We start from the raw sequence: 121,896 nt of genomic DNA, 5'->3' as shown, positions 1-121,896 counted from the left end.
TCTTTCGAGCTTCCGAGCTCCTGGGCGCTGAATGAGACGGTCCAGTCTGGAGTCTTTTGGGTGCCTAATAAAAGGGGCCAACTCCCGAGCCTTGGGGCCGCCAGCGCCACGAAGGCCTCCGACAGGCCGGGGCGAGCACGTGGTGCGGCGGGGGGGGGAGGGACGTGCGCGCGGCAGGGCGGCGCGACGTGCGTCCGCCGGGGGCGCGCACGCCGAGCCCGTCCGCCGCGCCTGCGCGTCTGCCTCCCCGGGTGGGGGGGGGAGGGCGGGGCGCGCGCACGGCGGCGCGCGCGGCGCGGCCCCGGGAGCGCCCGAGGAGAGGGGAAGGCCCGGGACCGGCCGGGGTCCGGGCGCCATGTCGGCCGGGGAGGTGGAGCGGCTGGTGGCCGAGCTGGGCGGCGGAGCCGGAGCCGCAGCCGGAGGAGGAGCCGCTCCCGGGAACAACGGAGGCGGAGGCGGAGGAGGCGGCGGCGGCGGCGGGGCCGGCGGGGATGAGGAGGAAGAGTGGCTCTATGGCGGTACGCACGCTCCCCGCGCCCGCCTCGGGCTTCCGCCGCCCGCGCTAGGCCTCACCGCCCCCCAGCCCCCGCCCCTCGCACCCCCACTCTCGGCCAAACGCCCCTGCCCCCGCCGGGCCCCATCGACCCCCATCCACTTAGCCCAACCTCCCCCCCGCCCCCAGGCGAGGGGCTTGCCCAGGGCCGGGTGGCGGGGCTCGCGGCGTGATGCTGATGTTTGTGCGACGCTGGGGGCTGTGCTAAGCGCTGGGGGAGACGGGGGGGGGGGGGTCCCAGGCTTCATCCCCCTTTGACAGAGGAGGAAACTGAGGCCCAGAGAAGTGAATACTAATAATGTTGGTATTTGTTAAGCGCTTGCTATGTGCGGTGCACCGTGCTAAGCGCTGGGGGAGAGACGGGGTCCCCAGGGGGGTCTCACGTGGGGCTCCCAGGCTTCATCCCCCTTTGACAGAGGAGGAAACTGAGGCCCAGAGAAGTGAATACTAATAATGTTGGTATTTGTTAAGCGCTTGCTATGTGCGGAGCACCGTGCTAAGCGCTGGGGGAGAGACGGGGCCATCAGGTTGTCTCACGTGAGGCTCCCAGGCTTCATCCCCCTTTGACAGAGGAGGTCACTGAGGCCCAGAGAGGTGAAGTGACTGGCCCACAGTCACACAGCTGCCAAGTGGCAGATAATAATAATAATGTTGGTATTTGTTAAGCGCTTGCTTTGTGCAGAGCACTGTTCTAAGAGCTGGGGGAGATACAGGGGAATCAGGTTGTCCCACGTGGGGCTCACAGTCTTCATCCCCATTTTACAGAGGAGGGAACTGAGGCCCAGAGAAGTGAAGGGACTTGCCCACAGTCACACAGCTGACAAGTGGCGGAGCCGGGATTCAAACTCATGACCTCTGACTCCAAAGCCCGGGCTCTTTCCATTGAGCCACGCTGCTTCTCAGAGAAGCGAAGTGACTTAATAATAATAATGTTGGTGTTTGTTAAGCGCTGACTGTGCAGAGCACTGTGCTAAGCGCTGGGGGAGAGACGGGGTCCTCAGGCTTCATCCCCATTTTGCAGGTGAGGGAAACCGAGGCCCAGAGAATAATAATAATGTTGGTATTTGTTAAGCGCTTGCCATGTGCAGAGCACTGTGCTAAGCGCCGGGGGAGAGACGGGGTCATCAGGTTGTCTCACGTGAGGCTCCCAGGCTTCATCCCCATTTTACAGAGGAGGGAACTGAGGAACAGAGAAGTGAAGTGACTTAATAATAATGTTGGTATTTAAGCGCTTGCTATGTGCAGAGCACTGTGCTAAGCGCCGGGGGAGAGACGGGGTCATCAGGTTGTCTTTATCCCCATTTGACAGATGAGATAACCGAGGCACAGAGAAGTGAAGTGACTTGCCCACGGCCACACACCTGACAAGGGGCAGAGCCGGGATTAATAATAATGTTGGCATTTATTAAGCACTAACTATGTGCAGAGCACTGTTCTAAGCGCCGGGGGAGAGACAGGGTCATCAAGTTGTCCCCCCGTGGGGCGCCCAGTCTTCATCCCCATTTGACAGATGAGGGAAGTGAGGCACAGAGAAGTGAAGTGACTTGGCCACGGTCACACAGCTGACAGGCGGCAGAGCCGGGATTAGCACCCACGCCCTCCGACTCCCAAGCCCGAGCTCTTGCCGCTAAGCCCCGCTGCTTCCCAAAACCTTGGTATTTGTTAAGCGCTTACTATGTGCAGAGCACTGTTCTAAGCGCTGGAGAGGACACAAGGTGATCAGGTTGTCCCCCGTGGGGCTCACAGTCTTCACGCCCATTTTACAGAGGAGGGAACCGAGGCACGGAGAGGTAAAGTGACTGGCCCAAAGTCACACAGCTGACAAGTGATAGAGTCAGGATTTGCCGCCAAATTGATCTGTTGCCGATTTGTCCATTCCAAGCGCTTAGTCCAGTGCTCTGCACATAGTAAGCGCTCAGTAAATACTATTGAATGAATGAATTTGAACCCGTGACCTCTGACTCCCCAGCCCGGGCTCTTTCCACTGAGCCACGAGACGCAGCGGGGGTGGGTGGTGGGTTCTAATTCCGCCCCTTGTCGGCTGGGTGACTTTGAGCCAGGCACTTCGCTGGGCCTCAGTTCCTTCATCGGGTTGAGACTGCGAGCCCCACGTGGGGCAACCTGATCACCTTGTATCGCGCCCAGTGCTTGGCACATAGTAAGCGCCTAAATACCATCACTGTTATTGAAGCGCTTACGGCGTGCCAGGCCCTGTGCCAAGCGCTGGGATGGATACAAGCAACTCGGGTCGAACCCAGTCCCTGTCCCTCGATCCACCCGCCCCCTCAGGATTCAACCCCGCTTCCCAGCAGCTTCTCGTAGGCGGCGGTCCCGTCCACCGACTCTGCTCTGCCCTCCCAGTTGCGGAGTGTTCTTCGCACAGTAAGCGCTCAGCAGACGCCGCCGATGGATTAACGCTGAAGGCCCGTCTCCTCCAAGAAGCCTTCCCTGACTGAGCCCCGCTTCGCGGCTCCCACCCCCCTTCTGGGCCGCCCCGACTCGCTCCCTTTCCCCTCCCGCCCGTCCCCGTCCCACGGCACTTATGTCTAACTCTGCCATTTTATTTATTTAAATCGATGTCTATTTGTATTGATGTCTGCCTCCCCCACCCCGGACCGTGAGCTCGTTGCCGGCAGGGATTGTCACTCTGTATTGCTGCCTTGTACTTTCCCAAGCGCTTAGTACAGTACTGTGCACACAGTCAGCGCTTAATAAATATGTCAGTGAATGAATAAATGACCACGTCCCCCTCCCCTCGGCGCGGGACAGAGGTTTGGACCCTCCTCAACAAAACCCCCTCCTGCTCTCTTAAACAGCGTCTCCCCGCCGTACACCTCTGACTGTAAGCTCCTTGAGGGCGGGGATCATGTCTACCGGCTCCGTTGTATTGGACTCTCCCAAGCGCTTAGTACAGTGCTCCGCATACAGGAAGCACTCAATAAAAATTGTGGTACTTGTTAAGCGCTTACTGTGTACCAGCGCTAGATATACGATGATCGGGACGTCGTCCCTGCCCCGCAGGGGGCTCACGGTCTTAATCCCTGTTTTACAGGTGAGATAACTGAGGTCCTGAGACGTTAAAAGTGACTTGCCCGGGGTCACAGAGCGGGCAGGTGGCGGAGCCGGGATTAGAACCCAGGACCCCGACTCCCAGGCCTGTGGTCTTTCCACGGGGCCAGGCTGTCTCTGCAGTAAACTTTACCGATGGATGGATTGCAGCGGTTTCTTTCGTCGTCAGGATTCACCCGTTTGCCAGAAGTGCCGTCCATGGGGGGTCTGATCTAGTAGGGCTCAAGAAGAGGAGTGCGTGGATTTGCCATTTGATTGCCAAGCTCCGTTAGACGGGGGTGCAAGCGCGACACCTTGTAATCGCCGACTGCTGACCCTACATTTAAGATCAGCATCCTCCCGATGTTTGTGGTGGATCGGATTCTCTGAGGGCGTTGTGAAATTCAGTGGACCTGCTAGGTCTTTTCCATTCATGTTAAACCCTCTTGCAACTGTTCATTCAGTAACTCTTGAGCGCTCACTGTGTGCAGAGCGCTTTGCTAAGCGCTTGGGAGAGTACAATGCAACAATAAACACACAATTCCCTGCCCACAGCGGGGTGGGGGGCAGGAGACGTCAACGCAGATAAATTACAGATATGGATATAAGTGCTGTGGGGCTGGGAGAGGGGAAGGACAAGTTTGAAAATGCGCCTGTCTTCTGAAAAATAGCAGATTAAATGAACTTCAAAGGTACGAAATCCAAGTTTGCCCTTCGGTGGCCAATCCTGAGGAATGACTTTCCAGACCTCTAGCAGCAGTTTACACCCATCAAAGTATTGGGCAAAGAACTTGGGAACTTAGGCCGGTTGGGACTTGTCCCTTTACGTTTGTAAGATACAGGTCTTTAAAAGTTGGTCTCTCTCCCCATTTTTTGTCGACAGATGAAAATGAAGTTGAAAGACCAGAGGAGGAGAATGCCAGGTTGGTTTAACCGATGATTCGACCCGGAAATAATCTGACTCTATCGCTCTATACACCCATAGCCCGTCTGTATTTAGAGATTTACTGTGCCATTTAAGCAATTTACTCAGCTCCCTGCGCACTGTACCTTCTTTTCTGTTCCCGGGTGACTTTGTGTCTGTCCCCCCTTCTCTTTAAGCACAGGGTTTGTGTCTTCTAACTGTTGAATGGAGATTAGTGCTCTTGCCCACGGTAGGGGCTCAGTAAATACTATCGATTAGTGATGGTGCTGAATCTGAGACAGATTTCCCACACGACTGCAGTACTGTTGAGGGTTGTGGAGATGCTCTTCGAGTGAGATTCGTGGCTGGATGGATGGCCGTCCGTCTTGGCCGAGGTTACACAAAAACTTGAAACCGAATGAGCTTAGGTCATTTATAAGCTTAACATCAACTTCAGGACTCATTCCTAAAAAATGGGCTTGCTTTCTGGTGGGTTCTCTGGTAGAGATTTAAATATCCTCAGAAGGTGGCTTCTGCCAGTGATAGGGGTCAGGATTATTTGTGGCGTGGACTGTAACGACCTTTCCCTGCTTTTGACTCTTCAGGTGCTAAATATATTAAAATAGTGGGATGATGTGTATATAAATATAAGTCCTATAATCGTAGACTTTGCTTAGATCGCGAAGTTTGTGAAAGGTCTTTTTAATCCATGAAACTGTCAAAAGGCTATCAACCACTCAGCATTCACAGAGTGCCTTCCGAGCGCTAAGCACTGTACTAAACGTATACTTTTAGCTAAGTTTTGTAGCTTTGCTATAATTAGTCTGCTAGGTTTTCGCTACTAAATAATTATAGTCAGTCTCCTAGCGTGAAGGTTTTTAATACCCTTCCCAGAACTGATATACCTGTCTTATTAGAAGAGCATTTTACTTCAGGCGGAGGCATATGAAGGCGGTACTTTAAAAAACAGAGCGGGCGATTTCGGTCTTCACTTTGCGAGGATAGTCCGGGGACCCAGCACAGTAGGTTGGTTGGGATGGCATCGAGTGGAACAGTTATTCAGAGTTTCTACCTCGTCAGTAGGTGAGGCGGGGAGGAATTTTCTTTACGTCCAGCAATGTTTCCACACTGATAAAATGGTAGTGTTTACTTCTCTCTAGTTAGCGATAGCTCTTTTGAGAATATAGTGACAGTACCATGCAGTGTTATTGCCATTGGTCCCAAATTTCATCGCGTTCTCTGCAAGTTGGAACAACTAATGATTAAGAAAGATGCTGAAGTAGAGCACTGGAGTAAGCAGTTACTTAACCACTTACCCTGAAGTGCAACAGAGTTCATACTTCTCCGCCAACGTGATCCACTCAGCATTGAAACAGAAATGCAACGTCTGACTCAATTGAATTAATACTACTGTCTTCTTGTCCCAGTTGTTAGAGTGTTAAAACTTTCAGCCTCCCGCCATTTGAAAACTGCAGGAGGTTGAGACTTTTAGTAGAGTTTAGTGGCGATGCCCTCGTGTGGCGAGCACCCCGGTGGGTGCCAACCAGGACCTTCCTGGACCCGAGGAGCCTCAGTGTGACCCGCAGTAGAGTTCAAACCACCCCTCTGATCACCCAGGTCATTGTGGAAAGTTTTTACGTAGTTTTACCAGCGTGCAAGGGAGTGACACATAACACCCTCACTCCACCCAAGGGTCCAATATCAATCTGTTGGCCAAAGGAGCCCGTTCTACCGAAGCTGCTGCCTTCTGCTTCCGAGTGCTGCCCTTCTGCTGCCCTTCGCGTGCCTCCGTGCCTGACTTCTGCCTACCTCCGGGTGCCCTAGTGTGATTCAAAACTAGCGCCTTTTATCTGCCTTCGGCATCGCTGCTGGGAGCTCTACCTGACAGGCATTGATTGATCCAGGCCCCGCCTCCCTCCATGCCCCACCCCCACATGCCCCCAGTCACCTGCCTCAGGTAGAGCCCATCAGTGCCTTCACCGCTCTGTCTTCCTTCTTCTCGTTCACGGGATCACAAACAGTCACTAAGAAGGGAGCTCGTTGTGGGCTCACCACACCCCTTCAACTAGATTTTCAGAAGAGAGCGAGTCCCCACGAAGACATGTACTCTGACTCTACCGTTCGTTCCTTTTTATTCTGCACCGCGTGCTAAATAGACTAAAATTAGAGTGGCATGATGTCCGTCGGTCCTATCATCGTAGACTTGGCTTAGATCCCGAAGTGTGTTTAATACGAGAAATGATCAAAATGCCATCAGTGACATTACGATAGATTTTTCAGGAGAGAGAAAGAATCCACTAAAAGAGTCCCTTTGAGACTGTGAGCCCGTTATTGGGCAGGGATTGTCTCTCTCTGTTGCCGAATTGTACGTTCCAAGCGCTTAATACGGTGCTCTGCACATAGTAAGCGCTCAATAAATACTATTGAATGAACTTAAAACGGGCTCATCTACCTCCCGAAAAACTATCTAGATTACAAGAATATCGCTATCCACCTACCACGGGCATCCCTGTCAGATTTCCTCAACGTTTTGTCTCTAATCCGTAATAAGTCGTAGATTTTAAGTTGTATTTGATGAAAAGATGACAGGAGCTCAAAGAAGGAAATTCCCCAATTTTCCTTTGCGAAGCATTCCAGTATACACCGTATTTAGACGTTGACTTGGAAAGTGTCTCGAAGCTTCCACTGTGCATTTGGATCTGACAGGCTCCGCAGCCGCAGAGGTATACAAAACTGGTGAGAGAGAGTCTCTGCTACCTAGTGACTTGTATCGTAAAGCATGAGAAATATTACCAAGAATCAGACTGCTGTCCCACTGTCTAGTCGGAAGTAACAACGTTCTGAGAGGGAAGGAAATCTCTGGGATCTGATTTTCTGGTTGTCCCTTTCTGTACTTTTTTTAATTGAAAATGAAGCAAAGTAGAGCTCTGTGAAATATTGTTCTGGACTTGGTTACGGGCCGGAAACGTAACTACTTAATTCTTTTGTATCATATTCTTCCAAGCACTTACTACAGTGCTCTGCACATCGTAAGCGCATAATAAATATCGTTGATTGAGTGATTGACTCTTGGCTTCTGTCTATTCAGAAAGCCCTTCAATTGTCAATCCAGAAGGTGCTTTTTTTTTAATGATGAGCACAATCTAACTGAAAAAGAAAGATCCTTCCTGATCTGCAGATTACTCGATCGGGGTCTCTTTCATCAGTGAATATACTAACAACTCCAGGGATTTCTTAGAGATTTGTGGAGTATGGAGTAGTTTGTTGGATTGGTGTGTTCTAAACCTTCACTGGGTCTAGTGCTTAGCCATGTGCACTGTGAGAACTGAAAAAAATACTTACCGTTTGACATATGTGAACTCTTTTCAAATTCTCTTGAGGTAAAGCACCCTACCTCCTGGGTGTAATATTGTTTTTAATTCTCAGTTTTTGTGGGTGAGAAGGAGAAGTCACGATCTAAGCTGGCCCTGATGTCCAGTCTTACTGTCAACTGTATTCATTAACCAACTCGGCTTTTTAGCATGTGAGAAAAATTTCGCCTCCAAGGCATTTCACGTTTATACTGAAATAATAAGTTTTATCATTTAGCATAACGGGAAACTAGAAAAGCAGTGTAGTATAGTAAATACACTAGGGGACGGACCACGCGTCAGGACACCCGGGTTGTAATCCTGGCCCCACCACTTGCCTGCTGTGTGATCTGGGGCAAGTCACTTTACCTCTGTGCCCCCATTTCTTTATCTGAAAAATGGGGATGAATTCTCTGTTCCACTTCGCCTTATACTGGGCCTCACCTGGAGCAGGGACTCTGTCTGGTCTGATTGAATTCTGTCTACTCCAACGCTTAGAACAGCGCGTGGGACAGAGTAAGCAGTTAGTAAAGTTCCCCAGTTATTACTAATTCAACTGCTTTTAAATTTCAGGAAGTCGCCAAATTTTTTTCTGTATATTGAATTCTTCAATGGAAATGAATTGGTCTTAATCGCTAATACTGGTGCAGGGTAATAACTGCCTTTCTTTTTGTTGTTTGTTGTTCTAAGTGCTAATCCGCCCCCTGGGATTGAAGATGAAACGGCAGAAAATGGCATATCAAAAACGGTAAAACTTGCAGTTATCCACTGATAAACCTGTCATTTTAACCTGATCTTTGAAGGAGTGTTTGAGCTGCAGAATAAAAAAGGAAATGTTCCAGGAAGCGAACGTCCTCAGATAGCGTAGGGGATTCTGGGTGTGCCTGTGGTTGAAGCCAGTAGTCAGGTGTGCGTTTGATGCAGAGGAAACTGGGCCACCATTGGGAGTTTTTCAGGAGGGAAGGGATGTTTTTCGAAGTACTGTTTAGGCAGTTGAGCGTAGGGGGGATTGAAGAGAGGTTGAAGGCAGCGAGGAGACCAGTGCTCTAATCCAAGCAGGAGGTGGTAAGAGCTTGAAAGTCACTTCTGGACTGTACAGATTTTCTTTTCTGAGCTGATGATACTGTATCTTCACTAGTGCTTGGCAAAGAGTCAGTACTTAACAAAGACCCCGATATTACGATCATCATTAGCGTCGTTATTTTCCTTCCCAGTGCCTCCCAGCGTGGCCTAGCTGGATAAAAGCCCGGGCCTGGGAGTCAGAAGGACCTGGGTTCCAATCCCAGCTCCAGCGTTCGTCTGCTGTGTGACCTTGAGCGAGTCGCTTAACTTCTGTGCCTCAGTCACCGCATCTGTAAAATGGGCATTAAGAGTGTGAGCCCCACGTGGGACGCGGACTGCGTCCGGCCCGTTGGCTTGTAGCTGCCCCCTTGCTTAGTACAGTGCTTGGCGTATAGGAAGCACTTAACGAATACCGTGAAAAGAAGCACTCGAGTCAAGACTTGATTTCCAAGGCGACTCTGCCCCGATTGTCGTTAAACAGTGATGTAATTGTAACGTGTTTTCCCATTCTTATGTGTTGTTGTTGTAGAAGGTGACAGAGACCGAAGATGACAGTGACAGTGACAGCGACGATGATGAGGACGACGTTCACGTCACCATCGGAGACATTAAAACTGGAGCCCCGCAGTATGGGTAAGCCATTTGCAATCGTCTAGGCTTTAAAAGGTTGTTCGAGGATAATGAACGGAACAGAACGGTGCTCTACACATAGTAAGCCCTTAACAAATACCAACATTATTATTATTATTATTATTATTATTATTATTATTATTATAAAGCTGTGATTGAGTACTTCGGAACCTTATCGGACAGTTGCGTCCTTGGAATGTGCAGGTCACTGCCTTGGAACGTATTTTAGGAGCTTCTTAGCAGTCAGTGGTATTTACCGAGCGTTACCTAGGTGCAGAGCACTGTCCTGAGCACTTAGGAAAGTGCAGGGCAATGGAATCAGCAGACTTGCTTCCTGCCCAAAGCAAGTTTACAGGCTAGAGCTCTAGAGTGTAGAGTTTACAGTCTAGAGTTTTACTCACTGATTCTCCCCACACCGATGATCCAGTTTCTGGTTCAGTCCTGGCAGCGGTCCGAGAGGTCTTAATCATTCAAATCCAGTGAGGCCTTGTGGATAGAGTCAGAAGGACCGGGGTTCTAATCCCGGCTCTACCACTTGTCTGCCCTGTGACCCTGGGCAAGTCACGTCTCTTCTCTGGGCCTCAGTTTCCTCAAATGGGGATTAAGACTGGGAGCCCAATGTGGGGCCGGGGCTCTTTCCAACCTGATTTGTTTGTATCTACCCCAACGCTTAGTGCCTGGCACACAGTAAGCACTTAACAAATACCACAGTTATCCAGAGACGATTCAGAAACCTCGACAGTAGCACAAGTAAAATGCCTCCCACTTGACCAGAGTGAACAGACAGCGGCACATTCTCAGCTGGCAGCGGCAACCTAACAGCCCGGGCGCCTAGTGGTAAGTCCCTGGGAGCCAAGATCATCATTACGGCGTTTGTTAAGCGCTTACTATGTGCCGAGCGCTCTACTAAACGCTGAGGTAGATCCAGGATAATCAGGTCCCACATTGGACTTCCAGTCCAAATAGGGAGAACAGCCATCGAACCCACACTTTGCAGATGAGGAAAAGGGGATTCGGAGAAATTAAGGGACTCGCCCAAAGCGACACGCCAGGCGAGGGACAGAGCCGGGATCAGAACCCAGGTCCTCCGACTCCCAGGCCCGGGCTCTATCCACTAGGCCTTACCGCTTTCTCTGATTCTCAGCATCCCGTGGAAAAGCCACACCTGGTCAGACCCGTAGTGTCTCCGACGCCGTGTGCTGCCTGGGGAGTGAGTGGCGGGACACTCCGAGGACCCTGTTGAGGCCTCAACATCGAACTACATGGTTGGGTCATCTGCCCCTCTGATCCATAAACCGGAAGACCGCTCCCCATTCGGAAGCCTTCTGAAGGCGTTTATTCTTTTTTTGTGTTCAGAAAGCGGCTGTGTCGAGGGTGGCTCGGTGGTTCCTGTCCTAACCCTGACTTTTTGGGAGAGGGCCTTAGCGTCAAAATGCTTTTTATCATGCTCTCACTGCCCTGCCAAGGAAAATCCTATCGCTTTCAGGTGTTGCCTAAAGTATATATATGCAAGCCATGTGGTTGCCCGAAATAGGCGCCAAGAAACTTGCTTCCTCATTTTTTTTCTCCTCTCGAAGTTGGTGAATAATGGTTCTCGTTTTACCTTTGGGAACAAAGAGAAAAAAAATTCTTCCCCGTTCCGGCTCTTGGGAGGCAACGTGGCCTGGTGGAAAGGCCCGGAAATCAGAGGAGTAGGGTTCCAATCCGCTCTGCCCCTTGCTTGCTGTGCAAGTCACTTAACTTCTCTATGCTTCATTTCCCTCCTCTGCAAAATGGGAATTTAATGCCTGTTCGCCCTTCTGCTTACACTGTGAGACCTGATGAGCTCGTAACTACTCCACTGCCCAGAACCGTGCATGGCACATGGAAACTGCTGTTATTATTAATATTATTATTATTATTATTATTGAATGTGCGTGCAACCTGAAACTGCCATAAGAAAAGCAGTTACCAGAACAGTATTTGAAAGCAGCCCGAGCCCTGCATCGGGATTCAGGGCAGTGGCATTAAAAGTTTGGCCGAAATTAGCCTAGTGTTGTTCTTCCTTTGTTCAGGTACTTTTTTTTTTTGTTTTAACACAGTGTTGGCAACCTCTTCTGGCATTGGTAATCGCCTTTACTGTGATCATTTTGCAAACTATCTCCTGATAAAGGAGAAGAAAATGGAAACTCGTAAGCACTTAGCTTTTGTGTATTTTGCTCAACACCTTTGACAAAGCTGTTCAATTTTTTTTTTTTTTTTTTAGGAGCTATGGGACAGCACCTGTCAATCTCAATATCAAGGCTGGGGGACGAGTTTATGGAGCTGCTGGTAAGACTTGCTCATGTAATTTGTTTACTTTAGAAAACAGTACCCAAGCTCTGGTTATTTGAATGGGTAGAAGAGCAGTCACAATATTTTTTTGAGGACCATTTTAAGATAGAATCGGGGAGGAGGTAAGGCAGTTTTTATTTTACTCATGTTTGAAATTATTAGGCAGCCATGACAGCGTTGTATATCCATTAAGTGCTCAGCCCCAAGTTCGCTGTTCAAACCCATAACTTTTTATAATTTTATGTGGATTTCGAGCCTTGCATTTAAAACAGTCTCTAGAGATAATTGGAACAGCGGCAGAGCACATGTAAGCCGATGAAGTCCGTGAAAGCCTTCGGGTTTTCTCGTTTCCCGTGGTTCATAGTTTTTGTATGTGATGACTGGGTAACGGATTGTAGTGAATAATTTTAATTGGCTGAGTTGTAGCATTAGAGCTGGAGGTGCCTTAGATTCATCTGGACCGGTTCCCTGTCTGCAGTTAGGAATATGATTAAATCGGCGTGGACAGTGGGCCCTCTCTCAGAGTCAGACCAAAAGAGCAGGAATATTGACTCTGGAGTCCAAGACTCGATTCCTCCAGTGTGAGTCTGAAGCCTCTGTGCACCAATAATTCAAGGCACGGAAGCTGCCTCATTCTCTCCACAAAAGCTGAAAAGTGTCCAGGACATTCTTGGCGAGATTGTAAGCTCGTTTGGGGCACGGAATGTGCTTCCCAACTCTCGTATTGTCCTCTCCCAAGCACTTAATAAGTAAGCACTCCGTAATCATATTAATTATATTGATTATCAACAATAAACATAATATATAGATATGATATCGGTATAAATGCTATATAATGCACCTAACATAATAGTCGATAATATATGTGATATTAAAATGGTATTGATTATTAATAATAAAGGCAATATAGATATAGAAATAATAGATATAATAATATGATGTGTGATCTGGATAATAGATGTACTGTGAAATGTAATATTATTATGAAATAATAATAATGATAGCGATGGTGTTTTTTAAGCATTTCCTGGGGGCCAGGCACTGTTGTAAGTGCTGGGGTAGACATAAGCTAATCAGGTTGGTTACAGTCCCTTTCCCACATGGGGTTCACGGCCTTCACCTTCATTTTAAGGATGAGGTAACTGAGGCGCAGAGAAGTGAAGTGATTTGCCCAAGGTCGCCCAGGTCCTTCCGACTCCCAGGCCCCTGCTCTATCCACTGGACCACACGGCTTCTCATTGATTGATGCCTCTTGGTGACCCCGGTGACCTGAAGGACAGCCCCCAATCCGTGTCGTAACCTAAGTGAATGTGGGAAATGTGTTTGCGCTTAAGTACCGGAAAACTCTGAACGCTGCTTAATGTGTGCCCAAGGGGCCTGGGGCCTTTCACATCACCCAGGAGTTTTCTCGGCCATTGACTGAGAAAAACAGACTGAGGCTGGGTCCTCTGTTAAAGTGAAATTCCCTCCGATGCATGCAAGTGGCATTATTTTTCATAACTATCCACATTTCATTTGTGAATTTCCAGCGCTCGGCGCAGGAGGTTTTCCACTGCAAAATGGGTAGGCTCCACCCGCTACGAATCCTTAATTTCCTTCTTATGACTTTTTGGCAGGTGAGAATTCAGTTTTGTCTTCATCGGGCTGGCCTTGCCTTGGTGAATTTTACTGTATATGACAGTCCGCTCTATCCAGGGAAAAGATTTTGGCACAGATTCCTCATGTTGGAACGGTCTGTGTATTTGTTTGAAAAAAAGAAAGTGGACTTTGTCCAAGGAAGAGAATTGACCCATTTGAAAACAAGTCGCTTTTTGTGTTGAACGACGACGCGCTTTGCTACGCCCAGGCAGATCGAACCGCCATTTCAGGGCCGAGCTCCGGGATAGGGTCAGTGAGTTTAGCCTGGAGATTCTAGTTTTCCGTGGGGTCGTTCTGCCGCTCGTGGGCCGTTACAGGGCTGCTGCGGGTTGATTCTAACTTCCAACCCAGCCCCCCGCCTCTCTTCCCCCACCTCCCTAGTCGTTTGATTTGTGGTTGAGGAAGTTCTGGACAGGCAAATGGCATGGGGGGGGCCTATAGGCTAGACCAAACAATCGGTAGTATTTATTGAGCACTCACCGTAGGCAGAACACTGTACTAAGCACTTGGGAGAGTCCAGCAGAAGAAACGATATGATCCCTGCCCTCAAGGAACCTCTAGACTGTAAGCTCGTTGTGGGCCGGGAATGTTTCTGTTAATTGTTCTCTCCCAAGCGTGTAGTACACTGCTCCGCCCGCGGTAAGCACTCGATAAACATGGCTGACTGACCCACTGACTTAAAATCCAGAGAACCATTTTTTTTTCGGGCAGCTGTAGCGAAACTATCGTTCTTTTCTCTTTTTCCCCCCTCGTAGGAACAAAAGTCAAAGGAGTAGACCTCGATGCACCCGGGAGCATTAATGGAGTTCCGCTGTTGGAGGTAGATTTGGATTCTTTTGAGGATAAACCATGGCGAAAACCCGGTAAGATTATTGGTGGCCATTTTACAATGGGTGTTCGTCACTTGTAAATAGAAAATGGAGTGGGGTGAAATCTCGGTGCTTCTAACCCGTGGCCCTCTTCTTGGCTGTGATGAGTTAAGCGTGGCCTGGAATAAGAAGGCCTGGGTGAATGCAGTTTGAATGGCCCGCTGAGATTTGGTGGGGGTCCACGTTTTGGTGAAAGGAACATAGAAAGGAGAGGGAATGCTGTAAAATTGTTTTGAATATGAAAAGGCGTGGTGAGAAATTTACAAAACAATCTAGGACTGCTTCTCTGCAGATAGAAATGCCCCCGGCCGAATTTGGAACGGAAAAAAGCGTAGTATTTTGAGGCAGCCTCTCCGCAAGATGGGACGGGACCAGTGAGGCTAGGAAAGTTCCACGTCATTTTGAAATTGCCACACTTCATCACCTCATAGGTCATGAAAAGATTCATAGCCAGCAAGAAGCCAAGGATGTCCTTGCACCTTTAAAAGTGTGATTATTTAATTTTTTTTTTTTTTTGGTAGGTGCTGATCTTTCTGATTATTTTAATTATGGGTTTAATGAGGACACCTGGAAAGCCTATTGTGAAAAACAAAAGAGGATTCGAATGGGACTTGAAGTCATACCGGTTACCTCAACTACAAATAAAATCACGGTAATTAGTAAATGTTCTATAAAATCACTCTCTTCCCTCCCCTCCCCCGACCATGTGCCCCCAATGAAGGTGGCATAGTACAGTAAGATGTTTTAGAATTCCATCTGCTCCTCTGTTGATTAATTTGTTTTCTCCCCTCCCTTGCAGTCTTTTTCTTAAATGTCCTTAGTTTTATATGTCACAGCCTAGTAGCGACTGGTCTGTAATTGTGTTAGTCTTAATGTGGCCCATCAGTTCAAAATTGTGTGGTATCTTAATGGGGAATATGTTATTTAACTTAGGCCGAAGACTATACTATGGAAGTTACACCAGGTGCAGAGATCCAAGATGGCAGATACAATCTTTTTAAGGTGAATTTTAGTAAATTATCCTTGGTTGCTCTCATTTTCGTTCTCGAGTATGCTTCTCATACCACCACACGCAGACGAGGTTGAAGTGGAAGTTGCTCTAATTTTTTTTTTCCTAGCTTGCAGCTTCTTGGTGACTTACAAACTTGCCGGACTGTTGTTTTGCGTCATCCCGTTCTCCTCCCTCCCTCTCCGCCCCCCGCCCCTTACTGCTGCGAGCACGTGAGTTGTTGGCCTGATCGTACTAACACATGCCGAGTGAGACTGCCCCTGCTCTATGTTGTGGTTTTATTTTCAGTCCAAGCGCGTTTGGTCGTAAGAGATCAAGCGTTGGGTGCAGATGGGCTGGACGAGCTCTGTAGGCTGGGCCGTGATCTCTTCTCAGAGTTGCAGCATTTTCTTTTTTGACACTGTGACGTGAACTCTTTAGCAGGGTGGCACCCTGTTTATTCCTGTACGTTTATGAGAGCTTCTCCTAATGGAGATAATGCCGGGATGCTAGCTGTCCCCTCATCCGGTTACGTGTCTTTCAGAGAATGGCTTAAGGCATTGTGATTTGTCTCTTGATTGTTATTTATCATTTCCTTTGAAGGGGTAGTTTTGGGGGGTTTTTTTGGTCGGTGCTTCTGGACACAGTTCTATCTTATAGCACATTACTTAATGCTAATTTACTTGCTGCACACGGTAAGGAGTGGGGTTCCTGTTCTTTTCTAAGACATTTGGAAATGGGTGGGTTATTGCTATCCCTTTGTAAATCGTTGCTAGGTTTTTTGCTTTTCTTCCCCCCCCCCCCCCTTCGGTGCTGTCTTTCTAATTAGATCCACCTTTCAGATGTCTGATCACATCTTCCAAGTCTCATTAGCAGGCAGATGGAAGAACGGATGAGTTGTTTTTAGTGGTGAAAAGCAAAGCAGTCATTGTATGGTTTCTTTTCTCGATCCCAAATAAGAACAGCCTCTATTTGCATTCCTTCCTTCCTTCCTTCCTTTCACGGTAGGTCTTCAAACCCAGGAGTTTGGTCTCCAATTTTAGGCAGCCATCTTGAGTCAATTGGGCACAGGGGTTGACTCTCCGCATGCTATTTTTAAGGGTGGTGGGTTGGGGGGGGGGTTGGAGGTTTTTTTGTGTCTTTTTTCCGCCTAATGGGAGAAGGCTGTGGCTACATCAGGGCCAAGGGAATTTAAAACTCTGAGAGGCTAAGCCGAGTGAATTATCAGGCTCTGGTAAACTATAATTTATGAAGATGTGAGGGCAGCGGGGCAAGTATTCTCAGCCTTTTTAGTTAATCCATTTTAGAAAATGATTTGAGAATAAAGGGACTTAAGTCCTTTTCACACATTAGAAGAGCCCATTTTCTCCCAGCAAGGGATTATTGTCTAGAGGCAGTCGCGTTGCCTCTTCCTGCTGAAAGTGAACTTGAACTAGCATTGGATTCTTGGGATGTGTGAGGGTAGCGCTGCAGAAGAACGTTCAGAAAATCCTCATTTAAAGTTTACTTGACATTCGCATTTTGGAGAAGAATAAAGCCAGCGTGCTTACGGGGAAAACATTTAGAGAATCATGAGCCGGAAGGAGCTGCAGGAGGCCACTCAGTTCAGGTCTCTGCCTCCAAACAGGACGACACCTAAACTACCCAAGACCCAGATTTCACAGCCTTCCTTGGCAGCTCTCTTTCAGCTCTTGATAAAACCCGTCAGCATGCTCTTACACGTCACTAACATTTCTGTCATTGGTTGCTTAAGGTTGCCCTTTTTTAGGAGGGGACGAGGGGTGTCGGGAGGTCTTCGGTGGAGTTAGAGACTAGCTAGTCCACATTCTTGCGATCACTCTTTATCGAGGTGAACGGTTGGGTAAATGAGGAAGCCACCCATCAGCCAGGCCCAACTCCTTTACTGATCTTTCCTCAAGAGTCTTGTAATCCTATAATTATTTCTGCTACTACGCCAAGGATCATCTCCAATTTTCCCCGCATCTCCACCACCCCGACCAAACTGGCTCTCATAAAGGCCCAGCCGAGGCTTTGTTACTTCCTGGTTCCTGCGTGTCTTCGGCAGCACGCATATTAAAACCGGAACGATTCGGAGAAGATTAGCATGACCCCTTTGCGAGGATGACACGCAAATTGGTGAAGCGTTCTTTATTTTGCCCAGCGCGTGGGACAGTGTTTGGCACGTAGTAAGTGCTTAACAGATGCCGTCGTCATCGTCGTTTTGTAAATATCCCCTGGCCCTGCTGCTGAGGTATGTGCGGCTAGGACCTTCGGGCCCGATCGTGCCTCATCTGAACTTGTGGGGTTTTTCTGTCCAGCTTACTGTCCCTGCTTACTTGATTTGAACAAATCCTAATTTGGAGCTTTTCTCTCAGCTCATTAAGGTCACTTGGAATTCTCTTCCTTGCTGCCCCAAAACTGGCACATCCCACCAACCGAGCGTCCTCGACCTAAATAAATGTGCTCCCTCTACTTTTACTCCTATCACCACCCAGCGGATTCTGGATCGTGCCCAACTCTGTTGTGTTTTTCGCTCCCAAGCACTTTGTACGGAGCTGTGCACGTAGAAAATGCCCAATAAATACCATGGTGGTGGTACAGAACAACTTGGCTACGAAACCGGTAGGCCCAAGACTGGATTGCTCATTCTACCTATGATTACACTTTGGGCTCTTCTTTGCTTGTGGGTTAGAGCTTTTGAGAGGCATGACAGCACCAGCTGCATCTCGCCCCCGTGGCCTCGTGCCCGCTCCGAGAGGTCTCGTCATCAACCAGTGAAATTGAGGCACCAAGCAAGTGCGTGATCTTTAAATTGCCTATAGAAAATGAGGCCTCCACCCTTAAAGAGTTTATAATCTGGAGCTGTGGAGCTCTGTTATTTGGATGCTGCTTTCAAAAACAGGAAATTTAAGTAACTTTTCTCTTAGTGGGGTTTTTCATGCATTACATTTGAACGTGCCTGATTACCTTAAAACCATTTAGTAGCATTTAGCGAGCACCCTCTTGGTGAGGTGCACTTTACTCGATGCTTGAGAAAAACAGTCTCAAGTGGAGGCGCTTTCCCTGCCCACCGAGAATCCAATCCAACGGGAGACAACTCTCAATCAATCAGTGAATGGTATTTATTGAGCGCTTACCATGTGCAGAGCACTGATCTAAGTGCTTGGGAGAGGTCAATACAACAGAGTTTGGTAGGCACGTTCCCTTCCCACAAGGAGCTTACAGTCCAATTTTTAAAACGTACTATCCCAACAGGTCAGGCAACCGCAGCACAGTAATCTTCGAGAACTACTAAACAAAGCATTATCAGATGTGTCGTTGCGTCCGCACATGTGGGCAGCTGAATACTTGAACACCCCTGCAGACCGGAGTGCGTGCGCATGTAGATGTAGGCAGGAAATGGAAGCAAAGTGAATTTAATTGAGGGCTGGTTGTGGTGTTGATCTGCATTTTTCAGGTCATTCAGAGAGAGAGGAATAGGGTTTTAGGCTGGACGAGCCCTATTTTCTCAGAAGGAAGCCCTGCTAGGTGTAGGGGGCTGCTTGTGCCAGGGTGGGCCAGGGACTGACCTTACTTGGTGTGTGGTGAGGAAGTCTGACCGCGCTTGACATGGCGTATAGGTTGGAAGGGGAGACGAGGTGAGATGGAGCGTGGTCTAGTGGAGAGAACCCGGGCCTGGGATTTCGAAAGATCTGGGTCTAGTCCTGGCTCCACCCACGTGACCGCTCTGTGACCTCAAGCAAGTCACTTCTCTGGGCCTCAGTTACCTCGTCTGCAAAATGGGGATTAAGATTGGGACGTGGACTGCGTCCAACCTGATTAGCCTGTATAATAATGTTGGTATTTGTTAAGCGCTTACTATGTGCAGAGCACTGTTCTGAGTGCTGGGGTAGATACAGGGTAATCTCTATCCTGTATCTATCCCAGGGCTTAGAACAGTGCCTGGCACATAGTAAGCGCTTAACATATACCATTTAAAAAAGAAAAATCAAGCAGGAGGAACGGTCCTCATATTGGTCAAGACACATGTTGGGGGAATTTAGAACTGGGGTGGAAGGAAGTGAAAGATGACTAGGTAGAGTTGGGACGAGAAATGGGAGGCTTGAGAAAAAAGGTCATTCTACAATCTCAGCTAGGAAGGGGCGTGTTGACTTGGACGAGGGAAGGGTGGTGGGCTGCAGGTTGAAAGCGGAGGCGGGAGCCGTGGCCTCCCCACCAGGAGAGTGGGACCAGGTGCAGGGGGAGGGCGAAGGAGGGCCGGGCTCTGGGGATGCTGGCTCCACGGACGGGGGGCTAACCTGATGGACGGCCTTTCAGAGGGCACGTTTGGAGAAGGAGCCAGAAAAGCCAGAGGGATGAGGGGCAGAAGGCTGCGGCACGCATCCCTTAGCCTCAAGATGCTGAAAATGCTGACTGTCTCCCTTGGGACATCTGTTTTCAGTGGACTGTGCTAAGTGGAAGAGCAGGACAGCTGTTCTTAACTTCCCTTCCCTCCTGGCCCGCTCTTTTTACTTGCCTTAGAAATTGCGTCTGTATCGCTGACTAAAACTTGAGGGCTTTGGGCTATTTACACCAATTTAAAACCCTTGTATCCCTCAGCGATAGAATTAAAACTCCTTGCTTCCAGTGTTGACATGACTCATTTTACTGTTGGTTTTTTGTTGTGCTTTTCTTTTCCTTTTTTTTTTTTTAAACAATTTTCTTCTGAAGCAGAAAAGAAAACAACTTATTTTAAATTGAGATACCCGTTTAATCAAAGAGAATTTCTGAGGTGAACTTTTAGCCATTAATCCGGATTGTTTTAAGCCTTATGTCACACATCTTTGAAGCCACATGTGTCTTCCTGTCCATCCCCTTAAAAAAACACGGGATACCGTTCTAACAAAGCTAGTTTCGCGTTCTGAAATGTAGTCTTGGGTTCAAATATCTGAAGTTAATTCCTCCGTAAAGAGGAGTCTGTTTGGATCGTGTTCTCTGTAAACTGCTGTTACAATTAAAGTAGATGAGCTAATGAAGAAAAATTGTTTTGAAGGTTCAGCAGGGCAGAACTGGAAATGCAGAGAAGGAAGCAGTACTGCAGGCTGCCAAAGCTGAGTTTACATCTCCTCCCTCCCTATTCAAAACAGGACTCCCACCAAGCAGGTTAGTTGAGCCACCGTCATTCAGTAAAGCCTCAGCCTTGCCATAACTGTGTACGGGGTAAAGCGTGGGTCGTTCTGCGGAAGTTAGAAGCGGGACTGCTGTAGGGGCCCTGATTTCTTCCCTGCACTTCTTGTTTTCACAGCCAGCAGGATGGAATTCTCCAGGTTCGAGGACCGAGTGGCTTAATTGTCCCCGGGTAGTTGAGCTGGGGTGGGGAGGTCCCTCAGCGTCGCACCTGGAGAGTTCCCAGTACTCTACCGGTCTCGGCAACGGGAGGGAGAGTCAAACAGAGGCCCGTCCAGTCCATTCCTAGCTTGGGCAGTGGCTAGCGAGTGGCAGGCCATCGGCTACAAGTCAAAACTCACCCGGGCTGGGCAGCAGCGCCACGGGAGAGAGTCGAGGGCGGAGACTCGAGTTTACCGCCCGGAGGGCGGCGACGGTAAACCGCGTCCGGATTTTTATCCGCAAAACTCTCTGGATCCACTACCGGAACGATTGCAGGTGGAGAGCGGGGCGTTCCGGGAGAGGTGTGTCCGTGGTGTCGGAAACGACTCGACCGCACAAGACATGTTGAGGGGGGAGTTGTGGAATCGCCTCTAGAGAGGCAGATGTTGCCTCTCTGGAACGGTTTGGACTGACTTAGGTGTGATCCCACCTAATGTAGCCTTTGCCCCTTGTAGAGGGTGAAACCGAATGTGGCTGGGCAGGGGAATCCCACTAAGCCAGTGGCATCTAGAGAAATCACGATTTAAAGATGCTTCTGAGGGGTTGAGTGAGGACAGGAGAGCGACAAGTTGCCACTGGACAGACAGGGCAGTTTGGGCGTCGGGTTTTGTCCTCTTACTTGCCTCCTGAATGTCCGAGGAGTCCTGGCTGGGGGCCGCTGTGGAAAGATGCAGTTCTAGAACGGGAAAGGCTGAAATCGGACAAGCCCGTTGGACCGTGAGCCTCATAGCGCTTCTTAGAGCCCGCAGAAGCCCTGCCAGATTTAAGTAGGCCCCAGGCATCAGGTTGCCCGGGCACATTTGGGCCAAACCGCCACCTTCTTCTATTGGAAAATAATCTTTGGAAGACAAGCTCGCTCCATCCCTCCGTGTCCCTCCTGGTGGTACCCCGTCCGTGGCGGCTGCCGGTCCAGGGCTGTGGTGGGTGTTAGCAGTGGTCCCAGTTCTCCCCGGACCAGAGGCACCTGGTTGTTAAGGGGACACTTTGAAGACTCGTGCCCATTCTGGAGTGGGTGGGGTTGGACAGCTGCCCACCTGGGTGTTCATCTTTCCAGCATCCCCGGGCCGGGCCAGAACCTAGGCGGGTCTACGGTGAAGGAAACACTCGGCAGGGCGTTAGCGGATTCGTTGCCTGTCACGGGCCACTGCACTTGTTGACCTCACAGAGTCCCTTCTTCCAGCCTTGTGATTGCAGAAGCCCCGGCCCCACCTCCCTCAGGTTGGCGGGGGAGCACCTTCCCACCTTTTAATGTCCGAGTCAAAAGTCTTTACCCGCCGCCGTTTTTTCACTGGGCTTTGATGTGCTCCCTTTCCCGGCTTGGGTGCACTCCTTTTCCTGCCCCTGTCCTTCTGATTCGGGCAACAGGAGGTTAACTCCTAGAAGAGGCACTTTTGAAACGTCTACGAGAAAGGGCGCTACCAAAAAGCAATTCGAATGAATCGAGACGCTTTTCAAGAATCCCGACGTTAACGGAGAAGACGATCCTACTGGATCGAGCCCCTTAAAATGCGCAGAAAATTGTGTCCCAGACGGAGAGCGATTATTCTGGGCGGTTTCCCCGCTTCGTTACGTGTTTCTCATGTCTCTCAGGGTGACTACACCTCATGCCACTCATCAGAGACGAGGGTGTGAGGGAATAGATACATTTCCTCCTCTTTTGAGGCACTCGCCTCCAAATAGTCTTTCTGACTTCCTTGGTCTGGATTGAATTTTGTTCCATCCTGTCTTCGAAAGAACTACGCACATCCTCATCTCATTGCTCTTCGTTGGTCCTTAGGGAAGGCTCTTTTCCAAGTCAGCCTGAAAACAACTCGAGGGAATGCTTTGGAGTTCTGGGAAGCACCTCGCTTTTCACTGAGCTCAGTAGAGTGTTTCTGCCAGCGTCTTTTGGGAGAAACAGGAGAATGGAAGTGGCACTTTTCGCTCCGCCGCAGGGCCGAGGCAGGACACCGTGTCTCCGCTCCATGGGCCGATTCCCAGCCGTCACCGTAAATCTTTGCGCTTTCCTTTGCAAGCCCACTGGTGGAGGGGTGTCCAGAATAGGTTTATGCCTAGGACCGCTGCTTGACGTAGCCATTCAGGGTCTTTACCAAGGGAAATGCTGGCGGCCCGACTTAGCAGTTGATGTCTCGAAGCTCACAGGAAAACTCTGGGCCAGGATGAACTGCCAAGCGAAGTGAAATCTGAGATTCGCCAAATGGGCGGATCCCGATTTTTGGCTCTCTGTTCTAAAGCTTTGCCCCTCCTTGGACCCGGAGAGGGACTCCATCTGAACAATTTCTAGCATGTTTCTCATTTAGATGTAATTTCTTGCGAAGGAAGTTGAAAATTGAGTTTTTAGAGAGTGGGCACGCTGAAGGAGTGGTAAGATGTGGCAGCAGGGTTTGGCTCTGTGCCTCGGACCCACAAGAAGGAAGATCCCCGCCCCAAGGGAGGGAAGGAGAGAGTTGTCGGAAATTCGCAAGCAGATATTAAAATAATGCTATTAAGTCACAAAAGCAAGGAAATCTTTCAGCCGTGCCACCTCGCCCCCGCCCCCGCCCATTTCTCGTGGCACATCGAAGCCCAAAGTGAAGTTCTGCTTTTACGTCACTCAATTTCTGCATTCAGGATGATCCTTTGCTCCTCCCCTGAAACTTGCCGAAAGAGCCCCCGCTCCCACCCCTGTGTGTTTTAGATGAAATCCCGTTTACCAGCCCATGGTTACAGATGGGCCGCAGGGTTAGTGCTTCCCGCTAAAGGTTCTTCCCGGCGGCAAGAGCTGGGTTTCGGAAGGGACAGGGCCTTGAGGAAAAGCTTCAAGGAAGAGAATAGAACAGTTGAGCGAGAGAAATCTAAAGCCACGGAAGTAGAGGCACAAGATAAGATCTAGAAAATTTACCTCAGCGAAATCAGCAGCTCTTCTCAGGCTCAGGCAAGCACTGCCTTCAGAAAAGCCGGTCAGGCAACGGGAAGGGGCGGGAGCGATACGGGAGGGCCGAATCACCCGACCTAAGGTAAGACGACGACCAAACAGTATCGACAAGTTCCTCACTCCGGGGACCATTGGTTGTCTTGCTTTCTGTGGGAGAACAGTGGATCCCGCTCAGGGTGGCCTCACCTCTGTCTCACCTTGATATTGCGACACCCGTATACCCTTCGGCTAAAGAAAGGCACACGGTTATTCAAGAGTCTGAAAATTGAAATTTTTTGCTCCGGGCAAAAGCCTTTTTAATAGACCCCTCTAGTGTTTTCCCTGCAAGGGCTGAAAGTCATTTCACTTCATTATTCCCGGTCGACTGGTAACCCTTTCCAGTAGATTGGAATCTCTCCCAAGGGGGTTTCTGCTCAGGTGCATGTGGAAATGGCACCTTTCTTCTCGTTCCAAGTCGTGGTTCATTTTCAAGATTTTCTGGGTGTCCTTTGCTTGGTTTTTTTTGGTTTCTCTTTCCTCTCTGAAAATCCCTCTCCCCTCATTTGGGGTGTCAGGGCTCTCTGAGCTGATGGCCTGGGTCTCCCACATCAGGCCTAGGGTTCCTTGAGGATTCAGCCCCAGTGCCTACCCTCCTCCTCTTCTTTGTCCCTTTCAGCCTTAAAGTTTGATTTTTGAACGGTGAAATGAAGACCCGCCCCTCCGATCGACACCCAGAGAACTGAAATGAAGGCATATCGTATTTGAAAATGTTTTTATGGAATCTTCGGTTGGTTTTCTTATGAGGGGGCAAAGGGATTATTTCCCTGTTCCTGGAACTTTTTTGGCAGGTTAGGTTTGGTGGAGAAGCTGGGGTGGAGAAACCAAGCCCGAACTGGTATTGGCCTGGCCGAGTTTATGCCAAAGGCATTTTAGATCAGCGTTGGCCAGTTTAATGGCAGGCTCTTATGGGAGGTGAGTTTTAGGTACTTGAATGAAGTGCTTCACCGAGATCCTCCTGGTCTTCTGTGAGATTCTTGATCTTTGGTATTGAATTTTCCCCTTCCCCAGTAAAAAAGACCTCTACACTGAGTTGTTAGAAGACAGGGTGACTCAGGAGGAGCTGATTATTTTTGATACGGCGTTTCAAAAATAAAATTGGTCAGTTTTGTTTGTCCTTGAATATTTGCCCACTGGGGAATTACGATATTAGTTTGTTTTTGCCAAAACGCCATGCAGCGGATTTTAAAGTAAGTCATGCTCCTAAGAAGTGTCAGATCACATCATGTAACGGAACCTCAGAAAACAAAAAATAGAGGCAACACCCGGGGCTTCTCATCGTGTTCCCCTATCATCACTCACATAGTAGGGAACAAAAGCAGGGCAGCAATAGCCGTCGTCTCTGTTATCCATTGAAAGATGATACCGTTGCTGGGGTTTTCTTCTTTTTATTTCCCGTTCATTTTCCGTGTGGTGCTTGCCGGCTCACTCCTCTCTATGCAGTAGCTGCAAGGTGAGGGGTCACCAGGCCCCCCTTGGGCATCAACCTGTTCATTCAGTAGTATTTATTGAGCGCTTACTATGTGCGGAGCACTGTACTAAGTGCTTAGAATGTACAGTCCGGCAACAGATAGAGACAATCCCTGCCGTCCCCTGCCCACCCTTCAGGGTCGCCACCCACCTTCCCAACTTCTACACCGGCAATAAGCTACTTTAGTACAGCGTGACTTGAACTTGAGAAGCAGCGAGGTCTAATGGGTAGAGCCCAGGCCTGGGGAGCTGGGTTCTAATCCTGGCCCCACCACTTGTCTCCTGGATGACCTTGGGCAAGTCACTGCACTTTTCTGTGCCTCAATCACCAAATCTGGGGATCGAGATTATGAGCCCCACGTGGGATATGGACTGTATCTAACCTGATTATCTTGTACCCACCCCAGTGCTTAGGACAGTGCTTGGCATATAGTAAACACTTAACAGTTACCATAAAAAAACCCAAACTATGCTCCTAAACTGTGGTTTTGGCTTCTGAAAGGCCAAATTGCACCAATTCAGCTCAAATAAATTAAGCCTAGTGTGCACACATTGTCGTAAGATGTCTGTTTTATTTAGAGTGCTATTGCCTTATTTTTAGATTTCTCTTCGGTAATGCACTGAGTGACTTGTTTGCCCCACCTAAATGACTCTGGCCAGCTTTATTGTACATGTTGCGTCCTGGGACGTAAACTCGCCGGTGCCTGGTGCTATTTCAGCAGACTTAGCGGCCTCTCCTGTTTTGCCACAGTTTGCCAATAAACTAATATGACTTCAAAGTGCCCGATTTTCCTTTAGGTTGTATTCAATCATAGGAAAGATATTCAACTTTAGAGAGTGCCTGTTTTAATGTAGTATGAAGAATCTTTCAATGGTGGAACAGTTTAGAAGGGTAAGTCTAGAGAATGGGGTGGTTCTGAGGATCCTCAAGTTGACCAAGCCGCCTTCTGACAGGTTTGAAGTCTCAGTGGAGTCATTGTCAATTCCTTGACAATACCAGGCCAGTCAGACCAGGTTCTTTGAGTCGCATACTGAGTTTAAAAAAAAACACAAAACCAAAACTGTCCCTGAAGAATTTATACTCCAAAACTACTTTATAACCCCAGTAATCAATCAGTGGTATTTATTGAGTGCTTACTGTGTGCAGAGCACTGTACTAAAAACACCTGGGACAGCATAATGTGACAGAGTGGGTTGACACCTTCCCGGCCCGCCTGGAGCTCAGTAAGTATTAGCGATGACGATTTCGGTCATGTCCATTGAACGTGTGTTCACGGGGAATGGTAGTCATGCTCCGCAGTGACCTCCGTTCTCTGTAGCCCACGTAGTTTTTGGCAGTTAATCTAAACAGGAATTGTAGGTGCACATCAGAGGATGTGGGCACACGAATATCTACTCAATTGAAACTTTCCACCAGGAGTGAAAAGGTGGTTTGATTTGGGAATCTGTTAAAAAAGAAAAAAAAAACTTTAAAAGGATTTTAAAAAAGAGTTTCCAAACAGCTTTCCCACCGCCAAGGTGCGTGCTGTTCCTATTATGTCTTTCCTGAAATTTGGGAAGTCTGCAATCCAGGTGTGAGACGTGCTGTAGTATCGAGGCTCAAAGTAACACTGAACTCTTTCTTTGTTCCAAGTTATCACTCTTCTCCAGTTTCCCAGAGAACAGTTTCAATTACAGTCTATTTCCTACGGCTCCAACTCTGAATGTCCTGGCTTTTGTTGTATTCCTAAAACATTATTTTAATGTTTTTATTGGCGGGGAAGGGCAAGCTTTGGAAGTCTCAGGAGTTCTTCCGAGAAAGTTAATTTGGTCATATTGCAAAATGGCAGGAGATTAGCGGGGACTTAGCTCCATTCAGGTTTTAATGAGTCGGAATTAGCCAAGGCTTTCACGGATGCTGATTGGGTTGGGTTTTTCATGTTTCCAGGAGGTTATCTGGGACCATAGATGTCATTGGTCAGACGATAACGATCAGCAGAGTGGAAGGAAGAAGACGTGCAAATGAAAACAGCAACATACAGGTTGGTATTTAAGAATTAATGCATCTCATGCTCGCCAAATAGGGGTTTTTGCTTTGTTTTGCAGTTGTACTGGTCTTATTTCTAACCAACAGTTAGAGCGAGATGACCTGAGTATTCTACTTTGTGTGCTGTCTCAGATGGAAGCTTGACCACGTGGGGAGGAACAAGAAACTGGTCTTTGGCCTATGGTGTTTTTCGGAGGATTTTTGTTGTTGTTTTACCTTTCCATTTGCATCTGTTGCCAACATTCCCCACCCCCTCTTGTGGTCTGCTTCTCATTTGTGTACTCCTTCCCAGCTCATAGTACAGAGCTCTGTATATGTAAGTGCATAGTAAATGCTGTTATTTTAAGCACTTAATAAGTTCTATTACTGTATCACCTTTAATCCTTCCCAAAAGAAGAACAATCAATACGATAAAATGAGTGGGAGCATTGAGTTATAGCCCCTTCTCCTAAAATGACATACATAATTCTACTACTAGATGGTTAAACAGGTATTTTAATATTTTCAAAGGTGTGGATCTTTTATCCTATAGAAGATGAATATGCCTAATGTGCTCCATGTATTGTAGATTTTCTATAAATTAACCGCAACACTTGCAGACCCTCTGCAACAAAGAAGCTAAAGGCTCTGATTATTATTATTTTGTAGTTTAACACTTACTGTGTGCCGGGCACGGTACTAAGCACTGAGATAGATACAAGCTGATCAGGTTGGACACAGTCCATGACCCACGTGTGGCTCCCTTTCTGAATCCCCATTTTACAGATGAGGTAATTGAGGCAGAGAGAAGTGAAGTGACTTGTCCAAGGTCACACAGCAGACAGGTGTTGGAGCCGGGATCAGAACCCAGGTTCCCCTGACTCCCAGTCCTGTCCACTAGGCCATGCTGCTTCTCTGTCAATCAGCCACTGATCGATTGATTTTTGAAGAACTTTCACTTTTAAAAAATGCATCCAAGTTTTCCGTTCCTCCTCACTTCTGTGAAGTAGATGGGTCTGGCCCTCATGAGAAAGATGAGTGATATCCATACTTGCATTATGAGTTTTGAAAAGAGTTACTTGGAGTTAATTTCTTATGGATTTCCTGACCCCTTTTTGCATTTTTTAGTAACCTTTATCTTTGGCCATAAGCATTTTTCTAGGATTCTTACAATTCTGTCTGAGCTTAGGAAATGGAAAGGATTTACACTCCAAGATGTTGCTTTTGGTGAATTTTCTTGGTGCCCTGCACTTGGGCACATGGAGATTGAACCATGGTATCTGTGTGCTTGGTTGTGCTGCGCCCCAGAATTTTGGGGTAAAATTAAGATTGGATGCAAATGTTCATTTTCCAACAACGGTTATCTCTAATTCCCTGCAATTTTAGGTTCCTTGAGGGTCAGGTCCATATCTTCTACTTGTGTTGTTCTCACTCTTCCCAGTGTCCAAAACATTGCTCTCCATAGACTTGACATCCAGTAAATACCAATGAATACGTCTTCAAGAGTTTTCATTTTGAGTTTTAGATCTGTTTCCTAAACACTTCGGGCATTAATTCAGCTGGGATGTGGGTATCTTTTTCTTTTTCTTTCCCGAGGTAAGTCAGAAATGAGATTCACGGAAATCAGCTCACCCCTAAAATCAATGGTATTTATTGAACGTTTATTGTGTGCAGAGCACTGTACTGGGCACCTGAGAGAGAATGTAATGCAATAGAGTTGGTAGGCACGTTCCTTGCCCACGAGGACCTTACTGCCTAGAGCTCGTTGTGGACAGGGAATGTGTCCGTCCACTCTGTTGTATTGCACTCTCCCAAGCGTTCAGTACAGTGCTCTGCACACAGTAAGTGCTCAAATACCACTGATTGATAGAGGGGGAGACCTTAAAAAAATTACGGCTAATCTGATAAGAAAGTGTGCAGAGCCTATCCGTCGATGACTGACCGTGGTCTTAATTCCTCTAGGTCCTCTCCGAACGATCTGCCGCTGAAGTAGACAACAATTTTAGCAAACCCCCTCCATTTTTCCCCCCTGGAGCTCCTCCCACTCACCTGCCACCACCTCCATTCCTTCCCCCTCCTCCGACTGTCAGCACTGCTCCACCTCTGATTCCCCCTCCAGGTAAGACGATTCTGCTCCTTTGAAAAGAAACGCCAAGTGGAGGGTCCTCTTTCCGTGTGTTCCTTGTTTTAAAGTGAAGCCAAATGTCAGCGTGGTGTCGCTCCTCTTTAGGAGGAAGGCCGAAACCTCGCTGGCCAAATGCCCCTGCCACGGGACCACCCTTCTCGTCTGTGGACCGGGGATTCCGGGAGCGTTTTTCCTTCCTGTACATGTCACCCTTGCGGGAGGGAGAGTTTCAGATAGTCGGTTCTCCTCCGCTGCGAGGGCTTTCTTCTTTTAAACCCCATATTCAGAAAAGCGCATCTGGTCATCCCCGGCTCCCTCGGTCGTCCTTCCTGACTCCGTCACCTTCTGTTCAGACCGTTGCTCACTGTGGGAAGAGTGTTTTCTGATTCCTCAACCTTGAACTGCCCAAAATATATAATGCCAATATACATTTCGGCAGAACTGACTAGCGGCTTTTGGGCGAATGGGGAAACATCGATTAGCCGACCCCAGAACATACTGCGGTGGTGCATGTTTACTGAAAAACACTTGAGGAACCGTTAAGGTCTTCCCAGTGAGTGGTATTGAGTGCTTACTGCGCAGAGCACTGTAATAAGCGCTTAGGAGAGTACGGTATAACAGAGTCGGTAGACCTGTTCCTTGCCCACAGGGAATGACAGTACAACAACATGAGCCGGTAGAAAAAAGTTGGCAAGGCTCTAATTAGCCAATTTGTTTCAATTTCCAACAAAACATGGGACCGGTCAATCGTCAAATAAAGGGATAGCTATTTTCAGGGTTTCTTTCGCGGGGCCATCGTGCACGTCCGGTGATCGCGCTGTAATAATAGAGGCCCTGACCCACTGAAATACTCAGGCAATCCCCAAAACTCAGTCTGGCACCCCTTTATAATAATAATGTTGGTATTTGTTAAGCGCTTACTATGTGCCGAGCACTGTTCTAAGCGCTGGGGTAGACACAGGGGAATCAGGTTGTCCCACGTGGGGCTCACAGTCTTAATCCCCATTTTACAGATGAGGTAACTGAGGCACCGAGAAGTTAAGTGACTTGCCCAAAGTCACACAGCTGACAAGTGGTAGAGCCGGGGTTCGAACCCATGACCTCTGACTCCAAAGCCCGTGCTCTTTCCAGTGAGCCACGCTGCTTCTCAATAATGTTGGTATTTGTTAAGCGCTTACTATGTGCAGAGCACTGTTCTAAGCGCTGGGGTAAACACAGGGGAATCAGGTTGTCCCACGTTTATCCGGAGCTCCTGGCAAGTCGCAGTGTTGATTGATTTGCATTCTGCCCTGGAAATGCTAAGAGCCACCGGGGGCCCGAAAGGTGGCCGGTGGGAGGGAGGAGAAGGCAGGGCCCGGTCAGATAAAGACCAAGTCTTTGCTTACCCGTCTCTCTCGGCCACAGGACGAGAGGGTGCCACTGAGGTTTGAAGGCGGTAAGTTCAAAACGAGCATGATGAGGAAGCGCTTCATACAGCTGGGGGGTTAAGCGTGACCGTAGAATGGTCTGCACACCGAAAATGTCAGATTTTGGACAAATTCCCGCTCTTCACTGGTTAGTAGGGAGAAAATAAGGGATGGGAAGGGGAGCGAGTGAGGTGTTGGTCGTCCTGTATCCGTGAGCGGGACGACTAGGCAGGTTAACTGGCGTCTGGTTCCTGTCACTGTGTATATAAGTTTATTCAATTGCCCTTTCAGTTATTTACTTCGATTTCTTTGTAAACGCCTGTCTTACCCAACAGAATACGTGCTCTTTGTGGGCAAGGGATGTGTCTCTTGTTCGTTTGTTATTTTCCAAGCACTTAGTACAGTGGGCCCAGGGCACGCCCAGTATATAGCCCTCCAACTACTACTCTGAAACGAGGTCTTGGGCTGGGTGGACCGTTCGTCTGACCCAGCGAGAGTAGAGCTCATTTCCTTAGGTTCTTCGGCCACCGAGTGCTCGGTGACCCACAGTCTATTTGGCCCCAGCGTCTGCATGGCGCACAGCGAGCCGGGTAAGATCATTAGTCTCGAACCTTTCCCGAGACCCCAACCGCCCTGCTCTGGGTGGGCGGGGGTAATAAATGTCAAGTGCTGAGCCATCCTGAAGATTGCCAGTTGTAGAAAATCTCAAGATTAAAAAAACACATTAGGCACCCCAGAGCCGCTGACTGCATCTCTTGCTTCGGCTGCCAGCCTTCACGCGGGCAGCTCATGCCCAGGAGACCAATGCTTTCATTGTTGGTGCTTGTGCGACAAAAAACAAACAAAACCCAACATGGATCAGTGGCGAACTTCCCAATGAAAGCTATGTTCATTGCAGAAATTCTGTAGAGTTTGAGGTGTGCCAAGGAGGGATTAACGCTAGGTGTTGTCGTTTAGTTTTGAGGTTTTTTTTAATGGCATGAAGTGCTAACTATGTGCCAGGGACTGCACTAAGCACTGGGGTAGACACAAGCTAATCAGGTTGGGTCCAGTCCATGTCTCACATGGGGCTTCCACTCTTAATCCCCATTTTACGAATGAGGTAAGTGAAGCAGAGATAAGTGAAATGATTTGCCCAAGATCACACAGCAGACAATAGTAATAATGACGATGGTATTTGTTAAGCGCTTACTATGTGCCAAGCACCGTTTTAAGCCCTGGGGTGGAGACAAGGTTATCAGGTTGTCCCATGTGGGGCTCACAATCTTCATCCCCATTTTCCAAATGAGGTAATTGAGGCACCGAAATTTGCCCAAAGTCCCACAGCTGACAAGGGTCGGAACCGGGATTAGAACCCAGGTCCTTCTGATTCCCGGGCCCATGCTCGATCCACTAGGCCACGCTGCTGGGTGTTGGGGAATTCTTTGTGTCCTGAGGCTATCGGGTGAGAGGGTGAAAAGTGAGCTAGAGAGAGAGTCCAGTGTCCAAGTTGACGTTAATGTCATTGCGAAGCCCGGCCCCCGACAGCAGCGTCGAATCATCCTGAGCCGCGGGGCGACGTCAAGCCCCCGAGATGGAGAGGAGAGTAACAGAAGCCTGAGGGTCCATCGTTTTTATGAAGTTGCAGAATTTGCAGTCATTACTGTTGGCGAGCAGACGCTTCATTGTGGATTCCTGGTACGGGGCGTATTGATTTTAATTCAGGGTCAAAGAAAGTTGGGCGCGCTTCTGTCCTGCTGAAGCACTCGAATACTGGATGTAAATGGTTTTCATTGTTTAAAGGCTTAGAAGGGAAGAGAGGCAGCAGGTCAAGTCCACTGCTGGGCTGTTGCTTTGATCCCTGGCCAAAGCCTCCACAGGGCCAGAGACCGACTGAGCCTGTCCCCAAGGGAGGGAGCGCGAGGGGCCCCCTCTGAAAGAAGAGACCCCTAAAGCCCGGCCCATTAGGGGTCATTCACGGGGCGCGCCGTCCCCTCGGATTATGCCCTCGAACCTCCAGGCCCGTCTTCGCCCCTCCAGTGGAATTGCCAAGTGTAGCCGGTGGAAGGCACTGCTGGACCTGGGCTCTCGTGCGGAGTGGGGGGGTTGGAGGGAAGGGGGTGACAGCTTGACTCCCAGCTAGGGAGAATTGGGATCAGGCCTCGGACACGAGCCAGGCAGGGGCCGAGGACAAGTAGGCTGGTCTCTTCAGGGTCATAGGTCAGGGACGAAGCTTCCCCTCTCGTTAGAAAATACCATTCAGGTGGAACAGAATGTGTCTGTTTAGTGTCGTATTGTACTCTCCCAAGCGCTCAGTACAGTGCTCTGCACACGGTAAGCACTCAATAAATACGACTGAATGAAGGAACCTCGGCTTAGCTGACCGGCTAAAGCGAAGTGTTTTGGGAAGTAGGCGCCTGGCTTCAGTGGGACGTCAGGCTTGCACCTCGGCGTAGCTTTTCGTTTCCCTTGCAGGTTTGCGACCCGGCTCGTTCGGAACGACTCCTTTGACATGCTTTTGTGTTCTGAGTCCGTCTGAATATAACCACGAGGGCTGTGGCTTTGGCTGCTGCTGGCCCGCGTTTTAATTGTGCTGCTGCCAGCCCTTTATCTTCAAAGCTGTTTGTGAAGCAGGCTGCCATCGCCTAGGTTCAGCCGGGTGGGGTGGGGAAGCACCGTGGCTATCTGATATTAACTGGGGACCAGGGACCAGATAATTGCATATTTTAAATGCAAAACATCCTCCAGAAACCCCTTTTGAAAAAAGGATTCTGCTTTGAAGTTCTCATCTCGTAATGCATTCACGTTTTCTTTCGTGGTGAATTTTTCAGTCGGAAAGTTCAGTGTTGTCTTAGTGAGAAGCTAGGATCCACTTGAGGTATCGTATGTAGGACTCTAGATTAGTCACAGTAAGTTACTGGCAGAGTGGAATCTAATGAGGATAGTAAAAGTACGTATGTGGACAGATGTCTCTCAAAGTAGTCGTTCTGCTCTGTAAATTGTCACCGTGCCCCCCTTCAAGAATCCACTGATGTTTTTCTCAAGTTGGGTGAGCATTATTCAAGACCACAGCCTTATTTAGGGTCTTTGCGTGATTTCTTCCTCACGCCGTAAACTCTCTTGTTGTATGCAGCCTTCTTGCTCTGAAACCAATTGAACCAGACCCCCCCCCCGACCCTCCAAAAATCCGATGCTTCGGACCGAACACCAACAAGTCAGACCAGAATGTTTTCAGATCCCTTAATGCTTCTTCATTCTTGCCAAAGTGGCCGCCTTCAGCCTTCACCCGAGCCAGATATCCTTGCTACTTCCTGTGGTTTTTCTCATTGAATGCCTCTTGTCAGAAGAGTGAAGTTTACAGCCTTTTGCCTTTCAGGGTTGTCGCTCAGAATATCCTCCCAAACAGGAGTCTCGTCGGCATTTCTCCGACACCCTCGTTCCCTGGGTCCTTAAGCCACGGCTGTAGTTGCTGCCTCTTTCTCCGTCTGCCGTAGCTGACCCTGGGGGTGCCGGAAGAGCCAGGTCGGGGCTGGGAGAGTACACATAGGCAACATCATTCCTGGTGGAGGTTTGTTGGGGGCTGAGACCTTCCCGATGTGGTCATTTGTGGGAGGGAAGGCAGGGTCACAGTAAGGCAGGCGATTCCCTAAACTTCTAATTTTGAGAAAACCCTTTGATTTGGGGGGAGCTAAAATTATACTGCGGACACCGTAGAGTTTTGGAGCCCTTTGGTTGTGTGCCGTGTTGGAATCGATGCATGTAAGGATCACTGCGGGTTGGCCACCAGAAAGTACTGGCCCTGAATTGGGATAGCTATATTAGCGTCTTATTGTGGAGTTGAGAGCAGTGCAAGAGTTATTATAAGAATAATAATAATTGGGGTATTCATTAAGCGCTTATGTCCTAAGCACCAGTGTAGGTACAGTAAAGGCAGATTGGACACGGTCCCCGTCCCATGTGGGGCTCAGCCTAACGGGGAGGGACAGCAGGTATTTCATCCTCATTTTACGGAAGAGAAAGCTTAGGCACAGACAAGTGAAGTGACTTGCCCGTGGTCGTGTAGCAGGCGAGTGGCAGAGCCGTGATTAGAACCCACATCCCCGAGGCCCGGGCTCTTTTCCCTAGACTGTGCCGCTTCCCCATTGACATGGTTTTCTTCTTGTTTTGGGACCGTGGCATTTTTGGAATGTTTTCAATGAGAGAAGTGGTGGATGGTTAGCAGTCGTTTTTGAATTGTAAAGCAATATATTTGCAGTGACCTCTGGGGGTAGATTTTAGCTTCTGTTTTAGGCAGCCGGTAGTTGTGGCTTTGAGCATGCATCATATTTCTCCAAACATTGTTATTCCCGCGTTCACGTACTTAGGACAGAAGACGTGCATGGGTTATAATCGGGTAAGAAATGTGGAAAAGATCAGACCAGAGACAAAAGCTGATTGTCCAAACTGAGGCTGGGTTCGGGCAATCGGGAAGACTTTTGCAAAGGATCAAGTGAGACAGGATTCATCCCCAAGACTGCCAGATCCGATTGTTTTGGTTATCTGAATGTCTGATTATCTGAAGTACTCGGGCTTGATTAGTAAAGGGCATCAACCGTCTTATGTACCTGTACTCGGTGATTGCTGATGGAAGGTGTCCCCCCCACCCCCACCCCCCGTGCTGCATATGGAACGCTTTTATGTTTCCAGATTTGATGGTAGATTTGTGGTGGAAATCTCAAGACCACCACCGCCACCCTTTTCATGACACTTCTGGACTGTGGTCAAATTATCACTGCCTTAACTCTGTGAGTAGAATGGATGGACCTGATAGAAAATCAAGACCGAAATGACTCGATTTATCGGGGTTGAAAGGATTCTCGAGGCCGGAGGTTTTGTTTCCCTTTCGTAGAGCGGGAAAAGCCCGTGGGATCCGGCCCGGTTGACATCTTTAAAGAGCCAGGATAGTTATCCGTGACCCCGTGTGCCTTTGGGGTCCCGTCCCCATCTCTAGGTCGGCCCCGAAGCAAGAACCTGGGGTAGGTGGGAGGGTCGGGCCGGATGCCGAAACGGAGGGAGCCTGCAGAGAATCTCCAGAGTTCTCCGAGGCCCGGGGCGCCCTTTCCAAACTCAAAATAGACTCGCCGGATCCTCGACTCCACCGATCCCGACCCTTGATAAAGCGGGTAGTGAGTGAAAAATGCACAGTGCCTTTAATGGGGGCTCCGAGGATTCTGTGGTGAGGCATCTTCTTGACGATCAGCTCTCCCGTGCCCACCGGTGCCCTGCTTTGTGCAAAACCCCGTTTTAGGAGGTCGGGGAGTAACGGGGAGTGGCTCAGCTATGTTCTGTGCCGGAGGAGTTTTCGGAGCTTAGGGGCTAAGGAGAAAGGTGAGCAGCTAGGGAAGTAGACCGGATTGAAATGTGAAGATTGAGGAACAACGGTGAATCGGAAAATGACTCCTGCCAGGTCATCTGTTGACCACCCATGCTCCTTGATTGTCTTAATCACTTTTTCTCTCAACATTCTAAAGTTATCGGGCGGACCCTTTTAAGGGGAGGTGAGAAAGGCCCACCCAAGAGGTCCGGTGGCCCATTCGGGCCGGAACCCAGCTTGGGCCTGCTCCCCTCCCTGGCAGTTTCGCGCTTCCCACATCTGTGACATCGGCTTTCTTTACCACCCACCTCTGGTACGGGAAGTCCGGCAGTGGAAGCCCACATTCTCCCACCGGGCAGACAAGTGACCGACTGATGGTGTCGGGGAAGTACGTGGAGGGGAAATGTTGCCGAAGGGGTGAAAAGTCCTCGACCAATCGATGGTATTTATTGAGCGCTTACGGTGTGGGGAGCACTGTACTAAGAGAGAATATAGTAACGTAGAGTTGGAAGGCACGTTCCCTGCCCACAAGGACGTGTTGGCTCATCCTTCATCGTTTTAACCCTCGGCCTTCCCCAATCTTCGTAGTCCCTGTTTCCTGAGAAAGGAATGAAGGAAGGAAGGAATGAATGAATGAATGAATGAATGAAAGAAAAATACTTTTAAAAGAACGGGGAGGTGGAAGATGGTCAGAGTGGGAGACCTCTGGATTGTGAGATGGGAGAGCCGTGTCCGTTCCCACGTCTAGAGGAGCAGGGCATCCCTGCCCATGTCCATGGGTTAGTCCGGTGGTCACCCGGGTCTCTCGCTCCTCCCGGGTGGCCCTTCCCACCATCCATTAGTCGCAGCCTTTCTGGGCACAGCAGTAATTACTGAGGATGGTCAGCAGGTTTGTCCACCCTGTCTGGGCTCACTAGGAGCACAGCAGTGACCTGGCCACGGTGGCCACGGTGGCAGGTTTGGCAGCACTGTCCCCTCCCTCGAGGAACTGACTCACGTGGAAGAAGGGAGCAGCCTGCTCTCAAATGAAGGCAGAAACATAAAACTCGAGTGACAGAAACTTCTCCTCCATCCCAGTGGCACCCATGATGATCCACAGATGGCCAGCATACAATTTTGCAGTTTTTCCTTCATTCTGGTTTTAAATTTCGCGTATTCATACTTTCCGTAGCTGCAGGGGGGAGGAGGAAGCGGCTTGTAGCTTTTAGTTTTGTAAGCACCGAAATTTGAGGAAATGACCACATTCAATTTGTAGTTTTCCTCAGGAAAACTTTCATTTTAAAAATTCCAGGCCTGGCAGTACACGCCCTACTTTTGACTCAGCTGTCCAGCTCTTCCGACTGAATTCCCAGAGTGACTGGGTGATGACTATCAATCAGTATCATTGATTGATTGATTGAACGACTCTGGGGGAGCAGAACCTTCAGCGGACTTGGAAATAAACATGTCCCGTAGACGGCGCAGAAGAAATCAGGCAGGAGGTGGGGCGGGAGGGGAGTTTACAGAAAGGTCTCCAACAACGCCCTGCCTTCTCTTTCCCATTTTCTTTCTTTCTGGTTCCGTGAGGACCTGTCGAGGAGACCTTATTTGAAAGACTTCTCGAACACGTTTGTTCCACTGACTTCGATGCGTTTGGCAGGGAGCAGCAGAGAGGGAAGAGGAGGTGACGAGAGGTCTTTGTAAGCGGGGGAGGACTGGAGAGATGTGGCCGGCCTGTTCCTTTCGGGACCGAATGTTTGAAGCCGCCCCTTTTGTCAGAAGGCATTTGGAGTTCTCCAGTCTGACATGTCGTTACTGCGATCTTTCACGAATTGTCCTAAAAAGGTTTTTTTGGTGCGTTTAGAACAGATAGGAGCTGCACTCTCTTTTAGGGTCAATTTTTTTCTCTGACTCGGTTCTTTAATCTTTTGGTGTAAAAAGGTGCACATCTGGAGCCTTGTAAAAACCTTTCTAACAAATTATTTGCAGATGGTTTCAACTGAGATGGGACATTTGAAAGCGATTGAGATTGCGTCCGTCACGAGACCATTAATCTAGTGAAGTCAAACAGTTTTCCCTCATTTGAATATTTCGATTGAGGATTTCCGGTCCGAATTTAGGGAGCAAACCTTAGGAGAGAAATCATTTTTAACCCTCAGGTTAAGGCAGTAAATCATTGTGGTTTAAAACTTTGCATTCTGTAATGAAAACAGACAACAGTGTTTCCCTTTTCCATCATCTCTCTTTCCAACAACAGAAGGAGGTTTCGCCCAACATCAGTCTAAGTCTTGGGGAGAATGGGCCTCCTGTTTGAAACACCCCACCCCACTTCATTCGGGCAGTGTCCGCAATGCGATCGGCCTAGGTGGGCGTTCGGAGATATTTCCCGGGGACTCTGCTTTTGACCCAAGGCCAGAGCCCAGAGGGAAGCCAAAGCTGGCCCCTGGCCTGGCACGGCAGCTTCTGGCTGTGGCCTGGCGGTCACGGCACACCTGTCCCGGGGTGGGCCAGCCCCTTGAGCTGGATCTTCATGGGGAGAGGATGCCGACTCCGCTGGGAATCACCCAGCCCCGTGGCTGGAGGTCCTGGGCCCGGTTTGGGGAACCTCTTCAGAATCTTTAGGAACATCGGTCATGGCCTGGGACACAGACCAGGGAATCGGAAGGACCTGGCTCTAATCCCGGCTCCGCCGCTTGTCTGTTGTGTGATCTTGGGCAAGTCACTTCATTCATTCAGTAGTATTTATTGAGCACTTACTATGTGCAGAGCACTGTACTAAGCGCTTGGAATGGACAGATCGGTAACAGAGGCAGTCCCTGCCCTTTGACGGGCTTACCGTCTAGTAAGTCTTACACTTCTCTGGGCCTCAGTTCCCTCATCTGTAAAATGGGGATTCAGACTCTGAGTCCCATATGGGACAGAGACTGTGTCCCACCCGATTATCTCGTCTCCACCCCCGCAGTCAGAACTGAGCCTGACGCGTAGTAGCACTTAAAAAATACCGTTATTGTCGTTACGATTATTAGCATCTAGAGCAGAGCCGAGGCCGTCCGTGGCCAAACGCCCGCTGGGGGTGTGCCTTGCATCGCAGCGGGTGGGACTAGCTGTCCCAAGGGCCGTGAGAGTTGGCAAAGCCTGGGGCGGTCAGAAGGACAGGTGCGGCGGAAGGAGAATCCGTCTGTGGGAACGCAAGAGGGCGAATGAATGAGTGGTTTCATGTGGCTGAAAAGCACATCGGGGTGAAAACGAAGCATACAAGGGGGGAGAACAGAAGATGGGCCTGTGCTGCTCAGACCCTGGCAAGGACACTGGTTCTAGCCATCGGGGCTGCAAGGGAAGCTGGGGGGATTGGTGGGGGTGAAGGACAGCCTCCCAGAGGCCCGACCGCCAGTAGCATCAGAAGCCAGAGGAAAAGGGTCGAAACTAGAGGACTGTGAGATTTAGGCCGCGCCTGAGGAAGAATTTTCTGACGGGGGAGTTGGTTGAGCGTTTGACTCATTGACCGAGGGAGTTTGCGAGATCGAGAGTGCTTGAAAAACCGAAAACAGATCTTCCCCGGGGGGAGATTGCTGTATGTGTGCGCCTGCAGCTGAGGGAGGAGGTGTTTACCAGAAAGGGGCCCTCTCCCATCCCTTCCAGCCGGATGTGAGCGTATGCTACTTCGTCGCCAGGGTTGTGTGAATAATGGAGCAAAATCTGCAAATGAGAGGGCCCGGAAAGGGACTGACCGGTTAGCTCCAGCAGGCCGAAACAGTGCTGGGGGGGTTCCAGTCAGACGTAGCGGAGGGATTTTTGTTGTCAGCCTTGAGGTGTTTTCAGTTCTTTGAGGGAAATGAACTTCATAAGCCCGAGGTATTAAGAATGAATTCTCTTAGGTCTCCACAGCTACCAGAGGCTCTCCCGAGTCTTTTCGAAAGGGGTGATGCTACTTCGGGTTGTGGTTTAATCTAAAACCTTCGAAGCAACTTAGAGGCGCCGACAGTCGTCAAAACTCACTTCGCAAAAAAGGTGACTCTCCAAAATGGGCTCCCAAAAGGAGCCAAAAACACGAGGGGGGGTCTCCTGACGTTCGGCCCAGTGATCCATGTCCCGGGCCAGGCTGCCTTCCTGGAGTGATTGACAATTTCTAACTTTTTCAGAGTGTAGGGCTCAGTTTGGGGGTCCAGGAGAAATAAGCATTTGTGAGTCCAGGCCCATTGGAAAGTGGGCAGTCCTTTGTTATAATGCTTCGGCCAGGGAGTCCTCATCCTCCCGGGAGCTAATTTTCCTTTACTTCTGCTTGATTTCAGGTTTTCCTCCTCCCCCAGGAGCGCCACCTCCGTCTCTTATACCGACAATAGAAAGGTAAATCAGTATGGAATTACTTGGGTACTTTTCTTCACTTTTCTCTAACCAGGATTTTCCTTTCTCCTGGCCCAAGTAGTGAGAGAGAGGAAAGCAATGTACGAGGTAAGGACTGCTACTGAACTGGAGTTGGTACCGTACCTCCTTTTATTAATAATAATAATTGTGGCATTTGTTAAGCGCTCTAGTAGGCGCCAGACACTGTACTAAGCACAGGGGTGGATACAAGGAAATGGGGTTGGATACGTTCCCTGTCCCGTGTGGGGCTCGCAGTTTCAATCCCCATTTTACAGACAAAGTAACTCAGGCACAGAGAAGTGAAGCGACTTGCCCAAGGTCGCACAGCAGACAGAGCTGAGATTAGAACCCATGACCTTCTTACTCCCAGACCCGTGCTCTATCCACTACGCCTTGCTGCTTCTTAAATGGATGGGTTTATTAATCTGACAGTTTGTTTTAGCGAAGCAGTGTTGAGTGGAGGAACACACTAAGAAAGTTGCTTGTTTTTTCTGTTTGGGTTTCTTTTAATGTTCTACAGACTTGGTAGGTTGTTTTTGGTGTTTTCTAATTGTGAGCTTACTAGTAGATCTTGAAAGACTAACTCTTCCCTAGAATAATAGAGGGTTTAATACGCTCCGCTTGACATTCAGATTCTCGGTTTATGGTGAATGGCTGTGCTTGAAAAGGTCATTTCCTGTAGCTTTTGCCAAGTCCTGAGGCAAGTGACCTGACAAGGGGATTACGATTAAGAAATTACCAAATGTTGTGTCAGAATGATTTTGACTCACAGAACACAAAACATTGCTCATTTAATGCTCTGTTATTGAGGATATTTGGATCTACTTAGTTACGAGTGAACTCTCTGATGCCTTTCCTAAAGAGGCGGCGTGGCTAGTGGATAGCCAGGTTCTAACCCCAGCTCTGTCATGCCACTTGTGTGACCTTGGGCGAGTCACTTCACTTCTTCGGGCCTCAGTTACCTCCTCTCTAAAATAGGGATTAAGGCTGTGACCCCCATGTGGGGCATGGACTGTGTCTAATCTAACTAGCTTGAATCTACCCCAGCCCTTAGTATGGTGTCTGGCCCAAAGTGAGTGCTTAACAAATACCTTTTTTTTAAAAAAAAAAAAAAAAAGGGGGGGCCTCAGCTTTTCCTTGACTACCGAGGTTGAATGTATTTAGGGAAGTGACAAACAAATGTTGTTTTCTCTTACAGCAAATTCTGTGCATCATTTTGTTTGGTTGGTTTACCTTTCCTTCATTCGTATTTTTGTGCCTCTCTAATTTTTTACCCCGAGTTCCGAGAGTAATAATGCCTCCGAGAGTAATGTAGGATAGAGATGTCCAGAAGTATCAAGCCTGAGACCTTGGGAAAATGGGCATCTTCTAGAGCAGCTCGGCCTGGTGAAAAGAGTATGGAACTGGAGGTCGGAGGAGCTCGGTTCTAATCCCGGCTCTGCCGCTTGTCTACTCTGTGGCCTTGGTTAAGTCACTTAACGTCTCTGTGCCTCAGTTTCCTTATCTGTAAAATGGGGATTAAGGACTAGTAATTTTGGTATTTGTTAAGCGCTTACTATGTGCCAGGCACTGTACTAAGCCCTGATCCTCCTTCCTCTTACCTAGACTGTGAGCCCCAAGTCCAGGGCCTGTGTGTCCAACCGGGTAACCTTGTATCTACCCAGGTGCATATAAGAGTGCTTGGCACATAGTGAGTGCGTCACAAATACCGCGCACACACACACGCACCTGTATGTCCTTTTCCCCCCAGACATCATAAAAAGCCATTCAGACCACAAATCTTAGTGGTTCACATTTGAAAAGATGAGAAAGCCAGTGGAGCCCTTTCGGGGAAGTCTCGAGATTCCCCCTCCTCACCCAAGCCCACAGAGCAAGTTGTGGCCAGGACCGGTCACGGCAGAATTCCCCCGGCAGACAGTTCTCTGCCCTTAGGGCTTGATAGCGTACTTCCAGGTTATCGGATAGTTGTCTGGTAAAAAAAAAAATGGTCACCTGAAAGAAACGTCAGCTTAAAACACAGTCCACCAGTAGCCGTTGGTAAAATGTTTCCCAATCGGGAATTGCGAATAACAGCATTTGGGTTGACCCTACCCAGGAGAAAAGGGGGGCGGCTTAGCCTGAGCGCTCGTGGGTGTCCCTTTTAGCTAATCGGTTCTTTCTTGCTCAGGGTGGCCCACCGGAGGCCACGCCCTCCCCCCCCTTCCTCCTGGGAAGCCCTTAGTCTCTACTCCCCGGAAGGGCCCAGTCGAAGCTTCAGGTAACGATAATAATTCTCATTACGGTATTTGTTGAGGGTTTACTATGTGTCAAACACTGTTCCGAGGGCTGGGGCGTCTCCTTGTGGACACTCGCCAGAGCAGATGAGATGGGGTCAGAATTCACTTATTAAGAGTGTTCTCTCTGCCGTTTCCTAAAGGGGAAGAGAGCTTAGAGGTGTTGCCGGTGAGCTCAGGTGAGGTTTGAAGAACTCTTAGTTCAGCCTCTTGCCCGATCGCTGGCGTACCCGAAACGAGACGGATCGAATGAGACTCTAGTCTTTCACCGGGTTGTGCCTTTTGATCTGAAACCAGGATGATCAATTGACAGCATTTAGGATCTGGCGTTCCAAAATCAGCATCAGATATTTTTCTCTTTGACAGCGGACACTCCTCCGGTTACGATAGTCGATCTGCTCGTGCGTTTCCGTATGCCAATGGTAAGTGAACGCCTCTGCTTCCGAGACTTCCGTTTTTTGGTGATTTCATTTCAGTTACCAACGAACATTGATTTGCGCTAACTAAACCTAAGTTTTGACCAAGCACACGGACGTGCTCATCCTCACCATTGCAGAGGTGCCACAGACATTTATCGGCACAACAACGTGGACCATTTCTGTTAAAAGTAAATACGGGGATGGAGACCAGAGACCGGAAACCGAGCAATTAATTATCTGCCGACAGTTTGGGGCGGTGCCAGAGGCGAAAGCTCACTCGCGGGTTGGAAGTGGTAATATTACGTGGCTACTCAGAGAAGTCTCTCTCTCCTTGCTGCTGGTGGAAATGGTGGTCTTGTGAAGCATTTGGGGGCCCCCATTTTGGACTCCCCATGAAGGAGAGGCTTCTTGAAGGTGACCGTGTAGAACCGGATCACCCGACCCTGAGGGCGTCCAGTTGGGAGCCCGTTCCGTTCCTTCCCTCCCCCGTCCTCACCTCCTTGCCCCGTCGCACAGCTTCCTCGGCGCTCCCCGGGCCGGGGCGGTCACGGTCCACCTGGGAAGCCGGTCCGGGGAGATCCAGAGAGCCCAGCGGGAGACATTCGTTTAGATTACCGTGACGAGACTGTCGGGGCCCAGAAAAGTTTCCGGAAATAACTCTCGACGCTCAGACGCGTTCCCCTGTAACCGCCTAATTGAGGGGTGGGTCGGCCCGGAGCGGATTTGGCAACTGTTCATTTTGAGTGCGCAAGGGACAGGGGTTGGCGATTTTAGTTAAGGGCTGAGGATCGGCCCCAGTTGGAAATCCTCAGAGCTTGTCAGAGCCCCGGGATGAGCAAGTCCAGCTTCGGGGAACGCAAGAGGTGACCTTTAGTGCCCTCCCTCCCCCAGCCTATACTCCTGTTAATTCAGGACCCTTCAGAAAGCCAAAAAGTCAGAATTGACAGAAGCCATGGACTTGGGAGCTTCGCTTTCAGAAGTTGCCCCGCCCCTCCCCTCTTCTCCCTTCCCCCTGCAACTTTTGTAATGATAACTCTTTGTTAAGACTATCAGCTGTTGTAGATAGTCTCTTGGCAACCAGAATCTTATCAAAAGCTCACTGCTGACTTCCCAGCAGGGATGTTAGAATTTTCTTCCTTTGTCCATTTTTTTCCCCTCCGTCTGTCTCTGTGTCCCCCTCTCCCTGCTTCTGCCTCCCTTCTCTCCCCCGTTCCCCTCTACCTCCCAGTTCCATTTTTCTTCCCTGCTTGGGATTTCCCCCCGGCCAGCTTTTCCACGTCTCCTCCAGACATGGTTTGCAGCCCAGGACTGCAGCTTTTCTTCTGCTCCCAGGCCCCCCTGCCCTGGGTTTACTTCGCCTCCTTGCTTGACTTCTCTTCCTCTCCTCTTGTGGCCGGAGCCAATTGAGAGCGTGGTTTTTTCCTCCCAAGTTTGTACTCGTGGCGTGTTTGCCCACAGACCTAATCCTCTCCCTGCCGAAGTTTTGGGAAGGGGTTTTCCAGGCATCTTTCTGCGATTGCCCGTTTCAACTACCGTAATTTTCCTCTGGGGCTAATACCAGGGATTAGCCACGTAGCTATTTGTGCTTCTTTGGCTTGGCGTTGGTTGCTCTTTTGCTTATTGTTGTGTTCATTTGGAGGAACGGCAGCTGCTGCCATTCCTCTGATCCGCTATTGGCCATTCAGCCGTATTTACTGAGCGCTCACCCTGTGCAGGGCACTGTACTGAGCGCTTAGGAGAGTACAACACAACAATAAAAAGACACCTTCCCTGCCCACACCCGGCTTACGGCGTATCGCTCTATCGCGAGCTGCCTCCCCTCCCGACTGGGCAGTGTTGCGAGGTTCCCTAGGGTTTCTTTCCCCTTCCTGACCTTCCTCTTTGTCCATCATCTGCGTGACCTGCGTGTTCCTTGGGCGTTCGTCCCATGTTTATTGCTCTTCTTTTTCTCATTCCTGACTATCCTGCCAACCGTCAAAACAAAATTCCCACTGTATTTGCCACCCAAATAGCTTGAACCCCCCTCATTAATGGGAGAGTCCAATCCCAGCACTTAGCAGAATAAGCGCTTACCAAATATCCCTATTATAAAGATCGTTTTTACTACCGCTAGCCGAGTACTTACTGGCCTACTACTCCAGTTTCCCATTGCCCATACATAGGATGAAGGGGAACCCCCATGTGGCATGGCGTTTTCCATCTGGAAAGATGCAGGCTCTTCTCTGTTCATCCTCACCGTTTCCTGGATATTATCAGGCAGTCTGCAAAAGCTGTGTGCGATTCCCTTTATTTCCCCATCCCGGGAGCGCACGCGGGGCCTTTTTGGATCTAATAGCCGGGAGCACCCCTCTCTCCCGATTTTCACCTGGGAGGTCTTGGGACACTGTTTGGTTTCAGTGCCTGCCCCTCCAGCCTTCCCCTCTTCCAACTCCCACTTCTTCTCCCCTCCCCCCAATGTTGGGGTTTTTGTTTATGGGGGGGGGGGGGCGCGGGGGGAGCAGGGGTTGGTCGACCTTGTATATGTTCAAGTCAGGCCAATGACAGCATTTTGGCCTGTACTTATCACAATTACAAGTACTTCCTTTCTTAAATGTTGGTTTTCTATGTTCCCGCATCCTGTCACGGTCTTGGAATCTGGCTGGTTATTTTGGTGCCCCCATGTTGAACTTGACCCGGTGCTAACTCCTGGAGTCTGCTTCCCAGGTTTGTTTCCCTGGTCACCAGTTTCACTCGTGCCCTTCTACATCCTCCTCTTCCACTTTTCCCCTCCCTGCTTTCGAGTCCGTTGGGGTCGCCCGCTCTTCCCCAGCACGGGCCTTTTTCATAAGTTTCCGGTCTACTAGTCTCGTTCAGACCGATTGCGTTTTCTCGCGGCGCTTGGGATTGTTAGTGAAATCTGTCCCGATCCTAATCGTAATTATGGTCGTCATAAAATGCTGACTGTGTGGCAGGCACCTTCCTCGGTGCTGAGGTGTAAAAAAGACCGTCCGTCCGGACACGGTCCCCGTCCCGACCAGGGGCTTACAGTCTGAAAGGGAGAACAGGGACCTTCTCCCCTTTCCATAGATGGGGGAAACCGAGTCTGGAGAGGCTAGAGAACTTGCCCGAGGTCCAAACGGTAGGCCGGTGGCCGAGCTATAGTTCAGCTGTATTTGGCTTCTCCCTCTCTATAGAACCAGAGCTAAGGGGTCCGGAGCAGTGCGGATCTCTGGGGTCAAAAGACCCTGGTGGAGGCGAGAGAGAAACGAACGCTGTTGTTACGGTGGTGGTCCCCAGGTCTACTCTGACTTGAGATTGTCACGCTGCTGCACGTTCTTCATCTCCGCCGCCTTGGCCCAGCTTGACAGAGCGTTGAGGAGGTGGCAGAGCTCGAACCCTGACTTGCCCCGGTCCCTCCATTCCGCGCCCAGGATTCAGAAACCCCCCGTGCCTCTCCTTCCCTCCCAGGCTACCTGTTGTGGGGGACGGAGGTGATCTGATGCTGCAGGTTGGGCAGCATCAACATTACCCTGCGCTCATCGATTCTCCCCCTATCGCCGGGAGGCAGGTGACAAGGACTCCAGTGGAAAAACGGGGACATTGAGCCACGGAGAGCTTTAGGCGACTCACTTGGATTTGGTGTGGCAATGTGGCATGAGGCGTCTGGAACCGCATCCGAGGCACCTCGAACAGAATGACGGGTGAAGCCCGTTCCCTGCTTCGTGGACAACCAGCGGTCCGTCTCAGAGACCCCAGGTTTTAGTGTTCCGGTCGTCTTTAATGGATTTGGGTCTTTTGTTGATTTTTTTAAAATATCAACATGCAGAGCCAGACCCAGCTCGACTTGTAAATGATCCTCCGTGATGAGGAGGTCCAGCCTTTCACGGCCCAAGCGTTGTTTGCTGAAGGTGAATTTCACTTTTATCCAGCAATTCATTCTCCCAGGTGAAAATAGGGAGAGAGAGGTGTTCCCAGCTATTAGCTCTGAAATGGCCCCGAGTGTGCTCCCGGGACGGGGAAATAAAGGGAATTGCAGCGCAGCGCCTACGAGCGGCCCTCTCCTGGCCTCCGACTCTGACTCTGGCCGTCCCCTGTGGGGCTCCCCCTCTTAAACTGTAGAGGAACTTTTCACGCTTAACCTTGTTTCTCCCTACCTCCCTTCATGCCTTTGCTCCCAGCCTTTTCCCCTCTCCCCTCCCCCTTCCCTCTCCAGCCCGTGCCGTTGGCAGAAACTTGACCGAATGGGGCCGTGGGCCCGGATCCCGCCTCCCTCGTCTCCTCCTACCCTCCAGCTTCCCCCTGCGCACACACTCCCACTCTTCTGTGAGTCTGTTAGTTTTAAAACTCAAAGCGCTCCTTCCTCTGTAAATATCGGAGCGAGCGTCCTAATTCCACAGCAGTCGCCAGTTGGGTAAGTTTGGTCGTCGGATCCTCGAAAGCGGCAATCCGTTGGTGTCGGAGCCTTGCGATCGCCTTCCATTCGTCTCTTGTTCGGAGAGCGGCAGTTTCACTCCCTCCACTCCCTCGTTAGTCGAACAGATTGTTCCGCAAGGGAACTCTTTCCAGAGATCTTGGTCAAACAGGCCAATTAGTCTCTAACCAAGGGGTCTTCTCCGTTCTTTCTGGAACTGCATGAGAACAGAGACCCTGCAGGTTTCATTCCCGTAGCTTCGCGCGGACCTGAGAGAAGCGCTCGTCCAAAGGCCGTTGTGTAATGGTGTTTCGTGAACACTCCCCAGCAGCTGGAACCATCTGCTTTAGGGAACTTCAAATAGAATTTTGAACGTTCCCTGGGCCGATTCCATAAATCTTTGGAATCATTTCTGCCGGGGCCAGCGGAGGCAGCCTATGAGGTCCGGGCAAGATCTGCGGCCGTTAAACGGCTAGGAAGACAACCCAGACTTTCTCCCGCGGCGGCGTGCCGAACGGAAGGTGTTCCTCCTAGCTGGAGCTAGTTCCTTCTAGCTGTAGGTTGCCAGGACCTGCAGCATCAAGGAAAGCTCCCTGAGGGAAGACCGGGTTTGGAATCTCCATCTCTCATCGCCCCATCGGCAGCGTTGACGGAGTGTCCGCTGGTCACTGGGGAGAGAGCGCTTGCCGTGTCGCTACACTTGGCGTGCAGCGCTTTCGTTGGGGAGTATGAGAGTCACCCCGGAGCCCAGCCGTCTCCCTACAACCGGAACAAAGCTCGTCCCGTGCTGGTCTGGAAGACCAGAAGTAACCAGCCGTTGCCTTCGGCAAGGGCGGTTGGGGGTCGGTCGTCGAAACGGTTCACGTCGGACACGTTCCTGACCTTCTGGGAAAGAAATGAACATCTTTCCAAGGGTGTTTCAAGACGGTCAGATAGATCCGTGTTGGATCGCTTTGTTCTGAAAGTTTTCTTATAAACGAGAAATGGTCCAAGAGGGGCTGGAGGTGGGCCTCGCCCGGCCTGAAAATCCTTAGCGGGAGCTGAGGCCGGGGTGGCAGGAGCCGGTACCTTTCCTCCGGGACCTAAAATGGGTACGTGTTGGAGGGAAGATGGGGGGCAGCGGTTCCAGCCCGGTCGCAGGCTGGGGGCCGGTGGGGGCCCCGAAAAGCCATTCCCTCAGCAGCTGACTGGTCCCGCTCTCCGCAGCCCAGCCACGGGGACGTGGACAGGCATTCTCCTGTGATATGACAGGCATTATCCCGCTATGATGATCTCCTGGAATGAAAACGGCCCCAGAGCCCTCTTGTCAGCCAGCCTCCTCCCTGAGATGCGGACGTGTGTGTGTTTGTTTTCCAGTGAGGGTCTTAAACCAACCGGTTAGCCCGGGTCCCTTTGGGTGATAGCTTGGGAATAGCCGGCTACGCCGAGGGCCGAGAAGGAGGTTTCGAATGCGTCGGCGTTCGGATTAAAATGTGTTACACACATGTTTGCATGCGTACACGTACACACAAACCTTCAATCTGGGTCTTAAATACATATGTTTTTCTACTGAGCTTATTTCGGTCATGTCACCCTTAGACAATAAGCAAGCCACTTGGGGCTGGGCGTTCCATCTGGGTGGGTAGTTGGTGGTTATGTTGGAGGAGATATTTTCCCCCCGCCGAGTCGTCCACTTGGCCGGAGCAGAAAAGGAATTGGGTCTCAAAGGCATTCGTGGGCTAAGCTCTCCCCTTCTTCCCTACCCCATGTGGCTTGGGAGTGAAGCGGGTCCACAGGGAAGTGGCAGGTACCTGCTGTGGGCTGCCCCCGCCCTCCCCCCTCCCACCCGCAAGCAGCGTGAAGCAGCGTGGCTCAGTGGAAAGAGCATGGGCTTTGGAGTCAGAGGTCATGAGCTCGAATCCCAGCTCTGCCACTTGTCAGCTGTGTGACTGTGGGCAAGTCACTTAACTTCTCTGGGCCTCAGTTACCTCATCTGTCAAATGGGGATGAAGACCGTGAGCCCCACGTGGGACAACCCGATTCCCCCGGTGTCTCCCCCAGCGCTTAGAACAGTGCTCGGCACATAGTAAGCGCTTAACAAATACCGACATATATATAAGCAGGCAGATTGGGATGGGGGCGTAGGTGGTGAATCTGGACTGGCCCAGAGCTCTGCCAGCTGAGTAGAATTTTGGCCTGGGGCTAATGCGTTTTGAAAACTCTCTGCGTTGTCCCCGCGCTCAGCTCACAGAGCTCCCTGAGAGTTTTCTAGCCCCCCCTCGTAGACGAGGACTCCTCCCAAACCGCCTCACCTGCTCCGGGGGTGATGCGCTTCGGGAGGGGCTGGCTGATTTGGGTCAGATTTGAATGACTGGAGTGAGCCATCCCTTTTCTTTTCTCTAAACTAGGGTTTCGGTCACAGAGTCGATGCTGTGTTTCTCCCCTGGAGAAACCCTAGAGCGTGTTTCCGGAAATAGGGAAAGGGGAGCGTTCCCGGGAGAATGTGGGTGAGGACTGACTCTGCGTATATTTGTTACTTCCCCGTCAGAAACGAGCAAAAATGCAAAAGGATCTGCCGCGTCTCTTCCTGCCCTCTCCTGCCCCGTCCCTCCCAAGTGCCGGACCGGGAGCCGCTGCGGTGGTTACTTTTCTAGGCAACAGGGCGGCCTCGGGGGTCCTTCTAGTCGTGTAGCCCCTTGAAACACCAGGGAGCACTGGGACCCCCCAACCAAACCCAGGCGGCCGGGCTCATCTGAAGCACTGCCTCAGAGGTTCCTTGAAGGATCGTGGGGCTGTCTGTACGGGGGTGAGAAGGTGGAGCGGGCTCGGCAGGACGTCCCCCACCCCACCCCGACTGGCCTTTGGCCCTCTCTCCGCCTCGGCCTGGTGCAGACCGCCACTCTGACCGCTGTGCTCTGCTCTTTCCCTCCAGTCGCCTTTCCTCACCTCCCTGGATCTGCCCCTTCGTGGCCCAGTCTGGTGGACACCACCAAGCAGTGGGACTACTATGCAAGGAGAGAGAAGGACCGGGAGCGGGACCGGGACCGGGACCGCGAGAGAGACCGGGAGCGGGACCGGGACCGAGAGCGCACCCGAGAGCGAGAGCGGGAAAGGGACCACAGCCCAACGCCGAGCGTCTTCAACAGGTACATCCGGTGCGCCATCACCCCCAGCCCGGGTTTTCGCGCATGCACGGGCAAGGCGGCGAGAGATGGGGGGGGGAGAGTCACGCCAGCCAGGGGCAGGAGATGGATGAAGATGAAAGCTTTGGTCGCAAGGACTCGGGGAGGGGCATCTGACGGCCGCAGCGGGGCAGACCCGGCGTCCTTTAGACTCCGAAAGGCGGGAGGCCGCTCGGCGACAGCTCGGCTTCAGTTGGCTACCGGGGACGATTCCGTGATCGCGCCATCGGTCGGCTTCACCCTTTGTCGAAGGACCTTCCCGCTTCCTCCTCCCGGTCAGTTGTGCCTCCGAGTTGTGCCTCGGAGAAGTCGACCCAAGGGGAGGTGGCAGGCGAGCGGGCTTAGGGGACCCTTCCCCCCCTGCGGGTTTTTTATCATTTCGAGGGCGGGGACCCCGTCTTCCCCTCCCGTCATTTGCTCCCGGCCCCCCGACGCTGGTGACGGCAAGAGTCACCGATAAAAGCACTTGGTTGGAGCGGAGTGGGCCGTGCCCCGGAGTGGGCGCTCGGGGGGCGGACGATGGAAGTGGAAGACGTGATCTACGCCCCCCCCCCCCCCGGTGGAGCTCACGCTCTAATGGGACAGCAGGGGAACGGGCAGATCCCGACTAGAAGACGCACACGGTTAGGATCGGTTCGGAGACGAGCGGAGTAGGCCCCGTGAGACCAGATTATCCGTTTTTGCCGATCGCCGTGTTGGTTTTTTTTGGCGGCGAAAGAATAGCTGGGTCAGCACCACCTGGGTTTGAGCTCGGGGTTCCGGGGAATTGAAATATTCCGAAGTTAACGCTTAGGTTACCGAATGATCTCCAGCGTGCACCTGAGAACTATTAGGTTCAGAAAAAGTTTACATTACGAGATTATCGATGGAAATCTGAAAAGCGGCTCTCGAGCGGTGGAAGACTTACAGCCGGGGATGTCGTAGCAGCTCTTGTTGGGGAGGCGAGGTGAAATTGGGCAGACGGTCTCTCGGCTGGGCGGGAAAGTCCGGTCACCCTGCGGGTGGGGCTGCGACTCCCCTCTTCTGCCTCTCTCCCCCTCCCCCCGGGGTTCCCCAGGCGAGAAGGGAAAAGAGTAATAATAACAATTGGAAAATGAAGAAGGTGGGCAGGAGAGGGGAGCCAGGAGGGCCCCAGAGTGAAGAAGGTCTGGAGGAGTCCAAGCTGGGTCCTTGGAAGGTGGAGGGCCGGGGGGTCGGGGCACCCACGTGACCCGTTCGCCCACCCCGTGGCATCCGGCCCGCGGGCGTCGTTCACCCGGGGCCGGGCCCGAAACGGCCCAGGGTCCCGACGGCCGGGCCCCTCCATCGCCGGCGGGGAGCCCGGGAACGACTGGCGGTGAGGAGGAGCAGAAAGGAGCCCGGGAGCCGTTTCCTTTAACTCCGCTTCGACGGTCCAGCCCCGTCCGGGGTCCCCGGGGGGATTCCCCGAACCGAGAGCCATCGCGGCGTGATTGGCGGGACCGGCGTCGGATTGGTTCGCGGCCGCGTCGCCGAGCGGCGGTCCGAGGGGGGACGGGACGTCGGCGCGGGCCCGCCGGCGCAGACTCATCCCGGGCCCCAAGCGGCCCTTAGAGGGTCCCGATTAGGTGTAAGAAAACGCACTTCTTCTCTGTGAAAACACTGACGTCGCTGGGCTCTGGCCTGGAGAGAGGGGGAGTGTGTGTGTGTGTGTGTGTGTGTGTGTGTGTGAGTGTGTGCCGTGTTACAAATTAGGGGGTCCGTGCTGGAGAGCTCCAGACCGTTCCCAACATCTGTTTCTCAGGCCGCTTGATTGAGGGCCAGAAAGAAGGCCCATCTTTCTCGGGTGCTTGAAATGGGCTCTAATGGTTTCCAGGCCTCCAGAAGTCTCTGTGCGCCTGCCAGAGCCATCAGAGGCGGGGGGCGGGGCGGGGCGGGACGGGGGGCCGAGAGAAGCGGGGGGGGGGAGGGGGAGGGGGCCCCTCCGGGGTTTGCGTGGGGCTAAATCATCCACCATCTGCAGCCGAGCTGCTGCCACATGGCTCCATCTGGAAACGCAAGGGCCCCCGAGGTCCCGGAGAGGGACCGGGGGGCGGGGGGGGGGGCGGGCTGGAGGGTTAAGGGTGGCCCCGGCTAATCGGCCGTTGGGGGGAGCGTGGAGGGCGGAGAGGGGTCCGTGGCCAGAAAGCCCCCGGAGAAGGTCCAAATTCGGGGACCCCACCTGGGCCCGCCCCGAAGCCAGAGACGGAGGGAGGTGAGAAGGGGCGGGGGCGGGGCCCCAGTGGCGGGTCCCGGCGGCAGGGGGCCCGGGTTTGGGAGCGGGAGCAGTTTATTCTCCCCCCGCCCCCATCCATCTCACGGCAACTCGGCCAGTACGGGCCGCCCCTGCCCCCCCCCCCGGGGCCACGCGGAGTTTCTTAACTGGGGGCCCGTGATGATTATTCATTACCCGTTATCATTATACTCGTCAAGCGCCTCCTCTGTGCCAGGCGCTGTTCCGAGCCCTGGGGTAGATACAGATGATCGGGTGGGACCCACGGTCTTAATCCCCATTTTACAGATGAGGTAACTGAGGGCCGAGAAGGGAAGTCACGGGGCAGCCAGGTGGCGGAGCCGGGGCTGGGACCCAGGTCCGCCTGGCTCCCGGGCCCGTGCTCCATCCACCAAGCCGCACCGCTTCTGGAGGAGTACGCGCCCGTCTGGACTCCGGCCTCTGGGCTCGAGGAGTCGGGCCAGCCCTCGACGTAGAGGAGACATCCAGGGTAAACCTCCTTCTGAAACCGGACGAGGGCTCGCCGTCGGTTTTCGAGGGGTTTCCCCGGGCGTCAGCGGTCGGCGACGGTTTCGGCAAGCGGCCGTTTCCTTGGACTCCGGGGCCGGTCGTCAGAGGAGAGCGGCACGTCCCCCGCTCCCTTTTGGAAGGGCCGGGCGGGAGTGTTTTCTTGGAAACATTCTGGGGTCCACTCTCCTCCCGGACCACGGGTTTGGCGGGCCCCGCCCCCCGCCCCGCCGTCGGGGGCCGCGGGGAGGTTAGGTTACTCCGGGTTGGAGAGCAAGCCGGAGGCTGAGGAGGAGGGGGGAGGCGGAGATCGGGGGTGAGGGTCTTGGGGGGCCCCCGGTTCTAGGGTACGGGACCCGGGCCGCCCCGAGAACACGCTTCCTTGAGGCCCACGAGAGAGGCGCCTCCACGGGAAGTCTGGCACCCGCGTGCCCCTTCCGGCCCCCCCAGAGCCACGGGGGCCCCCTCCGGAGTCGAGGTCGAATCGGGGTCCTCGGGGGCACCTGGGCCGACGGGAAGAGGCGGAGGCCCACGCGGTTCAACCGGGCGCCCGGCGACGGGGGGGGGGGGGCGGCGAGGGGCGGCGTTTACTCCCTTGCCAACCGCGGGCTCTTTATCCCCCCCGGGGCTCCAGCGACGAGGAGCGATACAGATACCGAGAATACGCGGAGCGGGGCTACGAGCGGCACAGAGCCAGCAGGGAGAAGGAAGAGCGGCACAGAGAGAGGCGGCACCGGGAGAAGGAGGAAACCCGGCACAAGTCATCGCGGAGGTAGGCGTCGGGCGGGCGGGGGCGGCCCCCGGCGGACGCTCCCCTCCCCCGCCACCCCCAGCCCAAGGGTGGGCGCTCCCCAAACCCCGGGGTCTCTTCCGTCGCCATCCGGCCGGCAGGACCAGTGGACGTAGAGAGCGGGGCCCGATCCCCGGGGCCCCTAATCCCCGTTCTGCCGTCGGGCCTCCCGGGGCCCGTTTTGCCTCCCGGGGCCTCAGTCTCCCCGCTCTGTATAACGGGGGATAACGCCCGAGCTCTCTCCCGCCCTCCAAGCCCGTGGGATCCCGGGCGAGACGGGCCCCGTGCCCGGCCGGTCTCTCGAACCTCTCCTACGGCCCTCGGCCCGATCCGACGGCGACTGTAAAAAGAGAAGCCCCGCGGCGCCGAGTGGTGGGTGGCCGACCCGAGGCGGGGACGGAGACTCCGTTTCCGCCCGCTGGCCGGCGGGGCGCGCCGGCGCTCCAGGCCGCCCCGACCCCACGCGCCCCGACCTCCCGCCTTCTCGTCCCTGCAGCAACAGCAGAAGGCGGCACGAGAGCGAAGAAGGGGACAGTCACAGGAGACACAAACACAAAAAATCGAAACGCAGCAAAGAAGGGAAAGAGGCCGGCGGCGAGCCCGCCCCCGAGCAGGAGAACGCGGCGGCCCCCCCCGCGGAATAGGCAGGTGCGGCCGGTCCGGCGAAGCGAGCGCTAGAAATCTTGTTATTTTTCTGGAGGATGTTCAAGCGATTTGCTCTTAATCTTGTTCCGTTAGTACGAGGGGAGAAGCTTGATTTGTTTTTTTGAAAATAAAAGGGTGAATTTTTTCATGTTAAGTTAAGGTCCCGATCGAATTTGTCTTGTAATATTTAAGAATAAAAAAACGCAGATCCGGCTCCGTGGCCTAGAACGTCGTGGTGTCGCCGCGCGTCCTCCGCGGGCGGCGGGGCTCCGTCCCGGCTCTCCGGAGCCCCAGCCGACGGCGGGAGGGGCGGGGGAGACGGAGGCCGTCGGGACCCCGGCCTCCGTCGGGCCCGGGCCCCGGAACCCAACCGGTCCCGGCGCGGGGACGAGGACACCCACCCGGTCCCGCACGGGGCACGAGACGCCTTACAGACGAGTCGGCTTTATTTCGAAGTACGCGACGACGGATCCGTCTCCTTCACAGCAGCACGTCCTCGAGAGGGGCGATCTGGAAGTTTTCACAACCGCTTTCTTCCAGGGAGCCCCCTCGGGCCCCAAAGCCTCCCCCCGCCGATTCCTCGGCCACCTCGCAGAAAACGGCGGTGGAACCGCCCGCGTGGGTTTCGGCCGGAGGGGACGGGGGCCGGGGGCGCCCCGTCCGGCTTTTTCCTCCGAAGGGGCCGGCGGACGTCCGCACCCTACCTCTTCCCCGGCGCGGGCTTCAGGAGGCGGCAAGGAATCCGAAGCGAGCACGGGGCGGCGGGGCCGGTGCTTTAGAGGAAGGTGCCCGGCCACGAGACCAGCGTGAGCGTGACCCTTCCCTTCAGGTCTCTGAGCATCCGGGTCAGGTAGGCGTGAGTCAGGCCCGCCGTGGGCTGGCCGTTCACGGCCAGCAGAATGTCCCCACATCTGGCAAGCGGAAACGGACACGAGAGCATTTTCTCCTCCCCGGAGCCCTTCCCGAGGGGTACCGCCTCCCCTGACCCCACCCCAGACACACACACACGTACCCTCCCCTTCCTCCAGATCCCGTTTTGGGGGAAAAAAAATCCTACTCCTCCAGCTGGACTGTGAGTTTTCGTTTCACGGCACCGACTAAGCGCTTGCCGTGTGCCAGGGACCGCACCGAGCGCTGAGGTGGAGACAAGGGACGCAGTCCCTGTCCCAAACTGGGGCTCCCAGTCTTCTCGTCCCCATTTGGCCGGGGGCGCAGACCGTGTCTACCCCCTAATGATAGCGTTGGGGTTTAAGCGCTTACTCTGGGCCGAGCACCGTCCTAAGCGCCGGGGTAGATAGATACGGGGTCATCGGGTCGTCCCACGTGAGGCTCCCGGTCTCCGTCCCCGTTTCACAGATGAGGTCGCTGAGGCCCCGAGAAGTGAAATGACTTGCCCCCGGCCCACAGATCAGTACCCGTGACCTCTGCTTCTCTAACCGACTCTGCGTTTCCTCTCCCAAGCGCGTAAAAGAGGGCTCCGCGCTCAGCGAGCGCCCAGTCGAAACCGCCGGTGGGCTGAGCCTCCTCCGCCGGCCCTCACCGGATTCTTCCGTCGTCGTAGGCGGGGGTCCCCTCCACGACGGACTTGATAAAAAACGGCCTGTTCCCGCCGAGCTCCTCGCGGCCGCCGACGACGCTGAAGCCCAGGCTGCCGGGCGGGGTCCTTCGCAGGCTCACGTCTCTGCGGCTGGAGAGGTACCTGAAACGGGCCCGGCCCTTGGGACGCGCCGCTCGCCCTCCGCCCCGGCCCCCTCCCCTCCCCTCCCCTCCCTCGGGCCCGCGGCGACGAAGCGACCTCTCTCCGGGGGCCCGGGACTCGGCCGGTCCGGGTCTACGTGAGAAGCGGCGGGTCCCGGCGGAAAGAGCCCGGGCCTGGGAGTCCCGGGACCCGGGTGCCAATCCCCGTTGGGCCTCCGCTCCGCCGGGCGGCCTCGGGCCTTTTACTTCGCTTCTCCGCGCCTCCGTCTCCTCGACCGTAAGATGGGGACCCGATACCCGTTCCCCCTCCCACCGGGACCGGGAGCCCTCTGCGGGACGAAGACCGCCTCTGACCCGACCTGTACCTACTCCAGCGCTCAGGACGGTGTCGGACACGTAGCCGGCGCTTAACAGACGCCGTAGGGAAACAAAACCGGGCGTGAGGCTGGAGGAGGAGAGCGGTCAGAGAGGGCTAAATCCTCCACTCTGCCCACGAAAACCCTGAGATTCGGGGAGGGAGAGCGATTCCGAGCCCTCGGCGGTTGCCGGCGGGCCGGATGGCGGCCGAACCCACCGGAGACGGACGGGGCCGGGCGGGGGTCGGGCCGGCGGAAGGTCTTCCCCGGGGTGGATCCGCCGGACCCGCCCCGCCTGCTGGGTTCCCCCCCCCCCCCGCCCCCCGCCGTGGACAGATCTCAGCGCCCCAAACACGGTGGAAAAGCCCACACCGATCCCCTCCGGGGGCCGGGTTCGACGGCGGGAGGCGGCCGGCGATGCCGCCGGGTCCGCGTTGGCCCGCCCTCTCTCTCGAACCGATAGAACCGTCCCCGCGCAGCGCCTCGGGCCGGGCGCCCGCCTTTCCGCTCGAGGTAAAGGGGGGGGGTGCCCCGACGGGACGAGCCCCGGAGAGCCGCATCTACCCACCCGCGGGGGAGAGGCCGGGTCTGCCCGACCGCCCGTGCCAAGGGCCGTGGCGCCGCGCCCAGGGCGGCCCCCCCACCCCACCGCGGCCGGACCCCGGGGCCGACCGCTCACCAGGGCAGCTCCAGCCACGTGACCCAGGTGGGGCCCCGCTCGCCGCTCTCCACCGGGCTGGGGGGGCCGTCGGGAAGCGTCCAGCCGTCGTCCCCGGCCTCCGGGGGCTCGCGCCCTCTCACCTCCAGGACCCGGAGCACCACGGACGAGGTCGCGTTCTTCAGGAGGGCCACGGCCTCCCCGCGGCTGACCCCGGTCAGGTCGGTGCCGTTGACGCTCAGCAGGACGTCTCCTGGGGGGACCCGCGCCGGCACCCTGAGCCCCGCGGGGCCCCCTCCAGGCGGGGCGCGGGGCCGCCCGGGACGGGGACCGCGACCGAGGCAGGTGGGGAAAAGAGGGAGTGCCCGCGCGGGAGACGGGGGGCACGGGGAGCGAGCCTGGGCCCGAGGGAGAGGACGGGGGCGCGTGAGGCGAGCGGACGGGTCGGGCGAGCGGGGTGGGTGCGCGGGCGGGGCCGCGTGCACGCTTCGGGGGGGGCGGGGAGGGGCGCGCGCGGGACGGGGGCCCGGTCAGAGCGGCCCGGCGGGCTCACCGGTCTTGATCCTGCCGTCTCGGGCCACGAGGCCCCCGGGCTCCACGCCGAGGACGTAGAGCGGCAGGTCCCACTCGGGCGGCGCCGGCCCCCCGGCCCCGCCGGCCACCGTCATGCCCAGAGACTCGTCCGGCTCCTTGTGGACGCTCACTACCTTCTCGTGGCAGGCGGCCCCCGGCGGGGCGGCGTCCTGGGGGGCGGGCGGGGGAGGGCCGCTCGGGCTGCTTTCGCCTCCAGCCGGGGCCCGGGGCCCAACCCCGCCGGGGCCCCCAGACTCACAGCCGCCCACCGTCCCGACCCGCGGGGCGGCCCGCCGCTTCCCGTTCCCGGGCCTCACCTCGGGGTCGGCGGGGGGCGGGGGGAGTAGGCCCGCGGGGGTCCGGTCGGCCTCCCGCGCCCGCCGGGACACCACCAAGTGAACTCTCCTCTCGCCGGCCTGCGGGACGACACGGATCCGGGAGTCCGCACGGGTGCCGTGGGGACGCCTGGAGGCGCCGGGGGGGGGGGGGGGGGCCGGAGACGGGACGCGCGGGGCCCGAACCTGGATGAGCCGCGCGGCGGTCTCGGGGCTGCCGTGCCGCAGGTCCCGCCCGTTGACGGCGAGGAGCCGGTCGTTCTCCCGCAGCTGGCCGTCCCGCGCGGCCACGCCCCCCTCCAGCAGGCCGGCCACGTAGACGCCGGCCCCGTCCGGCCCGCTGGCCAGCTTCACGCCCAGCCGCTCGCCCGGCCCGCGCCTGTCCAGGGCCAGGCGGAAGCTGCCGTCGCGGGGCCCGGGGCCGTCGGGGGCCGTCCCGCCGCCCGGCCGCGGCCGCCGCTCCCTCAGCACCGTCAGCCGCAGGGCACGGCCCGGCCGGCGCAGGAGCCCCAGGGCGTAGCGGTGGGGCACGTGGCCGACGTCCAGTCCGTCCACCTGCGCGGGGAGCCCCGCCGTCACGGGGGCCGCACGCGGGCTGCCGCCGCTCCCCCCCCCCTCGCCCTTTCGGGGTCCTCCCCCCGGCCCCCGCCCGGCTGTCCCGGGTCTCGCCGCCCGGCACCTTGAGGATCACGTCTCCGGGCAACAGCCGGCCGTCGCGGGCCACCACGCCGTGGCGGTAGATGTGCTGGACGACGATGTGGGCCAGCGGCGTCTCGCGGCCGCCCACCACGCGGATGGCCAGGCTCTCGCCCGGGTGGGCGCGGCTGATCTCGATGCTGGTGATCTCGCCGGCCGGGATCAGGTGGTGCAGACGCGGGAACGCTGCGAGGCCCGGGCCGGGCGGGGAGCTCAGAGCCGGGGTGACCGTCCGTCCGCCCCGCCCGGCCCCGCTGCCGGGACGTCGAGTGACCGCGGGCCCTCGTCCCCTGGGGCCGGGGCTCCCGCGGGATACGCGGAGCAGAGACTCACCGCCCATTAATACCAACCGTCAGGCCCTGAGCGACCTGAAGCTGAGAGCTCCTGGAGGGCAGGGATCGTCTGAGCTCCCCCCTTTTACCCTCTGCTCCCTCTAACCCCCCCCCCTTCGCCTCTCGGCAGCTAAACCCTCTTCTCCCCCCTCTCCCTCTGCTCCTCCCCCTCTCCCGTCCCACCCCCTCGGCACCGTACCCGTCCGCTCGACCGTACGTATCTTCGTCACCCTATTTGTTTCGTTTAATGAGATGTACATCATCCTGATTCTATTTATCTGCCATTGTTTTCATGAGATGTTCTTCCCCTTCACTCTGTTTATCGCCGTCGTTCTCGTCTGCCCGTCTCCCCCGATTAGACCGTGAGCCCGTCAAAGGGCAGGGACCGTCTCTATCTGTTGCCGATTTGTCCATTCCAAGCGCTTAGTACAGCGCTCTGCACCTAGTAAGGGCTCAATAAATACTATTGAATGAATGAACGCTCCCCGGCGCTCAGTCCAGGGCCCGCACAGAGCAGACCCTCAGCACTGCAGCTGCGCACCACAGCGTTCCGCACACAGTAAGCGCCTAGCAGAGTGCTCCGCCCGCATCATCTGATCAAGCGATCGATGGTATTTACTGAGCGCTTACTGCCCGCGGAACACTGTACTGAGTGCTCCGAGAGTACAACGGACCGATAGCCGATAGAGAAGCAGCGTGGCTCAGTGGAAAGAGCACGGGCTTTGGAGTCAGAGTTCATGAGTTCGAATCCCAGCTCTGCCACTTGCCGGCTGTGTGACTGTGGGCGAGTCACTTAACTTCTCTGTGCCTCAGTTACCTCATCTGTAAAATGGGAATTAAGACCGTGAGCCCCACGTGGGACATCCTGATTCCCCTGTGTCTACCCCAGCGCTTAGAACAGTGCTCGGCACATAGTAAGCGCTTAACAAATACCAACATTATTATTATAGCCATTCACCTCGGCTTCCTTCCCAGCTGCTTTCCACTACGCTCACATCTCCCCATCCTAAAAAAAAAACCCTCCCTCGACCCCCGTTTCCCTCCGACCGTTCCTCTCCAAACTCCTTGAGCGGGTTGTCTCCACTTCCTCTCCTCTAACTCTGTCCTCGACTCCGGCAGTCTGGCCCCGCACCCTTCGCCTCATAGAAGATCTCTTCTCTAAGGTCACCGGTGATCTTCCTCTCGTCAGATCCCACAGCCTCTTCTCCGGCCTGATCCTCCATCTCTCCTTGGCCTTCCGCCCCGTCGACCACCCCCATCTCTTGGAAACGCTTCGCCGACGCCGTCCTCTCCCGGTTCTCCTCTTATCTCTCTGGCCGCTCGGTCTCCGTCTCCTTCGCGGGCTCCTCCGCCGCCTCCCGCTCCCGAAGTGTGGGAGTCCCTCGAGGCTCAGTTCCGGCTCCCCTTCTACATCCTTCTACTCCTTCTACATCCGCTCCTCTGCTCCCACGGCTTCGGCTACCACCTCTGTGTCTGGGATTCCCAAACCTCCCTCTCCAGCCTCAACCTCTCTCCTCTGCGGTCTTGCGTTTCCTCCGTCCTTCCGGACATGTCTAACTTGGAAGTCCTGCCGACACATCCTTAAAATGTCCCAAACACAACTCCTCATCTTTCCTGCCAAACCCCGTCTTCCCCCTGACTCTCCCATCACCGTAGACGGCGCCACCATCTTCCCCGACTCACCAGCCTCTAACCTCGGCGTTATCCTCCACGCACCTCTCTCGTTCAGCCCTCGTAACTCGATCCGTTACCGGATCCGTCGGTTCGACCTTCACAACGTCGCTAAAATCCGCCCTTTCCTCCCCATCCAAACTGCCACACCGATCCGAGCGCTTATCCTTTCCCCCCCGACCACCGCACCGGCCTCCTCGCCGGTCTCCCGTCTCTCCCCGCTCCAATCCATCCTTGGCCCTGCTGCCCGGATCATCTGTCCGACCGGGTGGTCAACAGCGCTCAGTTCCGCCTTGACCGGACAGGGAGACGTGGGCCGAGGGGCTGCGGCCCGCCCCCCGCTCCCGTCCCGTGCTCTATCCCCCGGCCCGCTCAGAGACTAGGCTTACCCTCCTCGGGGAGCCGGGGGGGTTCGGGGCGGGTCGGATGGGTCACCGCGCTCCCACTCTTGGTCCGCCGGAGAATGCTCAGCGCACGGTGGATCTTCTTAAAGGAGCGGCTCCTGAGGGCGGACCGCTCGAGATGGAAACCTGCGGGAGGTAAGGAGAGAGGGACGGAGGGAGGGACGGCCAAGGGTGGGAGAGGAAAAGATCCAAGGGGTCAACAGGCCCCGCTGATCCCACATCTTCTCCAACTGGGGCAGAGAGTGGAAGGGGGAAGGGTGGCAGGGGCTGGCAGCAGCACTGGGGGTAACAGGGATGGGATCGTCCCCATCCCCCACCCCAGGACCCCTCCTCCGCCCCCACTGCTGGGAGACGGATTCCCCGGCCCGGAAGCTGGTGCCCGTGGTGGTGCCGGTCGGTAAGGGGGCAGGGACGATCCCAGGGAACGCTTTTTTTTAAAATGGTATTTACGTTGAATAACCGTAGTATTTGTTAAGCGCTTACTACGTGCCAAGGCACTGTACTAAGCCCTGGGGTGGATACAAGCAAATGGGGTTGGACGCGGTCCTGTCCCGTGTGGCGCTCACAGTCTCGATCCCCCTTTTACAGACGAAGTAACTGAGGCCTAGAGAAGTAAGTGACTCTCCCCAGGTCACACAGCAGACAAGTGATGGAGCGGGGATTAGAACCCAGGTCCTCTGACTCCCAGGCCCCGGTGCTCTCCACTAGGCCCTGCTGCTCCTATGCCGTTACACTAATGACCCGGACTCCCCACCGCCGGGTCCGAGCCCCGCCAATGTGACCACGTATACCCAGGATCCCTGTCCCACACTCGCACGCGTGCACGCACGCATGTACTCACACTCGCGCAGACACTCACACCCCCTGGGGGCACGTGCGTCCCACACTCACTGCGGTTGCGGTCGCCGCGGTCGCGTCCCGGTGAGCCGCCGGCCGCGGGGCCGTCATCCGAGGCAGGGACGTAGGCGGGGTTGTCGAGACCCGGCTCGCCGGTCAGCCGGCCGGTCCCGTCAGCGGGCTCCGGGGCGAGGGGGGCTCCGGGCCGGGCGGCCCCTCCGCCATCTTGGCAGCCGTCGGGGGAGCCGTCTTGGGAGCCGTCTTGCGAACCGTCTTGCGAACGTCTCTTGCGGTCTTTGGTGAGGCCGTAGTGAGAAGCTCCTTTACAGCTGGGGGAGGGGAGGAGAGCGGAGGGAATGACAACAATTACGCCGTTTGCCCGATGCTTACTCTGTGCTGAGCACTGGGAACACTCAGTTCCATTTTCAAGGCCAGGGCAGGGTAGCCCGGGAGAAAGAGCACAGGAATGGAGTCAGACAACCTGGGGTCTAATCCCGGGTCCGTCCATCCTGCTGCTGCGACCCCGGACAAGTCACCGAGTCTCCCTGGGCCTCAGTGTCCCCTAAAGTGTCCTGAAGTGGGGCTGAACTTCCCATCCTCTCCCTCTCAGTCTGTCCGTCAATTGTATTTATTTACTGTGTGCAGAGCACTGAACTAAGCACTGGGAAGAGTACACTATAGACAGAACAGGGACTACGTCTGATCTGGTATCCTCTATCTGCCCCAGCGTTTGACCCTCAGCAAGTGCTTAGTCGACACCACGATTAACTTTACGGTCCAGCCAGGTTGGGCTGAAAAAGGACCCGATGGAGAGAAGGGGGGAGAGTCAGGGACTACCCTGGCAGCGGGATCGGAAAATCGTTTCCGGAGGAAGGACGGGTGGGGGTGACCACCGGAGAGACTGCCCGTTCCAGATCTCCACTATCATTCATTCAATAGTATTTATTGAGCGCTTACTATGTGCAGAGCACTGTATTAAGTGCTCTGAATGAACGAGTCGGCAACAGATAGAGACGGTCCCCGCCGTCTGACGGGCTCACGGTCTGATCGGGGGAGACGGACGGACGAGAACGATGGCGATAAATAGAGTCGAGGGGAAGAACGTCTCGTAAAAACCGATGGCGACTGAATAGAATCGAGGCGATGTACAATTCATTAACAAAATAAATAGGGTAACGAAAATATATACGGTCGAGAGGACGAGTACGGTGCCGTGGGGATGGGAAGGGAGAGGTGGAGGAGCAGAGGGAAAAGGGGAAAAAGAGGGTTTAGCTGCGGAGAGGTAAAGGGGGGGTGGCAGAGGGAGTAGAGGGAGAAGAGGAGCTCAGTCTGGGAAGGCCTCTCGGAGGAGGTGAGTTTTAAGTAGGGTTTCGAAGAGGGGAAGAGAATCAGTTTGGCGGAGGTGAGGAGGGAGGGCGTTCCGGGACCGCGAGAGGACGTGGCCCAGGGGGAGCGGGTGCTTTCGGGAGCCGGACGGGAAAACGGCCGGGGGCTTTCTCAGGTTCTGGAGGCAGGGCGTTTCGAGGTCCGAGAGGGGCTGCGGCTCTCGCACGGGGTGCCCGGTCACCCTGCCCGTGAGTGGCTTCGTACACCTTTGGGTGTTGCGATTTCCGGCACCCTGAGCCTCTCTCTCTGCCACGGCCCACGGCTCCCGCCGGACTGGACACGGGCTGGTCTCCTCCCCGCTCTCTCCCACCCATCCGCCCCCCTGGACTATCGGGCGTAATTACGGTATTTGTTAAGCACTTACTATGCGTCAAGCACTGATCTAAGCCCTGGGGTACCTACGAGCTAATCACATGGGGCTCACAGTCTTAATCCCCATTTTACAGATGAGGGAACTGAGGCACATAGAAGTTAAGTGACTTGCCCAAGCTCACACAACAGACAAGTGACAGAGCCGGGATAAGAACCCAAGTCCTCTGATTCCCCAGCCCACGCTCAGGCTATTAGCCCATTTTGCTTCCTAAATTCTTCCCATGGGAAAGGGGCTTCCGGGGAAGGATGTGAGGAGCGTTCAGCTCCTTCCCGGGAACCGTCCCATCCCAACTCCCCCAAAGAATTAATGTTGGTATTTGTTAAGCACTTACTATGTGCAGAGCACTGTTCTGAGCGCTGAGGTAGATACGGGGTCATCAGTTTGTCCCACGTGAGGCTCACAGTTAATCCCCATTTTACAGATGAGGTCACTGAGGCCCAGAGAAGTGAAGTGACTCGCTCACCATCACACAGCTGACAAGTGGCAGATCCGGGATTCGAACCCATGACCTCGGACTCCCAAGCCCGGGCCCTTTCCACTGTTCCGCGCTGCTGCTCGAAGAAAGAGAGATCCGTGCGGCTGCCGGGTCGCCCCAGCCCCTTCCAGCAGGGCCGCCCCGGAAAAGCAGCCCAGAGATGGGCTTGGCTGGGCCTGGGGCAAGTTCTGAGGACCGAAAATGCCCCCGGGGGGGGCCCTTCCCCGGCCCGCTGCTGCCCAGGGCGCCCAGTCCACGGGCCCACCGCAGCCCAACCTGGAACACAGGCTCTCGCATCAAACGTGCACCCGTATGCAAATACCCAATGAAGGATTAACTCAAAAAACCTGGGCCATTTACAACACGTGGAACGGGTGGGGCAGCTTATTCTGGTGGCCGGAACTCAAGGCTGGGAGTCAGGAGGGTGGGGTCTGTTCCTACTGGGGGGCCTGGGGCAAGTCACTTCACCTCCCAAGCCAATCCTGCCTCCGTCCCCCGCCTCACGCTGTTCCCCCACCCTCACTCCCCACATCAGACAGACCCCCGGCTCTCCCCTCATTTAAAGTCCTACTAAAATCCCTCCTCCTTTTCCGACGAGCCTTCTCCGATCGATTGCCCAGCTGCCCCAGCTCATCCAATTCTAGCCCCTCTGGACTGATTTACTAAAATCACCTCTCCTCCAAGAAGCCCCGGTGTTTATTACAGTGCCTGGCACATAGCGCTTAACAAATACCATTATTATTATCTTAATTATTCCTTGCCTAACCTCTCATTTTCCCGTGCTTTTCGGTCCCCTCCCGCCCCCAGCCTCTTTCCGCATCGCCTCGGCACATGGGTCCGCGCTCCTTAAGCGCTTTGCTACTCAGCTCACTCCCGCGGCACTGAAGACACATCCTTATTCTCTGCCACTTCCCCTATTTGTAACTGATTCTCGTGTCTGTCTCCCCCATTGGACAGTAAGCTCCTGACGGCAGGAACTGTGTCTACAACCTGTGTTGCGCTCTCCCCAAGTGCTTAGTACGGTGCTCTGCCCACAGTTAGCACTCAATAAATACCATCGATTGAGCAGAGCACCGTACGAGGCACCTACTGTGCACAGAGCGCTCTGTCAGGTGCCCACTCTATCCATCGCCCGGTGTCGCCCTCCACACCGTTTCTCACTGGCCGAGCCGGCCCTCCGGCCCCCTGCCCTCCCTCCACGAGGCGCTCGCGTCCACAAAAACCTCAGGGGGGACTCCCAGCTTCAACTCCCAGCTTCATGTGTGTTGGCATACCTTGGGTCTTTGGGTCCCCACCGTCCACCCACTTAATCCCACCTGGAGGCAGTGGGGCATTCCAAAGGACGGGAATAATAATGTTGGTATTTGTTAAGCGCTTACTATGCACAGAGCACTGTTCTAAGCGCTGGGGTAGACACAAGGGAATCAGGTTGTCCCACGTGGGGCTCACGGTCTTAATCCCCATTTTACAGATGAGGTAACTGAGGCACGGAGAAGTGAAGTGACTTGCCCACAGTCACACAGCTGACAAGTGGCGGAGCAGGGATTCGAACCCATGACCTCTGACTCCAAAGCCCGGGCTCTTTCCACTGAGCCACGCATGGGCCCTGGAGGAGCAGACACAAGCCCTGGAAGAGTTTAACCCTGCCGTCGGTCCCGATTTCACACACATACACCTCCACCCCTTAACCCCCCACCTAATTGGAATCATGTCTGCCCCATGAGAGAAGTCTCAGAGGCAGCAGAGCCTGGGGGGGGGAACTGGGAGTCAGGCTACCTGGTTTCTAGTCCCAGCTCTGCCCCTGCCCTGCTGTATGACTTTGGCAAAGTCCCCTAATCTCTCTGGGCCTCAGTTTCTTCCCCTGCAAAACGGGGATGATACCGGTTCGCTCCCTCTCAGACCGGGAGCTCCGGGCCGGGCATGGGCTGAGACCGATCTGATGATCGGGGAAGCAGTGTGGCTAGTGGAAAGAGAACGGGTTTGGGAGTCAGAGGACCTGAGTTCTAATCCCAGCTCCGCCACTTGTCTGCTGTGTGATCTTGGGCAAGTCACTTAACTTCTCTGTGCCTCAGCTACCTCCTCTGTAAAATGGGGAATAAGACTGTGAGCCCCACGTGGGACAACCTGATTACCTTGTATCTACCCCAGTGCTTATAACAGTGCTTGGCCCATAGTAAGCACTTAAATACCATCATAATAATAATAAGGATGATCTGGACTCTCCCCCAGAATTTAGGGTAGAGTCCTTGGCACATCGTTCCCATCGTCCTACCGCAGAGCTGTCTCTTCCCCCTCCCCGCTCGATGGGATTTTGCTCGCTGGCTCCGGGACCGGACCCCCCCCCTCCCGCCCGCCGCCCCAGCTCCCCGCATCTTTGGTCCCCATCCAGCCTCAGCAGTCCCGGGGCAGGGGTCAGGGAAGCGGAAGGCGGTCAGCACGAGCCCGGGGGCCGCGTAGCCCAGAGGTGACGGGGTTTAATATAAATGATTACGTTGGAGAGGCCCCAGGGGTCTGGCTTACAGGTCACGGGCACTTCGCCGGGAAAACACAGTCGCTCGGAGTGGACGTCGGTGGGGCCGCAGGCATCCACCCAGAGCGAGGCGACGAGGACACGTCCCGTCCCCACCATCGTCACCATCACTGTGGTATTTGTTAAGCGCTTACGAGTTGCCAGGCACTGTACTAGGCGCTGGGGTGAACACAGTTAAATCGGGTTGGACACGATCCCTGTCCCACATGGGGCTCATAGTCTTAATCCTCATCTTACAGCTGAGGTAACTGAGGCCCAGAGGAAGCGGAGCGACTTGCCCAAGGTCACACGTCGGACAAGCGGCAGAGCTGGGATAAGAACCTGAAGGACTTTCCGATTCCTGGGCCCGTGCTCTAGCCACTGGGCCACGCTGCTTCTCCCCCGGCCCAACGCCGCTGCCAAGTAGGGGGTCGCAGGCTCACAGAGGCAGCTTTCTGGAGGGTCCCAGGCCCTTCCAAATGAGCACAGCGGCTAACGAACCATCCGCGGGTGTGGCCGGTGCGGGAGAGGCTGGTTTCTTCGGGATCCGTCCCCGGTCTTCTCCCCGACTCGCCCCTCAGAAGAGCCCCGACGGCCGGGGAGGCTTCGGCCTTTGGAATCCGCCGCCCCACCAAAAGACAGCCAGGGGGAACTTCCACCTCCCGGGACTCTTCCTTTCTCCCGCGGGTGGGCCACGGCCCGGACGGGACCCCGGCGGGCACTGGCCCGCTGAGCCCCGGGCCTCGGCTGGGCTCGTTCCTTGGCTGCTCAGAGACGGGAGCTTCTGGGAAGAGAACGGTCTGTGATGGCCGTCTAACCGTCTGTGCAATGGACCGGTCTCTGGGGGTGGGGAGGGGCTTCATTCTCCCACATCCTAAAGGGCTGCCAGCTGTGGATAAAGGAATCTTCAGATCGGGGCTTCCTCAAGCCAGAACTGGAGTGTTGCACAGCAAAGTTCTTCTGAAGAAAACAAACCTTAGTCCGTAGGCACCGCCCAGCCGTCATGTAGCGGTCGGGAGAGATCGGGGAGCGGGCCAACCTTCTGCTTTAGGAATGATGGTATTTGTTAACCGCTTACTACGTGTCAAGTACTGTTTTAAGTGCTGGGGGAGAACAAGGTAATCAAGTTGGACACGGTTTATGTCCCACACAGGGCTCACAGCGTTGATCCCCATTTTACAGATGAGGTAACGCACAGGCAGAGAGGGGAAGTGACTTGCCTTAGATCACAGAGGCGAAAAGTGGAGGAGCCGGGATTAGAACCCGGGTCTTTCTGACTCCCAGGCCCATGCTCTATCCACCAGGCCACGCTGCTTTGGGACTCTACACCCCCAAACAGGGGCCGCAGAGAGATGGAGACAGAATTTGGACCGTCCTAAAACAAGGAGACCTTGGAAAATTGCTCTGAAGGAGGATATGTACGTACGGGGCGGGGGGGTGTGCTGTGGGTGTGTGTAAAAAAATATACATGGACTTGAAGCTTGCAAGCAAGCATAAATTAGTAATGATGGCCCTGGTGGGAATTAAAGAATGTGGTCTACACACTTACCACACTAGTTCCCCGAACTATGCGGTAATTATTTTTGAAAAACCACCATGCACTGAGGGCACTACCAGAAAATTAGGGGATGTGACTTAGGGGTAGTGACGCCCCAAAATACGGGGGGAAAAAATGCTGAAGGTTCCTTCCTGGTGCATCACTAATAATCAGTTGTGAGTCCAGGAATGAAAAGTAAAAAAAAAAAAAAATCTTCAGAGTATAGAGGACAAAGTAAAACAGGCAATGAGAGGGCGGCTTACCCAAGCCAGAGGTGCCAAATTTTCCATTGTGAGGGTAGAAGGGGGCAGAGTTTTGAAGAGACAGGGCTGGGGGTGACACATAGACACACACACATGCACACATACATGCACACACTCACAGACACACACCCCACACACGTCTTGGCTGCTGATAAAGGAACGGTAACCAGGCGAGGTATGCGATGGGGTGGTACAAAAGTGCCACGCTGGCCACTAGACGAGAGCCAGCTCCAACTCCCAGGGTGAGCGCTCAGCCTCGGGGGACCACCAGATGCCAAGATGGGGTGCCCCAGACCGCCGGGTCCACCCTCACGCCCTCGATGTTATCCTTCAACTCCCCACCCGGAGGCCCTGAGTCGGGTCACTGGGCTGAGGTCCACTGGGGTCGGGGGGGAAGGGAGGTGGCGAAGGGTCAGGTTTTGGGCAGAAAATGAAACCCGGACTCCCGTGACCAAAGACGCTTGGAAAGACGGTGGACGGCAAGCACCACAATACCAACCGGGCAAGGTGTCTCCTATTTCCCTTGCACACATCGGGGTCGACGACTGGGCGCCGGCCTCCTTTGAGGCCCGAGCCCCGGGGGGGGGGGGCGGGGGGACGTTTTGAAGCTTTGAGGGTGGGCCCGGGGGTGGGGAGGCGGGTGACGGGGCCCGGGGTTGAAGCTACGCTTCTCTCATGAGTCAGAAGTGGGGCTGTCAGTCAAGGGAGTCAGGTGTGAGGCATAAAGGAAGGCAAGCAAGAGGTGGGGGCTTCCTGTGGACAAGGGATGCCGCGTGTGCTTCTGTTTTACCTTTCAAAAACTTCAATACCGTCACTGTTCCTATTACTACTAGAGAAGCCAGGGTGGCTTAGTGGCTAGAGCACGGGCCTGGGCGTCAGAAGGACCTGGGGGCCGATCCCAGCTCTGCCGCTTGTCTGCTGTGCGACTTTGGGCATGTCACTTCACTTACCTCATTTGGAAAACGGGGGTTAAGACAGTGAGCCCCATGTGGGACAGGGACAATATCCAAACCGATTTGCTTGGATCCACCCCAGGGCCGAGTACAGTGCTGGCACACAGTCAGCACTTAACGAATACCACAATTATTATGAATAATTATTATGATTACTACTACTTCTGCTCCGACTATCGTCGGAGGATTTCGAAGGATCTCGTCCAGACTCTTCTCACAAATCCCCCTTGTAAATCAGCCAATTCTTCCCGCTGAACCTCCCGGTGATCCCGGCTCCTTCCGCCTGGCCGCTCTGCACCTCCCTCGCTCCCTGTGACTAACCCTCTCGGCCCGAGAGGCTTGGCCGGTCCCCACGGGTGACCTGGAGGCCCCCGGCTGGGCGGGACCCACGTTCCCCAAGACAGCGGGCGGCGCCACCTCGCCGGCGTCTTCCCGAAGGGCCCCGGCCACACCCCGGCCGGCCCCGTTCGCGAGGTCGAACTCGGGCCGGTGACGGGCACAGCTGTGGCGGGGGGGTGGTCTTTCCCACTTCCCAGGGCAGACTTGGAGGTGACCCGCTCGGACATCTGGAGCACACCCCAGTGCCAAAAACCAAAAACCTCCCCAGAAGCCTCCGGGGCTTGGGCTTTTTCGTGCCCTGGGGAAGCGCTGACAGCACGGAGTCAAAGAAAGGGACGGGCCTTCCTTCCGCTCCTGGCTCCAGCCCCCCCACACACAATCCTATTCTCCCCTCAAGCCTGGCTGCAGGCAGCCCCCGGGGGCGTCCGGCAATCCCAGAAATGCCGCTCTTCCCGAGAGAGCGGCCATCCGATCCCAAGCATCGACTCCCACCCCTGGGCCTTGGGGTGCCACCCGCGCCAGAGTGCCCACACCGGGGGGACCCGATCATCATCGTGAAGGGATGTTCCAGCCCACCGTGCCCTCCCCACCACCGACCACCTCTCCAGAGCTGCTGGACGGGCTAAGGGGCTACTTTCCCCTCAGAAAAGGCGCCGGCAAGATGGCGTCACCCGCCTGTCTTGCTCTCTAGCAGAGAGAACACGGGGCTGGCGGTCAGGAGACCCGAGTTCTAATCTTTGCTCCGTCACCGGCCTGCTGGGTGGCCCAGGCCCTCTCTGGGCCTCAGTTTCCTCGTCTGTGAAACAGGGATAAGATCCCCGCTCTCCCTCCTAGACTCCGAAGACCGTGAGACCAGAGCAGTGTCTGATCTGATTACCTCTTATCTACCCAGCACTTAGCATAGTGATTGGCACAGAGTAAGCATTTAATATCATTATTATTACTATAGTTCCAAAGCACCTCACATCCAAACGAGACAATTAAGAACAGATGAATGAGATCTGCCCGGTTGAGAACTTGAATCCCCCGAGTTTAAGATTTGGAACCAAAACGTGAATACTTGGGCTCTGGAGTCACTCCGCAGCTGGCCGGACAGGATTTGATCCTGCCTATCCGGGAACGAAGATGGAGAAGGAGGAATCGGAACCCCCTCTGCACATCACACTGTGGGCAGGACCGTCACTGTTAATTGCTGTATTGTACTCTCCCAAGCGCTTAGCACAGTGCTCTGAAAACAGTAAGTGCTTAATTAATAATAATAATGGTATTTGTTAAGCATTTACTATGTGCAAAGCACTGTTCTAAGCTCTGGGGGGATACAAGGTGATCAGGTTGTCCCACATGGGGCTCACAGTTTTCATCCCCATTTTACAGATGAGGTAACTGAGGCACAGAGAAGTTAAGTGACTTGCCCAAAAAGTCACCCAGCTGACAAGCGGCAGAGCGGGAATTCGAACCCATGACTTCTGACTCCCAAGCCCGGGCTCTTTCCCCTGAGCCACGCCGCCTTAATTAATACGGTTGAATGAATGAATGAGTCGAAGAGCCAGGACTCTGAATCAGAAACCGGAGGTCTCGGTTTCCCTCAAAGACACCCAATAGCAGTAGTTCATTCAATAGTATTTATTGAGCGCTTACTATGTGCAGAGCACTGAACTAAGCGCTTGGAATGTACAGGTGCGGTATTTACTGAGCACCTTCACACTGTACTGAGCACTTGGGAAGCAGCCTGGCCTAGTGGAAAGAGCACGAGCCTCGGAGTCAGAGGACCTGGGTTCTAATCTCACCTCCGCCATCTGCCTATGTGACCTTGGAAGAATCGTAACTTCTCTGGGCCTCAATTTCCTCAACTGTAAAATGGGGATTCAATACCTGTTCTCCCTCCTACTTAGACTGTGAGCCCCATGTGAAACAGGAACCGGGTCCAACCCTATTATCTTGTGTCTAACTCAGCACTTATACAGTACGTGGCACATAGTAAGCACTTAATTATACACCACAATTATCAATCTTATTATTACTTGGGAGACTAAAATAGCAATAGTATCGGGAGTGGTGTTTTACGCTGCACTCTCCCAAGAGCTTAGTAGAGTGCTCTGCACACATTAAGTGCTCAAGAAATACAATTGATTGACTCAACTGACTGACAGTGAGGGACACTGTACCGAGTAACTGGGAAAGTAGAACAGAGACATCCCGAGACACGTTCCCAGCCTAAAGGAGCTCCCATCTAATAGACTGTAAACTCGTTATGGGATGGGATCGTGACTGCTAATTCTGCTGTATTGTACCCTCCCAAGAGTTCTGCACATAGTAAGTGCTCAATACCATTGATTTATTAATAGGGGGGGTCAGACATGAAAATATTCCCGTGCCACAGAACCAGGCGAAATAAATGGAATGTTCAACATACACCTATTCGTAAGTGCTGAGGGAAGGGAATGGAGAGGGGAAGCCTGGACTGAACTCACGTACGCAAAAAGACCTTCGAGACATGAGTTAAATCTGAATTCCACCCCTTGACCCTGGGCCGTCCACCCCTCCCCCCCACCCCCACCACCTTGACGATTCCTTCCCTGACTCCCCAGTGCCCCACTCTCTCCTCATTCCTATGTCCCCTCAGGGCTGGGGGTGATTCCCCCGCTAGCCCAGACCTCAAGGACTCCAGGTGGGCATCTGGGTGTGAGGCTTTTAGACTGCGAGCCCGTTGTTGGGCAGGGATCGTCTCTGTTGCCCAATTGTCCGTTCCAAGTGCTTAGTACAGTGCTCTGCACACGGTAAAGCGCTCAATAAATACGACAATAAATACGATTAAATACAGTTGAATGAATGAGGCTGAGATCTAGGCAACATCTCCTTTCTTGGTGTCGGGGTCACACCCTGAGGTCGGTAGTCTCACCACGGATGGGAAGGAGCTCTGGGTACCTTCTGCTGCCGGCCCGTCCCCCGAGAGTCCCCAGGCACCCAGGAAACGCAGGTACAGATGGCCCCGGGAAGTCTGACACCTTAGTGGCCACAGACAGCCCCCCCCACCCCCAAAACCTTCGCTCAGCTTCTCTCAGGGCTCTCCGAGTGCCATTTCCTCTGGGAACCCGCTTCACGCTTCCCCGAGAGAAACCATTCATTCAATCGTGTTTATTGAGCGCTTACTGTGTGCAGAGCACCGTACTAAGCGCTTAAACCCGAGAGCAGGCCCCGGGGCGGGGGCTGGCAGGCTTCAGCCCCACCCAGGCCTCGGCCACCACGGCTCACAACTTGCACCCGCCGATGGGCAAAATCCTCCTCGAGCCCGGCTTGCTGTGGGGCCCGCCGGATAGCAGCCCCACACAGCTCCATCAGTCAGTCAATCGTATTTATCGAGCACTTACTGTGTGCAGAGCATTGTACAAAGCGCTTGGAAGAACACACCAACTGACCCACTTCCTGCCCACAATGAGCAGTCTAGAGGGCACTTGGAGCTGACAGGATACGGACCCAGTGGGGTTACTGCCTCGGTGGCTCCTCCACATTGCCCCCAAACCTTTGGTCACATGGAAATAAAAGACCACCCCCCCAGCCCCACCGACGGAGGCCCATGATGGGCAGTAATCTCTCGAGGCCTTAGTGGGAAGAACACGGGACTGGGAGTCACGAGACCTGGGTTCTGGTCCCACCTCTACCACTTGCCTGCTGTGTGGCCTTGGGCAAGCCACTTAACTCCTCAGGGCCTCAGTTTCCTCATCTGTAACAACAGCAATTAAATACCGGCTCTCGTTCCCCTCAGGCTTGAGCCCCATGTGGGACAGGGACTGCGTCTGACAGGACCGCACCGTATCTACCCCGAATGCTCAGTACACAGCTGGGCATGTAGAAAGTGCTTAACAAATGCCACAATTAGGAGCATCGTCATCATCACCATCAAGGAAAACCACTCCAGGCCAGGTCCAGCTCAAGTCCGGAGAAAACTCGAACTGCGTTCTCGCTGCGGCGGGTGGAGAAGCCCGTCGGGCTGAGGCCGGACTGGGTGCCCGTGGTTTGGTCACAGCAGGGCAATCAAAGGGTTTCTCCCTGCTCTCCGGCAGCATTCCCGTGACAGGGGGTGGGGGCGGGGGGTGGGGGGTGCCGCACCTGTCGAGACCAAGCGCCTGCCGGAATAGAAGGATGGAGTTGGCTCGGAAAGCGGAGAGACATTTGGTTGCTGGACACCGCCACCGTTCAAATGTTCTTTTCTCTGCTGCAGCACAGACGCAGGCTGCAGCCACACGATCCAGCTCCCAGCCCATCTCCTCCCCAGACACGTACACACACACACACACACACACACACACACACCCCACACACAGAGCGCGTACTCACAGCGCCGAGTAGGGGAGACGCAGGTGGTCCCTAGGGATGGCGGAGCCAGCCGGGCTGAGCCACGGCAACACCAGTAACAGCAGAGCCTTCATCCCCTCCGGCCGGGCCTGGGCCCAGACCCTCTGGGGACCCCGGCGTCCGGCGCCCACCACACCGTCGGCGGAAGCCCCTCGTGGGCTGGACTTTGGGCCCCGACACTGAACTCCCGGGAAAAACATCCACTGGAGAGGGGATTAGCCCACCTGAGCCTCGGCCTGCGGCGCCATGGGGGACCGGGGGGGGGGGGGGGGAGAAGAGGGAGGTGTGTGTGTTGTTGGGGTGGGGGGAAGAGATGGAATATGGATGCAGGATGGGCAGACTCCCGGCGGGCGGGTGGGCTCGCCGGTCCCTGCGGCACTCCGAGTGGCTGCGGCAAAGCAGCTGGTGCGTTGACATCACCGGCCGGCAGAGCCTGGGCTGCCGAGCGGAGCCACCCGACCGGTGAGGCCGGACGGGAAGAGGGTCCCCCTCCTTCCCTCTACACGAGCCACTCCCGGGGCACCGGTCGGTCTGACGCCCACTGACCCCGAGGCCGAGGGTCGCTCCGGGCGAGCGTCCAATTGGGGCCCTCCACATGGAGAGAATCTGAATATGAACCGAGAGGGCTGTTCTTTCAAAACACAAGGCCCCGGGCGTCCACAGGAGGGGAGCCCCCAGCCCCCCCGGCTCTGGATCGGGGCCCCCAATTCCAGGGGTCTCCCAGGATGGGCTTCCTGTCTCTGGAACCGCCTCCCCGGACCTGGGCATAGGCAGGGGGTTGTGTGCATCTGTTTAAGTCCCTCTGTGCTGTCTGTGGGTGTATCTGGATCCCTGAGTTTGAGGGTGTTCCTGTTGGCATGTGGCCCTGTGTGTACTTTTGTGTGTCCAAGTGTGTGTCCCTGTGTTTGAGTCCCGTTTGGGCAGGAGGTAGGAGGTGTGAGTGTGTGAGGATACATATGAGGGTATTTGTGTTATGGTTTCTCTTGGGGGTGGGGGGGAGAAGTGTGTGTGTGTGTGTGTGTGTGTGTTTGTATTTGTCCAGGCATGAGAAACCGAGCTAAAGTCTTGAGGCATTGCAGCTGTTCTTGGGGAGCAAAATTTGGTGTCCAGACTGATTGTGCTCACGCTTATCTCACACCCTAGGGGGGCCCTCATCTGCTACCCGCCACAGCTTTGGGGGGGGGGGCGGTGTCAATCTGCTGCTCTCACAATCTGGGGGAAGGGGAAGAGCCGGGGAGAGGGAGGGCTATGGAGGCAACCAAGGAAAGAACTTGGGGGGAGGAGCTCGGGGGGGTGCGGGGGCAGGGTCCAGGTTGGAAAGTCATGGAGGGAGGCAGAGTGGACAGGGTGGGCCGCTGGCAGGGTGGAGCTGGGATGAAAAGCAGAGGTCGAGACCCGGGGTGGAGAGCCAGGATGAAGAAGGGGGTGGAAAGCCGGCATGGAGAGCTGCGGGAGGCAGCCTGGCACTTTTTGTTTTCAGGAGAGAGGGGGAGTCCCGACTCAGGCTCCCTATCTTGGCCAAGGAATCATCCGTCAGGCAATCGATAGTATTTACTGAGTGCTTACTGTGTGCAGAGCACTGTACTAAGCTCCTGGGAGCATGGAAGAGAATTAGTAGAAGTGATCTTGGCCCTCAAGGAGCCTCCAGGCTAACGGGAACAGGGGAGCCAGGTGCTAAAATCAATTACTGGTTGGGAGAAGCAATTAATTGTAATGATATGTACATAAGCACTAGGGGGAGGGGACAGGAGGGGAGGGAGGGGTGACTATCCAATGCTCAAGTGTCAGGAGAGTGTTGAAGTGGCCACTGTGAGGGATGTATTCGTTCAGTTGTATTTACTGAATGCTTACTGTGTGCAGAGCACTGTACTAAGCACTTGGGAGAGTAAATATAACAATAAACGGACACAATCCCCGCCCACAACGAGCTAGGATGGGGAGATGGAAAAGGCTTCCTGGAGGGGATGAGATCTCAGAGAGGCTTTGAAGTTAGGGGGAGCCGAGGCTTGGGGGTTGGGGGGACGGCCCGACTTGTGACCTCAATAATAATGCTCGTGAAGCACTTAGTAGGTACCAAGCATTCACTGTGCTGAGCCCTGGGTTCAAGATAATCAGGTTGGACACAGTTCCTTGTCCAAAACGGGGCTCCCAGTCTAAGTAGGAGGGAGAACGGGCAGTCGAAGTAAGGGGGAGAGAATCCCCATTTTACAGACGAGGGAACTGAGGCCTAGAGAAGTTAAGCGACTTGTCCAAGGTCCCAAAGCAGGGAAGCTAAGGAGCTAGGATTAGAACCCAGGCCCCCTGACTCCCAGGACCAGGCTCTTTCATTTTTTTAAGGTATTTGCTAAGTGTTCACTACGTGCGGTATTTCAAGTACTAGGGTAGATACAAGGGAATGAGGCCGGACACAGTCCACGTCCCATATGGGACGTACAGTCTTAATCCCCATTTTACAGATGAGCACCCGTAGGGGCTCACTAAATGTCACTGCTACTGCCACCACAGGATGGTATTTTAAAGCCAATCACCTTTGTTTTAAGAAAGCGGTGCTGAAAACTTGGAGGATTAAAAGTTTTCCCCGATTCCTTCGCTCTCGGGTCCTCCACCCTTGCCGCCTGGCATCGTCCAGCCCGGCTGGCTGAGTTTCACATTGACCCACCCTCTCGGCCCCAAAACCAGCCTGTCCCCCCGATTTCCCTCAACTGTCCCTATCGACCCCCCTCACCCGTCGGCCCTGCCCCTGTCCCTCCTCAGCCTTGAGCTCCCAAACAGAGCCACGGTCCCCCTCCCCGCCATCCCTGAACAGTGACCCTCCTCAACCCTGGGCTTCCAGAATCCTCTCTCAGTCCCCCAGACAGAGACCCCAACCCTCCATCCCTGAGCATCCAGACGGAGCCCCCTCCTCGGCCCCCAGCATCTCGTGACGGGCAGCTCTGAGACTCAGCGCCCGGCGGGTAGGGGGGCGGAAGAAGAGGCAGCGGGAGAAGTCCCAAGCTCCCACCCGCCCCTGCCCCGGCGACGGGTCGGACGCAATTTGGTGCACTCGGCTCTCGTGACGCTGATGCCCCGGGGACGCCCAATGGCTCCCAACAGACCAGGACCCCCTGCGGCCCCATGGGACACGACCTCCCGGTCACCGAGCAACCCGGCACTCCCCAAGTCCTGCTCGTTCCGGGGATAAACATTGCTGAATTGTACTTTCCAAGCGCTTAGTACAGTGCTTTGCCCACAATAAGCGCTCAATAAATACGACTGAGCGAATGGATGAATGACTAAACATCGGCCTCAGAATGGCCAAGCCCCAGCCCTGGGCCTCCCCAAGGTTCACGACAGCGGCCCGGGCCCACATGTCCAAAGCACGAGGCCAACGCAACCCCTCTCGGCACACGCAGTCCCGTGCCTCCCGCTGCTCGCCGGAGCCCCTCCCTCCCCAGGATTTCCACTCCTGAGTCGAGGGCCCACACCGGGTAGGCTACAGGGCCGTGACCGGAGTGTCTCCGGGGGGGCCACGGCCACCAGGCTGGTCATCGTGTTGTTGTGTGGGGGTCCCCGATGTGCCCGACCCACAGTTTTTCTCTGGTGGCGCTGAGCACGACATTCAGCCCCTCACTCCAGAGCCGACGCTTCCCTCCCAGCCCCGGGCAAGCTCGGGCACCCTAACCGGTTCATGGCAAAAAGGGGCAACCCGCCAGAACTGAAAAACCAGACACGAAGGCATCCGGCCCTGGATCGGAACCACCAGGGGACAGGGTGGCCGTCCCCGCCACCCACCACCGAGGGCCTGAATGGGACCCGGGTCCGGAAGCCCTCCGGGCGGCCCCGAAGATGGGAGGGGACTTTTCGGCGGGCCCCGCAGGCTGGCCTACCTGGTCTGGAAGTGACGCTGCAGCTGGCAGCGCTGCAGCACCTGGGAGCAGTGCTCCGTGAATGGGCAGGTGACCAGCAGCTTGTCCAGGAGCTTGTGTACCAGGACGCTGGCCCTCCTGCAGCTCTGCAGCACCAGCGGCTTGCGGTCCACGGGGCAGAAGTCCCTCTCCAGCAGGAAGTTGGTGAGGCAGAGGGCGCAGTAGGTGTGGCCGCAGGGAGTGTCCAGGGGGTCCAGCAGAGCCTGCAGGCACACGTGGCAGATGAGGTCGTCGTCCACCTCCTCCGTGTAGCTGTAGAAGTGGTTCTCCTCTGGGGGGTGGCTCTGGCCGCAGACGACGCACAGGGGCTCCGGCTCCGGGCCGGACTCCTCCGGGCCGCTCATGCTCGGGGAGGGGGCGGGACGGGTGAGGACCACAGGGAGCCTACATCCGGCGGGGCAATTGTTGTATCCTGGGAGCTGGCGCCAAGCCTAGCAGAGAGAGAGAAATCTCTGAGCGGCTCCGGGTGAACTCCACCCACGTGATCGCAAGCTCCTTGGGGGCAGGGATCGTGTCTTACCGGGCCCAATGGGTTAGACTCTCCCAAGTGCTTAGTTCAGCGCTCTGCACGTGGTAAGCACTCAATACGTTCCACTGACTGACATAAGCAGCCGGGACATGGGGGGCGGGGGCTGGGGGGCCGAGGATGACGCCAGGCACCGGTCTCTTCAGCTGCAGGAAAAGGCACTGCCCACACAGTGAGTGCTGGGTTCCAATCCTGCTTCTGCTGTGACTCCCTGAGCCCTGTTTCCCCATCAATAAAATGGTGATAATCATGTCTGCTGCCTGACCTGGACATGTAGGAGGGGGAGACCATGACGAGATCTCTGGGGAGCCCCCAGGGGCCACAGAAGACGGGGCCCCCAGCCTCAAACCCTCTGTGGCTACTGATTTGTAGGCCAAGAATGCCAATCGGAGCAGGATGGACAAGGCCCAGTTGACCCTTTCACACCTCCCTCTGTGTTTCTTAACCCTCTTTCTTAGATATTCAGCTCTGCGAAGGCGGGGTCACCACGGCTAGAAACGACATCTTCCGGATGTTCAAATTCCACCGAAGGTGGGCGGCGGTGGGATGGATGGGGGTGGCGAGTCGTGGGAGGAGAGAGGCAGGGGTGACCGACAGAAGTTTTCTGTGTCCAGTCTTGACACCAAGATGCTTATGAGAGACGGGTACTTGGCAGATGGTCGAAAGCAAAATGCTAGCTTCTCCAAGAGACAGTTAATGAAGTCAGCCAAGATGTCACCACTTGACTCCGATCCCACCGCCTCCGGCCCCCTCATTCCTCATGGACAGTATCAGCAGCGGAAGGATAAGGACTGAGTGGCATCGGGAAGTGAATCTATTCTTTGGAGTCCTAAAAGGGGGGTTGGAGGAGGTGGAGGAGGAGCAGAAGGCGGGAAAGTAGGAGAGAGGGAGAGGAAAGGAGGGAGAGAGAGAGAGAGAGAGTAAGGGAGAGATGAGGAGTGAGGAGAAGGAGAGGGAGAGGAAAGAAAAAGGAGTGGGAAAGCATGGGGGTGGAGGAGAAGGGGGGTGAAGAAAGAGGGAAGGGAGAGAGGAGGAGCAGAAAAGGGAAGGAGGAGGAGGAGAAAGGGGGAAGGAGCGGTGGGGGGCCTCTCCGGGTGTGCTTTGTGGCAGCTCCAGCTATGGGTGCTGGATGTGCTCTGAGTCCTTGATAGCAGATTGCTGAGCTGTCAGAAAAGCCTAGTCTCCAGACCCCCCGGCCAGGAGATTATAGTTACATCTTAGCACTGTGCATATTAAAAACCCCTAACCAAGCTCCCCACTGGCCAGGCGGCTCTGACCTACCTCAACGACCACTGCCCTCCGGAGCCCCGCTCCCCCCCGGTCACACCCCTAATGGCCTGCCTGGTGCAAACCCCCCCTCCCGCACCCACCGGGGAAGGACGATCCCAAACCGAGGGGCAAGAGACAGTCTGGAGCCTGTGGAAGTCAGGATGCACCAAGCCCCGCTGCGGGCCGGAGGAGGCAGGCTCCAGGGAGGGAGGGGTTAAACTGAGCAGAGCAGCTTTGCTCCTGGGGTTTTTCCTTTCCAGCTGCTCTTCCCTGCTCCTGCCTCCCAGACTCTCCTTGCATCAAGATAAACGGGCCAGTGCATTTTCCACCACTACAGGCCTCAAAACCTACTGTGGGAGCATCCATTCTATTAGCTCAAGACCCTAAGGGTGGCCCCCGGCGAAATTTACTTTCTTCCTTGCATACTTTCTTTCTACAAGCTGCTCGGAGACAAAAAAAATAATCCATTTTACTGAGCAGGCAACCTGGGTTCTGCCTTGAGCCTCACACATCTGTGCCTTCTCGTGGACTGGAAGACTCTGGAGGGCAGTAAGTGCCCACTTGGCTGCCATCACGCTCTCCCCAGTGCTTAGTACAGCACTCGGCACGCCCGTGTACTGACCCTCTGCCCCGGAGCCGAACCATAAGGAAAACAACATAAGTGCTTTGAGGGCGAAGGTTAGGCGGACCCCCAACTTCCAGCCCAGAGACGCGGCATGGCCTAATGGAAGGAGGCCGGGCTTGGGAGTCAGGGGACCTGGGTTCTAATTCTACCCCTGCCAAATGCTTGCTGTGTGACCTTAGTCAAGTCACTTCACTTCTGTGCCTCAGTTCTCCTTTTCTCCCTCCTACTTAGACTGTGAGCCCCATGCGGGACAGGGACTCTGTCCAACCTAACTTGCATCTACCCCGGTGCTTAGAATAGTGTTTAACATAGAGTAAGTGCTTAACAATTATTAATAATAATATAAACAAGTTCCATATAAACATAGATTAATATATAAATATATATTTATATATAATCATATATAATCATATATATTATTGTATATATAAAAAGTGGGGGGGGGCGGAGGTGGCAGAGAAACCAGAGCCCGGATGGTGTGGGGAGGAGGGTCTGGGCTCTCGGCACTAGCCAATCATCCCTTCTTCCCCTCGTAGGGAGGACAGGAAGTTCACACTTGGCCAGCTCCGAAGAGGAAAAACCACCTAACTAAAGCCCCCAGCTCCTCGCGGTAGTGGATCTCTCCCAGATTGCTAGGGCTGGGGCCCAGGGAAGGGAGCCTGAGCAGAAAGGCCCCCCACTCCTGCTCCCCCTCACCCTCTGATCCCTGGATCTGGAAGTCCGCCCACAGGAAAGAGCACAAAATGAACCATACGCCCGTCGTGACCTGGAGGGGCTCGGCCTGTTGCAGTCCGAATTCCAACCCACACGGGGCCGGAGCTCGGCGGGAGGAGCCTCTGAAATCCCGGGCCGGGCCGCCTCTCGCCGACCACCGCGAACCCTCCGGTGCCGTTCTAGACGATCCCATCCTCGTGCTCTACGGAAATGCAGACTGTCAACGGGGTTTTAGCCAAGTCGCCCCGACACCATGACAAGCTAAGAGGAGGCTAATTACGACACGATGAAGGCTCGTCCCAGTTGCTCTCGGCCTGGAAGTCCTGGGCCACCACCACGACCGGCGAGGAGGTTAAAATGATGCGGGAACTACGGGAATCGCAGAAGAGGCGCTTCCGGGTGGCCGGCTTCGCCCACCAGGGTACATGGGGCGTGGTCCCTCTGGACAACCACGGGTGACATTCCCAATTGCTCGGCGCCACGGGCTGCAGGCTCGCAGTTGTCGGCAAAAGGCGGCAAATACTACTGTTGTCGTTATAGTCAGCGCTCAATAAATACGATTGACTAACGAATGTGAAACTATTTCTGGCCATTAGAGAAAGCTGCGATCAGTGGCCATGAAGACCGGGGATGGAGGGAAGAGAGGGAAAATGAGAGGCAGGGGAAGTGTGATCTAGTGAAGGGAGCAGAGGTCTGGGAGGCAGAGGAACCGAGCTCTGATCCCAGTTCTGCCTCTGGTCTGACGGGTGACCTCGGTCAGGTCATTTAACGTCTCTAGGCCTCAGTTTCTTCCTCTACCAAATGGGGCTAAGATCCCTGCCTTCCCTCCCTCTCGGATTGGAGTCCCGGGTGGGCCAGGAACTGCGTTAGACCTAAATATCTTGTATTTACCCCCAGCACTTAACACAGTGCTTGGCACACAGCAAGGGCTTAATAAACACCATCTTCATTATTTTGATTACGAGGAAGAGATAGAGGAGAGGGGGGAAGAGAAAATAAACTGAAGTGGAAACTTCAAAGCGTGTTTTTTTTTACCAAGAAAAAAAACCAAAAAACAGACGGCGCTTGAAAAATGTAAACGCTATTAAAATGGGGTTGAAATGGACAGGAAACCCGGAAAAGCAATGTGGAGAATGCTGAACGGGGAGGAGGCTCTCATCAGACAAGTCACTGGGAATCCTGAAAAAGCTCCTTCGTTTCCAAATGACCGCCGCCCCCTCCCACTCCGCAACAAAACTCCTTTGAGGCAACCTGAGAGGAACTCTCTCAAAGGAAGGAATGGGCACCGGAGATTCTGACTCGCAACATTTCCTGCGAGTACACCGAGGGGAGAACACCACCAGACCAATTCGCTTTCATCAAAAAAAGCCCCAGACCGAGGTAGCTCCGGAGAGGCTAAGAATTAGTCTTTTGCTTCTGCTCAATTCTTTCCCAAGTGCTTAGTACATTGTGCCCCGCTTGGCGGGCGCTCAGTATACACCATCCCCACTACTCCTACCGAATCGGCTTTGGTTCACCCCCAGAACCGAGCAGCTGCGATGGTTGAACTCGAAACTGCTCCCTCTTACCAGTGGGAGACTGAAACCGTCGCCGGGTAAATTATTTGCCGTTTTCTCTTGGATGGTGCGGTCGCCCCGTGCGCAACAGGGTGGGCTTCTAAAAGCCGGGGGGAGGGACCCCTTGGGCTTGAGCCGGGCTGGTGAATCCCACCGGTGAGGCCGATGGCATGGGAGGAGGGAGAACTGGGACGGCCGATCAGCCAGAGGGAGGCCCGGTCCTCCCCGCGTCACATCAGCAGTGAGAAATATGAGAAGCGGCAGGCCTAGTGGCAAGAACACGGGCTTGGGAGTCGGAGGACGTGGGTTCTAATCCCGGCTCTGCCACTTGTCTGCTGCGTGACCTTGGGTACGTCACTTCGCTTCTCCGTGACTCGGTCACCTCATCTGTAAGATGGGGATTAAGACGTGAGCCCCACGTGGGATAACCTGATTACCTTGTATCCACCCCAGCGATTAGAACAGTGCTTGACACGTAGTAAGCGCTTAACAATTACTATGATTATTATTATTATTATTATTAAATAAGGGTCCCTCCGGCCTGTCCCCCAACCACAGCACTAGGTCGGTCAGTGCACCTTGAAGAGAAGAAAATCATCCAGCAACAGGAAGTTCTGCAGAAAACCAGACCTAGGGCAGAGGCGCTGAGGACTGGAGAACAGAGGCCTGCTTGGACCTGGGTGGATCTTCTAAATAAAGGAGCTGTTTGTTGTTTGTGAGATGTGCTGTGGCTGGATTGATTATTCCGGGAGACACAGAACCCTCCCCAGCGGCCAGGAACACCGAGCGTGGCGGACGGGGACGGGACATCAAAAGAGCCCAGTCTGTCTGAGCGCTTGACACAATGGCCCTCTGTGGCTGGGCCGCGGAGGCCCTTTTGGCGAAGAGCGGGGCCTGCGTGGCGGCTAGCGTACTCGCCGGGTGCGTTCACAGAGGACGGTTTTGGCACCGGTCCCCCTCCGTGACACTGGGGGAAGGGGACGACGGCAGGGAGAGGGGCCCGGGGAGAGAGACGAGCCTGGGCTGGAGTGTCGGGGCCTTCCCCTGCCCTGGCAGGAGGGGTGCTTCTCAAGGGCCCCTGACTGATCCCCCTTTTGCCCCCAGCTCAAGTTCGATTCGGGAGTCGTATTGTACTCTCCCAAGTGCTTAGTACAGTGAATGAATCAGAGTGGACCCTGTTGACCCTCGTGAATTCCAGGCAAGTAGTCATCAGTGAGTCCAAGGACATCACATCGGGTACACGGTGTGAGGGTGCTCTGGACTGTGAGCTTCTCGAGGGCAGGGGACATGGGTCTTACTTCTGCCGTCCTCTCCCAAGCGCCCAGGACAGGGATCTGCATTCAGCCGGCGCTCAGCAGGGCCATTGGGACACGGACGGTTTGACGGATGAGCTCCATCTGGCTCAAGAATTTCTCCGGGAATTTCCCGGCCCCTCCCCACTTAGAACGCGGGAAGTAGCACGGCTTAGTGGATGGAGCAAGAGGGACCTGGGTTCCGAATACCGGCTCCACCACTGGTCTGCTGGGTGACCCTGGGCAAGTCATTTCACTTCTCTGTGCCTCAGTTCCCTCACCTGTAAAATGGGGATTCAGACCGTGAGCCCCACGTGGGACAGGGACTGTGTCCAACCCGACTGACTTGTATCTACACCAGCACTTAGTACAGGGCCTGGTACATCGTAAGCACCATAAAAAAAAAAAAAGACACAGAAAGAACACGGAATCAACCCGGGGCCAATATTTGATAAGTTCTTAATCAGTGCCAAACGCTGTTCTACGCATTGGGGGAAACATAATGTAAACAGATCGGACACAGTCCCCGCCCCACGTGGGGCTCACAATCTAAGGGGGAGGGAGAACAGGAGTTGCATCCCCATTTTACAGATGAGACTGACACACAGAGGGAGGAGGTGACTTACCCAGGAGCACAGAGCAGGCAAGTGGGGGAACCGGGACTAGAACCTGGCTCGCCTGAATCAGAGAGGAGAGGAGGGAAGGGGACAGGGAGGACGGGCAGAGGCAGGGATGCCCCAGGGGGTGATTTCGCCTATTCCAGCTGGCACTGCCCACTCCTCTCCTCCCGAGCCAGGTTCGAGGTGCCCTTGTGGCATCCCGGCTGGGGTGGAGCTGCTGTCCTTCGTGGGAGAGCTCAGTGTTGGGGCCCAGGGCGGAGGAATCCAATGAGTCATGTCCCTTTCTGTCCACCACAGGGAATCCAGGAGCTCCGGGCCACCTCCCTGCCCACGCTGTGCTCCCCAGCCCCTCGCCCTCGCTGCCCACAGGCCCACTACGCACAGCTCCGGCAGGGCCCAGCCAAGGGGGCTCGATCCCCTCCCTCTGTGCCCAAAGCCAAATCCCAGCTTAGGCCCGGCCCCGGCCAGAAATGTCCTGAGCCCGTCTGAGAGACCGCCGGGGAGCACGAGAAAACCGGGACCTGGACGAAGAGGAAGAGAGACAGAGACAGACGGAGAACGAGAGACAGAGATAGGCAGAGAACCCCACACCGAGAGACAGAAATCCACAGATACCCAGAGACGGATCCACAGACTGAGCCGGAGACCCACGGTGCAAATCAGATGCTGCTGGGGGGTGAGGAGGGGGATGTGTGGTATGGTGTGTATGCGTGTGTGTGTGTAACAACATGCCATTGTAGTAAGGTGCTGGATGACTCAGGGTTCCTGAGTGTTCGGGTGGGGGAGGCCGTCGTCCCCCGAGGGCCCCGTGCCTGGGCCGTCATCGAGGCGGAGCGCGGCAGTGAGGCAGCCCAGGGAACCCAGGCAGCAATGAAGCGCCCGCCCCACCCCATCCTGCCACTCGGGATCCCATGAAGCCATTAAAGAAAATTCTTCGACAGCCTCTGACAAACAGGACGACGGCATCCCACAGACGGGCGCCGCCCCCGGGCTGCAACCGCCCAGCCGCAGCGCGTGCCCGTCACGAGCCGGCACGGGGACCTGCTCTGGAATGAGCACGGACGGGAGGCACGTTCGAAGAAACGGGCGTGTGCCCGTCTCCCGACGGCTTCTCCCCCTCATTTCCCTCCTTCCCACCCCTTCCTCTGGTCCCTTCCCCTCTGCTGCCTCAGCCCCGGGTTTCCCGCTCCCATATCTCCCCCCAGACTCCTCCAGGCCACACCTCGGCAGGCCAGGCCAACTTGAGGGATTTCTGTCCAGCTTCCTCTCCCACCGGTTGGCATCGCCATTCCCGGCTTCCCAGGCCCACGGTCGGGCCCCGCAGCCTCCCGGCCTCCCTCGTGGCCTGGCCCCGGCTCCCATAGCCGCTCGGCCAGAGCCCTGCCTTTTCCGCTCGGCGCGCCCGGCGGCCTAGCCCGGTCTGGCCGGACCCTTCCATCCCCCATGCCTCCTCCGCCCTCGGCGCCCTGCGCCCTCCGCCGGCCCTGCCTCTGCCCGCTCTGCCAGTATCTGCCCACGGGCAGGTGGTGCTCCGCAGAGTGGTGCCCACGGGGCAGGAGCCAAGACAACCAGCGGTCTAGACCATCCTCCGGGGACCCACCCTGACAGACAAGGACGGGGTTCACACCCAACCCGGGATGCCGTCGCCCACCTCCCGGAGCAAAGACGACCTCTCGAAATCAGACAGCAAAAAGAGAACTGGATAGAAATATGGGCTCGCCTGCTGTGTGACTTTGGGCAAGGCACATCCCCCGCAGGACTCAATATGCCCATCTGTAAAATGGGAAGGAGACACCTGCCCTTCCTTCTCTCTTAGGTAAACCAGCCGATGCCATCTTCGCCTTCCACCTCGTCTATCCTCCTGAGTCTAGGACACCTCTACTTGTTTTTGACGACACCTCAAGCTCCACGTGCCCCAAACTGAACTCTCCATCTTCCGTCCCAAGCCCTCTCCTCCCCCAGACTTTCTTATCGGTGTTGACACCACCACCGTCCTCCATGTCCCAAGCCCAAAACTTTGACATTATCTTGACTCCTCTTTGTGGGCTCTATCTTCATCTACCTCCAGAATTTTTTTTTATGCTGTTTAAGTGCTCACTGTGTGCCCAGCACCGTTGTAAGCAGCGGGGTAGATACAAGGTAATCAGGTTGGACACAGTCCCTGTCCCACATGGGGCTCAAACTCTTAATCCCCATTTTACAGATGAGGTAACTGGGGCCCAGAGAAGTGAAGGCACCCACTCAAGGTCACACGGCAGACATGTGGAGGAGCTAGGATTAGAACCCATGACCTTCTGACTCCCTCCCCTTGCTCTATCCACTAAGCCACGCTACTTCTTCCACCCCTTTCTCTCCATTCAAAATTGCCACCACGCTGGTCGTATCCTATCTCGACTACTACATCGGCCTCTTCACCGACCCCCTCGCCTCCGGCCTCACCCCTCTCCTGTCCGAATTTCACTCTGCCGCCTGGATCACTTGTCTAAATTACGATTCTTTGCACATCTCCCCACCCTTTAAAATCCTCTCGTGGCCCGCCCACCCATTTCTGCATCAAACCAAAACTCCCGACCATCACCGAGTGTCCTCAATCAGCTCTCCCGCTCCTACCTAACTTCACTCCTCTCCCACTCCACCCCAGACAGCACGTCCGGAGAAGCGGCGAGGCCTAACGGACAGAGCCCGGCTTGGGAGTCAGAAGGACCTGGGTTCTAATCGCTGCTACTCCACTTGTCTGCTGTGTGACCTTAGGGAAGTCACTTAACTTCTCTGTGCCTCAGTTCCCTCATCTGTAAAATGGGGATTTAGACTGTGAGTCCTGTGTAGCACAGGGACTGTGTCCAACTTCATTTTAATCTACCCCTGCGCTTAGCAACAAGGCCTGGTGGCAAGAGCACAGGCCTGAGAGTCGGAGGACCTGGGTTCTAATGCTGGCTCCACCACTTTATCAACCTATTAATCATATTTCTTGAGCGCTTACTGTGTGCAGAGCACTGAACTAAGTGCTTGGGAGAGTGCAGTATAACCATATAATAGAAACATTCCCTGCCCACAGTGAACTTAAAGTCTAGAGGTTACAGTCTAAATGATTGCAATCTAGCACTTGGCCTGCTCTGTGAACTTGGGCAAATCATGTGACTTCTCTGTGCCTCAGTTTCTTCATCTGTAAAATGGAGATTCAATTCCTGTTCTCCCTCCTTCTTAAACTGTGAGACCCACGTGGGACACGGGACTGGGTCCAACCCGATTTGCTTGTATCCACCCCAGTGCTTAGTACAGTGCCTGGCACACAGTAAGCACTTAACAAATCCCATCATTATTAGCCTTTATTTTTATTTATTTATTTTAATAATTTTTGGATCTATATTTAGTTTCATTTATTTTAGTGTCTGTCTCCTCCACTAGGCTGTAAATTCCTTGAGGGCAGGGAATAGTGTCTGCTAGACTGTACTCTCCCAGGTGCTTAGTACAGTTTCCTGCACCTGCACTCAATAAATACCACCGACTGAATACAGATTCCCTCTAGACCGAAAGCTCACTGTGAGCAGGGAACATGTCTTCCAACTCTGTTGGGCATGGGCTATCACATACCCACTTCAGTGATTAGCACATAATCAGTGCTTAATAAGAACCATGATAACAACTCTTATTCTCCAGAGAGATCTATCCCCACACTGATCTGGCGTGGAGGAGCCAGTGATTTTTGCAAAAGGTCACTCGCACCTCCCCCCGAAGCTCCCCACATCCAGACCAGCCCCGATAGGCATGACCTGCTTCAGAGACAGAGACAGACACCCCGAGCCCAACGCTAATGACTTGCAGTTATAAAAGCAGTAACGATTGTTAGCCTGTTTCCACCTCCATTCCCCAAATGTCCTCTCCCATTCTGGCCTCTCTGACCCATCTCTACCCGGCAGCGGGGCCCGGCCGCAGGGAGCCGCCCTCCGGCCCGGACGGTCCCGCTGGTCAGCCACGGAAATACAGAGGTCGAGAGGCCCCGTGGGATAAGCGTGATTCCAGATTCTCGGTTTTAGGGAGCGCTACAGGTGACCCAGAAGGCTTTTTTTTTTTCGTTTCCCCTTCTGACGACCCAGTCTGAGCCCTTGGGCCCGTTCCTCCCACTCCAGAAAAGGACCAGAAGTGAGCAGAGCATCTAGGGGCCTGGGAGAGTGATGGGTGACACAGTTGGGGCTGATTTGGGGTGACTAGTAGACTGCTCCAGTGTCTGCTCGTTTGCTTCAGCAGGGATGAAAACAATAGCAAAACTGCAACAAGTGGCTTCCAGGGTCAAATCTCAGCAAAGCAGCAGGGGAGAGAGCCGTAGGACGCAGATCCTGACTGGGGCAACCTTCCCAAAGTTTTCGGCTGCCCCGTCCCCAGGGCCTGGGGCTCCTAGAGCTGGCAGTCGGCCAGCGGGACCCGGTCACCTTGGGTTTGGGCCTGAGGCCGGCCCACTACTGCTGCGCAAACCGGATAAAGGAAGTGGAAATGGACCCCGGAGGTACAGTTACCTACACCAAGTCGGCCGGCAGCGGAACGACAAGCTAAGCCGCTGATCTGCTCCTGACAAGCCACGGAACAGGGTTCCGTGCAGGTGATTTAGAGTCGGCCCCCTGGCCCGGGGCGAGGAGGACACCCTCCCAGAGGTTCGAGAATTCCAACCGAGCACCGAGAGCGGCACGCCAGGCTACGGCCAGCTCCGGACCCCCCCGACGGCCACGCTGGGAACGCCAGAAGGACTGGAGGGGCTCTGAGGAGGCGGCACGGGGCACCTCAGAACGATCGGCAGAGGGGGAACGGGCCCGCTTTCCGCAGAGGCCATCAGCTCAGCGATAGCAGAAACCTGGGCATGCCAAATCAGCTCACAGCCCCTGCCTGAAAGCCAGTCCCAGCTGGCAAGGAGAGGAGAATCTGCTAAGACCGGACGGCCGGCTGCCCTCGGAAAGGAGAGCCGGATTAATGATTGCCCAAAACAGGCTGGCAGGGGCACGGTCAAACTTCCTTGTAGCCGGCACCACTCCCAAGAACCAGCCCTCCCCAGCTGCCTCTTCCAAGTGGCCCTCCCTGACTCAGCCCCGGGGTCGGCTTCCCTCGCCCGGTCCGGCGAGCGGGCTCTGGCACCGGGAGGAAAGAATAAACCGAGTTCCGACTCACCTCCTCAGGTGTCCCAGGCCACACTGGAGCGGACGGTGGCGAACCTCATCGCTTATATATGCAAATCGATGGGCCGGCCCTCCCTCTCCTTCCTCCGTCCACTGACGTGCCCGGCCGGTCAGCCCTCGGTCCGCAGGTGTCTGTAGGCAGGAGAATTGTATTGGCGGTTGGGAGCAGGAAACGTGTGACATCACAACGGCCCGGGAAGCCAATCTTCATTGCTCAGACCTTAGCGATCGAAACATTCAACGAGTCCCGCCCTGCACCTGCCCGTCACCACCTAGGCCGGCAGGTAAGCCGAGTGCCTGCAAATTAGACAGACCGATTGCCAGGGTTAATGGACTTTTATTTTCTTCCTGCATGACCCCCTTTACCGCCTTCATTTTTCTAGTGCATTTTTTTCCCCCTCTCTGAGCGCCTACTGCGGAACTGCCAGAAGAAGTTTAAACACCCACCCAGGCAGGGGTGAGGCTCATGAAAGCGGTGGGGTCGAGAGAGGGTGGGTTGGTTAGCGAAGCTGGGCGGCCTGGCGGTGAGAGCTCGGGCCTGGGAGTCAGAGGACCCCGTGTTCTAATCCCAGCTCTACCGCGTGTGTGCTGTGTGGTCTCGGGCAAGTCACTTCACTTCTCTGTGCTTCTGTTACCTCATCTGTAAGACGGGGATCGAGACTGTGAACCCCAGACGGGACTGTGTCCAACCTGATTTGCCTGTATATAGTTAAGCACTTAACAAATATCACAATCATCATTATTATCAAAGACGTTCTTCCTCCTACTTAAAGTGGGAACCCCATGTAAGACCTGATTATCTGGCGCTCGGCGCAAAGTACGGGCTAAACAAATACCACTCATTATTATTACTTGTTGGCAATTAATCCTCAAATTTCCACCTTTAATGGCAACAGTTTGAGGAATCCTCCTATCAGAAACCGAAGTAATGAAAATACCCAACTGGCTTCTTTTCGATCACCTCTCCATCTCTCCCAATCCACTGCGAATCTTCCCTGAGCACCTGCCGTGTTCAGAGCACTACAGACGTTGGCTAAACTGAAGCAGAGTTTTCAAACATTTCAGGCATTCCTGGGTTGTTGTTACCACACTGGCTAGACCCGGGTCACGGTGCAGCTACCAGGCTTTATAGCCCCGCAATTAGAGTCATTTAGATGATTCAGATTAGAATGAGATTAATAATGACAGTAATGTAGTCCATAGTGCCAGTTGTGGGGGCGTCAGGAATCATTATTTCTATTTCTAGCCCGCTCCGGGCCCTCGGGGGAGGAGGGCCCGGTGCCTTGGCTTCTCCCAGGGGGGAAACGAGAATAAGCCACCAGGATTTTACTGGTCTGCACTGTGGTGGCCGGAGATGTTAGAGACGCCTCAGTGTTTGTTTAACCCTTTAGGAGCTGCGGGCCTGAAATGTAAACAAGCAATGCCTCATCGCTGGCGATCCTTTTCAAATGCCTGACAGTTTTACGGCCCCGTCTTATCTCCCGGATCCATCTCCGGGCCAAGCCCCAGAACGGACACGGGCCACGGGGTCTAAAAGGGGTGACGGGTTGGAAGGGCGGGGACGAGCCGTCACCTCGTCATCCTTGGGGGCAGGGGAATGGCCTGGATCCGCCAAACTAAATCTCTTCCCCTCTTCAAATCCCTGTTGAGAGCTCACCGCCTCCAGGAGGCCTTCCCAGATTGAGCCTCCCTTTCCTCCTGCTCCTCCTCCCCTCCCCATCGCCCCGACTCCCTCCCTGTGCTCTACCCCCTTCCTCTCCCCACAGCACTTGTATATATTCGTATATATTTATTTGATTAATGGTGTGCATTTATCTACGGTTCTATTTATCAATTTTGATGCTATCGACGCCTGTCTACTTGTTTTGTTTTATTGTCTGTCTCCCTCTTCTAGACTGTGAGCCCGTTGTTGGGGTAGGGATCGTGTCTCTCTGTTGCCGAATTGTACTTTCCAAGCGCTTAGAGAAGCAGCGTGGCTCAGTGGCAAGAGCTCGGGTTTGGGACTCGGAGGTCGTGGGTTCTAATCCCAGTTCCGCCCCCAGCTGTGTGACTTTGGGCAACTCACATCACTTCTCTGGGCCTCAGCTCCCTCATCTGTAAAATGGGGATGAAGACTGTGAGCCCCACGTGGGACAACCCGATCACCTTGTATCTCCTCCCGTGTTTAGAACAGTGCTTTGCACATAGTAAGTGCTTTAAAAAGCAGCTTTAACAAAAAAGCTTTAACAAGCTTTTTAGAGCAGCGAGGCTTAGTGGAAAGTGCCCGGGCTTGGGAGTCAGAGGTCGTGGATTCTAATCCCGGCTCTGCCACTTATCAGCTGTGTGACTTTGGGCAAGTCACTTCACTTCTCTTTGCCTCAGTTCCTTCATCTGGCAAGGGGAGGTGAGGACTGTGAGCCTCACGTGGGACAACCTGATGACCCTGTCTCTACCCCAGAGTTCATCTGACCTGTCCCAAGAGCCACGTTCATCCAGGGGAACGAAGCGTCAGAGCAGAGCCCTGGAGCGTGAAGCAGTGACCTCCCCAAGCTGAGTGCAGCTTCTCCGCTGCCGGCAGCCTGATATTCATGGAATCAAAGCAGCTCCCCAGCTCCCCGAGCAAACACAATTCGGGCCAATTCCTCCAGAAAATGAGCCGCCTGACCCTGAAGGGGAGGACGATGGACAGGGAGGGGCCGCGGAATTGGCGCTGACCTCCCTTGGCCCCACGCCGCCATTTCGGAGGCCCTCCCCAAGCAGGGCCGGACGGTCTGAAGCCCGTCCTAGCTCCGGCTCTCAGCATCCCTCAGTCCGAGGCCTGTCCTGGCTCCAGATCCCAGCCTCCCCTGTCCCCGGTCTGTCCCGCCCTGGCTCCAGTTCTCAGCATCCTCCGATCCTAGACCTGACCTGGTTCCAGTTCTCGGCCTCCCCTGTCCGCGGCCTGTCCCGTCCCGGCTCCAGCTCCCAGCATCCCCCCACCCCGCCAGCCCTCGGAGGAACAGGAGAAATGCTAACCGGCGCCAGAGGGTCGGCGGGGTGTGGTAATCGCCCCAGACTCACAGGCTTCCTCTCTCCTTCCAGGCCGAGCCCGGCCAACTTTTGGAGACAGCGTCCCACAGGTCAGAGTTCACAGCCGCTTTTCACCAGGGGTCCTGGGGAAGTTCTCAGCAGGGCTCGTGGAGGGAAAGCTCGGCCGGCATCAGGGACATCCGTGGCGGCAGCAAAGCTGGGTTTTCTAGGTGGGGAAGGGACCATCCGCTTAGAAGGGGTTGCTGGGGTAGAAGGCCGGGGTGTCGGGGGCGAGCCGTGCCAGTGGGGCCGCCTTCACAAACGCTGCCAGGGGTCAGAAGTGTGTGAAAGCTTTGGACCTCAGGCCAAAATGGAGAGCGCAGGTCCAGAGGAAGAGCCGGGGGGTCTCATTCGGGCACGCCTTCCAGGGCCGGGCGAGGCCCAGAGAAGAAAGGAGATGGATTTCCCGGGGCGGATGGAGTCTGGGGTGGAGAATATCAGAGCCGGACAACCCTCCCCAGACCCGTCCGGACGGGACCTTGGAAGAGGTTGGTCCGAGCTGCCTGTGGAGACAAACTTGCTCGTCGTTGCAAAATAGCTAAGCCTCCTCCCTCCTTGGTTGGTCAATGGACCCAGAGTATCTCCTGGAGACCCAGCACAGTTCTCTCCCCCTGAGCTGAGCACGAGAGGGGTCAGCTTTCACGTGAAGGAACTGGGGTTCAGGGTCTTTGACGATGATGTGAAATCCTTCCCTCCAGGGTGACTCTCCCACTACTCCCTGAGGAGCGGGGGCCACAGAAAGGGTTTGCCAACTTAGCAACATGCCAATGGTCTCTGTTAGCACAGGGCATTGGCCCATCCGCCCGGCCCTGATTTTACCTTAATAAATACCACTGCTCCTGCTGCTGCCGCCTCCTTTTTTTTTTAAAAAAAAGGTCTTCGTTAAGCACTTACTCTGTGGCAGGCACCGTACTAAGGGCTGGGGAAGTTACAAGCTAATAATAATAGTATTTGTTAAGTGCTTACTATGCGTCCAGCACTATGCTAAGCTCTGGGATAGATTCATTCATCCATTCTATCGTATTTGTCGAGCACTTACCGTGTGCAGAGTGCTGTACTAGGCGCTTGAGAGACTGCGATATAACAATAAGCTGACACATTCCCTGCCCACGGCAAGCTTAGAGTCTAGAGGGGAGAGAGACGTTAACATAAATAATCGGGTTGGACACAGTCTCTGTCCCCCATGTGACTCACAGCCTAATTGCCCATTTTACAGAAGAGGTAACTGCAGCGCAGAGAACTGAAGTGACTTGGCCAAAGTCACACAGAAGTCAAGTGGCGTGGCTGGGCTTAGAATTGATCCCGGTTCCGGGGGCGAGAAAGGGGCGGGGGGAGGCGGTAGGAGGCAGTGGGAGGGAGAGTGGGGCCCTGGCCAGGCCCTACCGCGGGTTTCCCGGCCCGGATCCCGCTCGACGCTCCGGATCGGCTTCCAGCCGCACCCCCGTCTGCCTCTGGGAGCTCCCAGGGGCTGGGGGGCCGGAGGGGGAGGAGGGGCAGAAAGACCACCCCGGGGGGAGGAAGGGGTCTGGGCTCCCCAGGCCCTGGTGATCAGCCTCGGCTCCGCCGGCACCAACAGCCTGCTTTCTGCGATTCTTATTTCTTTCTGTTGCTTCTGGTTTTGCCTTCTCCCCTTGCCTCCCAGCTTTTAAAGATGAGTTTCATTCTCCCCCGACATCATCGTCAACAGTATTAATTGGACGCCTACTTTCATTCCTTCGTTGTCGTATTTATTGAGTGCTTACTGAGTGAGAAGCACTGTCCTAAGAGCTTGGGAGACTACAAAATAACAATAAACAGACACATTCCCTGCCAACAGTGATTGCGAGCTCCTAGGCGGCAAGGATTGTATCTTCCAACTCTACTGGATCGTACACGACCAAGCGCTTAGTACAGCGCTCTGCACACAGCAAGCTCTCAATAAATACCACGGTTTGATTGAGAAATGAGTAACAAAAGATGTGATCTCTGGCCTCAAGGACCTTAGAGTCTAATGAGAAATGAGAAGGAAACAAAGATTGATTTCATGAGTGAAACATGTGAGAGTAGCTATAGATGAGGAACACATGTGAATCGCATGGGGCAGCAGCAAGGCCTAGTGGACAGAGCCTGGGCCTGGGAGTCAGAAGGTCATGGGTTCTAATCCCGGCTCTGCTACTTGTCCGCTGCGTGACCTTGGGCAAATCACTTCACTTCTCTGGGCCTCAGTTCCCTCATCTGGAAAATGGGGATTGAGACTGTGAGCCCCATGTGGGACAGGGACTGTGTCCAATCTGATTTGTTCGTATCCACTCCAGCGCGCTTAGTACAGTGCCTGGAACATAGTAAGCGCTTAACAAATAGTATTATTATTATTAAGAGCGAAGGCCTGGGAGTCAGAGGACCTGGGTTCCAATCCCGGCTCTGCCACTTGCCTGCTGTGTGACCTGTGGCAAGTCACTTAACCTCTCTGTGCCTCGGTTCCCTCTTTTGCAAAATGGGGATGCAATACCCGGGCTCCCTCCTACTGTGAGCCCCGTGTGGGACCTGATGATCTTGTATCTATGCCGGTGCTAGTGTACGGTGGCTTGGCACAAAGTGAGCACTAAACAAATACCACAGTTTTTATCATTAGTTACTAATTAATCGCAAGGATAAACACAGTAGTGAGTTAAAATGAAGGGACTGGCATGACTCTGAAGGCAGACATTAATCAAGGAAGACCTCTGGGAAGAGGTGGCTTGCTAGGAGGGCTTTGAAGGAGGAGAGAGGCATTGTTGGGCAAAACTGAGTTGGGATTGGACTGTCTACAGGGGAAAGCCGTGCCTACCAACTCTGTTACATTGTATTCTCCCAAGTGCTCAGTACAGTGCTCTTCACACAGTAAGTGCTCAATAAATACCATCGATTGATTGAGCCAGCAAAGTTGGAAGGTGGGAGAGTGGAAAGTGAGAGGTGGCTAGGAGGCGGAGCTCGGGAGGAGCGAAGAGTGGGAGCTGGGGTGCCGTGGGAGAAGGGGGCAGATCTCTCCTTTCTCTGCAGTCTTGCATTTCCTCCTGCCTTCAGGACATCTCTACCTGGAGGTCCCGCCGTCGCCTCAGACCAAACATGTCCAATACAGAGCTCCTCATCTTCCCACCCAAAGGCTGCTCTCCCCCGGCATTATCCTCAGATCATCTCTCTCTTTCAACCTACATTATTCAATCTGTCACCAAACCCTTTCGGTTCAACCTTGGCATCACTAAAATCCGCCCTTTCCGCTCCATCCGAACAGCTTCCACATTAATCCAATCACTTATCCTATTCTGCTTAGATGACTGGATCAGCCTCCTTGCTGACCTCTTTGCCTCCTGTCCCTCTTCCCCACTCCAGTCCAAACTTCACTCTGCTACCCGGATCATTTTTCTACGAAACCGTTCAGTCCATGTTTCCCCACTCCTCAAGAACCTCCACTACTTCAAACAGACTCCTCAACGTTGACTTTAAAGCACTCGATTAGCTTGCCCCCTCCTACGTCACCTCACTACTCTCCTACTCCAACCCAGCTCGCACACTTCACTCCTCTTGACTTCAGGTCATCTCTACCTGGGGGTCCCGCCGACGCCTCAAACTAAACATGTCCAGTACAGAACTCCTCATCTTCCCACCCGAACGCTGCTCTCCCCCGGCATTATCCTCAGATCATCTCTCTCTTTCAACCTATATTATTCAATCTGTCGCCAAACCTCGATCTCGTCTATCTTGCTGCCAAACCCTGGCCCACTCCGCTCTCTGGCCTGGAGCTCCCTTCCCCTTCACATCTGGCAGACCACCACTCTGCCCACCTTCAAAGCCTTATTAAAATCCCATCGCCTCCAAGAGGCCTTCCCTGATTAAACCCTCTTTTCTTCTACTTCCTCGCCCTTTTGCATCACCCTTCCACTTGGATCTGTCCCTTTTAGGTACTTGACATCACCCTACCCTCAGACCCACAGCACTTACATACATAGCCATAATTTATTTTAACGTCCGTCTCCCTCTGTAGACTGCAAGCTCCATGTGGGCAGTGAATGTATCTACCATTGCTGTTGTACTCTCCCCAGTGCTTAGGGCAGTGTCCTGCACACAGTAACAGCTCCAAAAATACCTCTGATTGATTGATTGAGCTGGGATGTAGTGGGAGAAGGGGGTTGATGGGTGAGTGGGAGCCAGCAGACCGAAGCCTCGTCTCTCTCTTTCCTCGAAGTTCCATGAAACCGGCCGAAAAACGCCAACCCTGCCGGTCCCGGGCGACGTATCTTGAACCTCTACCAGCCCCAGGGCTCGTGGGAGAATCCCAACTCTTCAGCAAAACCCACATCTGGGCAGGCGGGAACGGACGGCCCCATGGAGGGGCAACCAACTCTCTGGAGCTTCCCTTTCCCGACTGAGTCCGGGGAGCCCCTTCCCGCTCCGCTGCACCCTAACTTAAGACCTCCTCCAAGAGGCCTTTTCCGGGGAAGCCCTCATTTCCCCCACTCGCCCTCCCCTCTGCGTCAATTCTGCACTATTTAGACCGTGAGCCCCATGTGGGATAGGGATTGTGTCTCACCTCGTGTTCTTTTATCTTCCCCAGAACTAAGAAAAATGTTTGACACACAGTAAGCGATTAACAAGTATAATAACGATAATAATAATAATGCGCTTGGCTGTGCAGCCCTTAAGCACTTCAATAGTCACCCCCAGCCCCACGGGATTTATGTCAGTATCATTTTACTCAACTATTTCCCCCATCCATAGTTTATTTTATAGGCTCCCTCCTCCTTTAGACTGTAAACTCCTTGTGGAGAGGGATTATGTCTGCCAACTCTGCTGTTCTGTAGTCTCCCAAGAGTTCAGCACAGTGCTCTGCACACAACAAATACCACTGATCGACTGGGCACTCAAACACTGCAGACCCTGATCCGTGACGATCCCAAAATGCCCGAGAATCATTCTGCTCTCTGGCAAGGTAGAACGCGGATGAGACCCTATGGCTCATTCTCAAATTTACAGCTTTTATTTCATTTAAACATCCAATTTCATGCTTTCATCGTGCAAGCTAACCTGGGCTAGAAACTCAGGCTGTCCCGGGGGGAGAAGATTTACTCTGGGGTTTAAGACGATCACAACTGATTATTTCTCAGGAGGCCGTGATGCTTGTAAGACGTAAACACAGCTGGGGAAACATTCAAATCCCAGATTTCTGAAAACGGATTCGGGGGGGGGGGGGGCGTCCATCAACCATTCCAATCTCCGGCGTTGATATTACGATCTCCTTTACATTCATTTACGGAAGAACTGTAAATACTTTCAATGGCATGGGCGGAGATGAGAAAAATATACCGTGTGTAGAGTTGCACACGTAGGTGCGTGGAAGAGCACCGACGACCTCTTTATGGTGATGGGGCCGAAGTTAAAGGATGACGTCAGGCCTCCGCACACTCACTAAGTGCAACAGCGAGACTGTTTCTTTGCCAAAATTAGGGGACTTCTATTTATCTCCTCAAAGTTTACAGAACCCAGAGCAGATTTTCAATTACGGGTGCAAAGTAAATGCTTTTACTATATACAAAACGCCCTCGACTCATTCGAAACCCCGACTGTCCGACGGATGGAACTGTCAAAGTGGCTTTTAGCGAATTATTCAGCGGCTCGAACAAATCGCCGTGTCCAACTGGGCCCCGATGGTACGTCTTTGCGTCGACACACCGGCCGACACTTCGAGCACGGGGCCCTCGAAAGTAAAAATAATGGACGGAAGAAAGTCATTTGGATTTGGGGGTTTCGCTAAGCGTTTTGTTGGGGCACGGTGTCTGGAGTTGGGTCGGGAGAAACCCTGAAAGACTACAATAATAATGTCCCGAACGTCGTCGCTCTCTGGGATAACAGCACTCTGTTTTTGCAGGTGGCCAAGGATTTGAAGAACAGAAAGTGGAATCATCAATTTAACAGCTCTGTTTACATCTCTTTAGTTATGCTAATGGAAGTGCCAATTATGCTTTCTCCCCAGAGACTTCTTATATAAAGCAAAGGGATCCAGTTTGAAGTGCACATACACGGTCTCTGTTCCCGCAGCTGAAAAGACACCAGATACATTAAGTGCTAACAAAAAATATTTGACTCTGACTCCTGGGGGAGATGCAAATGGGTTTGGGGGTTTTTTTTTTTTTGGTTTTTTTACACATCCTTCGCCCATTGGGACCTTTGCTGGTGAGGAAAAATTTGGCCGCTCGAGGATATAGCCTCAACGACATTTCTGTATATTTAAAATACCAGGCTCCCGGTCAAAGACCTGAGCTCTGACAGCCCATGGGGATAAGAACATCCATTCTAAATGCCAATCGCATGAGTTTAAGGGGTGGCGGGGGAATTCACGGCTCAGGAAAGTGATGAGCTAATGTTATTGCTAAATCCTTCAGTCAATCGTATTTATTGAGTGCTTACTGTGTGCACAGCGCTATACTAAGATCTTGGGAGAGTACATTTAACAATAAACAGACACATTCCCTGTCCGCAATGAGCTTACAATCTAAGGCGGTGTTGTCCAGTGGAAAGAGCCACATTCTGGTCCCAGCTCCATGACTGGCCTCCTGGGTGACCTCGGGCAAACCGGTTGACCTCTCTGGGCCTCAGTTTCCTCATCTGTGAAGGGCAGCTAATAGGCAGGTGAGCACAGGCCTGGGAGTCAGGAAACCTGGGTTTTAGTCCCAGCTCTGCTCCGGGACCTCGGGCAACTCGCTTGACCGCTCCGGGCCTCTCTTTTCTCATCTGTAAAATGGGGATCACTTTCCCTGCCTCCCAGAGATGCTGTGAGGACAAAAGGAGCCGTGACAAAGTGCTCTGGAAAATTAAAGCACTGTAGAAATGGACTTCCCCTCTCAGGGTCGTATCTGGAGAGTTTCCAGTACTCTATCAGTCCCGACTACGAGAGGAAGAGTCAAGCAGAGGCATAACCATTCCATTCCTATCTTGGACAATGGCTAACAAGTGGAAGGCCATCTGTTACAAGTCAAAACTCACCTGTGTCGGGCAACATCGGCACGGGAGGGAGTCCAGGGCGGAGACTCGAGTTTACTGGGCGGAAGGAGGCTATGGTAAACCACTTCCGTATTTTTACCAAGAAAACTCTACGGGTACACTACCAGAGCGACTGCAGATGGAGGTGGGGCGTTCTGGGAGAGATGCGTCCCTGACGTCGCTACGGGTCGGGCACCACTCGACAGCATAAGGCAACAATAACAAGAAGAAATGGACTTTTCGGGCCAGTTCCGCCTCTTCATCCTACTCGGGGCTCCTCAGCCTCTAAGAGGGGCCCTGAGGCCTGGCAGAAATCCGGTCTACACTCTCCAAGCGCTTAGTACAGATGTGCTGGACACAGCGTCCCTCTCAGCGGAAGGGCTCCCAGCATTTATAGAGTGGGCGGCCCCTGTCCCCTCCCTCCGCGCCCTCCCCCCTTCTACAGACCACCTTCTCTCTTTTTTTTGGTGGTATTTGTTAATTGCTTTCTATGTGCCAGTCACGGTTCTAAGCCCTGGGGTAGACACGAGCTAATCAGGTTGGACACCGTCCCTATCCCACGATGGGCTCACAATCTTAATCCCATTTTACAGATGAGGTAAATGAGGCCCTGAGAAGTGAAGCGACTTGCCCAAGGTCACCCAGCAGACAAGTGGTGGAGCCAGGATTAGAACCCAAGTCCTTCTGACTCCCAGGCCCAGGATCCATCCAGTAGGCCGCACTGCTTCTCTAGTTCCTTCTTGGCCATCGGACGGTCAAAGGGACTGAGGCTTTAGGCTCGGCCTGGAAACGCAACACTCTTGGGGTCACAAGAGAGGCAAAGACCTTGCTGTAAAGGACTGAATAAAAATAATAATGTTGGTATTTGTTAAGCGCTTACTACATGCAGAGCACTGTTCTAAGCGCTGGGGAAAGAGGTTGTCCCACGTGAGGCTCACAGTCTTAATCCCCATTTTACAGATGAGGTAACTGCGGCACAGAGAAGTGAAGTGACTCGCCCACAGTCACACAGCTGACAAGTAATAATAATAATAATAATGTTGGTATTTGTTAAGCGCTTACTATGTGCCGAGCACTGTTCTAAGCGCTGGGGTGGACACAGGGGAATCAGGTTGTCCCACGTGGGGCTCACAGTCTTAATCCCCATTTTACAGATGAGGGAACTGAGGCACCGAGAAGTTAAGTGACTTGCCCAAAGTCACACAGCTGGCAAGTGGCAGAGCCGGGGTTCGAACCCATGACTATTCTGGGGGAATCGGCACTCCCATCCATCAATCCATCTCCATATAGTGAGCGCTCAATAAATACTATTGAATCGAACTGACCGTCAGCAGGGATCAAGTCTACCGTCGACGGATGCGCAGGCTGGGTTGTAGGAGAGAAGTGAGGCGAGGTGGGAGGAGGGCAAGGTGGTGGACCGCTTTAAAGCCAATAGTGAGGAGTTTTTGTTTGACGCAGAGGTGGATGGGCAACCGCTGGAGTTTTTTGAGGAGGGGGGTGGGTGACATGTCCTGAACTGTTTTTTTAAAAAAATGATCCGGGCAGCAGACTGAAATATGAGCTGGAGTCGGGGGAGACAGGAGGCTGACAGAGAGGAAAGAGGAAATGACAGAGAGGAGGAAGTAATACAGTATAAAGATACTGGGGCAATTCAGCAGAAGTGACGGCTACAGCCCGGCCCCCAAGAGGCTATTTATTGAGCCATCCATCTGCAGGGGAATAAGTTCATCTGCCCCATAGGAGATAGAGAAGCAGCGTGGTTCAGTGCAAAGAGTCCGGGCTTGGGAGTCCGAGGTCAGGGGTTCGAATCCCGGCTCTGCCCCTTGTCAGCTGTGTGACTGTGGGCAAGTCACTTCACTTCTCTGTGCCTCGGTTACCTCGCCTGTAAAATGGGGATTAACTGTGAGCCTCACGTGGGACAACCTGATCGCCCTGTATCTACCTCAGTGCTTAGAACAGTGCTCTGCACGGAGTAAGCGCTTAACAAATACCAACATTATTATTATTACGGAGGAGGGGACCCTTCACTGGGGTCTCCGGACTGAGGCAGAAGCCAAGCCAGAACTGAGAAGCAGCGTGGTCTAATAGATAGATCCCAGGCCTGGGAGTCGGGAGGATCCGAGTTCTAATCCTGCCTCTTGTCTGCTCCGTGACCTTGGGAAGTCACTTCACTTCTCTGTGCTTCGGTCACCTCATCTGGTAAATGGGGATTAGGACTGTGGGGCACGGACTGGGTCCAACCTGATTAACTTGTAGCTACCTCAGCGCTTAGTGCAGTCCCTGGCGCTTAGTAAGCGCTTTCCAAATACCATTAAAAACAAAAAAACACCACCACAAAAAAACTGAGCCCTAGGTCTGAGTGCCGGGGCTCCGTGACTCGCGGCGACTCGCCTTGTCTCACCCCGGCTGCCGCTCGGGATCCAGCCCGGGACCGGGTCGGGGGAGAGTTTCCACTCAGGGGGTTGGAAATGGGGTCCACGTGGCCTTCTCCCCCGGCCTCTGCCTCCATGTGGACCCCAGCCCTATCCAGCAGGCTGGAAACTCCATTCATTCATTCGATCGTATTTATCGAGCGCTTACTGAGTGCAGAGCACCGTACTGAGCGCTTGGGAGAGTATACAATAATAAAGAGTTACATTCCCTGCTCACACCAGACTTCTAGTCTTGAATGTCGACTGTAGAGTGTAGACTCCAAGGGCGAGGGACACGTCACTTCTCTGTTCTCAACCTCCTAAGCCCTTAGTTCAGAGTACTGCACGAGTGGGGGCTCTCAATAAATGCTACCCCTCCTCCTCCTCCTCCCCTTTTCCCCTTTTCCCTCCTTCTCCTCCCTCTTTCTTTTTCTTCCACTTTTCCACCCTCCCCTTCTCTCCTCCCCTCCAATCCCTCCTCTCTCTCGGTCTCTCTCTCTGTCTCTCACCCTCTCTCACTCCCAATCACTCAAACTCCCGGAAGCCATCCCGGATTTGCCGGTAGTGATGCATCAAGTAGCCACCATCCCTGGTCCTGGCCACCTGCAATCACCTGGGCTGATGTCTGTCCGTATGTCCCTGTCTGTAGGGGCCAGGCTTGCCTCCCCTTGCCCTGTTTGCCCTGCCCTGCCCTGGGGGAATGAGGAAACCCCTAGGTTTGGGGACAAATAGGGCAGAGGGGAGGGAGGGAGGACACGGGGAGAGGGTGCAGCGCTGATCCTCTCACCCCGGCCTGACCTCGCCTTTCCTGCCCGGGACTGGGCCGGGCTCCTCCCTGCTGCCCCAACCTATGGCTTTCCATCTCAGGCATTGACTGTCTGCAAAGCCCTGGAGAGAAGCAGCGTGGTCTACTGGATAGGAGGTCCCGGGTTCTAATCACGGCTCCGCCACCTGTCACTTAACTTCTCTGTGCCTCAGTCACCTCATCTGCAAAACAGAGATTCAATCTATTCCCTCCTACTTAGACCCCCCCTCTAGACTGTGAGCTCGTCGTGGAGAGGAATAAGTCTGTTGTTACATTGTACTGTCCCAAGTGCTTAGTACAGTGCTCTGCACACAGTAAGCGCTCTATAAATACTCCTGAATGAATGAAGAGTCGGTGAGCCCTGTGTGGAACAAGGACCGCGTCCTATCTGATTAACTCGTACCTAAGCACGTACGACAGTGCTTGGCACATAGAATGCGCTTAACAAGTACCACGGTCCTCCTCCTTCTCATCACTGGGCTAAGCACTGGGGAAAGTATAATAACAGAGAGAAGATGCGATCCCTGCCCCATAACAGGGGGGAGTTTGCACTCAAGAGATCCTTCCTTTTTCTTCCCTCTAGAATGTAAACTCCCCGTGGGCAGGGAACACGTCTATCAACTCTGTCGTACCGTACTCTCCCAAGCACTTAGTAAGAACGCGACAAGCGCCAAATAAATAGGATTAATTGCTTCCGACAAACCTCCCACACAGCATCCTCCCAAAGAGTGCCCGGGTCCGGGAGGGACCACCTCTCTTCCGAGATATGGGGTTGGCAGGAATCTCCGACAGAGGGGTCCACCGGCCGCCGATTCCCGGGGCCACTGAGCCCCAAGCCGCACGTCTCGCACGTCACAGCAAACCTTTCTGAAACCCGAAAACCAACACCGCGCGGTTCCGGCTTCCTCCGAAGCCGCCCAGGAGAGTCACGCGGCCGTAACTTGATTGGAGAAACGATCCCTCTTTTTAAAAACACACGCAGAGCTTCCAGGAGAAAAGCCAGAGCCCTCTGTCATTTCTTCCCTGCCGTTCTCCCATCGTGGGAACAGTTGCCCGCAGAGGCAGGAGCTGGTACCAAGCTTGCCCAGTCCCTGCGCTGAGATCAACCAGGTCGCCACGCTGAGATTACGAGCTCGATCAATCAATCATTCATATTCACTAACTGCTTACTATGCGTAGAGCTTGGTCGACGGGTCGGCAGGGTCAACTGAAGGAAAGACGGCATTGGGGCTGGGGGGCGGGGGGTGCAGGGGAGACAGATGCTCAGTTGGGAATGAGGAATGATAATAATAATAACGGTATTTGTTAAGCGCTTACTATGTGCCAGGCACTTTACTAAGCACTGGGGGGAATACAAGCAAATCGGGTTGGACACAGTCCCCGGCCCACGTGCGGCAACCAGTCTCAAGCCCCGTTTAACAGATGAGATGACTGAGGCCCAGAGAAGTGAAGTGACTTGCCCAAGGCCACACAGCAGACAGGTGGCGGAGCTGGAATTAGAACCCGTGGCCTTCTGACTCCCAGGCCCGGGCTCTAACCGGTAGGCAAAGCTGCTTCACTTGTCTGCTGCGTGACCCCGGGCAGGTCACTTCACTTCTCTGTGCCTCAGTTCCCTCATCTGTAAAATGGGGATTGGGACTGTGAGTCCCATCTAGGACAGGGACTGTGTCCAACCTTTCATTCATTCGTATTTTTGAGCATTTACCGTGCGGAGAACGCTGTACTAAGTGCTTGGGAGAGTACGCTCTAACAAGATCAATATAATGATATTAATAATTAATATAAGAGTACCATATAACTTGATTAGCTTGTATCTACCCCAGTGCTTGGAACAGGGCTTCACACATATATAAGCGCTTAGCAAATATCATCAACATCAACTATTCCAACCAGCCCAGGGGTGGTCTGAGCGCCCTGGCACCTGGAGGGGTGGAGGAACCCGGGGGACTTCTCCATCACTGACACATTTTTCACACATCTGGAATTTATTTTAATACTGTCTCTCCTTCTAGAGTATAAGCTCCTTGAGGATAGGGATAGTGTTAACTGACTCTACTATAACGCACCCTCTCAAGCGCTTGGTACAGTGCTCTGCCCCCAGTAAGCACTCAATAAATACCATTACTCGACTGCCTTGCATTCCTCTCATACTCGAAACTGCAAAGAACGACCCGCTCCTCTGGGCTTTACTAACTAACTTAAAACAGCGACGACACCAGACTTTTCTGGGACCGGTTGGGGATCTGGGTGAAAAAGAGGAGAAAGTTTCCATCCAGTTTGCACGGGCCAGGTTTGAGGTGGAAAACCCTTTGCTGAGGAGCGTGGAGGAGTAGAATCTAGGAACAGTGCTCCCTTGGAAAACACCTCCAAGAGGAAACAACCTAATTCAGTTTGTAAGTTCCCACTATAGGACGCACCGATGCCCTAGAGAGATGCTCCAGCGTCGTTCGGCTTCCAACTTGGAAGCCACCGCTCTCTGGCTGGGAGGTTGCCAAGGGGCCCGGAGCCGGGCAACCAGTGGCTGGGGCCAACAGGCCCTGGCATATCTTCTCACTGTACCTTCTCACTGTGCCTCTATCTCACCTGACTCACCGCCAACCTCTCGTCCGGTCCTATCTCTGGCCTGGAACGCCCTCCCGCCTCATATCCAACAATGACTTTCCCCTCGTCTTCAAAACCTTACTGAAGGCACATCTCCTCCAAGAGGCCTTCCCTAAGTCCTCCTTTCTCCTTCTCCCACTCCCTTCTGTATCGGCCTTCTCCCTTTATTCCTCTCCCCTCCCAGCCCCACAGCACTTACATACATAGCTGTAATTTCTTTATTTCTATTAATGTCTGTCTCCCTCTCTAGGCTTTAAGCTCGTTCTGGGCAGCGAATGTGCCTGTTTATTGTTATTTTGTAGTCACCCAGGGGCTCTGCACAAGGCTCCGCACACAGCAAGCGCTCAAGAAATTTGATTGAATGAACAAATTAATCCATAATTTATTTATTTATGTTGATATAATAATGTTGGTATTTGTTAAGTGCTTACTATGGGCCGAGCACTGTTCTAAGCGCTGGGGTAGATACAGGGTACTCGGGTTGTTCCACGTGAGGCTCACAGTCTTAATCTCCATTTTACAGATGAGGTCACTGAGGCACCGAGAAGTGAAGTAACTTGCCCAGACTCACATAGTTGACAGGTGGCAGAGCCGGGATTAGAACCCACGACCTCTGCCTCCTGAGCCCGGGCTCTTTCCACTGAGCCACGCTGATCTGTCCCCCCTCGCTCTAAGCTCACTGAGGGCAGGGAATGTGTCTATCACATTGTTATTCTGTACTCTCCCAAGGGCTTAGTACGGTGATCTGCACATAGTAAGCGCTCAATAAATACAACTGACTGATTTACCAGCGTCCTGCCCTTCTGGGGCAAAATTGGCGTTTAGACGGTGAGCCCGTCATTGGGCAGGGGTGGTCTCTATCTGTTGCCGAATTGTCCATTCCAAGCGCTTAGTACGGTGCTCTGCACATAGTAAGCGCTCAATAAATACGAGTGAATGAATGAATGAATGAATGAATGAATGAATGGTCACTCCAGAAGGCGCGTTTGCTCTTCCCATCCACTAGGGGGCCACGTGGTCCCTCCGCACCAAACGAGCAGAGTAAGAGAAATAGTATTTTTTTTTAATGGTATTTGTTAAGCGCTTACTATGTGCCGAGCACTGTTCTAAGCGCTGGGGTAGATACAGGGTCATCAGGTTGTCCCACGTGAGGCTTACGGTCTTCATCCCTATTATGCAGTTGAGGCAACTGAGGCACAGAGAGGCTAAGTGACTCAATGTTGGTATTTGTTAAGCGCTTACTATGTGCAGAGCACTGTTCTAAGCGCTGGGGTAGATACAGGGTCATCGGGTTGTCCCACGCGAGGCTCACAGTTAATCCCCATTTTCCAGATGAGGTCACTGAGGCACAGAGAAGCGAAGTGACTCGCCCACAGTCACCCAGCTGACAAGTGGCAGAGCCGGGAGTCGAACCCATGACCCCTGACTCCGAGGCCCAGGCTCTTTCCACTGAGCCACGCTCGAGCAATTGTCAGACCAGAATCAGAACTCAGGTCCTCTGACTCACAGGCCCATGCTCTTTCCCCTAGGCCATGCTTGCGGTTACAGGGTCGTTCAGCCTGGAGGGAAGAAGGGGTGATGGGCAATTTTGGGGGTATTTGAGGCGTAGCCGATGGGTCCGTCTGCAGAGGAAGGGGGCCAGCTGATCTCCCCCGATTAGACTGTGAGCCCCTCAGTGGGCAGGGATTGTCTCTATCTGTTGCCGAATTGTACATTCCAAGCGCTTAGTACAGTGCTCTGCACACAGTAAGCGCTCAATAAATACTATTGAATGAAAGAATGAATCTCCTTCCTCTAGACCTTGAGCTTGTTGAGGGTGGGAAAGTGACTATGAACTTTGTCATATTGTACTCTCCCATGCCCTTAGTACCCTGCTCTGCACACAATAAGCATGCAATAAATACCACTGATCGACCTATGGATTGATTGGCTCCAGTCAGGAGAGACTGCGCGGAAAAAGGGCCAGACCGCAGCATGAGGGATTTAGGTTAGAGAGAAGGAAGAAGACGGGACGGTGAGGGCAACTGAGTCGAGGGAATCCGTGGAATCTCGTCTTGGTTTCCCCTGAGTCTGGACTGAGGAAGGCGGGCCTGGAGGCAGGGAGATGCTTGAGATGACCTCTTCCTGCCTCTTGTCGGGGTAAAAAGTCCCCATATAGGACCCCCAGAGCCACTTAGGGATGGGTGGGCTGTCATGGGGGGGGGAGGGAATGGTGAATTGGTTTTCTTTAACCATGAAAATGCCGGTAGAAGTGAATGGGGTGGAAGAAATGTGTCCTGTCTGTTCCTTCACTGGGGAGGAGGGGGTAAAGCCTCACCACTTTTAAAGTCAGGGTCATATCTTTTTTATCCATCACCACCATCATTACCATCAAAAATGTCATCAGCTGCATTTACTGAGTGCCTCCTGCGTGCACAGTGTTGTACCGGGCGCCTATTCTGGCGAGTCGCGGAGCTGAGCTGGGGGAGAGGGCTGATTTGGGAGGGACTGAGCCGGGGGGAGGCTCTGAGCCAGTAGACTAATAATAATAATAATAATTGTGGTATTTGTTAAGCGCTTATTATGTGCAAGGTACCGTGCAGTATGGTGTAGTGGATACGGCACAAGACTGGGAGTCAGAAGGTCATGGGTTCTAATCCCGGCTCCATCACTAGTCTGCTGTGTGACCTTGGGCAAGTCACTTCATTTCTCCGGGCCTCAGTTGCTTCATCTGTAAAATGGAGATTGAAACTATGAGGACTACTTGGGACAGGGACTGTGTCCAACCCGATTTGCTTGAATTCACCTCAGCGCTTAGTACAGGTCCTGGCACACAGTATTGGAAAGAGTCCCCCTCCAGTTGGGGCTCGAGTCTCAATATCCGGGGGTGGTGCCGAGCTGGAGCTGGAGAGGTGGGATCCGAGCTTCGGGGCAGGGGGATCTTGAGCTCATAGCCTCATGTTCACCCAAAGAGGGAAACACGAATCCAAACTCAATCAAATTCACGAATCCAATTCCAGCCTCGGCGGGGAGGGAGAACACGAAGACACGAGCACGGGAGCAGCCGGAGCCGAGGTTCTGGTCCGATTTCCAGACAGACACAGGGCCCGGTAGAGGGACGGGAGGAGAGGGGGAGAGGAGAGGTGGAAGGAAAAGATGGGGCCGGGGGGAGCGCCGGGCCAGGCCGGAAGAGGCAGGGTTGACCCTGCAGATGGCCGGCCCTCTGGCAGAAAACCCAGAAACGGTCTGTCGGGTGAGGGGAGCCACTGAGCTCGCCCGCCGTCGAGGCTCTTGGGGAAAATGCCAGGCTAAGAGGAAGCGGGGCCCGAGACCATCGGCCTAGACTTTCTCCCCAGACCTTCTGCCCCCCACTTGGTGGGGGAGGGCGGGGGGCGGCTCATCAACTGCTCATTCTTGCCTTGAGCTGTGCTAAGCGCTGGGGTGAGTTTAACTTAATGAGAACAGATCCGGCCCCTGTCTCACCCGGGGCTCCTAGAACAAGGGAGAGGAGGTATCTTCTTCCCATTTTACAGATGAGGATACTGAATCCCAGAGAGGTTAAACCAATAAATCAATCCATGGTATTTGAGTACTTACTGTGGGCAGAGCACTGTACAAAACACTTGGGAGAGTATAATAGTACAGAGTTGGTAGGGATATTCCCTGCCCACGACGAGCTTGTAGTCTAGAAGGGGAGATAGACATGAACATAAATAAAGGACGGATATGGACATGAGTGCTGCGGGGCTGAGGGAGGGGTGAATTAAAGGTAGAAATCCAAGTGGGAATCCACGTTAAATCACTCAGGAAGACAGAGACGGATGAGGGACTCCCGACTCCCAGCCTCCACGTACTTTCCACCAGACCAGACCGCCTGGGTGCTGGGAATTCCGTCTCCGAAACTTTCCACCAGGCCAGACCGCCTGGGTGCTGGGAATTCCGTCTCCGAAACTGGTGGGGAATCCAGGGCCACCGGGGGCCCCTTGGGGCTCTGGCCTGGCTGGATCAGCACGGCTTTATCAGCCAGAGATGAAAGACCCTTCCCCCAAACCGGGCGACTCAGCCTCAAGAGAAGGTCTTATCGGGAGAAGGTTTGGAAGAGCTGACTGGCAGCCCCCTGAAGATACGATCAGAGGAGCGGGGAGAAAGCGGGGAGAGCTGAGAGACAGGGAGAGAACGGGGGAATCTCACAAGCAGGGAGAAAAGGCAGATCTGAGAAACAAGGAGAGAGGGGGGCGTCTGTGAGGTAGGGAGAGATGGGGTTTGTGATGCTTTTGCCTGTTAGTGTCTGCAGGGGAAAGTAACTGAAAAATAATCTGATTCCTAACTGTGGGAAATTTAAAAGACTCATTAAATTGTTTGGAGTTTGTTGGGTTTTTTTTGGTACCTGCTAAGCAACTATTATGTGTCAAGCCCCGACTTAACTTCTGGGGTACATACAAGCTAATAGTAATAATTACGGTATTTGTTCAAACGCTTACTATGTGCAAAGCACCGTTCTAAGCGCCGGGGTCGATATAAGGTAATCAGGTTGTCCCACGTGGGGCTCGCAGTCTTAATCCCCATTTCTCAGATGAGGTAACTGAGGCGCAGAGAAGTTACGAGACTTGCTCAAAGTCACACAGCTGATAAGTGGATTGGCACAGTCCCTGTCCCACAAAGGACTCACAGTCTAAGTATGAGGGAGTAGGGTTTAATCCCCTTTTTCTAGGTGAGGTAAATGAGGCACCGAGAAATGAAGTGCCTGCCCAAGGTCACGCGGCAAACAAGTGGTGGATCCAGAATTAGAACTCAGGTCCTCTGACTCCCAGGCCTATGGTCTTTCCATTAAGCCCAACTGACTTTCCGTTCCACAGTTCCGGTCCGTTCCATAGTAACTAAGGCTAGGAAACAAAATCTGTCGTAATACCCTGTAGGTGTTCAGTTCGGCACTCTGCCTACAACGCTCTGCACGCAGTAGGTGCTCAGTAAAATGCTCTGCACATGGTAGGAGGGTCTCTGGGCTCGGGGGGCGGGGGGGCTCACTGGCCAGGGAGATGCAGAAGAGGAGGTGGGCAGTCAAAATATTTACAAATAGCCAGAGCAGGCGGAAGAATGAGAAAACAGCAGTTCCGTAGCGATCGTTCGTAATTATTGAGCTCTTACTCTGTGCCGAGCACTGTACCGAATGCTTGGGAGAGAACGATATAATAATAATGTTGGTATTTGTTAAGCGCTTAGAACTGGGGTGGACACAGGGGAATCAGGTTGTCCCCCGTGGGGCTCACGGTCTTAATCCCCATTTTACAGATGAGGCAACTGAGGCACCGAGAAGTGAAGTCACACAGCTGACAAGTGGCCGAGCCGGGATTCGAACCCATGCCCTCTGACTCCAAAGCCCCTGCTCTTTCCACCGAGCCACGCTGCTGCAAGGACTCCAACCTGTGGCATGGGATGGCGAGCCTGCCCCCCCCAGTTCTCCCAATTGATTCTTCCCTCTGGAGAGCCCGGAAATAACTCTACAACTCACTCCTCCCACCCCCGAATCCATCCCTCCTGGTTTCATCCCTCTGCGGCCGCCAGCATCTTTTCATCTAGTCCTTCCCAACCTCCCTTGGGTCGGCTTCTGCTGATGTCTACGACGGAGTTGGTAGGCGCGCTCCCTGCCCGCAGAGAGCTTCTATTCCTGTTGCCCTGTCCCAAGCTCTCACCGCATCCAGAGGGCACTCAGTACATACACCGCCATTAGTAGTTTACACCTTCCAACTCCTCCAAATCCTCTGATGGTTGAGCAGCCCATCTTCCCATCACGTCCCTCTCCCCACCATCCTCTAGACTGGAAGATTGCTGTGGGCGGGGAATGTGTCTGTTATAGTGCCACAGCGTGGCTCGATGGAAAGAGCCCGGGCGTGGGAGTCCGAGGTCACGGGTTCGAATCCCGGCTCTCCCACTTGTCAGCTGGGTGACTGTGGGCAAGTCACTTCACTTGCCCAGTTCCCTCATCTGTAAAATGGGGATTAACTGTGAGCCTCACGTGGGACAACCTGATGACCCTGTATCTACCCCAGTGCTTAGAACAGTGCTCGGCACATAGTAAGCGCTTAACACCCTGGGTCACGTCCTCCCGCGGTCCCGGAACGCCCTCCCTCCTCACCTCCGCCAAACTGATTCTCTTTCCCTCTTCAAAACCTTACTTAAAAATCACCTCCTCCAAGAGGCCTTCCCAGACTGAGCTCCTCTTCCCCCTCTACTCCCTCTGCCATCCCCCCTTTACCTCTCCGCAGCTAAAGCCTCATTTTCCCCTTTTCCCTCTGCTCCTCCACCTCTCTCTTCCCATCCCCACAGCACCGTACTCGTCCGCTCGACTGTATATATTTTCGTTACCCTATTTATTTTGTTAATGAATTGTACATCGCCTTGATTCTATTTAGTTGCCATCGGTTTTTACGAGATGTTCTTCCCCTTGACGCTGTTTAGTGCCATCGTTCTCGTCTGTCCGTCTCCCCCGATTAGACCGTAAGCCCGTCAAACGGCAGGGACCGTCTCTATCTGTTGCCGACTTGTTCATCCCAAGTGCTTAGTACAGTGCTCTGCACATAGTAAGCGCTCAATAAATACTATTGAATGAATGAATGAATGAATGAATGAAAGGAAGCAGCGGGGCTTACTGGCAAGAGCCCGGGCTTGGGAGTCGGAGGTCGTGGGTTCTAATCCCGGCTCTGCCACTTGTCAGCTGTGTGACTGTGGGCAAGTTACTTCACTTCTCTGTGCCTCAGTTACCTCATCTGTAAAATGGGGATTAAGACTGTGAGCCCCACGTGGGGCAACCTGATTACCTTGTATCTACCTCAGTGCTTAGAACAGTGCTTGGCAAATAGTAAGTTTTCCAGCAATTAGAACAGTGCCTGGCGCTTAGAGCAGTGCTTTGCACATAGTAAGTGCTTAACAAATGCCATCATTATTATTATTTTAACAATTAACATGATCATAATAATAATAATAACCTCCCTTCCTTTGTACCTCGGTTCCCTCATCTGCAAAATGGGGATCTGATGCCCGTTCTCCCTCCTACTGAGATCGTGAGCCCCATGGGGGACTTGATTATCTTGCATCTACTCTAGTGCTTAGTATGGTGCTGGGTACATACTATGCATTTAACAAATTCCATTATTATTATTAGCAGTAGTAGGAGTAATAATAATGATAATCAACATTATTTACTGAATTCCCACTGTGCACAGAGCACTGTTCTAAGTGTCTGGGAGATTAGAGAGTACAGTAGAGTTAGCAGACATAATCCCCGACCTGAAGGAGTTGACCATCTAGTAGGGGAACCCGACTAAAATAGATTACAAGTAGGGGAAACAACAGAGTTTAAAGATGTGTAAGTGATTATATATATCACATTATATCTAATATCTAATCTAATATATACTTCTTAGAGTATAGCATATAGTGTGGGCCCAATAAAAACTATCTTTATACTTTTTTTTTTTAATCGCCGCTGAGTAGTTTCCGATTCTTTATGGACATATTCTCTCCAAAATGTCCAATCTCCCGCCGTAGTCTATCACTTCGCTAACGGCTCTTCCATTATCGTTGCTATCGCTTCTATCCCTCTAGCTTCCGGTCTGCCTCTTCCACATTATCCTCGGACTTTTTCTACCAACACTGTCTTCTCCAGAGAATCAGTCCTCTTAATAGTGCCCAAGATATGCTCATCTAAATCGAGTCCTTTGGCCTTCTAAAGACCACATTGGCTTAATTTGCTCCAGAACCCACTTGTTTGTTTTTCAAGCAGTCCCATTTGCAAAAGCCTTCCCCAGCACCGCATTTCAAAAGAATCAACGGTTTTTCCACTCCATTTTTTCACTTTCCATCTTACTACTACTACCTCCACCCCTAGTATCACGACTAGTAAGTAGTAGGCACCATCTATTACACCCCCACCCCCGTTTCCGCCACACCTTCAACGAAGACCAGCCTACAGAGGGGGTGGACCCAACTCAAGCCTTCCACCAGGGAGGTGTGTTAGGCTGTTTGCAGTCAGAAGCTCTGGTTGGAAAGGACGGTTTCCTTATCTCGGCCAAAGCAGGACGGCGGAGGATCTAAAAATTCAAAGACCAGATCCCGGCCAGCCCCTCTCACTCTGCCAGAGAGGTAAAAAATGGTCCATTTGGATAAAAGTGTTAGGGAGCAGTAAATATCTTCGGGGAGAGGTAGGGTTATCTGGGATTTACAGGTCTTGCAAATATTTATGTTAGGTGCTAAAAAGTAGCATCTCCTTTGCTTCAAATTATTTGTAAGAGTTGCCTGATATCTTTCCTCCCAAAGTAAACATTGCAGCAACATTCTAAACAGATTTATGAACCCTATAGCTCAAACCCAAATATTTATAGAGGAGCCCAGGGTTGAAAAGGTAGTCTAAGGAGACTGTTCTATCCACAGCTTTATAAACCTTAAGGTAATATCCTGTCTCTTTGGAGTGACCTTACCTCGCTGAATCATTTTATTTATACTAAAAAGACAGCCAGCTCTTCATCCTGCATTATATCCCGTGAACTAAGGGTTATGCTTCTGTGCTCCTATTACAGCCGTCCGGGAGAAGAGACAGAGAGAGGAGAGAGAGAGAGCGCTGCTGCTGCAAAACTGGAGGAGCGGTTTGGCCCAGTAGGCAGGAGGACCCGGGGTCTAATCCTGTCTCTGCCACTTATCTGCTGTATGGCCTTGGACAAGTCACTTCACTTTTCTGCGCCTCACTTACCTCATCGGTAAAATGGGGATTAAGACTGGGAGCCCCAGGTGGGGCAGGGACTGCGTCCAACCTCATTAGCTTGGATCTAAGCCAGAGCTTAGTGCAGTTCCAGGCACATTTTAAGTGCTTAACAAACACCATAAAAAAACAACAACAACACTATGAAATAGCCTCCCTCCTTCCCATCTCCCCTCGTCCACTGAAAAGCTACTGTTATTTGGATTTTAGTTTGCTTCTGACCCTGAAAGGGAGAGGAAGCCGTCAGAGGTAGCGGGGCTTGTTGGAAAGGGCACGGGTCTGGGAGTCCGGAGACCCGGGGTTCTTAGCTCTCCCCGAGTCTGCTGTCCTTGGGCGAGTCCCTTAGCCCCTCTAGACTGTAAACCTGTTGTGGTCAGGGAATACTGTTACTTTGTACTCTCCCAAGTACTCAGTACAGTGCTCTGCACACAGTAGGTGTTCAATAAATACGACCGACTGACTGACTCCTTCTCCTCGTCTGAAAAATGAGGAGACGAATACCTGCTGTCCGTCTCCAAGGCTGTAAGTCCCGCCTGGGACGGGGGCTGTGTCTGATCTCATTATCAATCAATCACTCAATCCATGGTATTCGTTGAGCATTTACTGCGGTCACAGATCCAAGTAAATCGATCTATGATTAACCTGAATCTATTCCAGCTCTTAGCTTATCAGACAGGGGATAAGTGCTTAATCGATACTGTAATGATTGTACTATTATCACAGAACTGTAGACCCAGACAGAGAAAGGAATTCAAAGACCCGGCTCCAGATTGCTCTCTGAGTTGCCCTGGGGTGCGGGTGTGGCCGGGAGACTTTAGGCCCAGCTGAACCCCAACTCTGTCGGCCCCTTGCTTCGCACATCCCTTAGGGTCAGAGGAAGAAGTGGGGAGTCTTCCCAGAATCCCCGACGTCATTTGTGTCCGCGGGGGCCTTTGCTCGGAGTTCGAAATACCGTAGACGGCGTCGGTGAGACCCGCCGGGTCCGGGCCGGGGCAAATGGCCTCTTGAGTACGAGTCACTCAATCAATCAGTGGTATTTATTGATCGCTTATGTATAGAGAGCACTGAATTAAACACTTGGGGGGATCCAGTACAACGGAACTGGTACACACGTTCCCTACTCACAACGGGCAGAAATCTAGAGGGGGGGAACAGACTTTAATAGAAATAAATGATTTACACGTATGTCGGTCAATCAAATTTATCGAGGTCTTACTGTGTGCAGAGCACTGTGCTAAGCCACTCTGGGAAAGATAAAAGTCGGCACAAATTCCAGGAATTGCTGCTATCGCTCTCCCTGCAGGTAGATTGGGCCTGAGTTCGACTAAGGTGAAGGCAGGTCTGGGAACCGGGCTTCTGCCGTGGGTTTAGTCCTCAAGCCTCTCGGGTGGGCAGAGGTGGGCAGAGGTGGGCAGGAGCATCTGTGCCAGCCTAACCCACATGCATTGGCGGCTGCAGGGTGGGGGTCCCTTTGCCAGTCACGTTTACCGCTGCTGCCCTGGTGTCTGAATGATGGTGGGGGAGGGTCCCCAGAATACCATGCCAGCACGGCGACCTGGTTTTCCCTCGCCACTTGCCCCTGGGGGCTTCGTGTGGGACACCCACAACACAATTTGAACGCAGCCCAGACCCTGGGCTGGGTGGTCACAGCTGGGTGCATTTCACAAGGGGGAGCAAAGCCAGCTCCCTACTGGGGGCACCATTCAAAAGACCCCCTGCCCCTGAGGACGCCTTTTTTATGGTATTCGTTAAGTGCTTACTATGTGACAGTCACTATGCTAAACGCTGGGGTAGATACAAGATAATGAGATTGGAAAGAGTCCCCGTCCCACATGGGGCTTAAAGTCTTAATCCCCGTTTTACAGATGAAGGAACTGAGGCCCAGAGAAGTGAAGTGACTTGTCCAAGTTCACACAGCAGACAAGTGGCAGATTAGAGCCCAGGTCCTTCTGACTTCCAGGCCCATGCTCTATCCACTTACGCCATGCCGCTTCTCACAAGTGATGCTGATTGAGTCGCTCCAAATGTCAGCCTCGGGGGTAGTTTACCAAATGGGGAGAGTCCGCTGTGGCTACTGTTTGAGGTCTCAGAGACGCTGTTGGTCTGTAAGCTCCTGTGGGCAGGGATTGCATCTACCTACTCTACTGTATGGGGCTCTCCTAAACGCAATATATAGTGCAAGTCACTTCACTTCTCTGGGCCTCAGTGACCTTATCGGTCAAATGGGGATGAAGACTGTGAGCCTCACGTGGGAACACCTGATGATCCTGGTTCTCCCCCAGCGCTTAGAACAGTGTTCTGTACATAGTAAGCGCTTAAAAAATACCAACATTATTAACTGAGGCCCAGAGAAGTGAAGTGACTTGCCCAAAGTCACCCAGTTGACGAGCGGCGGAGCCGGGATTCGAACCCACGACCTCTGACTCCCAATTCCATTGATTGATTGATCGATTGACACAGACTGCATCTATTCTCCATGACTTGTCTGCTGTGTGACCTTGGGAGAGTCCCTTCACTTCTCTGTACCTCAGCTATTTCATCTGCAAAATGGGGATTAAGACTCTGCCACAGGGCCTGTGCCTGGACTGATTAGTTTGTATCTCTCCCAGCGCTTAGTACAGCGCCTGGCATCTAGTAAATGCTTAACGCATACCATATCTACCCTACCGGCCACCTCTCGGTGTAGGCTGTCGGGGCCCCGAGAGACTGGACCAGAGAGTGTGGGAAGTTCAGTGCATCGCCACTATTGGAAAAACAACTAAAGCTCAGGATCCGCTGGCGGGAGGACACCTCGACCTTCTTCATCATGGGGATCTGAGCAGCCCTCACCCCGAAGCCAGTGGGCCAGGAAAGGTGCCCAGTGGTCGTTTCCTGGACCCAGAATGCCAGTGCGCGAGGGTTTCTGGGTGTGCCCCTCACTCCCAGGGGTCCTACCTCTCTCTCCATCAGTAGTTCTGCCTTCCAAGTGAAGGACACCTGTGTTCCTGCCCCCAGCCGAGCATCATCAGCCTCAGCCTCGGCCCCTGGCATAGAGAGGCGAGGGGCGGGTCCTTCAAGGCCTCGCAGCCCCTGTTGGACTTTCTCAGGCAACCTGGTCCCTCCTGGGGGCAACTGGGAAAACTCAGGAGGAGGACAAGGAGGAGGAGGAGGAGGAGGAAGAGAATGATACCTCTCCCAGAGAGAACCAAAAGGAGAGCTTTTCTCCTGTGCGGCAGAACCCTGACCGTGACCCAAATGGCTTGGAAAGAGCACATAAAAGCAGATAAGAAGGAGCCCATTAACAGAAAACAATAAAGATGGGTAAAGAAGAATTAGCAGCCCCAGGCCCTGTCAGTCAGACCACTCCCAGGCCAATCAGGTGTCATTTCCTGAAATGAAATGAAAAGGGGAAAAGGGGATTTTCTTTCAACTGATCAGGGTACCCCTTTGGTGTGACAGAGAGGATCCAGTTTGCCTGGGTCCGGCTGGGTGAAGCCAAGCGGTCTAATGGAAGGAGCCTGAGCCTGGGAGTCGGAGGACCTCAGTTCTAATCCCAGCTCTCCCACATGTGACTTTGGGCAGTGTCACTTCACTTCTTTGTGCCTCAGTTCCCTCATCTGCAAAAATGGGGATCTGATAGCTGTTTACCCTCCTTAGACTTTACCATCCCCTGTGATCTGATTATCTTGAATCCAACCCGGTGCTTGGTACAGTGCTTGACACATAGTAAGCGCTCAACCAATACCACAGTTATCATTAGTATTACAGTTATTTCTTATTTTCAAAGAAGGGGCCATTCGGCCCCGGTGAGTTAGACATGACCGCCGTCAGCAACGACCCCAGAAGGGTTCCAGGGGGAGGGTGGCCACGGTCAGGGCTGGTTTCTCCTCCGGAGCCCAGGTGGGTCCAAGCTGGGGAGGCTGTGTTCCCCTCCTCACCCCCAATGCAGCGCTGACGCAGAGGAAGCCCCTCTCGGGGCCACGACCATCACGGGCTCCCCATAACCGGGCCTTCCTACTGAGCGTCCCGTGGGACCAGATTGTAAGCTAGACTGTAAACTCATCTCTAGACTGTAAGCTTGTTGTGGGCAGGGAAGTTGTCTATTATCGCTCATCCTATCCCGCCTGGATCACCGCATCAGTCTCCTCGCTGACCTCCCAGCCTCCTGTCTCTCCCTACTCCAGTCCACACTTCACTCTGCTGCCCGGATCGTTTTTCTACAAAAACGTTCAGGACATGTCACCCTGCTCCTCAGAAAACTCCAGTGGTTGTCCATCCGCCTCTGCAGCAGACAAAAACTCCTCACCTTTGGCTTTAAAGCAGCCCACCACCTGGCCCCCTCCCGACTCGCCTTGCTTCTCTCCTTCTACAACCCAGCCCGCACACTTTGCTCCCCTAATGCTAACCTTTTCACTGTGTCTCCATCTCGCCGGTCTCGCTGTCGACCCCTCGCTCGCATCCTGCCTCTGGCCTGGAATACCCTCCCTCTTCAAATCCGACTGTTGCTCTCCCCTCCTTCGATGCCTTACTGAAGAGGCCTTCCCAGACTAAGCCCCACTTTTCCTCATCTCCCCCTCCCTTCTGCATCGCCCGGACTGGCTCCCTTTGCTCTTCCCCCCTCCCAGCCCCAGAGCACTAATGTGCCTATCTGCAATTTTATGTATTGGTATTGATGTCTGTCTTCCCCCCTCTGGACTGTAAGCCCGTCGTGGGCAGGGATTGTGTTTGATGCTGTACGGTGCTCTCCCAAGCTATTACAGTGCTCTCCATACAGTAAGCACTCAATAAATACAACTGAACGAAGGAATCGTTGTACTGTAGTCTCCCAAGGGTTTAGTACAATGCTCTGCACCCAGTAAGGGTTCAGTAAATCCAATCCAATGAAACATGATTGAATGAATGAATGAATGAGGCCGGAAAGGAGTCTGTCAACTCAGTAATACTGCATTCTCCCACCCTCTTAGCACAGTGCTCTGCACACGGTCAATGCTCAATAAATATGATTGATTGATTGGAGGGGGACCCAGGAGTCTGAGCCCTCAGACCGAACGGGGGCATCTGGGGGTGGCGTGCGTGTTGGGGGCGGGAGGGAACGGGAGGGCCCTGGGTTTCAGAGGGGTAAAAGCCGAGGGGGTCCATTTCCCCTCAGGCCAGGACGGAGAACTTTCTTTTCCACGCAGATCCTGTCCCCAAATGAACGAGAACGTCCAGGGACCCTCCGTGCCGATACGCACACGCCTACAAGTGTTACCAATCAGAACAGCTCTTAGTCAGGTTTACCATCATTAGTCACGGAAGAATCGCTCCATGTGTCCCCCTCTCAGGCCAACGGCAACCCAACTGCTTGTGGATGGAGGAATGGACCGGAGAAGGAGGAGGAAAAGGGGGGAGATGAGGAAGGGAAGGAGGCGGAGGAGGAGGAAGAAGAGGAGACAGAGGGAGAGAATGAGGAAGAGGAAGAGGAGGACGAGGAATAGGGGAGAATGAGGAGGAGGAGGAAGAGGAGAAGGAAGAGGATTATAGTTCTTGAAAACAGACCAGGTAAATGGAAAGCAGGCAAATTCCAGGAAAAATTCCAGGCAAAAAGAAGCAGTGATGTGAGTCCAGGTGGCCCCTCTCCCTTTTCAGGATTCCAGTCCTGCAGAGGGAAATGTACCAGTGCGACGCCCGGCCTCGCCCCTGCCAGTCTCTAAACTTCCTCAACCGGGCTGGCTCACCCTCTCCACCTGCCAGCTACAGTCGTCAGTCCGATCAGACAGTCGGTCAATCAATCAAGGTATTTATTGGTGTACAGAGCACTGGACTGGATGCTTATCTTACGTAGGGCTCTGTACTGGGCACCTTCTGTTACCGATCTGTACATTCCGAGCGCTTAGTACAGTGCTCTGCACATAGTAAGCGCTCAATAAATACTACTGAATGAACCTTCCGTGCGCAGAGCACGGTCCTGGGCACTTACAGAATGCAGAGCACTGTACTGAATGCCTAATGGGTTGAACCTGTCCTGAGCTTTTACGGGCAGGGTAGTGGAAAGTCTTGGGAGAGTCCAGTAGAGAAAGACCACACGTGCTCCCAGCCACCTGCACCCTTTAGGCACTTGATATTCACCCCATCCTCACCCCTACACCACTTACGTCCATATCCACACATCATTTATTCACATTATATTATATTGGAGAAACAGCACGGCGTGGTGGAACGATCCCGGGCCCAAGAGTAAGAGGACCTGGGTTCTAATCCCGGCTCCGCCGCTTGTCTTCTGTGTGATCTCGGGTAAGCGACTTAACTTCTCTGGGTCCGAGTTACCTCACCTGCAAAATGGGGATTCCCAAAACGGGGGAACTAGCACGGGGTTCTTCCAAATGCCCGGTCAGAGACAGAGGCTGTCTCTGCTGGTTGCCGTCCTGGACACCCACTCTCACGGCTGGGCTGGATGGCCCATTGGTTTATCCCATTCGGAATTCCTTAGGCTCTTACGGTTTGCATCTTCAAACAGAGGGCAGGGAACAGACTTATTTACATTAGGCCCATTCGCTTCAAAATAACACTTCCTTGCCTTCCGCCCACCATCTGGGACAGAGGTTTTCCACGGCCGGACCCCTCCACGGTCTCAGCGAGACCGGGCCGGGGGCCGGGCCGGGCCGGGGGAACGGGAGGCAGGTCTGGAGCGGTAGCGTTCTGGCTGGGCCGGATCAAACCCTCCCGGCAGTTTAGTTCCCCGACAGCCAAGCCCAGACGCTAGACTAGACACTAGACCTCTGTTTATTGATGTATTGTACTCTCCCAAGCACTTAGTACAGTGCTCTGCACCCAGAACTCAATAAATACGACTGAATGAACGACAGGGAACCTGTCTACCGATTCCGTTATAGTGTACTTCCTCTAGGCTGTACTTCCTCTAGACCGTTAGCGGGGAACGTCCACTGATTTCTCTTGGATTGTACTCTCCCGAGTGCTTAGACCAGCGCTCCGCACTTAGTGAGCGCTCAATACTAATCGACTGATTCTTCCCAAGAGCTTAGCACAGTGCCCTGCACACCGTCAGCGCTCAGTGAATTTGACTGGTCGGTTGACTGCTGGCCGTGGCCACCGATTCCAACCTCTCCCCCGGCCGGCCCAAGAATCTGAGATCCGGGAATCTGGGA

The 121,896-nt window shown here is 53.8% G+C and overlaps 2 protein-coding genes and 1 non-coding gene across 7 annotated transcripts; 2 read left to right on the top strand and 1 right to left on the bottom strand.

Annotated features, from left to right (window-relative positions):
• Positions 1 to 305: 305 nt before the first annotated feature.
• Positions 306 to 54,980, top strand: FIP1L1 (factor interacting with PAPOLA and CPSF1). Of its 5 annotated transcripts, XM_029076466.2 has the most exons (17): positions 307 to 518; positions 4,485 to 4,524; positions 8,546 to 8,603; positions 9,447 to 9,550; positions 11,793 to 11,857; positions 14,254 to 14,361; positions 14,889 to 15,019; positions 15,301 to 15,369; positions 20,388 to 20,497; positions 27,070 to 27,163; positions 29,110 to 29,266; positions 40,279 to 40,333; positions 42,519 to 42,608; positions 42,991 to 43,046; positions 50,345 to 50,558; positions 53,966 to 54,103; positions 54,618 to 54,980. In XM_029076466.2, the coding sequence occupies exons 1-17, from the start codon at positions 356 to 358 to the stop codon at positions 54,763 to 54,765; spliced, it is 1,800 nt and encodes a 599-aa protein (XP_028932299.1). In that variant the 5' UTR covers positions 307 to 355; the 3' UTR covers positions 54,766 to 54,980. The 5 variants fall into 5 exon arrangements, with proteins under 5 accessions (XP_028932300.1, XP_028932299.1, XP_028932302.1 ...); XM_029076467.2 differs by lacking the exon at positions 15,301 to 15,369 and having other exon boundaries at positions 306 to 518; XM_029076468.2 differs by lacking the exon at positions 42,519 to 42,608 and having other exon boundaries at positions 309 to 518.
• LOC114815718 lies at positions 17,408 to 17,511 on the top strand. Its single transcript, XR_003763521.1, has one exon. It is a non-coding gene; the product is annotated as a U6 spliceosomal RNA (small nuclear RNA).
• A 214-nt stretch (positions 54,981 to 55,194) lies between the features above and the next one.
• On the bottom strand, positions 55,195 to 93,392 carry LNX1 (ligand of numb-protein X 1). The gene is made up of 13 exons (XM_039913746.1): positions 93,178 to 93,392; positions 90,176 to 90,315; positions 78,381 to 78,850; positions 62,381 to 62,655; positions 61,475 to 61,615; positions 59,066 to 59,268; positions 58,573 to 58,941; positions 58,342 to 58,467; positions 58,032 to 58,221; positions 57,500 to 57,731; positions 56,307 to 56,465; positions 55,471 to 55,677; positions 55,195 to 55,276 (listed from the first exon to the last, which is right to left on the bottom strand). Exons 3-12 carry the CDS (start codon positions 78,761 to 78,763, stop codon positions 55,542 to 55,544), a joined length of 2,214 nt encoding a protein of 737 aa, XP_039769680.1. The 5' UTR covers positions 78,764 to 78,850; positions 90,176 to 90,315; positions 93,178 to 93,392; the 3' UTR covers positions 55,195 to 55,276; positions 55,471 to 55,541.
• Between the last annotated feature and the right edge of the window lie 28,504 nt (positions 93,393 to 121,896).

The sequence above is a fragment of the Ornithorhynchus anatinus genome, chromosome 12, assembly GCF_004115215.2.
Source record: "Ornithorhynchus anatinus isolate Pmale09 chromosome 12, mOrnAna1.pri.v4, whole genome shotgun sequence".
Classification (NCBI taxonomy): domain Eukaryota; kingdom Metazoa; phylum Chordata; class Mammalia; order Monotremata; family Ornithorhynchidae; genus Ornithorhynchus; species Ornithorhynchus anatinus.
This window is presented reverse-complemented; position numbering and strand designations above follow the sequence as displayed.

Coding starts and splice junctions, on each gene's coding strand:
- FIP1L1 (XM_029076466.2), top strand. CDS start 356: ATGTCGGCCGGGGAGGTGGAGCGGCTGGTGGCCGAGCTGGGCGGCGGA. Junction 8,604..9,446: donor AAAATGGCATATCAAAAACG/GTAAAACTTGCA, acceptor TTGTTGTTGTAG/AAGGTGACAGAGACCGAAGA. Junction 20,498..27,069: donor ACAGGACTCCCACCAAGCAG/GTTAGTTGAGCC, acceptor TCATGTTTCCAG/GAGGTTATCTGGGACCATAG.
- LNX1 (XM_039913746.1), bottom strand. CDS start 78,763: ATGAGCGGCCCGGAGGAGTCCGGCCCGGAGCCGGAGCCCCTGTGCGTC. Junction 59,269..61,474: donor CCCCCGGCTCCCCGAGGAGG/GTAAGCCTAGTC, acceptor CGGGCCTCGCAG/CGTTCCCGCGTCTGCACCAC. Junction 58,942..59,065: donor CCGGAGACGTGATCCTCAAG/GTGCCGGGCGGC, acceptor CTCCCCGCGCAG/GTGGACGGACTGGACGTCGG.